This window comes from Grampus griseus (assembly GCF_964374135.1).
Source record: "Grampus griseus genome assembly, chromosome: 10".
Classification (NCBI taxonomy): domain Eukaryota; kingdom Metazoa; phylum Chordata; class Mammalia; order Artiodactyla; family Delphinidae; genus Grampus; species Grampus griseus.
This window is the reverse complement of record NC_139004.1, coordinates 13450213-13572108: the sequence shown is the minus strand read 5'-3', so window position 1 is coordinate 13572108 and position 121896 is coordinate 13450213. Positions and strand designations below refer to the sequence as shown.

Below are 121896 nucleotides of genomic sequence, written 5' to 3'. Positions count from 1 at the left end.
TTTATTACTGGTAATATACCACTCACCTCTAATGTGAGCTGACTGCTGTAGGTAATCATTTATTGCATTTCCTGTATACCAGGAAATATACTAAGTGCTCCATTTGGATGATCACAACAGCTCTATGAGGTGGATTTTAAAGTTCCCGTTTTATAGGGGGGAGGAAGGTTTTGACTTATCCAAGGTCAAACTAGAGAGTGGTGGAGTGAGAATTCCAGCACTTGTGTGTTTTGACAACAAAGCCCTTATATGTTAATGGAACATTAACGAAACTATGTATTTTCTATTTCTGCTTTAGGCTTAAAGATCATGGACATTGTCTTTTCAACCAGTTTTTTTCTTTTTATAAGGTATTGTTAGCTTCTGTCTGTGATTTTACGATCAGCTCACTTTCTGCCCGCTTTACCAACCACGGGGAGAAGGAGACTGGGAAGGAGGTTACTCTTTTTGTGCTAAACGCCTCTTTCGAAGTCTACGTTTGCAGTGAAGAGCAATAAAGCGAACGGAACCCCTGGCTTTGTGCCTCTGCGGCGAACCGCCCATCTTCCGCGTCCTGAGAATTCGTCTTCTTCTGCTGAACTACGTTTCCCAGAGGCCCGCGCAGCCGAGAGCGCGGGCTCGACCCGCCCTTCCTTCCTCCTTGCCTATCACCCGGTCGCAGCGTGATTATGCAAACTCGTCGGGCGCTAACAAGTGACGACTTTCTGGCTCACGACTGCAGCGGCGGCCTTAGCAGCGGCAATAGACGCAACAACGGCGACTGCAGGGAAGACGACGACGGCTGGGCGGGCGCTGTGCGCAAAGGGGAGGGGTAGGCGGGCGGCGCCGGCGGCTTCAACTGCGGCAGCTACGGCTAGAGCGACGGAAGAAGAATCTCCAGCAGCCGGCGGTTGAGTTAGGCCTAAGCAGCGCCCGGAGCCGCCCGCACTGTCCTCTGCGGGGGAATCTACACAGAGACGGTGACATACACAGAGGCTGGGGTCCGCGGGAGGCTGCCGGACCGGAGCCAGCTACTCGGCCTCTGTCGCCGCCACCCCCTTCCCTGCCGCCAGCGCGCGTTCTCTCTCCGCTCCTGCTCGCAGCCCCGCGATTCCTGGTGTGCCTGTGCCCCGCTGTGTGGGCAGCGCGTGCGTACTTTTGGGCTGGGGCCGGGCGGGGGGGGCTCTAAGGCCGTCTCTGCCTCTCCCGCCCCGGAGGGGGAAGCCGCGGAGGCTCACGCCATGGCCTCGGGAGCTGGAGGCATAGGAGGGGGCGGTGGCGGCAAGATCCGGACTCGGCGTTGCCACCAGGGGCCAATTAAACCTTACCAGCAGGGGCGACAACAGCACCAGGTACGGGACCCCGGCGCCGTGGGGGCCTAGCGGGTCGGGAACTGGGCGGGAGTGGACGGGCGGCGAGGGGCCCCGGCGCCCCACGTGGAGCGGACGGGAGGGCCTGAGCGGAGGCCCGAGCGAGGCGGCGGGAGCTCTGGCCGCTGGGGCGGCGACGGGAAGTGGGCTGAGACGGGCCAATCCTGCGGCGCACACGTGTGGTTCGGCCGCCTCTCCGCAGCCCTCTCCGCCTGGGGTTTTCCCCCGACCAGCGCAGGGCGGGAACAGAAATCCTAGGCCACGCTGGGCCTAGAATTCTTCCGTTTTTTGGCGGGGATTGGGGGTTTGGGGGTATTACTCACGTCCTCTCGAGGGAGAAGGAAAAAGATGTGGCTGGAGGCCCCTACGCCTGCTGTTTGCTAGTCTCCCGCGTCTTAGCGTGTGTGGGGAGGGGGCTGCCCGGAGGAATCTGCCTCCGGGGCACCCGGGGGTTGTCGGGGGCGCTGTTAGCGCGGAAAGTGAAGTAAGTTACAACGCGATTAATTAATTCTCCGTCTCCCGGTGTCCCTCCCCGATCTGAGAGCACTGGCTTCGATTTTGTTTTGTTTGTTTGTTTGTTTGTTTCTTAACCGGCTTATAGTTAGTGGCACTGGGGCATTTTGAAAGTCCCTCTCCGCACTTACGTTTCTTTTCCGTCGCGAGACTCTTTCCTCCCCACTTTTGTCCAATCCCCCCCCCCGCCACCCCACCCCCCCGCCTTTTATTTTGGAAGCTGGAATTGGCCATTCTGCACAGCTGACCGGGACTCCAGTTCTGATCTCACGCACAAACTATTTTAATGTTACGGGGCGTATTCTAGAAGTTTAGGTACTTTGACATTCCAGGAATGTTGGTGGTCTTATAATCTAAGCACCCTGTGCACTCGTGGGTGTTTGAAATTATGAAAAGGAGTTTATCCTAATTGTAACTGAGACATTTGATTCTGAGACAACTCTATTTTTAAAATTTTACTTGTTATGGGGATTGAGTAGGAATACGTTAAGAATATTCTAATAAACGTCACTTATAACACTTTTCAGGGATACTAAGGTAGGAGTAAGTGTGGGTCTTAAACTTATAAAAAACACAAAGGTATAGCAAAAGGGTCTGATAACGTGTCGCTTACTGTTAAGGGTAGACTTCCTAGATTGCCTTGTTCTGGATGATGATGAATATTGAACACTTTAACATGTTTGGTGCTGGTGTTAAATTGTATCATTAAAAACAGAATTTTAAAAGATTTCAGAGAAATTTCTTAGTAGTAAAAATTGTGGTTTATAATACTAGGTAGCTCTCTACTTACGGTTACAGGTCTTGGCCTTACTTTTACCTCCCACCGGTTTTCCCCCAGATATATACCAAAAAGAGCTTGGTTTTCAGATTCCTTTGTGAGGAGCAGGGGTACTTGCAGGCAGATTTAAGATTAGAATTCACGTCACACGCCTGGCCATTTAACCGAATCCTTTGGTTGAGTGGAAGTTAAACACACATGCTTTCTGTTTTTCCTGAAGATAAATGTCTTTGAGTGCTTTCTAGATCTCCTCAAAAGAAAGTTACTACATAAAATAAATTTGTAAATACAGATCATTGGATGGTCTGGGCAGAGTTTAGAAAGGAGCTCATATATTCTGAGTGGAAAAAGCCAAAAATCACACCTTATTTTTAAATGTACTTAGATAAAAATCTAATTTGGGGGAGATGATGCCTTAACAACGTAACACCTATGATCCAATTTGTCTTAGAGCTGGTATGATTTCAGACTGTGTGGTTTTGTTTTAAAGCCTGATAGTTTATCATTTCCCCCTATCTAAAGTACGTTCAGCTTTTTGCCCCACCCATTTAATTGAAAAAGAAAGTACATTTTTAGCTTTTGAATTGGATCAAAGGTGTTTGGGGGTTTCTTAATCAACACTGAAGGTATTAATATTGGCAGATACTACCAAAGAAAAGTATCCAGGAATATACAAAAGAATAAGGATTTTTTTTTTTTTAAATCTTAAAATAAGGACTTTCTTTAATCCTTACTGGAACTTTTGTGAACTTGTAGACTACCTGGTTGCTGTCAACTATCCTAGGCGGTCACCTCTCTGTTTTGCAGCAACTGCTGAGTCATCATGAATAGCAAGGAGCTTCATGACATGGCATGTTTTGTACTAATGTATTTTGGTTAAATGTCCAGTGGTTTCTGGGCAAAAATGAAGTTTTTGGGTTGTGTAGTAGAGGCTTGAAAGAAGAATGAGCGATCTGGCACTGTTAGTTGATGGATGTTTGCCATTGCTTGTCAGGCCAACCGGCTTGTGCAGTCATGCAGTACCTGCGACTTTCGCATGTGTTCAACTGACTTGTAATTTCCTGTTTTGACTTATTCTGGTTTAGCTCTGCTGAGGTATATCTAAAGTTCACATTTTTTTCCTATTAACTTCTGATCTTTAAAATGGCATCTTGCTTCAAGTTGTGGAGACAAGAATCCATTGTCTTATTCAGCTAACTGAAGGGTAGTAACCTAAGAATTGTAGAAGCAAAAATGAAGAACAGCACCAAATGATTAAGTTGATCATCTTCACTTGCCTTCTTTCCTACCCCCTAACTCTTAGCCCAGATGCATTTAGGAAATGGTATCATTTTGCTAGTGGGAGTGAACAGGTCAGTAAAGAGAATGTGCTTAGTTCTTGTCACCTGTTCAGTCTCCTTTCCCCTTTCCTTTTTGTGCAGATTGTCAGGCCCAGAAAGTCAGCTCTGGAGAGGTCAAGCTGCTTTTCTTAATAGCCACCACAAAAAACTTGAGCCCATGGGCAAACCAGAACCTTGCCTCTGGAAGAATCTACTGCCACCTCCTGGTGAGAAGGGAACTACTTATTTTTGCCCTTTTTTGGGGGGTGTGCTTCAGAGGTGTTGTCTTCTGGTTTGGAGCTAAGGGAATCCACTCATTTTATCTTCCTAGATACAGTTTGTCTTACAAGTCAGTTTCTGCATTTAGCTATTTTTAAAAAAGGGGGGGAGGAAACCCCTTTATCTATTCAGTAGCTGAAATCAGGAGTCTGCAAACGTTTTCTGTAAAGGACCATATAGTAAATATTTTAGGTTTTGTTGCTGCAGGTTCTTTGTTCTGTTTTTATAACCCTTTAAAAAATGTAAAAATCATTCTTAGCTTGCCGCCTGTATGAAAACAGGCTGAGGGCTGAATTTGGCCCACAGACGGTGGTTTGCCTAATCTTGGTTTATATGATAGTGTAGTTTTTTTTGTTGTTTTGGTAGCTTCTGTATGATACTTTGTCCCAAATAACTATGTCCTGCTTGGATTCTGATGGCAAAAGAGTGTTCTCAGTTTTGAAAAGGAGGGATATTTAATGGCTGAATACTTAACTCATTCCAGAAGTCTCTGAGTAGTTTTGACTTTTATTTTATCTTTATTTGCTTTATCCTAGATGTTTAATTAATACTGTTAGTGAAAACAGAAATGGAAATAGTTGATAGGAAAAAAATGTGCTGTAATACAGTCAGGGCCTCTGGATTTGAATCCCTATTCTGCCAGAACTTGGACAAGTTCTCTCTGCTTAATTTACTCATCTGTAAAGTGGAAATGGTTGGGAGGGGTTAAATGAGATAATATAAGGAAAGCTCTTAGAACAGAGCCTGGCATATAGAGTAAGGACTCATTTGAAATTGTTGTGATTAAGTAGAACCTTTTGATTTAAATGTTTTATCGTCTCTGAATTTTGCTGCCTCTTAGTAGAGGTATTTTTCTTTTATGTACCAAAGTTCAATCTTTTATAGGTTTGTACTAGATTTAAAAACTTGTTTTCTGAGTGATGAGGCCAAACCTTTAAACTACCTTAAACTGCGTAAAAATACATTATTTTTAACATGTTCCTCATAGAAATGCCTGTCATTTAAGTGTATAAGAAAATAAATCCAAGTGTTAAATTATTTAATGCATAGTAGGTTTTTTTGTTTGTGATGAGAGGCCCTTGTGTGTGATAGTTTATCAATTTACTCACCAGTTTTTCAGATAATGACAAAAAAGCCCAGGTGTTGTCTCCATTTCCTGGAAAGTCCTTTGATAAGGCAATTACCTATTACTTGAAGTAGAATGGTCTGATGTCACTAATTAAAACCATTTCATTAGGCACAGAATATTATTGGAAAGATGTGATGACCTTGTATTTTCAAAAATGTTTTATTTGTAGCTACTTGGCTAATGGTCATGGTTGTTTTATATATATATATATATTTCCCTTTTAGATAACTGTTTTTGTTTTTTTTAAGATATTTACTGGACTATAATTGCTTTACAATGTTGTGTTAGTTTCTGCTGTATAACAGGGTGAATCTGCTATATGTATACATATATCCCCATATCCCCTCCCTCTTGCGCCTCCTTCCCACCCTCCCTATCCCACCCCTCTAGGTGGTCACAAAGCACCGAACTGATATTTCCCTGGTGCTATGTGGCTGCTTCCCACTAGCTGTCTGTTTTACATTTGGTAGTGTGTATATGTCCATGACACTCTCTCACTTGGTTGCAGCTTCCCCTTCCCCCTCCACGTGTCTCAAGTCCATTCTCTACGTCTGCATCTTTATTCCTGTCCTGCCCCTAGGTTCATCAGAACCTTTTTTTTTTAGATTCCATGTATATATGTTAGCATGCGGTATTTGTTTTTCTCTTTCTGACTTACTTCACTCCGTAAGACAGACTCTAGGTCCATCCACCTCACTACAAATAACTCAATTTCATTTCTTTTTATGGCTTAGTAATATTCCATTGTATATATGTGCCACATCTTCTTTATCCATTCATCTGTCAATGGACAATTAGGTTGCTTCCATGTCCTGGCTATTGTAAATAGTGCTGCAATGAACATTGTGGTATATAACTCTTTTTGAATTATGGTTTTCTCAGGGTATATGCCCAGTAGTGGGATTGCAGGGTCATATGGTAGCTCTACTTTTAGTTTTTTAAGGAACCTCCATACTGTTCTCCATAGTGGCTGTATCAATTTACATTCCCACCAACAGTGCAAGAGGGTTCCCTTTTCTCCACACCCTCTCTAGCATTTATTGTTTGTAGATTTTTTGATGATGGCCATTCTGACTGGTGTGAGGTGCTACCTCATTGTAGTTTTGATTTGCATTTCTCTAGTGATTAGTGATGTTGAGCATCTTTTCATGTGTTTGTTGACAATCTATATCTTCTTTGGAGAAATGTCTGTTTAGGTCTTCTGCTCATTTTTGATTGGGTTGTTGTTTTTTTGATACTGAGCTGCATGAGCTGCTTGTATATTTTGGAGATTAGTCCTTTGTCAGTTGCTTCATTTGCAAATATTTTCTCCCATTCTGAGGGCTGTCTTCATCTTGTTTATGGTTTCCTTTGCTGTGCAAAAGTTTTTAAGTTTCATTAGGTCCCATTTGTTGATTTATGTTTTTATTTCCATTTCTCTAGGAGGTGGGTCAAAAAGGATCTTGCTGTGATTTATGTCATAGAATGTTCTGCCTGTGTTTTCCTTTAACAGTTTTATAGTGTCTGGCCTTACATTTAGGTCTTTGATCCATTTTCAGTTTATTTTTGTGTATGGTGTTAGGAAATGTTCTAATTTCATTCTTTTACATGTAGCTGTCCAGTTTTCCCAGCACCACTTATTGAAGAGGCTGTCTTTTCTCCATTGTGTACTCGTCTCCTTTATCAAAGATAAGGTGACCATATGTGTGTGGGTTTATCTCTGGGCTTTCTTTCCTGTTCCATCGATCTATATTTCTTTTTTTGTGCCAGTACCATATTGTCTTGATTACTGTAGCTTTGTAGTACAACTTGAAGTCCAGGAGCCTGATTCCTCCAGCTCCGTTTTTCTTTCTCAAGATTGCTTTGGCTATTCGGGGTCTTTTGTGTTTCCATACAAATTGTGAAATTTTTTGTTCTAGTTCTGTGAAAAATAGCAGTGGTAATTTGATAGGGATTGCATTGAATCTGTAGAGTGCTTTGGGTAGTATAGTCATTTTCACAATGTTGATTCTTCCAATCCAAAAACATGGTATATCTCTCCATCTGTTTGTATCATCTTTAATTTTTTTCGTCAGTGTCTTATAGTTTTCTGCATACAGGTCTTTTATCTCCTTAGGTAGGTTTATTCCTAGGTATTTTATTCTTTTTGTTGCAGTGGTAGATGGGAGTGTTTCCTTAATTTCCTTTTCAGATTTTTCAACATTAGTGTATAGGAATGCAAGAGATTCTGTGCATTAATTTTTTTAATTAATTAATTTATTTATATTTTTGGCTGTGTTAGGTCTTCGTTGCTGCACGCGGGCTTTCTCTAGTTGTGGTGAGTGCAGGCTACTCTTCATTGTGGTGCGCGGGCTTCTCATTGCGGTGGCTTCTCTTGTTGCAGAGCATGGGCTCTAGAGCACAGGCTCAGTAGTTGTGACGCAGAGGCTTAGTTGGTCTGCAGCATGTGGGATCTTCCCGGACCAGGGCTTGAACCCGTGTCCCCTGCATTGGCAGGCAGGTTCTTAACCACTCTGCCACCAGGGAAGCCCCTGTGCTTTAATTTTGTATCCTGCTATTCTACCATATTCATTGATTAGCTCTAGTAGTTTTCTGGTGGCATCTTTAGGATTCTCTATGTATAGTATCATGTAATCTGCAAACAGTGACAGTTTTACTTCTTCTTTTCTGATTTGGATTTCTTTTATTTCTTTTTCGTCTCTGATTGCTGTGGCTAAAACTTCCAAAACTATGTTGAATAATAGTGGTGAGAGTGGGCAAGCTTGTCTTGTTCCTGATCTTAGCGGAAATGGTTTCAGTGTTTCACCCTTGAGAACAATGTTGGCTGTGGGTTTGTCATATATGGCCTTTATTATGTTGACATACGTTCCCTCTATGCCTGCTTTCTGGAGAGTTTTTATCATAAATGGGTGTTGAATTTTGTCAAAAGCTTTTTCTGCATCTATTGAGATGATCGTATGGTTTTTATCCTTCAGTTTGTTAATATGCTGTATCACATTGACTGATTGCGTATACTGAAGAATCCTTGCATTCCTGGGATAAACCCCACTTGATCATGGTGTATGATCCTTTTAATGTGCTGCTGTATTCTGTTTGCTAGTATATTGTTGATGATATTTGCATCTATGTTCATCAGAGATATTGGCCTGTAGTTTTCTTTGTTCGTAACATTTGTCTGGTTTTGGTATCAGAGTGATGGTGGCCTCATAGAATGAGTTTGGGAGTGTTCCTCCCTCTGCTATATTATGGAAGAGTTTGAGAAGGATAGGTATTAGCTTTTCTCTAAATGTTTGATAGAATTTGCTTGTGAAGCCATCTGGTCCTGGGCTGTTTGTTGGAAGATTTTTTTTTTTTTTTTTTTTTTTTTGCAGTATGCAGGCCTCTCACTGTTGTGGCCTCTCCCGCTGCGGAGCACAGGCTGCGGACGCAAAGGCTCAGCAGCCGTGGCTCACGGGCCCAGCCGCTCCGTGGCATGTGGGATCCTCCCGGACCGGGGCACGAACCTGTGTCCCCTGCATTGGCAGGTGGACTCTTAACCGCTGCACCACCAGGGAAACCCTGTTGGAAGATTTTTAATCACAGTTCCAAGTTCAGTGCTTGTGATTGGTTTGTTTATATTTTCTATTTCTTCCTGGTTCAGTTTCGGAGGGTTGTGCTTTTCTAGGAATTCCAGGTTGTCCATTTTATTGGCATATAGTTGCTTGTAGTAATCTCTCATGATCCTTTGTATTTCTGCAGTGTCAGTTTTTACTCCCCCTTTTTCATTTCTAATTTTATTGATTTGAGTCTTCTCCCTTTTTTCTTGATGAGTCTGGCTAATGGTTTATCAGTTTTGTTTATCTTCTCAAAGAACCAGCTTTTAGTTTTATTCATCTTTGCTATTGTTTCCTTCATTTCTTTTTCATTTATTTCTGATCTGATCTCTGTGATTTCTTTCCTTTTGCTAACTTTGGGGTGTTTTTGTTCTTCTTTCTCTAATTGCTTTAGGTGTAAGTTTAGGTTGTTTATTTGAGATTTTTCTTGTTTCTTGAGGTAGGATTGTATTGCTATAAACTTCCCTCTTAGAACTGTTTTTGCTGCATCCCATAGGTTTTGGGTCGTCGTGTTTTCCTTGTCATTTGTTTCTAGGTATTTTTTGATTTCCCCTTTGATCTCTTCAGTGATCTCTTGGTTATTTAATAACGTATTGTTTAGCCTCCATGTGTTTGTGTTTTTTACAGTTTTTTTCCTTTTATTGATAACTAGTCTCATAGCATTGTGGTCAGAAGAGAAACTTGATATGATTTCAGTTTTCTTAAATTTACCAAGGCTTGCTTTGTGACCCAAGATATGATTTATCCTGGAGAATGTTCCATGAGCACTTGAGAAGAAAGTGTATTGTTATTTTTAGATGGAATGTCCTATAAATATCAATTAAGTCCATCTTGGTTAATGTATCATTTAAAGCCTGTGTTTTCTTACTTATTTTCATTTTGGTTGATCTATTCATTGGTGAAAGTGGGGTGTTAAAGTCCCCTACTGTTATTGTGTTACTGTCGATTTCCCCTTTTATGGCTGTTAGCATTTGCCTTATATATTGAGGTGCTTCTATGTTGGGTGCATAAATATTTACAATTGTTACACCTTCTTCTTGGATTGATCCCTTGATCATTATGTCGTATCCTTCTTTGTGTCTTGTAATGGTCTTTATTTTAAAGTCTATTTTGTCTGATATGAGAATTGCTACTACAGCTTTCTTTTGATTTCCATTTGCATGGAATATCTTTTCCATCCCCTCACTTTCAGTCTGTGTGTGTCCCTAGGTCTGAAGTGGGTCTCTTGTAGACAGCGTATGTATGGGGTTGTTTTTGTATCCATTCAGCCAGTCTGTGTCTTTTGGTTGGAGCATTTAATCCATTTACATTTAAGGTGGTTATCGATATGTATGTTCCTATTACCCTTTTCTTAATGTTTTGGGTTTGTTTTTTAAATCTTTTCCTTCTCTTGTGTTTCCTGCCTACAGAAGTTCCTTTAGCATTTGTTTTAGACCTGGTTTGGTGGTGGTGAATTCTCTTAACTTTTGCTTATCTGTAAAGGTTTTAATTTCTCCATCAAATCTGAATGAGATTCTTGCTGGGTAGAGTAATCTTGGTTGTAGGTTCTTCCCTTTCATCACTTTAAATATGTCCTGCCACTCCCTTCTGGCTTGCAGAGTTTCTGCTGAAAGATCAGCTGTTAACCTTATGGGGATTCCCTTGTATGTTATTTGTTGCTTTTTCCTTGTTGCTCTTAATATTTTTTCTTTGTATTTAATTTTTGATAGTTTGATTAATATGTGTCTTGGCCTGCTTCTTCTTGGATTTATCCTGTATGGGACTCTGCGCTTCCTGGACTTGATTGACTATTTCCTTTCCCATGTTAGGGAAGTTTTCAATTATAATCTCTTCAAGTATTTTCTCAGACCCTTTCTTTTCTTCTTCTGGGACCCCTGTAATTTGAATGTTGGTTCGTTTAGTGTTGTCCCAGAGGTCTCTGAGACTGTCCTCAATTCTTTTCATTCTTTTTTTTTTTTTTTATTCTGCACTGCGGTAGTTATTTCTGCTCTTTTATCTTCCAGGTCACTTATCCGTTCTTCTGCCTCAGTTATTCTGCTATTGGTTCCTTCTAGAGAATTTTTAATTTCATTTATTGTGTTGTTCATCACTGTTTGATTGCTCTTTAGTTCTTCTAGACCCTTGTTAAGTGTGTCTTGTATTTTCTCCATTCTGTTTCCAAGATTTTGGATCATCTTTACTGTCATTACTCTGAATTTTTTGGGGGGTAGGTTGCCTAGTTTGTGTTCATTTATTTGGTCTTGTAGGTTTTTACCTTGCTACTTAGTCTGTAATATATATATATATATATATATATATATTTTTTTTTTTTTGGGTGGTGCTGTATTCCTGTCCTACTGGTTGTTTGGCCTGAGACATCTAGTGCTTGAGTTTGCAGGCAGTTGGATAGAGCCAGTTTTTGATGCTGAGATGAGGACTTCCACGAGGCCTCACTCAGATTGATATTCCCTGGTGTCTGAGGGTCTCTGTTAGTCCAGTGGTTTGGACTCAGAGCTCCCAACCACAGGAGCTCAGCCCTAACCTGTGGCCTGGGAACCAAGATCCTGCAAGTTTTGTGGCACGATAAAAAAAAAAAAAAAAAAAAGAGAGAGAAAAAGGAGCACTACAGTATCAAAGAATAAAAAAGAAAATAAAATTAGAAAGATAAAAAATATATTAGGAAAAATAAAACTGTAGTTGGAACAACTGCAGCAAGTTAAAATAAAACTACAACAGAAAAAAGAAAAAAAGGGGGGGGGGCAACAAGCCAAAAGGAGAGAACAATAACAAGGTATAAAGAATAAAATAAAATTAGAAAAATAAAAGATTTATTAGGGAAAATAAAAATATAAAAGAATCGGAACAGTGAATCAACAAGGTAAAACAGAACCCCGATCTAAAAGAGGAAAAAAGAAAATAAAAAAGCCTTGGCTATGGGAGTCAAAAAAAGCTTGGCGGAGTTTAGGCGGGGGTGGAACTGAGTCAGGAGCAGAGTTTAGCGTTGGGCAGGGCCTAGGCAGGGTGACTGTTCAAGCGTGGGGCGGGGCCTCTGCTTAGGACCTGCTTGGAAGGGGTGAGGCAGCACCTCCAAAGGAGGGCCTCCAGAGTGTGGAGTTCCTAGGGCCCTGGTTGAGGGTGTGTGGGAGGGGTTTAGGCCCAGCGCATTGGAAGGGGTCTCAGAGTGGATCTCTGAGGGCAGAGGTGGGGCCCTGGGTGGGGGGGCAGGGGCGGGGCTTGGGCTCTGCGTGGCAGGAGAGACTCCGAGGGCAGAGGATTAGGCCTGGGAGCCCAGCAGGCGTCCTGGTGCCCAAGTGGACAGGGAGAGCACGGGCCCTGTTCCCTTCCGTTCCTTTGTGCCCCTCCCGTTCCTTTGTGCCCCTCCCCCACCGTCTCCCCCGTAGCCACTGGACCCCTAACCGGTGTGGGTCCTGCTGCTGTAGGAACCCCTCCCTTCCCGTAGCCACACTTCAGGGGTGCCGGTCCCAGAGTTGCGGCCTTTACTTTTGCTCCCCCTTCCCTCCCTCCTAGTCCCTCAGGACCCATGCAGCTGGAGGGGCCCTTGGTGGGCAGAGGATCAGGCCCGGGATCTCAGCAGGCTCCCAGGGGCCCAAGTGGGCACGCTCCCTTTTGATCTTCTGCCCTCCCAGTGGTTCCCCAATTTCCCCCTTCGGGCGTGGGATCCCTTCCCCTCCCCCAAACGCCCCTCAGGGGCGCCAGTCCCGTCCAGCCTCCACTTCTCCTCTGCCTTCACTCTCCCCACGCCCCCTGTCCTACCTGGTCGCTGGGGGTTCTTCCCGTGTCTGTGGTTCCGCACTGGTGCCTGGTAGGTGCCCTAGTGGTGAGGAGACGCGAATTCTGCGTCCTCCTAGTATGCCATCTTAACTCCGCCCTCTCTGTAATATATTTTTAAAGGATTCTTCTGTGTTGCTAAGCCCAGTTGAAAGTCTTGCTACCAGATACAATTTACTGTGTTTACTGTTGGAAAAAGGATGGTAGAACGCCTCTTTCGTCTAAAGATATTTCAGCTTCCCTGCCCCTTTGCTTGTGACTTAAAGAATAAACTTTAACACCCAATTTTCAAACAGACTGTGAAAGGAAAGTGACAATATCTTGTAGATAACTTTTAGTGGATTAAGTTGCTTTAGGCTTTTATTGTGTCTCCTATTGCTAGTTTGAAAGGTCTCTTAGGGACTCCTTTTCTTGTCCTTGTTGTTTGATTACTGTTAATTATCTATTAATACCACCTCTATAATGTAGAGCTCTAAAAATAAGAGACTAAGCCAGGTCATGTTTCTCCTTCCTGAATTAGTGTTAGTCTTAAAGGACGTTGAAAATTGTGGCCAATTGTAATTTAAAATTTTCTTAGCTACAATAACTATTATGCTCATGTTTTGTTTTTTTAAATTAATTAATTAATTTTATTTTTGGCTGCGTTGGGTCTTTGTTGCAGCGAGTGGGGGCTACTCTTCATTGCGGTGGCTTCTCTTTGTTGCAGAGCGTGGGCTCAGTAGTTGTGCCTTGCGGGCTCTAGAGCACAGGCTCAGTAGTTGTGGCACATGGGCTTAGTTGTTCCGCAGCATGTGGGATCTTAACAGACTAGGACTCAAACCCATGTTCCCTACATCGGCAGGCAGATTCTTAACCACTGTGCCACTAGGCAAGTCCCTATGCTCATGTTTTTTGAGTTTATCTCTTGATGTTGAGAAGAGAAATGAAAAGTATAAGGAATGGATTTTACGTGGCTAGAAAGATTTGGACTGGGTGGTTAGGAGAAACTTGGCTGCTAAATGACTATCTGTAGGTTGTAAAATGTGACAAATAATAGCTTAGGTTAAATTCAGATTATTGAAACTAGATTCAGTATAACTGCATTAGAATTTGAATACTTTATAATAGAGGTGCATTGTTAAAATAAGTAATGTTAGAATGGATATATTAAAAAGCTGAAACTAACTGAAAGATTAGAATGGCATCTAGGTTTTTACTATTTAGTGTTTAAGTTTTTTTATATTTATAATTAGATATTCTTTAAGTCTCATATGAAGTCTTGGGTTCTTAGCCCTTGTTCTTCACTTGGGCTTGGATGGAGCAGGGGGAAAACTGATTAGGGAATCTATATGAAATGAGACTTCCAGGAAGTGTGGAGAAACTAGTGATACGGGAGTTGAGTGGGTAAGGAGAGAGTTCACAGGCCCCTGGAAGAAAACTGAGGGTCAGTGACAAGCTTCAACAAAATAAAGGCAGCCGAAAGAACAGACAGAAATCAAAACAGCAGTGTATTCTGGGAGAATAGGGCTTCAGAACCTTAAAACTGAAGATGGGTTATGTTTGATATTTATAGTTAGCAATCCCGTAAAATTTACATGAGAAAGATTTTATAATCTGAATACTGCTATTTAGTAGAGGGTAATGTGAAGAAAGGAGAGTTGAGGGAATTCCCTGGTGGTCTAGTGGTAGGGCTCTGTGCTCTCACAGCTGAGGGCCTGGGTTCAGTCCCTGGTCGGGGAACTAAGATCCTGCAAGCGACACAGCGTGGTGCAGCAAAAAAACAAACAAAAAAACAGTTGAATAGAACTGAAGTCAAAACTCAAGTAAACTAATAGGAATAGAGAGCATTATATAAGAAGAAGGAAGGCTATATAGTATTTATAAGGAGAGGTGTCTCTGGTTATTACGATATTACAAATTGGTGAGACGATATACAGGAATTTTTTTTCCATTACAAATGAGTTCTGAGTTAGGATTGTAGAAGAGCCTTGCCCCACCTCAGCCTTTTTCATTAACCCTTGAACTCAGGTTAAATGAAATTTGAAAAGCTAATATATTCACAGTACCTTACAGATTGGATGTGCTTGATATGTGTATAGTATTGAATTTACTTCTGGCCCCCAAATTGAGTATTTATTCTAGATCTCAGTGACATTTTGATAGTGTTTTTGTTGTGAGGTGTTTTGTTTTTGTTTTGTTTTTGCCATGTTTGCCAAATGAAGAACCCTTAGTTCTTGAGGATAAAAAAAGTCCAATCATTTTAATCAGTCCAGGTTTAAAGATTCACTCCTGTAATCCTTGAATTTAACTTCATTACTTAGGATCATCTGGTGTAGACTTTGCTTTGGCTACGAGGAGTATTTTAAAGATTTTAATGCCCCATTTGTTTTGTTGCTTTTTCTGATAAGCCCTTCATTAATTTTTATTTCTTTGACTACTTTTCTGCTTCTCTTCATTTAGTTGGCTTTGTGGTATTTATCATTCCAGAGGATGGTTCAGTTTTCCCATGCTCTTGGCTAACTTCACAAGTTGTTTTTTGGAGGAAGGACTATTAGTGTGGCAACAAAAATAATATTTGTTTAAGTTGAAGCTGTTAGACCAAGCAAATGTATTATTTTTTTTTTGAATTCTAGGATTATTGATGTCCTTTTTTGAAACTTGCCACAGCATATTCGTATGTGGGAATAAAAAGCTGGTTGACTAGTGCAGCTGTAGAAAATTAAAATCATGCACCAGCTAATCTGCGCACTGTACAGACCTGTTGCCTACCTTCACAGAGCTGATCCTCCAGGGGAGGTGATAGACTGTGATTACCATCCCATATGACAGATTGCCTGTAGGAAGTACAGGGTGCTGTTGGTGCATGTAAGTGAGTGACTGTCCTAGACTTGGAGGATCAGAGAAGATTTTCTGTAGGAAAACTTAAACATCAAGTTACAATGATGGCAGTTATGCTTACCACTGAATCCTGTGGAAGTGGAGAGAAAGCTATTCTGGTAAAGTAGGATTTGAGTATTCACTGCTTAGTAGACCTTTACTTAGTGTACCTCTTTCCCCCGCAAGGTTGGTTGGTTTGTTTGCTTGCTTATTTATTTATTTATTTTTTTTTGCAGTACGAGGGCCTCTCACCGTTGGGGCCTCTCCCGTTGCGGAGCACAGGTTCCGGATGCGCAGGCTCAGCCGCCATGGCTCACGGGCCAGCCGCTCCGCGGCATGCGGGATCTTCCCGGCCTGGGGCACGAACCCGTGTTCCCTGCATCGGCAGGCGGACTCTCAACCACTGGGCCACCAGGGAAGCCCTGCTTGATTATTTTTAATATCACAAAACATTCTTTCTTCAAGTCCATATAGGAAGCTGATTTGCGCCATTCCTGTAAAGACCTGAAGCGTATTATCTCAATAACTCTTGAAAAGATAGACCTTCTTTGGTGATTGTAAAAGGAACCTTTTCTTCCATAAGAAAACTATTTTTCCCCCTTTTCTAGCTTCCTTCACTTTTTCTCAGTTTTCCATTAGTGGCTGAAGTACTTTGAAACTCATAAAAATTGCCCGCCAGGGAAGTACTTCTCCAAATCTATATGATAGACAGGGTCCCTTACATCTTCAGTCTACCCTATTCTGTGCATAATCAGAAGATTTCTCTTCCCTAACAGCTTTTTAAACTTCTAGTATCTGGTAGTGGGTTATTTACTATAAATAAGCATGTTAAGTCTTTAACTGGAAATAAAAGAGATTCAAAGGTAGCCTTTTATGTTTTACTTTTGTTTACTTCTATATTTGATTTTCAGAATTCATATTATAAAGTAGGTATTTATGAAAGTTGGTATAATGGTATGACATCTTTGATGAGATAATCTCGGAAACAGTTTATTTTGTAGTTAAGTTTATACTCAGGGTTATGTTTATCATGGCCTTAATTGGGAAACTTGTCAGAGTTTTTAGATGATTTTAGTACAGTGGTTCTCAAACTTTAATTTGCGTAAGAATCACCTTAAGAGCTTGTTAAAACAAATGTACATTTCTAACATGCTCTTAGGTGACACCAAACCAAGGCTGCTGGTCTGAAGATTCCAATTTGAGAACCACTTTTTTAGGCTTTTTTATAGTCACTAGATAAGCCACAGAACAAAAGGTTACACGTACATTCTCACACATACATGTACGTGCACACACACATGATTAAAGGGGAATTTTGAAGGATCGAAATAGTTATTTCAGGTCTATCAGGTTTTGCATTTATTAACAGCGTTACGAGAAGCTTGGATGGCACGTGCCAAGGACATTCCTACATGTGAGTCTTTGCACCTTTTGCTTTCTCAGCCTCTAATACTTCTCTGCTAGAAACGTACATAGCTCATTTCTCACTTTTTCAGGTCTTTGCATATATAAAACGACTATCCCCATTTTGCTTCCCTTTATTGCTTTATTGCTGCCCATAGCACTGAATCACCATATCATGTGTTACATGTTATACTTATTTGTCTCCCTAACTTAGGATCTAAGCTCCAAGAGGGCAGGAACCTGTTCCCTGTTTTTTATCCCTAGTGTTCTTGCCTGACATGTAGTATGTGATCAATAAGTGTAGATTAAATGAAGAAAAGCAATGTTTGCCTTTTACCTCTGTGAGCTAGATAAGATATTAAAATATTCATCAGGGTAAGCCTCTTTCCTGGTCCGTTTATGTACTGTTTTACAGACATAAAAGTTGGATGTAACTTTTGGATAGTGAGTGCTTCCCCAAGTGTGGTATATGTGTTCCATTGTTGCTAAAGAAGATGAATCTAACTGATACGTGGACTGACTTTTTATTTTTCATGTTAATTAGAAAACAAATTTAACAAGTAAGGACCCAACAGGAAACAGTTCTCCCGATGGTTCAGCTGAAATATCTTTAAGAAAGAGTCTACTCAAAGATATGGTGGTGATTAAAGGAATAACATGCAGGATAGCAGGATACCCAGAGACTAGCAACAGTGGGAAGCTGCTACCATCCCTAGGACTGGATGGATAAAGGGAAGAATCTGTGCAACTGGAGTGGAGGAAGGGCTCCCTGGCTGGAGCTGTAGTTTTGGAGAAGGGGCGCTTGAGCAGAGGGAGCATAGGAAGAAAGACTTCTCTTTCCTCCCATACTCTAATATCTAATATCCTCCAGAATCTCTCATGAGCCAATCCAGAAGCCAGTTCGTTGAGACAGCCAGTCAGGAAGATTTTATCGTATAGGAAAAACTGTTTATTAAGAGAAATAAAATAAATAGATAGAAAGAAAACCATTAAATAACAGTACAGGTAAAAATCATGGCTACAGTTTGGGAAACACTGGGGAAATAGTTATTAATCCACATTGTATTCAGCACAGTCCACTATAAGATTTGTTTTTCTGATTTATTAAATAGCATTTTAATATTATGATATATTTTAATTATTGTCTGACTAGTGCTCCACATGTATGTTTTCCAGATAACTGAATATTAAGATTTAAGTATACATAATTTTATTCACCTCTTGTAGAGGGATTTCTTCCCTGAATTGTATTGTGATTTCCTGAAATGTATCTAATTTCCTAATCTCTTTAATGAGATTGGTGGTTCTCAAACTATAGCATACATCAGGTTCACTTGGGAAGGTTTGTGAAAACAGGTGAGCCCTGTCTCCTGAATTTAGTAGGGCTGGGGTTGGGCCTTAGGTAATGCAGATATAAATGGTGAAGGGACCACATCTTGGGAACCACTAGTACTAGGGTATACTGAGCTTAATTTAACTTTTCTTGATGACTTAGGGTCATTTACCCTATAGAGGCATATTGAAGTAAGGGGATATTTCTTTTTAATAATGGTTCCAGGTCAATTTTAGCATCTGTATTTAATTTTGTTGTCAAGTGCATCATGCTGTCATTCATTGTGCCATTAGTAATTCCTCTCTCACTGTAATTTTTTTTAAAATTTATTTATTTTTGGCTGCATTGGGTCTTCGTTGCTGCATGCGGGCTTTCTCTAGTTGAGGCAAGCGGGGGCTACCCTTCGCTGTGGTGCGGGGACTTCTCATTGTGGTGGCTTCTCTTGTTGTGGAGCACAGGCTCCAGGTGCACGGGCTTCAGTAGTTGTGGCCCATGGGCTCAGTACTTGTGGTGCACGGGCCTAGTTGCTCTGCGGCATGTGGGATCTTTCCGGACCAGGGCTCGAACCCGTGTCCCCTGCATTGGCAGGCGGATTCTTACCTACTGCGCCACCAGGGAAGCCCTCTCACTGTAATTTTGTACTAAGCTGCTCTGGGCTGAGACTAAATAAATTGGTTACATTTTAGTTTAGAAAAGAGAAGGTCTCCAAGCAAAATTCATGAGTTTCAACGAAGGAGCTTTTTTTTTTTTTTAATCCATTTTGACTGTTCAATTTTTACTGATTATTCTCCACAATACCTAATGCTGCCACATAAGTGACCTTTGGTTAAGTACGGTGCTAATTTTAAGTTGTTCTGTACTTGCCTCCTTCAGTGACTAGAGATCACAGGAATCTCTGATACTTTTAGTAGTTAAACCCCTTAGAGGAAGTCTACAAAAGATTTATTTTACACTAAGTTCTTGCTGTAGTGCCTTAACATCGCTTTGTATCAAGTGTGTCTTTTTTTTTTTCTTATTTAAACTGTGTTATGTATTGAAAGCACTTTCAAGTCTTTTGGAATATGGGGAGGGGGTAAATAAATATTTAAATATAAATAATTAGCAAAATAATAAACATGAATGTTTTTATAAATGTTAAATCTTGGAGTAGGTATAGAATCTTTCTTTCCAAAGAAACTAATACTGTGTAACATTGGCATAGAAAAGGGGAACAGTGAATTTGTGTTTTTCGTTAGTGAGTATTCTAGGGCTGCTGGCTTCATGTGTTGTTAGAGATCTTACACAATGTAGATCTGTTCAAAGTTTCTGTTTGGAGGAAAAGTAATTACTTTTTTCCCAGTTGTTACCTACAGCTTTTCAGATAATCAGGAAAATACTATTCAAGTGCTTATATCAGAGGTGTCTTCCATCTTTCCTATTGACAGAATTTTTCAAGGCCTCTTTGTCTTGGGTTTGCTTTCAAGGTTCATGTGTTCTGCCTTAACTTTACTGTTTTTTTTTTTTGTACCTGCTGATTCATTCTTTCCCTTCCGTGACTTTCTCTCTGAAATCCTATTCTGTGAAGGGAATTGTTGCCTAAAACTGATTACCTCACCCCAGCTTGTTTCTGCTAATTTTTTTTCTCATTAGTAATAAAATTATCAGTGTATGTTTCTGTTAATATTTAGTAAATTGTGAAGTGCTTTCACATTACTTCATTTGATCTTCATTATAATTCCTATCAGGTAATAGTAGGAGAGAGTGTTATTCTTATTTACCTAGAGTAAATCGTAGTACAGCCTGCCAACCCCGAAGTCAATGCTTTTACTCTATCCTAGATATACCACAGCAGTTGTGTTTGTACCTGGGCAAGTTACTTAACTTCATTGTCTCTCTTCATATGTAAAGTGGCACGGTTAAAACCAATTTCATAAAATTATTGTGAGGATTAAATTGAATAATATGTTTAAACTGCTGAGAACAGTGTCTGTTCTATGATGAATGTTAATAATGCTGGTAGTTGTTATACCACATCTTTTTCTCCCTTTAAAAGTTACTGTAATAAAATAATTGGTTTTCAGGCAACATTTGATATAACAAAATTTTACCATCAAAAAAAAATCTTAGATTATTTCTTGAGTTTATTATGTTGGATTAGTTGTCTTATTGCCTTTTAAAAAAATTCTCATTTGTCTAAATTTTTATTCTTAAAGAATGTGCAATAAAATATTTGAGGAAGCTGTTGAAGGTATTTATTGCTTCTTTTAATATGCTGGGATCAAGATGGATGCCTTTTGTCTGGGATTATAACATTTTAGTGCATATCTTATTACTAAATCTAAAATTTATATTGCTTAGTTGAAGACCTGTGAGTTTTTTAAAGATTAGAATAGTATGGCCATTTGGGACAATTATTGGCTCATGGACATATGCATATGAAAGAAAGAAAAAAGTAGGAATTTTATAAAGTATAGAATTTGTAAAATACATTACGTCAACATTAACTCACGTAACTGAATTTTAGGAAACTTTGTTGGAAACAGTTGTGTTTTGCTTGGTATGGCTTTCTGTAAATAGGTACTTATTTAAAAGATAAATTTCTAAAACTGCCTTACATGTTTTCCCCCCAACAGGGCATTCTCAGCAGGGTTACAGAATCTGTTAAGAATATTGTGCCAGGATGGTTACAAAGATACTTTAACAAGAGTGAAGACGTATGTAGCTGCTCAACAGACACAAGAGAGGTGGCACAGTGGCCGGAAAATAGGGAAGATGACCATATAATATATGCTGATGAGGAGAACCCTAACATTCATGATGGGAGAATCACTCCTGAGCCAACAGTCAGTAATACAGAAGGTAAATGGAATGTGGATATTTTGTTGTGAATGATAGGTTTTCATGCCTTAATTTAAAATATGTTTATGTTACCTGGCTATGGTAAATCTAATTGTGTAGTACAGAAACGATGTTGGAGGAGGGTGATGATCACCTTCAAATTAGAAATCTTTTTTATTTATCAGCTTTTTTGTTTATTAAGGGAGGCTGAAATATATCAGTTGAGGGTGCAAGCTCTGCTGTTAGACTTTGGGTTTGAATTTTCATAACACCAATTGTTAGTCATGTGGCTTTGGTCAAGATAATCTTTGTTCTCCTCTGTACCCTCAGAAGTGGTTTTGAAAAAAGTAAAGTTGAAGCCCTTTGAGTAGGTCGTGGCACTAAAGGAGCAGCGTGGCAGTGCTTCCCACAGCACACGGACTTGGGTATGGTGTCACTGCAGTTGTCTTCTGTCCTCTGCAGCTAGTGCAGCTGGGCCACTTCATTAATCTTACCACTGAGTGACCCTGCATTTTAAATGCTTTTGTGGATCCGTTTATGGCGTTTTTGTGGAGTTTACAAGTATTAAATAGCTTCAGTGTAACCCATGAATGTGACATATTTGGGAATATTACTCTGTCATTTCACTTTATATATTTTTTACAGCTTTAGTGAGATGTACTTCACCTAACAATAGGACTCACCCATTTAAATTGTATAGTTCAGTGGTTTTTGGTATATACAGAGTTGTTCAGTCACCACAGTCAATTTTAGAACATTTTAATCACCATCCTTCCCTCCTCATCACCGCAAAATCCTATACCCATTAGTAGTCCCTCCCCATCCCTACCCCTCCAGCCCTAGGCAACCACCAATCTGTATACTGGACATTTCATATAAATGGAATCATAAAATATGTGGTCTTTTGTAACTGGCTTATTTCACTTAGCATAATGTCTTCAAGGTTCATCCATGTCATAGCATGTATCAGAACTTCCTTTTTATTGCCAGGTAATAGCTCATGGAATGGAGAAACTACATTTTATTTATCCATTCATCCGTTGATGGACATTTGCATTGTTTCTACTTTTGGGGTATTATGAACAGTGCCAGTTTGAGTATTACTATGCACATTTTTGTGTGGATATGTTTTCTCTTGGGTATATAACTAGGAGGAGAATTGCTGGGTCATCTGGTAATTTTACATTTTGAGGAAAAACTGTTTTTCTAAAGTGGCTACACCATCTTACCTTCCCACCAGCGGTGTATGAAGAATGCAATTTCTTTACAACCTCACAAATACTAATTTTCCTTTTTTAAAAAAACATAAATTATACCTATTTTGGTAGACGTGAAGTGGTATCTCGTGTTGATTTGCATCTCCCTGATGACTAATAATGAGCTTATTGAGCTTATTTCATGCTTATTGGCCATTTATACATCTTTGGAGAAATGGCTATGCAGATCCCCCTTTTCCATTTTTAACTGGGTTATTTGTCTTTTTATAGTTGAATTGAAAGAGATCTTCACATATTCTGGATATAAGCCCTTACCTGTATATGATTTGCAAGTATTTTCTCCTATTCTGGCTTCTTGATGGTGTCCTTTGAAGCACAAAATTTTAAATTTTGATGAAGTCCACTTTATCCCTCAAGTATATGTTTCTTTCAGTTTATATATTTTTTCTTTCACTACATGTTTTGACTTATAATTATAAAAATGTTTTTGAACTCTGAAATCTTGTCTTGCCTAAATAATTGATGTGGATATGTGCCTATTAATTTTGGTATACTTAGTAACTTATTTTCCTGCCTGATTTGCTTATAAGGGAAAACTAGTGAGGGTGAAATGGGCTGAAAGAGTGATTCTTACTTGGGAGAAATGGCAAATCTAAGTTTTCTTAGTGATATTCAGTTTGGCTTAGTCTTCAAATCCTTGCTTATTTTTATTAGAGTAACTTAGGGAGTTTTAATATCTGTACTGTTCAAGATTTCTTTCTAATATATTACCAGCAACCATCTTGAGGTTTTATTTGGTAGATCTCTAAGGTGACTGCTTCTATATTGTTCTCTTTTCTGGACATCAAATGGGACCACAGCTTCTTTCTTTCTTTTGACTGGAGACTTTTAGTGTGCAGCAGCATATATCTACAGTGACTGAAACCTTCTTTTGCATCCTAATGAGTATGCTTGTGGGGATTAACTAACTTGAAGAATTTAATTCAGCTGTGAGATTAATGGCGTTTCTCATTTTACATCTGTAAAGTTCTTTTCCGTTTGTATTTTCATTGAAATTATGGAATTAATTCAGTGGTCTGCCAAGGTTAATTCCAACTTGGATTTTATTCATTATATTATTAGGTTTGTAAGGTAGCTTTTCTGTTATGTGTATATTACACACACCTTTGTGAATAACTTCTAAATTTAAATTATTGTGGAAATTTTCAAACTACAAAAGTAAGGAGGATAGTACAATGAACCTCCATGTACCTGTAACCCAGCTTCAAAGACAACGAGCTTATGGCTGACTTTGTTTTCTTTATTCCCACATCTATTTACCTACCTTCTCCGTCTAACTCCCCTGATTATTTAGAAGCAAATTGTGAACAGCTTTCTGATATTAACTTCAAAAACTTGATGGCATTTTCCCTCTGTCTTGTCTAAGAGCTGACTCCTGCTCCTGTCTTAAAATCTGTAAGTTCCAGGCAGTTCTCGTCTCACAATCTGCCTCCACCTTTCTCAAAGTATTTATTCAATAGTTGTAGTCACATGTGTGACTACAGTACTGTTGATAACTCCCCAGTATGGTGAATATAGATCTTACTAGATGTAGCAAATCAGTTTATGTTTACTCTGTGAAACATTACTCTTAAATTTGACAATGCATTCTCAAAACAACTTAGAGGGCTTCCCTGGTGGCACAGTGGTTCAGAGTCCGCCTGCTGATGCAGGGGACACAGGTTTGTGCCCTGATCTGGGAAGATCCCACATGCCGCGGAGCGGCCAGGCCCGTGAGCCATGGCCGCTGAGCCTGCACGTCCGGAGCCTGTGCTCAGCAACGGGAGAGGCCACAACAGTGAGAGGCCCGCGTACCACAAAAAATAACTTAGATATACTTGCTTTTAAAGTAGTGTAAAATTATCAAAAGCTTAAAATAATTTAGATATAACAGTCCTGAGTGTTGTTTACTAAATAGTAATTTCACCACTGTAACTTTTGTATTAATAGTAACTGGAGCTGGAGCGTATAGGACATTCTTCAAATAGCACAGTGCAGTATGACAGTTATAGAATCTGTGGCCCCTTTCAGATCTGTTGTCTGCAACTGTCTGCTTATATGTACCTCCTTGTACTGACTGTCTTAATGATGGTGAGCCATTAGGTGTCTAGATTTCTTCTGCTAGGGTAATGAAATGGATCAGTGAGAAGAACCTCAAATAATGTACCCGTTAGATTTTTATTGATTCAGTAAGAGTTCACGCCTCTGAGAGCCCCACAATTGCATATTTAGTATGCTAGTCAGCAGTAGATTGAAGTTGTAGACTGCATTGGCTGATTGATACTATGTGATCATAGGTGTACTCTTAGAAACTGGGCATTTACGGCTGATGTGAATCTGTAGATGATGTGGCCTTATTTAGTCTTATTATCCCCAAATGCATCCTTTATTGGGCCTGATTTGGAGGTTAAGGAAGCTCTGTAAATATAAAAAACTGGCATTGCTATTAGCAGCATACCTTCCAGTAGAAGTGTATCATACTAGATTTCTTTTTTCTCTATAGCTTCTGTATATACTAGATTTAGTAAATGTCTGCCAATATCTAGAAAGTTGTCCTATCACTTTTATCCTATAGGATGAACTGCTGTAGGCATGAGAGAATGGGTAAGTAAAAAGCACTTTTAGGATATAACATACTACAAAGTTAGAATACTTAATACTCTAAGAAACATTTCAGCCTGTATATGTATGAATCCTGACTGCAGAGAAATTGAAATATGATAATCTTTAGATGCCAATAGGTTTAAATGCCGATACCAGTAGATTTCGAAGCTCCAGCCAGTTTCTGTCTTAACTTGAGCAAGCTTGATAAGAAATTATTACATATACATTAAATTCTAATTCCCCATTCCCCCTCCCCCCTGCCCCTGGCAAACACCACTGTAGTTTCTCTATGACTTTGACTACGTACCTTATATGAGTAGAATCATACAGTATTTAATCTTTTGTGACTGACTTATTTCACTTAGCAGAATGTCTTCAAAGTTCATTCACATTATTGTAGCATATATCAGAATTTATTTCCTTTTTAAGGCTGAAGAACATTCACTGTATGTATTTACCACATTTATTTATTCATTCATCTGTTGATGGATGCTTAACGTTACTTCCACCTTTGGCTCTTGTGAATAATGCTGTTAGAAACATGGTTGTACACATCTCTTTGAGACTCTGCTTTCAGTTCTTTTGGATATATACCCAGAAGTGGAATTGCTGGGTCATATGGTAATTCTATTTTTAATTTTTTGAGGAACCACCATACTGTTTTCCACAGTGGCCACACCCATTTTACATTTCCTCTCAACAGTGCACAAGGTTTCTAGCTTCTCCACATGCATGCCAACATTACTTTCTTTTTTTCTGATAGTAGCTGTCCTAATGAGTGTGAAGTGGTATCTCACTGTGGTTTTCATTTGCATTTTTCTGATGACTAGTGATGGTGAGCATCTTTTCATATGCTTTTGGTTGTTTGTATATCATCTTTGGAGAAATGTCTGTTCAAGTCCTTTGCCCAGTTTTTAATCAGGTTATTTGATTTGTTATTGTTGTTGAGTTATAGGAGTCTTTTATGTGTTCTAGATATTAACCCCTTATCATATATATGATTTGCAAACATTTTCTACCATTCTGTAAGTTGCCTTTTTATTCTTGATTGTGTCTTAGTGCACAAAAGTTAAGTTTTATATAGTCCCACATGTCTTTTTTCTTTTGTTGCCTGTCATATCTAAGAAATCACTGCCAAGACTAATGTCTTGAAGCTTTTCTCTGTTTTTTTTTCCTATAAGTTTTACAGTTTGGGGTCTTATGTTAGGTCTTTAAAACAGGTTGGGTTTATTTTTGTATATAGTGTAAGATAAGGGTCCAGTTTCCTTCTTTTGCCTGTGCGTATCCAGTTTTCCCAAGATTATTTGTGGAAGAGACTGCCCTTTCCCCATTCATTGATTGGTCTTGGCACTGTGTCAAGGATCATTTGACCATGTATGCAAGGGTTTATTTCTGGGTTCTCTATTCTTTTCCATTGGTCTACCTGTCTGTCTTTATGCCAGCAGCATACTTTTGATTACTGTTTGGAAATAAGTTTTTGAAATCAGGAAGTGTGAGATCTCCAATGTTGTTCTTTTTCAAGATTATCTTGGTTATAAGTGGTCCCTTGAGATTCCATAAGAACTTGAGGATGAATTTTTCTATTTTGTCAAAAAAAGTCATTGGTTTTTTTAAAGGAATTGCATTGAATCTGCAAATCACTTTGGGTAGTATTGACATTTTAACAACATTAGGTCTTCCCATCTAAGAACATGGGATGTCTTCCCATTTATTACATCTTCTTAAATTTCTTTCAGCAATGTTTTGTAGTTTTCATCATGCAAGTCTTTCACTTCCTTCCTTAGTTAATTCCTAAGTATTTTATTCTTTTTGAAGCTATTAATGATGCAATCATTTTCTTTATTTACTTTTTAGGTTGTTCATTGTTAGTGTATAGAAACAAAACTGATTTTTGTATGTTGATTTTTTTTTTTTTTTTTTGCGGTACGCGGGCCTCACTGTTATGGCCTCGCCCGTCGCGGAGCACAGGCTCCGGATGCGCAGGCTCAGCGGCCATGGCTCACGAGCCTAGCTGCTCCGCGGCATGTGGGATCTTCCCGGACCAGGGCACGAACCCGTGTCCCCTGCATTGGCAGGCGGACTCCCAACTACTGCGCCACCAGGGAAGCCCTGTATGTTGATTTTGTATTCTGCTACTTTGCCGAATTTGTTTATTCTAACACTTTTTTTGGTGGAATATTTAGGGATTTCTGCGTATAAGATATATCATTTGAAAACATAATTTTACTTCTTCCCTTCCAATTTGGATGAATTTAGTTTCTTTTTCTTGCCTTATTACTCTAGCTAGAGTTTCCAATCCTGTGTTAAATAGAAGTGGGGAATGCAGGCATTCTTATCTTATTCCTGGTCTTGGAGGAAAATCAGTCTTTCACCATTAGGTATGATGTTAGCTGTTAGTTTTTCATATATATGGCAAATCTATTGTTCTTTATTTATACTTGGAATATGGAAACCACTGCTTAATATGTCAATCATCCACAGGCCAGAAATCATGTGTCATGGTGAAACAATAGAAGCATTTTTTAAAATGTGATTTTTCAAGTGACTTTTGACTAAATTATTTTGTAGAATATGGATGGAGATTCTGGGTTCTGTTGTCTTCCTCTGAGAAGTATTGATTCTTGTTTCAGCAAGCAGTTGTTACTGAATGATCATTTTGAACTCTTATATAGTTTTATGTTTTATTAATGTCCATCTGTGGAAAATCTAAGGTGTGTGTTAAGTCCCCTAAGGTGGAGGGATTTAGCCTCCAAACTCTGTCTCCTCTGTGGCTTTTTCAAACTCTGTCTCCTCTGTGGCTTTTTAGGTGGGTTTACAGCAGGTCTTGTTCTAGGACATGGCCCTTGGTCTCAAGGGAAAGCTCTTCTGGTATCTCAGCTGAATGCCAGGGTTATTTAAGGAAGTGTTTATGGGGCCTCTAAATTCTGGCAGTCTTGGAACTTCACTGTCCTCAGCACTGCTTTTTCCCCCTAGCACTGATCAACCTTCTAGTAGCTGTTTTCTCAATTTCATAGCAGCTGCTATTTGGTAAGCCTTAGGTGGTCTTGCTCTGTGTGTGTATAGCCCGTCCACGCTCTGGACACTCCTGTGTAGACTTCTGGAGGCCCCTTCCTGCGTAGTTTTCTACTGTTCAATACCCTTAATTCTGATTTCTGCCTACTGTATTTTGCTTTGACTCCAACTCTCTCTGCCAGGTCTGGAAATGTTCCTAGACAGCTGGGTAGTGATAGGGCTCACTGTGAGTTTTTCTTGTCCGTTTTCTGTTGTCTGAAAGTTACTACCTCATGTATATTGTCCACTTTTATAGTTACTTACAGTAAGAAGGGCTAGTCTAGGGCCTCACTTATTCCAGCCTAACTGGAAGAGAGTCTTTTGGAAACTTCACAAATGATTCTAAAGTTCTTAAAAATACACCAGAAAATGAATAGAGAAATCCTGAAAAAGAGTAAGGGAAATGTGATGTAAGTCAGAGTAACTTTTACAGGTATTAAATGTGTTATAAAGCTATAGGATTTAAAACATTATGGTACTGGTATAGATATATATCGTTGGGGAAGGCCTCCTAGAATTTACTATGTGGTAGTGGTGGCTTCTCGATCAGTGAGGAAAAGATGGCTTACTTAAGAAGATTATTTTAGAATATAAACAGACTAACCATTTGGAAAACAATGAAGCTAAATCATTCCCTGACTACTTCATCATAACTGATTCCATATGGAATCAAGATTAAACATTATATTGAAATAAAAGCAATACTACCAAAAAGAAGAGAGTAAAATTTTTTATTTCTTAGTCTTGGAATGGTAGAAGTCTCTGTAAAAATACATATTATTTTCTGTATTACAAAGGACACCATCAAAAAAATAATGGTTTCAACCAACAGTGAAAAAAATTAGTTGTGATATTTCAGATCATGTCACACTAATCTTACTGATCAAAAACTAGATTGGACTAATTTTATTAGCAAGATAAACTATATCAATGAGCAGTTAACAGAAGAAATATAAATGACTAATGAACAGGGAAGGGTGTTCAATATGTCATTTAAATAAATGCAGATAGTAATGATGCCACTGGACACAGCAGATTGACAGAAATCAGAAAAGGTTATTATCCAGTGTTGGAGAGCATGGGGGAAATATACATTGTCATTTACTATTTATGCAGTATAGCTTAACAGAAAACCTTTGGATCCACAGTATCTCTCATAAGCAAAAGTGAGCATGTACTCTGATCCAGTATGACAGGGCAGTTCCACAAATTATTGTTTATCCATTGATTCTGAGGATACCTTGCAGTACTTAGGCTGCTTTATGGGCCCAATTTCAGACTTACAGTCAGATTTTTTGTGGGTCACTTAGGCATATTTCTTAAATAATTTCTCCTCATGTTTCTCTTACATATTTAAAGAACCATGGATTTATCCAAAAAGAATACAAAGTCTGCAAATATAAGTGCTTGTATGTTTGATAGAATATTGAGAAAACAATTACATAAATAATGATGCTAAATCAGTCTGATAAAATAGAATGTGGTCTTCACATGGAATGTGCTCTGTATGTGGAGACAAAATTATATGATAAATGAAAAAAACAAGTCACAGAACATAATGCATAAGCATGATTATGTGATTAGGGAAAATGTGTATGCATACAGAATGTCTGAGAGGATATACAAATTTTTTTGAGATATAATTGATTTACAGTATTATATGTTTCAGATGTACAACATAGTGATTCACAGTTTTTAAAGGTTATTCTCCCTTTATCGTTATTGTAAAATATTGCTTGTGTTCCCTGTGCTGTACAATAAATATGTCCTTGTAGCTTATACATTTATATGTAGTAGTTTGTATCTCTCACTATCCCTACCCCTGTCTGGTGCCCACCCACTTCTCTCTCTCCACTGGTAACTACTAGTTTGTTCTCTGTATTTGTGAGTCTGTTTCTTTTTTTGTAATATTCATTAGTTCTATTTTTTAGATTCCTCATGTAAGTGATATCATACACTGTTTGCCATTTGCTGACTTATTTCACTAAGCATAATACTTTCTAATACTCTCCACGTCCGTCCATGTTGTTGCAAAATGGCAAAATTTCATTCTTTTTTTATTGACTGAATAGTATTCCATTAGAGGATATACAAATTTAATAGGGATTGTTTCTGGAGGGATGGACTTACCTTTTTGTTTTATGACTTTCTTATATAGCTTCTTTGCTTTTATTTTTCCATGAGCAGATTTTATTGTTTTTTTTCTTTCTTATTGAGCACGTTTTATAATACCAATTCAAGGGAAATCAAGAAGCTTGTACTTTTAGAAGTGTATTTGATAATGAAGTATATTTTGACACTAGGTTAGGTAAATTTCAGTTAGTTGAAACTTTGGCTAAAGAATATTTTAAATTGGGCTTATGGGAGGCTTCAGTGTTTTGAATTGAAGCTATATTTATTATACAGTATATTTTCTTGAAACAAACACTGTTTTGTTTTGACAGTATATTGCTTTTTCTAAGTTGAGTATTCATAATATTAATGCTTTTCTTTTAAGAACCCTCAACAACGAGTACTGCTTCAAATTATCCAGATGTATTAACAAGGCCTTCCCTTCATCGGAGCCATCTGAATTTCTCCATGTTGGAATCTCCTGCGTTACACTGTCAGCCCTCCACATCTTCGGCATTCCCAATTGGCAGTTCTGGATTTTCCCTCGTAAAGGAAATTAAAGATTCTACCTCTCAGCATGATGATGATAACATCTCAACCACCAGTGGTTTTTCTTCAAGAGCTTCTGATAAAGGTATTCTTGGCATTTGGTAGTATATAATTTTGGTAGTAAAAATAAATTTCATGGGATAATTTTTTCTAACTTGGTTGTCATTTTCAATTTATAAAAATATAGGCCTTGTAATTAGTGGCATTACTATGCATTGCATATTCTTGTTTCAGATATAGCTGTTTCAAAGAACACTTCAGTGCCACCTCTGTGGTCCCCAGAGGCTGAACGTTCTCATTCACTCTCACAGCACACTGCCACCAGCTCAAAAAAACCAGCATTCAACTTGTCTGTCTTTGGAACACTTTCTCCTGTGAGTACTAATTTGATGTGATTTAACCATGTTAGTTTTGAGTGTTTATTGCTTATAATTTACCATTATGTTTTTGTGCAGTCACTTGGGAATTCTTCAGTTCTTAAAACAAGTCAGCTTGGAGATTCTCCTTTTTACCCTGGAAAAACGACATACGGTGGGGCAGCAGCTGCTGTAAGACAGTCTAAACTACAAAACACACCCTATCAGGTTGGTTTGAATAGGAAGAGGATTCGTAACCATTTTTTTTTAATAATCAATAAGTAACTTGGCACTCAAATAGAGTTTTGGTTTAGTTATTCTTTGGTGAAATGATAGAACTCTGGATTACATTCTTTTCATTTAGGGGCTATATTAATATTATTTGAGACCTAAGGGAACATTTTATACATTATTTGTGATTTATTCATTCATTCACTCATTCATTCATTCATTTATTTATTTATGGCTGTGTTGGGTTTTTGTTACTGCACACGGGCTTTCTCTAGTTGCGGTGTGTGGGCTTCTCTTGTTGCGGAACATGGGTTCTAGGTGCGTGGGCTTCAGTAGTTGCAGCACGTGGGCTCAGTAATTGTGGCATGTGGGCCCTAGAGTGCGTGGGTTTCTGTAGTTGTGGAATGCAGGCTTAGTAGTTGTGGCTTTCGGGCTCTAGAGTGCAGGCTCAGTAGTTGTGGTGCATGGGCTTAGGTGCTCTGTGGCATGTGGGATCTTCCCCAGCCAGGGATCGAACCTGCGTCTGCCGCATTGGCAGGTGGATTCTTTTTTTTAAATTTATGTATTTTTTGGCTGCGTTTGGTCTTTGTTGCTGAGCGCGGGCTTTTTCTAGTTGCGGCAAGTGGGGGCTACTCTTCGTTGCGGTGCGCGGGCTTCCCACTGCAGTGGCTTCTCTTGTTGCAGAGCATGGGCTCTAGGCACGCGGGCTCAGTAGTTGTGACTCGCAGGCTCTAGAGTGCAGGCTCTGTAGTTGTGGCGCACAGGCTTAGATGCTCCATGGCATGTGGGATCTTCCCAGACCAGGGCTCAAACCTGTGTTGCCTGCATTATTAGCAGGCAGATCCTTAACCACTGCACCACCAGGGAAGTCCGTGTGTGTGTGTTTTAGGAAGTATGATGATTAATTCCTTTTTTAAAAAATTGAGGTATAATTTACATGTAGTAAAATTTACCCTTTCCACAGTATTTGAATTTTAACTAAACACATACAGTTGAGTAACCACTTCTGCAATCAAAATACTGAATAAACATTTCCATCACCCCAGAATATTACGTTGTGTATCTCTGTAGTCAGCCCTTCTTCCTACTCCTTTTTTTTTTTTTTCTTTTCTATGCCTCACTCCCTTCGGCTCTTTCCGTGGCCCTTCGGGAGAGCCGTCTGCCTCTCTCGTCGTGACGCCGCCTCCACCTCCCAGTTCCCCCTCCCACCTCGCCCTTCCTTCCGCCTCAGCCTCTTGGCACGTCCGGGCCCGAGCCGCCATTTTGTGTGAATTTCTGACTGCGGCGGGGGCTGGGAAGCCGGGGCACCAAGGGCGGGCGGGGAGACAGACAGACAGTCGACCTGTCTCTGCGGCCCGTTTCCTTTTCCTAAATTCCTTTTTTTTTTTTTTGAATCAGCCTCCCTCGCTCTCCTCTTTTCCCTTCCCCCCTCGCTTGCTCCATTGCGCGCGGCCCGCTCTACTTACACCGAACCACCCACCAGTGTCCGTGTCCCCCGGGTCTCCCACCCCCGGGCCCGCAGCGGTGTGTGTGTGGGGGTGCTCTCGTCCCGATGAGGGCCCCGCGCCTGTGAGCGAGTGACCCCAGGGGCGGGCTGCGGAGAAAGCAGGCGGTGAGCGGCCCGCTGAGGCCTAGGCCGCGCAGCCTACGCGGAGGTCAGTGCACCCTTCTTCCTACTTCTACCTCTTGGCACCCACTGATCTGTTTTCTTTCCCTGTAGTTTTGTTTTTTCCCAGGATGTCATAAACTTAATCACATACTGTGTAGTTTTCTGAATGTGGCTTATTCAGCTTAGCATAATGTATTTAAGATCAGCCTCTGTATTTGCATATATCAATAGTTAGTTCCTTTTTATTGCTGAGTTATTGTTTATCTGCTCACCAGTGAAAGGATGCTTGGGTTGTTTCTAATTTTTGTCCATTGTGAATAAAACTGCTATAAACATTAATTTTCATTTCTCTTGGGTAAGTACCTAGAAGTTGGACTGCTGAGTCAGATGGTAAATATACATTAATTTTATAATAAACCATGAAAGTGTTTTCCAAAGTGGCTGCTACCACTTTGCATTCTCACCAGTGTTACAAGTGTGTTCTGGTCAGCACTTGTTATCATCAGTGTTTTGTTTATTTCAGGCATTCTAGTAGGCATGTAGTGATAACTCCAACTCACTGTGGTTTTGCATTTCCCTTATGATTAATGATGTTGGGCATCTTTTCATGTGCTTATTTACCATCAATATATCTTAGATGAAGTACCTAATTCAAATCTTACTGCCCATTAAAAAAAAATCTAAAAACATTTTTCACTGAGTTATAATTAATATAGAATATTAGTTTTAGATGTGCAACATAGTGATTTGATATTTTTATACATTATGAAACAACTGCATTAAGACTAGTTACCATCCATCACCATACAAAGTTGTTAAAATATTACTGACTATATTCCCTGTGTGTACATTACATCCCTGTGACTTATTGATTTTATAGCTGAAGTGTACACCTATGAATCCCCTTCACCTATTTCGTCTGTCCCTTTTGCCCATTTTTTAAAAAAAATTTTTCTTACTAATGAGTTTTGAGAGTTCATTATTCAGGATGTAAGTCCTTTATTAGATATATGTTTTGCAAATATTTTCTCCCATTCTCTGGCTTGTCTGAACAATATCTTGTCAAGAGAGGTTTTTACTTTTGATGACATTCAGCATATTTTTTCTTCTTTTTATGGTTCATGCTTTTGGTATCATATCTAAGAAATTTTTGCCTAACCCAAGGTCACAGAGACTTTCTTCTGTTTTCTTTTAGAAGCTTTATAGTTTTAGGTTTTAATTTAGATCTGTGATTCATTTTGAGGTAAAATGTTTGTGTGTGGTATGAGGTGTGGATCAAGATTCATTTTTTTTAACATACTGGTTTTCATTTTTTCTAGTCCTGTTTGTTGATAAGACTATTTTCTCCATTGAATTGCCTTTGCACCTTTTATGAAAATCAATTGACCATATATGTGGCTCTATTTTTGGACTTTCTGTTCTTTTCCGTTGATGTGTGTTTGTGTCCGCGTACATGTATATATATATATACACCTATCTTTTGTCAATACTGTCCTTTTGTCTTGATTACTATATCTTTATATTAAGTCTTGAAATCAAGTAATCTGAGTCTTCCAAATCCCCCTGTCCCCGCCCAAGATTGTTTTGGCTTTCCTAGTTCCTTTACTTTTTCATAATTTTAGAATTACCTTATCAGTTTCCACAAATCTGCTGGGATTCTGATTGTGATTGCATTGAATCTAAAGATCAATTTGGGGAGAATATGCATCTTAACAAAATGGAGTCTTCCAGTCAGTGAACACAGTATGTCTCTCCATTATATAGGTCTTTTTATTTCTTTCATCAGTGTTTTGTAGTATTCATCACGCAGACCTTGCACATATTTTGTTGGATGTATACCTAAGTATTTTATGTTATTTGGTATTAGTCAACAATAAATAGCCCAAATAGTCTATTCAGTAAATTGAATTCATAGTTAAAGTACTTTCCACCAAAGAAAACTTCAAGCCCAGGTAGCTTCCCTGGCAAATTCTACCAAACATTTAAGAAAAAAATAATACCAATTTTATACAAACTTTTCCATACAATAGGAAGGCATACTTCCCAACACATTTATGAGGCCAACATTACCCTGATATTAAACAGGACAAAGACATTACAAGAACTCTACAAACCAGTATTTCTCTTGAATTACCTGCACAAGGCACCCAGTATATATAAAAAGGATACTACATTATGATCAAGTGGGGTTTATCCTGGGAATGCAAGGTTGGCTCAACATTTGAAAATTAATGTGATCTACCATGGAAACAAACTAAAGAATAAAAACTGAATGAACATCTCCACAGATACATAAAACACATTTGACAAAATCGAACATCCATTCATGATAAAAATTTTCAGTGACCTAGGAATAGATGGGAACCTACTCAACCTGATAAATTTTGTCTACGGAAAATCTTCGGGAGCATCATACTCATGGTGAAAGGTTAGTATTTTCTTCCTAAGATCAGGAAGAGAACAAGGATGTCTGCTGTCACCGCTACTGATCAGTGTTGTGCTGCAAGACCCACAGCAAGAATACAGAAATACAAGGCACCCTGATTAGAAAGGAAGAAGTAAAAATGACTCCCATTCATAGACAACGTGCTTATCTACATAGAAAACCTTTAAGAAACGCCAAAAAAAAGTTGTCAGAACTTACAAATGAGTTTAGCGAGGTCACAGAATAAAGGTCAACATACAAAATCAGCTGTATTTACATACATATATTAACAGAACAATTGGAAATTGATTAATTTTTTAAAAACATCAATTTAAGGTAAATTGCATCATTCTGTGCTTTGTCCCAAGAGTTACTTGATCATAAAAGTCCAGTTTCATGTGTATGTTGTCATGGTGCTTACATTACAGGTTTTGACCTTTTAAAGATGGAGGTGTAATAATACTTTAAGCCTGTAGGCTTTTGGTAGACTTTTGGAGAGGGAGATCCATTTGAAGATGACAATCCATGATATAGAAGTGACACAAAACAAGTATATATGAAGATTGTGTCTTGTCCTTAGGAGTAGTTTCTTTCCTAAGTAGAGGATGCTTCTATATGTAATTGACAGTAATTATGAGTCTTATTTCTGAGTGTGTTGTTCATGAAGGGCAATATTTTGTTACTTAAAGTGTTAACTGGATGTTGGAGTTTTTTCTAGAGCTTAAACTGGATCATATTACTCTTTTTCACAAAATTTTTACAGTTAAAATAGTTCAGCGTATATTAGAAGATAAAATGAAGCATGCCTGTGATTCATGGAATAGTCCAAGTCAGAGTATATTTCTGCTACTTCCTCCTCTGTTTCTTGTATCAAATCCTATACTTTTTAATGCTGAGTCTTGACATACCCTTAGAATCCTTGTCAACATGAGCTTCCAACTGTTCATCATTGATATTTGGGGTTAAATCTATTTCCTATTCCTTTCCTAGGGTGTTAGAGCTGGGAGGTATATTAAAGATTCTCTAATTCAGTTCCATTTTATTGATTTGTGAATTGAGGCCCTGAGAGGCCAGTGACCAGCAGAATCCAATGACAGACTGTCATGTTTTCCCCGAGGATTTTAATGTTACCTCATGTTTGCCAAAGCCTCTGGCCTGAACAGCAGTCCTAAACAGTGCACCAAGTTCTTAATAAAACTAACGTAGAATATTGCAGCTACTCTGAAAATAAAATGAATATTGGTATCAGAGAAACTTATTTAAAGTAGTTATTTTGATTCACGTTTTCAGATATTATGAGCTATTTATAGAAACTGAGTTATATTTTGATTGTGAGCATATATTTTTTTTATATTAAGCATTTCCAGACTACATTTGTGGTAGTCACTTGGATGTTTTGTGGTAGTCACTTGGCTATTGGAATGTTATAATGCGTTCATGACAAAAGGAAGTGTTTCTATTAGAATTTGTAAACATTGCTTGTGTGTTAAAGGGTACATGTTTATTCTTTATAAGGATTTTTCCTTAACTCCAATTTTAAGAACGTTTTAAAAGTTATTTATTAAGAAATAGCCCGAGTATTTAAAATTTTTCTTATATTAAAATTTGAGAAACAAGTCAGTTTAAAATTTTTAATTTCCATTTCAATAAAAGTTTACAGTCTTGTTTAGCTATCTTGGATGTTACTATAGTTAGAAGTTATTTAATACCAAAAATAATTAATACTAATGCAGTTCTCATTAGTGTTTTTTGATTTAAATATCAGGGATAAATTGATCCAGGTGATACTATAACTTTTTACCAGTTGTCTCATTTTTCACATTTAACATAGCTGACTGGTCTTTAGAGTAGCATGTGCTATTTTATCATTTTTATCTGATTGTAAAAGTAATTTCTCAGAGAATTGAATTTTCAATAAAGGCATAAAGAAAAAACGTTGAACATGAGCTTAATGATACCACCCAGAGATAAGTTGCTGTTAACAGTTAATCCTATTTCACTTCTCACTTTCATTCTATTTTGTAAATATTTTCATTGCCTGAAATATGTGCTTTAGAGTTTACGGTTCCAACAAATAACTCAAGGTTTACATTATAGGCACCAGTCAGAAGACAGATGAAAGCTAAGCAACTGAACGCACAATCCTATGGTGTGACTAGTTCAACAGCTCGGAGGATATTGCAGTCTTTAGAGAAGATGTCAAGCCCTCTAGTGGTAAATTTTTTAAATCACAAATTCAGGAATGTAACAGAATTTGAGTTTAGTGAAAAAAATCTTAATTTTGTTATTTCAACATTAACAGGATGCAAAAAGAATTCCATCTGTTTTTTCTTCTCCTCTGAATTCCGTAAGTTGACTTTTAAATCTTTTTAGGAGATAATATTTTTATATATTGGTGATGAGAGTCATATTTTTTCAAAGTTTCCCATCTATTCTAATAGTGTTTTATTTTTTCAGCCTCTTGATAGGAGTGGGATAGATACCACCACAAATTTTCAGGCCAGAAGGGAAAAGGTAAGACTTCTTTAGCATTTATTTAAGGTATTGGCAGTTTTGTTGTATTTATTTATTTATTTTGCGTTACGTAGGCCTCTCACTGTTGTGGCCTCTCCCGTTGCGGAGCGCTCCGGACGCGCAGGCTCAGCGGCCATGGCTCTTTGATTTAAATATCAGGGATAAATTGATCCAGGTGATACTATAACTTTGGCCTAGCTGCTCCGCGGCACTTGGGATCTTCCCGGACCGGGGCACGAACCCGTGTCCCCTGCATCGGCAGGCGGACTCTCAACCACTGCGCCACCAGGGAGGCCCTGTATTTATTTTTAAGTTGGGAAATATACAAATTGACTTTAATTGGTAGTCATTAGGGAACATGTTTGAAAAAATAGATTTTTTTACTTGGACATTGTAGCCTCTTGTGAGGGCCTTACCACATGCTGTGTATGTAGTAGATGCTCAGTGAATATTTCTTGGTTATTTGGCATTTCCATCTTCAGTATCCTGGCAGTCTTTTTTTTTTTTTTTAACATTTTAAAAAATTTTGGGGGGGGTATAGGTGATTTACAATGTTTCATTAGTTTCAGGTGTATAGCAAAGTGAATCAGTTATACATATGTCCACTCATTTTTTAGATTCTTTTCCCACATAGGCCATTACAGAGTATAGAGTAGAGTTCCCTGTGCTATACAGTAGGTTCTTATTAGTTATCTATTTTATATATTCCTGTCAGCCTTTATGAGTGACTCTTACCTTTTGATAAATGAAAGTAAGAGTGAACAGAGTTTGACGTTTTTATTAATTAGAAGTTCAGTGAACTAAAGCCCTCATTGAACATAGTTATCTTTGTAAATTTTCCTCATAAACAAACATTATGTCAAATTTGTTATGTGTGATGGGATTTCTAGTTGGCATATCTTCCATCAGTCAGCCAATGTACTGTTCCAAGATAGCAGAGCTAATAAAAAATAAAATATAGATTATACATTGATAACCTTTTTTAGTGTATTCTATTTGGTTAAAATTAGCTTTGGAGATTACTGTGGGGAAAAAAAAGCTTGATAGAGTTAAAGAGATATATTTTTTGTCAGTTATATTTGTGGCTAGTTAAATATCCTTCAGGGGAAGCAGATTCCCAGATCATTACTTGTGAAAGCAGTTATTATGATACCAAGTTCCCCCAGCAGTAATTGATTAAAATTATCATAAATCTCTGAATTAATTGTGGTAACTATATTCAAGATATTGGTAAATTATAATTATTGTTACTGAAATTCTGAAAGCTTAATTGAGTTTTTTCTTGGGATAGCATTGCTTCTCAGTTTTCCGTAGTAACCAGACATTTGTAATAAGGCAAGAGAGAATTCATTATTGGCTGCTGTGACGGGATTAATTTAAGCCATTAACTGCTTTTCTCAGACTCACTTATATCAGATTGCTGAAAAAGACGTAAAATTAAAAAATTGTGCCATAAGAGAAGTTCTCATCAATAAAAATTTTATTAATAGTTGAGTATAGTATCAGTAAAATTTTGGTAATGGGTGCTACGAAGTATAAAGATCAGAATACAGTATTGTAGTTCAGGTTTTACGGTTGTAATCAGAACAGTCTACAAAACAGACTTGTTCATTGAATTATAGGATCAGCACATTTGTGATGAGGATTTAGGGAAGAGCTAGTAACTATACAGAGGCTTTGCCCTGGAAACCAGTGTTGTTCACAGCTGCTGCTGGGTGAAAGGACTGTATTCATAGTATTAGTCTTTGGACAGAGTAGAAGCTCTTGGCTTTATAGTCGTCTTACGCCAACAGGATTTTTACTGTGTTTCAGTGTACCAAAAGAATGTTGACAAAACACTTGTGTACTTAGATAATGAAGTCAGTTCATCTTAAGATTTGGAATTCTTCACAATGCTTTACTAATTAGACTTAAATTGTACGAGTTTTGATTTGGTTTTTAAATAACAATGGAAGAAAATTTACTTGGAGAGAGATTTGCTCATTTTTTAGCAATTAAGATATTTTCATAGCTAGTTAAAAAATACAGCTGAAGAGAATGTAGATAGTAATTTGGGGAAAATGTGGCAAAATCAGTTTTATGTTTGAATAATATGTATGTTTATCAGTTTTATGTATGAATCAGTTCATATGTTTGAAATTCATCTTGTAAAAGCTTAGATTATTCAAAATGTTCTGCAATAGTTTCCATTTTGTGTGTGTCCCATGTGTGTGAAAAGGCATTAAGTCTAGAATAAAATAGTCTGTGAAACTTTTGAAATTATATGTGTATATGTAGGTATATGTCTAAATAAATAAGTACATACATAAATAATATAAATACCCCCCCACACCCTTGGTTCTTTACTTTCAGTTTTTCCTCCTAGTATTTGTTTGCACCCACTGGGTATTTCTCTAGGAAGTACTCATAGTCTCTGGGTTACATGAGCTGTTGTCAGATAATTTTTAGATATGCATTGCTGATATATGAAAATAAAAGTTTGTCTTTTGATTTCTGCCTGTCTGTAAGGTGGACTCTCAACACCCCCCTGTTCAGAGACTCATGACCCCAAAGCCAGTTTCCATAGCAGCAAATCGAACTGTTTATTTTAAACCATCTCTGACCCCATCTGGTGAATTAAGGAAGACTAATCAAAGAATAGATAAAAAGCACAGTGTGAGTATGTGTTTATTTTCACTAGTCTTTGAATATCGATTAAAATGAATAAGAATAAGTAATGTAAAGTACCAGTAACTTACTACTGCAGTCTAGCAACTAGATAATGCATAAAGTTTGTGAATTAGTGATGATTACGAATTGGTATGGCTTTAAATGGTTGGCACCTTGGTCAAATCCTAAATTAGTGTTTACTAGTAAACACTAGTATATATTCATTGTTTAGATTAAATAATTTTGCCACACTAGCTTTATTTGTGTGTTTTGTTAATGTTATTGAACTATTTGAAAATAAATTTTAGACACCATGACTGTTCACCCCAAACTACTTTGGTATAGATCTCGTATGTTGTCATGTCTAAGCAAATTACTGTCAGTTCCTTCCTAATATTATCTAATATGTAGTTCATATTCATATGTTATTTATAGCTGTTGGGGTTTTTTTTGTTTTGTTTTGTTTTGTTTGCCATACCATGCATCTTGTGGGATCTTAGTTCCCCAACCAGAGATTGAACCCGGGGCCCAGGCAGTGAAAGCGCAGAGTCCTAACCACTGGACTGCAAGGGAATTAATTCCCTATGGCTACTTTTGAGCCAGAATCCAAACAGGTTTCACATATTACTTTTGGTTTTGTCTTTCTAGACCTCAAATCTTCATGCTTACCACATTGTCTTTGTTTTTAAATAACTTCCTTATTGAGGTATAATTCACATACCTTGCCGTTCACCTATTTATTTAAAGTTACAGTTCAGTGGTGTTAGTACATTCACAGTTGTTCATCTACCACTACAGGCAATTTTAGAACATTTTCATCACCATCCCCTCCCCCTCACCCAAATCTCACATCCGTTAGTAGTCACTTTCCACCTCTACCCCTCAAGCCCTAGGCAACCACTAATCTGTCACTATAGGTTTGCTTATCTGGACATTTCATATAAATGAAATCTTAAAATAAGTGGTCCTTGGTGTTTGGCTTATTTCACTTATGTTTTTGAGGTTCACATCATATATTAGAACTTCAGTCCTTTTTATGGCTGAATGATACTTCATTGTTTGGATAGACCATGTTTATCCATTCATCAGTTGAGGGACATTTGGGTTGTTTTCACTTTTTAACTGTAATGAATAAATACTGCTGTGAACTTTTGTGTGCAAGTTTTTTTGTGGACATAGGTATTCGTTTCTCTTGGGTCTTACAGCTTGGAGTAGAATTGTTAGGCACATTGGTATTTGAAAAGGCCAGGTCAGTTGTCTTATATGATGTGTCTCGTATCCTGGGTTTGTCTGTTTTCCTGTGTCATTTAACTAAAGTGTATTTTTTTGTATTTGCATAACATCTTCCTATTTGTGCCTTTGTTTATGTTTGATTTCATTCAATCTTCATAACTCAATTTCTTTAAAATTTTCAAACTAAAGTTGAAAGAATAGTACAGTATTTACCCATTTCCTTTAACTTGACCCACCAATCTTTAACATTTTGTTATATTTGCTTTATCAAACTTTAAAAAAATGATTTGAGCATAATTTTGGACTTGCAAGAAAAATCTTAAGAGCTCCACATTTTACTACATTTCCTTCATGTTTTTCTGTGTTTTCTACAAACACATAACTGCAGAACAGTTACTCAAACCAGAAAGAAACTTGACGTCGGTACAGTATTATTATTTACAGATTTTATTTAGATGCCAGTTGTCCCAAAAGAAAGAAAATGCAAGATCATGTCTTGTACTTAGTTGTCATATCTCTTTATCTCATTTAGTCTAGAACAGGTTTTTAGGGTTTTTTTATTTGTTTTTTGGTATTTCATAACATTGATGGTTTTGAAGAGTAAAGTAAGCTGCGTGTTCGACGTCTCCTCATGATTAGACTCCAGTGTGGTACTTTTGGTAGTAATACCACAGAATAGAGTCTGAACTCTTCTCAGTGTGTCGTATTAGGAGGCACGCTCTACCAGCTTGTCCCACTCCTGACACTGTGATAACTAGTTAAGGTAGCGTCAGTGGGACTTCTTCACTGTGAAGTTACTATTTTACCTTTCGTAATTAATAAGATAACTTTGAGAGGATAAGTATCTTTTTCACCCACCAGTGTTAGCATTATTGATGATGTTTGCCTGAATCTATTATTTGTAGATGCCAAATGGTGGTTTTCTAATTACACTATTTCTTCTACCTTTATGAAGTTGGTTTTCTACTGTAGGAAGTTTTCTTTTCTCTTTTTTGTGTGTATTTCTCTATTTAAGTCAGCGTGAATTCTTCATAAGATTATAATCTTTTATTAGCATTATTTATTTTGATGCTCATATTGTCCCATATTTGGCCTTTGAACTGGCTCCTGTGTGTCCTTTTAATATTTCCCCATCATTTTTCAAGCACTTAGTTTCTTTTTGATACTATAAAACAACCCAGGCTCATCTTGTGAGTTTTCAGCCCCAGCCCTGTAATCAGCCATTTCTCCAAGGAACCCTGATTCCTTTAGATGGAGGAACTCTTAAGTTGCAGAGAATCATTTCAAAAGGAATATCCTTGTAAATTTGATTGCACATTTAATAGGCCATAATGAGAGATAAGTAAAAGTATTTTTGTGGTTGGTAAATGTATTAAATTTGTACACTGCTGTTTTGTTGAAAGGACAATTGTGCTTAGTGACAGTTTATTTGTATAATCACACTGTAGCTCTTGGTCATCTTTCAGGAGACAGGGTATAGGTTGCAGATTTTAGGATTCACTAACTAAAAAATCATCAAATTCCTGATTCCAGATATTAAAATTCACAGATAGAAGGGTGGTGTTAAGAAAATTAAATAAGCAAGCGTGTAAATACATTGTGTATATTCTTTCCTAGACTGGATATGAAAAAAATATGACACCAGGACAAAGTAGAGAACAGCGAGAAAGGTAATGTCATCTTTATAGTGAAGCTTCTTTATACTTATTTGTAAGGTCTGTATTTGATTTGTATCTGCCTTTTTGAAGATTAAGAAGGTTAAAAAAATAGAAACCACACACACACACACAAATCTGTCAGCTTTTAAAATGACATTCAGCTGAACATTTATTTTCTCAGTTGTTAGCAGTTCTAATTTTTTGGTGTTCAATTAGTTAAAAGTTATGGACCAGAGTAATACATCATTGGTTTTAATTTTCTTTTCCTTTGCCTAGCGGCTTTTCTTACCCAGATTTCAGTGTGTCTGCAGCCAATGGTTTGTCTTCTGGAGTAGGTGCTGCAGGTGGGAAGATGAGGCGAGAGAGGACGCGCTTTGTGGCATCTGAACCTCAAGAGGAGGAGGTAGGGTTGTACTCTTTTTTTTAACATCTTTAGGGTTGTACTCTTAATGTGTTCTGAAGCATCGTAATACCTGAAGTTTATTATTAAAAGCTTTGGTGTGGTGGTGAGGGGGAGACCTGGAGGGGTGCGGTTTGGGGAGACCCAACACAAGAATAATCTGCCATTGAAACAGTTCCTTAAAAGCGTGTGTGTGTATGTTAAGCTGTCAGGCTTTTTTTTTTTTTAAGTAATTTTTGGCTGCGTTGGGTCTTCGTTGCTGCGCGGGCTTTCTCTAGTTGCGGTGAGCAAGGGCTACTCTTTTTTTTTTTTTTTTTTTTTTTTATTTTTTAACATCTTTATTGGGGTATAATTGCTTTACAATGGTGTGTTAGTTTCTGCTTTATAACAAAGTGAATCAGTTATACATATACATATGTTCCCATATCTCTTCCCTCTTGCGTCTCTTCATTGCAGTGCACTGGCTTCTCATTGTGGTGGCTTCTCTTGTTGTGGAGCGTGGACTCTAGGCGTGCGGGCTTCGGTAGTTGTGGCATGCGGGCTCAGTAGTTGTGGCTTGCGGGCTCTAGAGTGCAGGCTCAGTAGTTGTGGTGCACAGGCTTAGTTGCTCCATGGCATGTGGGGTCTTGGTTTCCCCGACCAGGGATCAAACTGGCATCCCCTGCATTGCAAGATGGATTCTTAACCACTGGACCACCAGGGAAGTCCGGAGAAATGTTTCCACCTGTGTAACCCAAACCCCTTTCAAGCTGTCAAACATTTCCATCACTCCAGAAAGTTCACTCATACACCTTCCCTGTCAGTGCCCGTTGCCTCCTGCCCCAAGGACAGTCACTATTCTCATTTGTTCCATCATACATATATATGGGTTTGCTGGTTCTAGAACTTCATATTGATAGTTAGTCAGTATGTATTCTTGTGTTCCTGACTATTGTGAATAAAGCTGCTGTGAACATCCTTGAACCTTTTTGTAGACATAAGTTTTTTCTCTTAAGGTAAATACTTAGAAGTGGAGTTATGAGGTTATATGATATGTATTTAACTTTTTAAGTAACTGACAAACTGTTTTCCCCAAAGTGATTGTAACATTTTACACTTCCACCAGCAGTGTGGGGCTTTTCTTAATCAACTACTCTTTATCAGTAGTTGACTGTCATCCTTTAAATTTTAGCCATTCTGCTTTGTCTATGATGGTGTCTCATAATTTTAATTTGCCTTTCCCTCTTGCTTAATAATGTGTTCTTCTTTCTGTGTTTATTGGCCATAATATCTTCCTTTGTGAAGTGTCAGACCTTTTGCTCTTTTAAAAATTGGATTGTCTTACTATCAGGTTGTAGGAACTCTGTAAATTCTAGACCCAAGTACTTTGTCAGATACGTGTCTTACAAATATTTTCTCCCAGTTTGACTTGCCTAATCCTTTTCTTAACAGTATTCTTTGATAAGCAGATGTTCTAACTTTATGAAGTCTGAACTTACCATTTTTTCCCATTAGTTTTACTGTTCTTTGTGTCCTAAGAAACCTATCCCCAGGCTGCCAAAAAAGTCTCCTATGTTTTCTTCTAGGAGATTTATAGTACTGCTTTTATGTTTTTCCTAGTTTCCTTTTTGATTCCTTATATGATCTGTGGATTATTAAGAAGTGGATTTAGTCGTGATTTTAATGTTTTGAAATGTATTGAGACTTGTTTTGTAGCCCAGCACATGGTCTGCTTGATGAGTCTTGACGAATGTATATTCTACGGTTTGTTGGGTATAGTATTCTCTAGATATCAGTTAGATAGGATGACTGATAGTATTTCTAAGATCCTTGTTCTTGCTGAATTTTGGAGGGAGTGGGGTGGGGAGATGTCTGTTTACTGTATTGTTGAGATATGAGTTAAAATTGTCAACTTTTATTTGGTGAATTTATCTTTTTCCCATTTATAATATCAATTTTTGCTTACTTATTTTGAGGCCCTCATTGGTGCATACACCTTATATCTATCGTGGCTTCTCAGTGATTTGCCCCTTTTAATATTACTAAATGTCCTTTAAAAAAATCTTTGGAAATATTCTTTGTTTTGAAACCTGCTTTAGCCGGTGTTTAATATAGTCAGCCACTTGTTACTGGAATTAGCCTTCTTATGCTTACTAATTGCAAGTTATATCTTTTTCCATCCATTTACTTTCAATCTGTGCCTTTTCGTTTAACGTAAGTCTCTTATAGACAGCATATAATTGAGTCTTGTCCTTTTTATCTATTTTCTGCCTTTTAATTGGAATGTTTACTTATATTATTGGTATGGTTGGATTAAGGTCTACCTTTTTTTAAATTTTCTATTTTTCCCACTTGTTTTTTGTTTCTCTCTTGTACCTTTTGAAAACTGTCTTCTTTTAGGTTAAGTGATTAAGAGGAAAAATGGATGTTTACCTCACATATTCTGCACTTCTTCCAGAAATCTGAATTTCCATTTGGTATCATTTCCCTTCACCCTGAAGAACCTATAGAGCAGGTTTTATGGTGACAGATTCTTAGTTTTGTTTTCTCCAAGTGCCTTTATTACACACCTGTAGTTTACAGAGATTTGGTTTGCCAGAGATTAGACAGTTTATATGCAGACTTGGGGACTCCCCTTCTGTGGCTCTTCATTCCTGCATCTCCCCTTATTTTCTGCCTACTGTGATCACCCTTGTGTGTCCTTTGAATGCCTCAACCAACAGATTTGCAGTTTTCTTTCTGAATTTCAACTATCCAACTGGCATCAACTCAAAGAGAGCAGGAAGCTTACTCAGAAGAAGCCCGTCTTCTAAGTATCTTTTTCCCTACAGTATCTGCTTGCTTTTGGTTGCTTTGTAGTGTTTTCAGATGGATGTTTTTAATATATTGTCCAGAGTCTATAATTCTTATCTGTCAGAGCATTGGTCAGACACAAGCTCCTCCACCATTAGCAGAAGTGGAACTCTTTTTGTTTGTTCGAATCTGGGTCATTTGAGACTAGTGGTGGTCTTTGCTATATTGAGTTAAAAACCAAGGCAGTTCACCAGACTTACAGTGCTGACATTTATTAAATGCTTGTTTTGCATGCCATGACCAAAAGTGACTTTCTTTCGTATTAATACCACAACTATGGTATGTTTTTTTTTTTCTCATTTTCACCAGTTAGGAAATTGGTACTGAGGACAGTTAGGTTCACAAAGTCTCATGGCTGACTGGTGGCACAGCTGGGATTCATATCTTGTTTAGTTTTTTTTTTTTATTCAAGAGCTCACATTAATACTACCGTATCCCTGTTTATTCTAAACTTACCTGTAACTATTGGTATATCAGTTCTACCTGAAAATAAGTAGAGTCAAAAGTATGACACGAAAGATGAAATATACCATTGTAAAACATGTTGTGTTTTAGGAAATGGAAGTCCCAGTATTACCGAAAATCTCTCTACCCATCACCAGTTCTTCACTGCCTACCTTCAATTTTAGTTCTTCTGTGATTACAACTTCCTCTCCATCACCCACTACTCCTTCACAATCATTAACAAACCAGGTAAAAGACTATTGTACCAATAGAGGTGATTTTTGTTTTTTCTCATTCTTTATTTTTAAAAAAGCTAATCTGTTTAAAGCAATGATTAATTTTCACTATGGAAATTAACAACTCAGTAAGATGAGAAAAATGGAAATAGTGTTTTGCTTTTTTTTTTTAATGTACATCATGATGGGAGCATTCTTCAATTCTTATGAATGCATTAGAGGAAGAGTTGATTATTGGTTTGTTTCCAAACAATGTTGCCAGTTAAAATACTTTTTTTTTTTTCAGTGAGAGTGGATTTATGTTTTTGTTTCTCAAGTAGTAGTAACATTTTTAATCTCCTGAAATTTTTATGCTTTTTTCCCTTTTACATCTTCTGAACATATTTTTATAGATGTTATTTTTCCCCTTTAGATAAATATCTCCCTCTAAGGTAATGTATATTCCTCTTCCAAGAGGAAGCAAGATCTTATAGCAGTTAACTGTTAAGTAGTTTTCAGAAGTTAAAAAGTGATTTTTAAATTCAAAAGGGGAAAAAATTGCTTTTGGCTTCTTTGTAATAATTAATTTTGCTTAAGGTGTGTTTTTTTATTGTCAATTTCTTTTCTAAAAAACTATTTTTGTGTCGTTTCTTTAATAATTTGGAAAACTAGGTACAAATGACCTCTCCAAACAGCACTGGCAGCCCCTTGTTTAGATTTTCATCTCCAATTGTAAAATCTACTGAGGCAGATGTACTACCTCCATCATCTGTAAGTAACAAGCAAGGAATATTTCATATTTATTGATTTCAAAGGCATACTGTATTTTTAAAATCAAATCTAAGATGCCATTGGTAGTAAGAAATACCACTTTTCTTACCAAAATAATTCCAATGTACAGAAAACTTTGAACATCTATATATTTTTCACTATATATATATATATGCATATGCATTTTCTTATGTACCATTTGCAAGTTAGGATGCAGACATCTTGGTACCCTTAATACCTTTCCATGTATCCCCTAAGAAAAAGGATATTCCTTTGTATACCCACAATACAGTTATCCTATCCAAGAAATGTAACATGATATAATAGTAATAGTGTTCATGTTCACATCTACCCATCAGCCCCAGACTGTCCTTTAATTGCTGTTTGTTTCTCTTGGTCCTGGATCCACTTACAATTAGGACTGATCTAAGTCATATTGAATTTAGTTAACATGTCTCTTGAATTGACTTTAATCTAGAAAAGTTGGAAGTTTTTATGTCCCACAATATGTATTTGTTTCTTCATAATTAAGAATAAATATTTTGAGTAAGAAAATACATAAGTTTAATGTTCAAATTGCCCTACCTGTATTTGGCATGTGTATCATTTTAACATGTTACTTTCTGTTTTTACTGTGTCCTTGTTTTCTGTCACAACTAGATGTTCCAGATCATTTTGTAACTTCCCTGCCACATGCCTGAAATGCACTTGTTGGCCATAAAGTCTCATACTTTTTATTAGGAAATGGCATTTAGAAATCCAGAACTGGGCATTAGGAACACATTATTTTACGTATTGCTTTGAATGAAAAAATGCTTCAGAAATTTAAAATGCTCTTGTTAAACTGTGACACACCATTCATTATAAGCACACCAATTTTAGAGATTTAAAATGGGAGAAACTGTGAATCTTAGAACATGTGGTATTCAGTATATTTTTTTGACTTGGCATAAAGTAGAGCTTTATATTTGATAATCATTTGAAGCTAAATGGACACTGAAAAGACACCTTCTCTTTCTACAGATTGGATTTACATTTAGTGTGCCCGTGGCAAAGACAGCAGAACGTTGTGGCACTAGTGGTGCCTCAGAGCCACTTACAAGGAGTTCAGGTAAGGAACCATTTCCATAATATTTCACATAAAAATACATTAGATTGATATTTTAAATTATCTTTTACCTTTGGCCGTTCTTGTAAATGGTTTCATTTGAATACAATTAGCTCTCTAAATGTGAATGGTTACAGTTTGGATGTGAAAGGGATGGTCACAATAACAAATTTATCCACTGTCTTTGTTTAGTCAAAATAAAGTGATAGTTTATTATAAATGAAATCTTCCCTTTTTAACATCTTTATTGGAGTATAATTGCTTTACAATGGTGTGTTAGTTTCTGCTGTATAACAGAGTGAATCAGCTATACGTATACGTATATCCCCATATCCACTCCCTCTTGCATCTCCCTCCCACCCTCCCTACCCCACCCCTCTAGGTGGTCACAAAGCACCAAGCTGATCTCCCTGTGCTATGCGGCTGCTTCCCACTAGCTATCTATTTTACATTTCGTAGTGTATATATGTCCGTGCCACTCTCTCAGTTTGTCCCAGCTTACCCTTACCCTTCCCTGAGTCCTCAAGTCCATTCTCTCGTCTGTGTCTTTTTTCTTTATTCCAGTCCTGCCCCTAGGTTCTTCAAAACCCTTTTTTTTTTTTTAAGATTCCATATATATAGGTTAGCATATGATATTTGTTTTTCTCTTTCTGACTTCACTCTGTGTGACAGACTCTAGGTCCATCCACCTCCAAATAACTCAATTTCGTTTATTTTTATGGCTGAGTAATATTCCATTATCTATGTCAACGGACACTTAGTTGCTTCCATGTCCTGGCTATTGTAAATAGTGCTGCAGTGAACATTGTGGTACATGACTCTGTTTGAATTACGGTTTTCTCAGGGGATATGCCCAGTAGTGGGATTGCGGGGTCATATGGTAGTTCTATTTTTAGTTTTTTAAGGAACCTCCATACTGTTCTCCATAGTGGCTGGAGATTTACATTCCCACCAGCAGTGCAAGAGGGTTCTCTTTTCTCCACACTGTCTCCAACATTTATTGTTTGTAGGTTTTTTGATGATGGCCATTCTGACTGGTGAGGTGATACCTCATTGTAGTTTTGATTTGCATTTCTCTAATGATTAGTAATGTTGAGCATCCTTTCATGTGTTTGTTGACAATCTGTATATCTTTGGAGAAATGTCTATTTAGGTCTCTGCCCATTTTGGGATTGGATTATTTTTTTTTTGATATTGAGCTGCTTGTATATTTTGGAGATTAGTCCTTTGTCAATTGCTTCGTTTGCAAATATTTTCTCCCATTCTGAGGGTTGTCTTTTTTTTATGGTTGCCTTTGCTGTGCAAAAGCTTTTAAGTTTCGTTAGGTCCATTTGTTTATTTTTGGTTTTGTTTCATTTCTCTAGGAGGTGGGTCAAAAAGCATCTTGCTGTGATTTATTAGAGTGTTCTGCCTATAGTTTGATAGTGTCTGGCCTTGCATTTAGGTCTTTAATCCATTTTGAGTTTATTTTTGTGTATGGTGTTAGGGAGTGTTCTAATTTCATTCTTTTACATGTAGCTGTCCAGTTTTCCCAGCACCACTTATTGAAGAGGCTGTCTTTTCTCCATTGTATATTCTTGCCTCCTTTATCAAAGATAAGGTGACCATATGTGCGTAGGTTTATCTCTGGGCTTTCTATCCTGTTCTATCCATCTATATTTCTGTTTTTGTGCCCGTACCAGACTATCTTGATTACTGTAGCTTTGTAGTATAGTCTGAAGTCTGGGAGCCTGATTCCTCCAGCTCCATTTTTCTTTCTCAAGATTGCTTTGGCTATTTCAGGTCTTTTGTGTATCCATACAAATTGTGAAATTTTTTTGTTCTAGTTCTGTGGAAAATGCCATTGGTAGTTTGATAGGGATTGCATTGAATCTGTAGATTGCTTCGGGTGGTATAGCCATTTTCACAATGTTGATTCTTCCAATCCAAGAATACGATATATCTCTCCATCTATTTGTATCATGTTTTATTTCTTTCATCCGTGTCTTACAATTTTCTGCATACAGGTCTTTTATCTCCTTAGGTAGGTTTATTCCTAGGTATTTTATTCTTTTTGTTGCAGTGGTAAATGGGAGTGTTTCCTTAATTTCTCTTTCAGATTTTTCATCATTAGTGTAGAGGAATGCCAGAGATTTCTGTGCATTAATTTTGTGTCCTGCTACTTTACCAGATTTGTTGATTAGCTCTAGTAGTTTTCTGGTGGCATCTTTAGGATTCTCTATGTATAGTATCATGTCATCTGCAAACAGTGACAGTTTTACTACTTCTTTTCTGATTTGGATTCCTTTTATTTCTTTTTCTTCTCTGATTGCTGTGGCTAAAACTTCCAAAACTGTGTTGAATAGTAATGGTTAGAGTGGAAATCTTGTCTTGTTCCTGATCTTAATGGAAATGGTTTCAGTTTCTCACCATTGAGAATGATGTTGGCTGTGGGTTTGTCATATGTGGCCTTTATTATGTTGAGGTAGGTTCCCTCTATGCCCACTTGCTGGAGAATTTTTATCATTAATGGGTGTTGAATTTTGTCAAAAGCTTTTTCTGCATCTATTGAGATGATCATATGGTTTTTATCCTTCAGTCCGTTAATATGCTGTATCATATTCATTGATTTGCGTATATTGAAGAATCCTTGCATTCCTGTGATAAACCCCACTTTATCATGGTGTGTGATCTTTTTAGTATGCTGTTGGATTCTGTTTGCTAGTATTTTGTTGAGGATGTTTGCATCTATGTTCATCAGTGATATTGGCCTGTAGTTTTCTTTCTTTGTGACATCCATGTCTGGCTTTGGTGTCAGGGTGATGGTGGCCTCGTAGAATGAGTTTGGGAGTGTTCCTCCCTCTGCTATATTTTGGAAGAGTTTGAGAAGGATAGGTGTTAGCTCTTCTCTAAATGTTTGATAGAATTTGCCTGTGAATCCATCTGGTCCTGGGCTTTTGTTGGAAGATTTTTTTTTTTGCGTTACGTGGGCCTCTAACTGTTGTGGCCTCTCCCGTTGCCGAGCACAGGCTCCGGACGCGCAGGCTCAGTGGCCATGGCTCATGGGCCCAGCCGCTCCGTGTCATGTGGGATCTTCCCAGAACGGGGCACGAACCCGTGTCCCCTGCATCGGCAGGCAGACTCTCAACCACTGGGCCACCAGGGAAGCCCAAGTTGGAAGATTTTTAATCACAGGTCCAATTTCAGTGCTTGTGATTGGTCTGTTTATATTTTCTGTTTCTTCTTGGTTTGGTTTCAGAAGATTGTGCTTTTCTAAGAATTCCAGATTGTCCATTTTATTGGCATATAATTGCTTGTAGGAATCTCTCATGATCCTTTGTATTTCTGCAGTGTCAGTTGTTACTTCTTTTTCATTTCTAAATCTATTGATTTGAGTCTTCTCCCTTTTTTTCTTGATGAGTCTGTCTAATGGTATATCAATTTTGTTTATCTTCTGAAAGAACCAGCTTTTAGTTTTATTCATCTTTGCTATCATTTCCTTCATTTCTTTTTCATTTATTTCTGATCTGATCTTTATGATTTCTTCTGTTAACTTTGGTGGGTTTTTTTGTTCTTTCTCTAATTGCTTTAGGTGTAAGGTTAGGTTGTTGGAGATTTTTCTTGTTTCTTGAGGTAGGATTGTATTGCTATAAACTTCTCTCTTAGAACTGGTTTTGCTGCATCCCATAGGATTTGGGATATCATGTTTTCATTGTCATTTGCTTCTAGGTATTTTTTATTTCCTCTTTGATTTCTTCAGTAATCCCTTGGTTATTTAGTAGCATATCATTTAGCCTCCATGTGTTTGTAGTTTTTATAATTTTTTTCCTGTAATTGGTATCTAGTCGTATAGTGTATGGTGATCTTCACGTTTTACTCCTTCGCCATCTTGAAGGTCGCCCACTGTGTTTACTTTTGATTACAGCGGTTATTGTTACTCTTCTCTTGGTATCATATTTGATGTATTATTTCAGGAATATCCTGATGGTTATAAATTTGTCCTCAGTTGTGGGAACCAAGCAACAGGGAGCTGTGCTGTCGTTTGCTCCTGTCACTGGAACTACTCCTATTGCTGCAGCTTTGCTCCTAGGCCACCACTCACCAGATCTAGGCATCCTTCCAGGAGCTGTGACTGCTGGTTACTGATCCCAGGGCTGTCCACCAGGTCTCACAGAGGTGTCTGGTATTAACCTGTCTACCAGTGCTCTCAATACCAGACTCTCCTCTGTGCTAAGCAGACGTCATCATCTGAGCAACAGGAGAGCTCCCTCAGCGGGTCTCTGGCCGTGGAAGCTCTATAAATGAAATGTTACAGGAAGTTCATGGGTGGTCTACATTGTAATTACAGTGAATTCCATCTGTAGGTTTACTCTTGAGTTCACAAGCATTTTTATGCGTAAGGGTTATGCCAGCCTCTGCAGATAGTGATATATAATTTCTAAACTCAAAAAAATGGGCATAATAGAGGGAAAGAAATGAATATTCAGATAATTAAACCATAGGCTTTTGCTGTGGTGGTGGTGGTTTTGTTTCAAGTATTGGGTGTTTGGGAAATGAAGAATAATCTGGGCTGAGTTACTCAGGTCAAGAATTCTGAGTAAGGGCATTTCTCACCCAACAAACAGCCAAATGCAAGAGAACAAGAGGAAAAGCATGGCATACTTTGAAAACCGCAAATAATTTGTCATGAGATTGAGAGGTAGCTTTAAATTCTAAAAATTCTCCGAATGCTATGCTCAATAATTGGATTTTAATCTGAATGTGGTAGGAAAACATTGGGTGGTTTTTATAGGGGGTGAGATGGTGCCTTGGCGTGACAGCAGTGTGTTGAGTGGGCAGGTGGGTGGGAGTGGGGTGTCATATGCTGAGACACCAGTTAAGGGGCTGTTGCCTTATTCAGAAGTGTTTCGTTGACTATCTGCTGAGTTTGGGAATTTTTAAAAACTAGATCCTCCCTCAAAAGGTAGATTTAAAAAGCTGTCAAAGAGCCAGCTAAGAAAGTCTTTGTCTTTGGATGATCTGGAAGACAAGAGCATAGGTTACAAGAGTGGCACAAAATAAGAATTTGACTGGTATGTTTTCAATCCTGATTTTTGTTGAATAAAACAGCCCTGTGTAAGAGAAAGTAATAAGCATATTTCAGGTGTACTTAACACATGATTTTTTTTCTTTAATGTTACTGTGAATTCAAGAAGAATAAACCAGTTCAAATTTCATTTTCATGCCTGGTTATGAGGGAAAGGCATTGAAGTCCTTCAGTTTTTATTAATGCTTTACTAATGGTAACCGAATGAGTAATAGTTTGTTAAAACAACTTTTGTGTTTCATTACATCTGGGGAAATTATCCAGATTTTTCAGGAGTTTATTATGAGTGGCATATATAGAATTGTTCTTACATTGAGACCTCTGTTTCTCACCACTTCTGTCATTAAAAAGCTGATGAAAATGTGGAAGTCATGGTTACGCTGTGATAGGAGCTAATTTTCCCATTATCTTCATTTTCCATCTCTTTGAGTATACTTTAGGAAATCCTTAAAATTTACCTTAAGTTGCTAAAAGCAATTCAATTTTAATTATAAAGGAAGATAGCATGTGATAAAGTAATAAAAGCATTTTTCTTTGTTTTGACACAGTTGTAAGAGATAGGTATGGTGTTTTGTTTTTTGCACATTTTTATTATTCAGGTGAAATTGACATAAGATAAAGTTAATCATTTACAGGGAACAATTCATTGGTGTTTAGTACAATCACAATGTTGATTGTGTTTAGTGCAGTCACCACCTCTAACTAGTACCATACATTTTTATCACTTCCAAAAGGAAACCTGTACCCATTAACCAGTTTTTCCCCATTTCCCCCCCCACCCCCCAACTGCTGACAGCTACTAATCTGTGTTCTATGTATTTACCTATCCTGGAACCATACAGTGTGACTTTTTGTATCTGGCTTCTTTCATGTACCGTTTTCAAGGTTCATCTGTCTTGTAGTATGTATCATTACTTCATTCCTTTTGTGGCTGAATGATATTCCATCATATGGATATACCATAAGTTATCTGTTTATTCGTTGATAGACATTTGAGTTGTTTCCACTTTTTGGCTATTGTGAATAGTGTTGCTATGAATATGCATGTACTTGTATTTGTTTGAATACTAGTTTCAGTGCTTTGGAGTGTATACCTGGGAATGGAGTTGATGGATCAAATGATAGTCCTGTATTTAACTTCTTGAGGAACTACAAAACTTTCTCTCAGCAGCCGGCCCATTTTACATTCCCACCAGCAGGATTCAAATTTCTCCATGTTCTCACCATGTTTACTATTTTCCATTTTTTGATGATAGCCGTCGTAGTGGGTATGAAATGATGCTTCATTGTGGTTTTTGTTGTTGTTGTTTTTGCGGTACACGGGCCTCTCACTGCTGTGGCCTCTCCCGTTGCGGAGCACAGGCTCCGGACGCACAGACTTAGCGGCCATGGCTCACGGGCCCAGCTGCTCCGCGGCACGTGGGATCTTCCCGGACTGGAGCACAAACCCACGTCCCCTGCATCGGCAGGTGGACTCTCAACCACTGCACCACCAGGGAAGCCCTTCATTGTGGTTTTGATTTGCATTTATTTCCCTGAAGACTAATGGTGTTTAGTATCTTTTTTTTTTTTTTTTTTGGAACAGAGAAAGGTTTATTGCAGGGCCAAGCAAGGAGAACAGGTGGCTTATGCTTAAAAAACCTGAACTCCTGTTTAGCATCTTCTCATGTGCTTTTTGGCCCTTTACATATCTTCTTGGGAGAAATGTCTGGTCAGGTCCTTTGCCCATTTTCAAATTGGTTTGTCTTGTTGCTGAGTTGTAGCGTTTTTATATAGTCTGGATACTAGATCTTTATCAGATGTGTGATTTGCAAATATTTTTTCCCATTCAGTCAGTTGTCACTTTCTTGATAATGTCCTTAGATGCACAAAGATTTCTAATTTTGGTGAAGTTCAGTTTTTTATTTACTTGTGCTTTTGGTGTCATATCTAAGAATTCATTGTCAAATCCATGGTCATGAAGATACACCTCCTAGGTTTTCTTTTAAGAGTTTTATGGTTTCAGTTCTTATGTTTAGGTCATTGATCCATTTTTTTGTTAAATTAATTAATTTATTTTTGTCTGTGTTAGGTCTTCGTTGCTGTGCACGGGCTTTCTCTAGTCGCGGCAAGTGAGGGCTACTCTTCGTTGCGGTGTGCGGGCTTCTCATTACGGTGGCTTCTCTTGTTGCAGAGCACAGGCTCTAGGTGCACAGGCTTCAGTAGTTGTGGCTCGTGGGCTGTAGAGTGCAGGCTCAGTAGTAGTGGCGCATGGGCTTAGTTGCTCCGCGGCATGTGGGATCTTCCCAGACCAGGGGTCTAACCTGTGTCCCCTGCATTGGCAGGTGGATTCTCAACCACTGCGCCACCAGAGAAGTCCCCATTGATCCATTTTGAATTAATTTTTGTTTATGGTGTGAGGTAAGGGTAGGTAGGGTTTTTGAACTACTTTACCCACTGCTTTTAAATTGGCAAGCACTTTAGAAGAAAAACCTGATTATTTATATTTTATTATGGAAAATTTCAAACATTCTCAGAAGTGGAAGCGTAGACTGAGTCCCCATACACACTTTACTGAGCTTCAGCATTTGCCATTTTGTGACCAATCTTGTTTCTCTCTCCCTCCTTCCTTCTCCCCTCACACACACGAACACACCTATCAGGTAATTTTGAAACAATCCCAAACATATTTCATCTGTAAACAAATATAATGACAAAATGATTATTGTACTCACAATATAGATCTCTTATTTTAAGTATAAGGATATGTTCGTTTTAGCAAGTTTGGGAACTATGAAAAGTAAAAATATCACTCTTTAGATATAAACGGTCAAAATCTTCTGGACTTTCTAACCTACTCTTTCCCATAACTATGCTTCTAAGAATGATTTTTTCTGACTGCATAGCATTCCATCATGTCAATGTTCTGTAATTTATGTAGCTAGCCCCTTTTATTAAGTATCATCCAGGTTTTCAATATAATAACTGAAAGATATTTTCAATCATAGGATAAATTTATAGAAATGAAATATCTGGCTTAATTAAACATTAAATTTTTTTAACATCTTTATTGGAGTATAATTGCTTTACAATGTTGTGTTATTTTCTGCTGTATAACAAAGTGAATCAGCTATACGTATACATATATCCCCATATCCACTCCCTCTTGTGTCTCCCTCCCACCCTCCCTATCCCACCCCTCTAGGTGGTCACAGAGCACTGACCTGATCTCCCTGTGCTATGCGGCTACTTCCCGGTAGCTATCTGTTTTACATTTGGTAGTGTATATATGTCCATGCCACTCTCTCACTTCATTCCAGCTTACCCCTCCCCCTCCCTATGTCCTCAAGTCCGTTCTCTGTGTCTGCGTCTTTATTCCTGTCCTGTCCCTAGGTTCTTCAGAACCTTTTTTTTTTTAGATTCCATATATATGTGTTAGCATACGGTATTTGTTTTTCTCTCTCTGACTTCACTCTGTATGACAGACTCTAGGTCCATCCACCTCACTACAGATAACTCAATTTCATTCCGTTTTATGGCTGAGTAACATTCCATTGTATATATGTGCCACGTCTTCTTTATCCATTCATCTGTCTATGGACACTTAGGTTGCTCCCATAAACATTAATTTTTAAAGTTTTTTTTTAATCAGTGTTGTAAATTGCTGTGTAATCAAATACCTATTTCATACAGTGTTTGAACTCACCCCTGTTGCCATATCCTCTTCAGGGTTTCAGTCTGATGAAACTGGTGAACTTATTGGTAACAATTACAGATTATATATAGTTTATATAATTTTTTGTCCTTCTGGAGGAGAGAGATGTACAGTATGGGAAATAGTATTTTTTGCTTCCTTGTAATGGCAAGTTAACCCTGTACTTTAAATCATTTGTTCATTATCTTTGAATTACAGTGACTTTTTTGGTGTTTTGTTTTTTTTTTAAGATGTTGATTCAAATTGACTTTGAGAGATTTTTAATACATGTAACTTGCTTTTTCTTAGCATAATATCTCTTACAATTAAAAAAAATTACAGCTCAAGATATCACTGCAGTGAACAGTCCAAGCTGTAAGAAGAAACCAGATGAAGATTGCAAGGGCCCTTTCAAACCTGCAAAAACCCTGAAAGAAGGAAGTGTCCTAGATGTTCTGAAGAACCCTGGTAAGATAATGGCTGCCCTTGAGATAATCTAAAATCTTAATTGCAAAATCATGATCTCATCTTAATATCATTTGTTAATACTTTGTTGTACTTCAGGCTTTTAAAAAATGATGTCTAGTTTGATAGGAGATTGGCTTTTGAATGTAGATGTAATCAGATGTAACTTTTTAGGTGCAAGACCTTAGTAACTATTTCTTTAGAATTTAAGGACTCTGCACTAAAATGGAATCTCTAAGGGGCAAGTATAGAAGGAGAAAATGTGAATTGCCTGTTAATTAGAGATGGGCCAAAAATTGGAAAAAAGTAAATAAACCTGATGATACACCTGGACATGTCTCTCTCTGAGAGCATTGAACTGCCTTGTTCTTCTCAGATTATTCCCCAGTTGTGGGATATATATAACAAAGCCAGGTGGAAAGGAAACATATGCTGACTGTAACTAACACACACACACACACACACACACACACACACACACACACACACACACACACACACACACACACACACACACGATAGTACTCACTTCAAATAAAATAAGATACGAATGTTAGTGGGTAAGAATTTGAAGATAATGAATAGAAGTCCTCAAATAGGAATAGGTTTTCAGTTTGAAAATCAAAAAGGATAGTATAATTCCAACTGGGATGTATACTATAAGAATATAAAAGTGTTTATAAGATAATCTAGTAGCTCAGAAAGAATTTAGATTTATCCAGCACATGTGTTCATGTATAACTGCATGTGAGCTTCAATAATAAGGTTGGATGCTACAGCAAGATTTAGAGGGATTAGGTTTTTTTGGTGTAGCTCCCATTTTATAGATGGGTATACTGCCTACTAGAGTCTCAATATAGACGGTTTTATGCAGTTATGGGCAGAACTCCAGGATGCCTGTGTTAGGGTGAACTAAGTGGTAGTCAGCATCAAATGCATATAGGTTATCTTCATAGAAGTTACACTTTGCATTCATAATGCCCACTCCTCCCCTCTTTTAAACTTTTTTTAAATAGCAAAAATTTGGGGAAGTTACATGTTCTCTTGAGGGAAATCAGGAAAATCCAAAAAAGTGGGAGGAAAAGAAAACTTGTAACACCTTGAAGTGGTTACTGTTAAAATTTTGCCAACCTTAGTGACTCACGTTAATCATTAACAAAATAGTACATTTTCCTCTTTTGGGAGTAACTGAAGTATGTGGGATTGTTTTATCTTTAGGCAAAAAATAGCTCTAGGCTGGATTATTTCTTGTACCACTAGAAAACCTCTTTAACAACCTTCTGTATCATCTTTCCCTCTGATTTTCTTTTCCCTTGATGCTAAAGGCTAGAGAAACGGGTGTTTTTTTGGTGTATGTAAAATAAAAGTTAATTGGTCCAGAGTAAAGGATTGAAAGGTCATTTCTACAAATACAGTGTAGTTTGAGTGAAACTCAACTGTTGCCAGTTTTGATAGCACAAAGACTTTTCCTCATGGTTTTTTTCCTTATTTCCAAAGACTTTTCCTTATTTCATGGTTCTATGTGTATACCTTAATTAAGTCTCAAATTAGGTATTGGTTGAACTACAGTAAACAGATTCCTAGAGGAAGATGATATACTATAAACCAAACATCTTTTGTAGACTTTTACCTAGGTCTGTCGCTTATTAAATATGTGATTAGTACTAGAAATATAGCTTAGGTGAAAAACTACTTTTAAGTAGTCCATCTTGGACTGTAATAACTCTGTAATTAAGGTAAAAATGTTTCCTCCCAGGAATAATATTTTTATCATTAACAGCTATTACTCTATAATTATTGTCTATATTAATATTATTAATATTTATTAATGATTAATAAATAATAGGCTTTCTAATCAAAACGTGGACTAATCTTTTCCTTCCCACTCCCCTCTTCCCCCGCATTGTAGGTTTCACATCACCAAAGGCAGATTCTCTTGCTGTTCAACCTACCACCACAAGCCTGGTAGTTTATTCAAGACCAGCAATAAGTAGCTTTTCTTCTAGTGGAATTGGGTTTGGGGAAAGTTTAAACCCTGGGCCGTCGTGGCAGTGTGATACCTGTCTGCTCCAGAACAAGGTTACAGACAACAAATGTGTAGCCTGTCAAGCCGCAAAATTGCCGCCAAAAGATACTGCTGAACAGACCGGAACTGGGACACCGAGTAAAAGTGGCAAAGCGACTGTTTCTGCACCAGAGACAGGCTTTGGAGACAAATTTAAACCAGCAGTAGGAACTTGGGATTGCGATACCTGTTTAGTGCAAAATAAACCTGAAGCGATAAAATGTGTAGCTTGTGAAACACCGAAACCGGGAACTGGTGTTAAGCGAGTCCTTACGTTGCCAGTGGCTTCAGAAAGCGCTGTTACTGTGGCTGCTTCCTCCTCCAGCTGCACTGAGACCACTGGTGCCTTAGGATTTACAGATAAATTCAAAAGGCCCGTGGGATCTTGGGAGTGTCCAGTGTGCTGTGTTTCTAATAATGCAGAAGACAATAAATGTGTGTCCTGTATGTCTCAGAAACCAGGTACGTTTATGGCTGTTTGGAATAATTTTGTTCATTTCTTTAATAGAACATTTTAATTTATTCTCTGTAAAACAGCTAAGAATAACCTCAATATTTTAGATGTTTCAAGATGAGCATTTCCTCATATGTCTTAATTTTTCTGAACTGTCTTGAAATTAAAATGACTTGCTTGGGACTGGAACTGCATGTTCTCTTAGGAGAGGCTGTGTGTTAAAATCAGTCCAGCATTTGCTTTGACCTCTTTTTTTGTATGTAATTTTATCAGAAGCTTCTTGCTCTTCATGATCATTTTCAAAGTTGGCTAATATAGATGCAAAGGTCTTAAAACGGGGCAATCTTTCTCAAACCTTTACACAGAATAAAATATTCCTTTGTCTCTTTTCCTCTAAGTAGAAGTGAGGATGGCTAGTGGTCATTTACACAGCTGATTTCATTGCATTATGAGAAGGCTGTGGCTGAATGTTAATGGTGATACCTGTACCTGTATGCGCTATCTGCCAGAGATACTGCAATGATCATAAATTACTGAATCATTAATGAAAAGTTCTATTAGGTAACCAGAAAAATGAAGTTAGAGTTGAGTTTTTCCTGTTTCTGTTCAATTTTGAAAGAGTTAACTGAAGATTTACATTGATCTTTAATTCATTTGGAATTAATTCATTTGACTCTGCTGTGTTTGTAATGCTATTATATAATTATTTGGTACAGATATATGGTAACATGGATACTAAATAAAACATGCTATGAGTATCCTGGGAATTATACTTCCTATTTTTATTGCATTATCATGGATGTGTGATTTTGTGTTTGCAATGGAAAGCTCTTGAGTTAATAGCCCACATCCCTCTCTTAACACCAGGGGTGAGCCATATTTCTGATTCCTGCTAGACATCTCTACAAGAATAAGATTTCAGAATCTTTTTTCCGAAATATTTTTCTCTTTCCATCTGGCATTCTTCCTCTTCCCCTTAACAAAAAAAAGAAAGAAAGCTCTTGATACGTGTAGGAAACCAAAATTTATTCTGAGTTGATGGGTCAAACTTATATTTTTGATAAATCACCTGGTGGCTTTTTGGAGGATAGATTTGAAGGCAGCAAAATTTGGAAACCAGAGGACAGATTAGGAAGTTGATCAATAATATAGGTAGAGATAGTAGTGATATGTACTAATACAAGCAAATGGGGTATAGAATAATGTACGGTTTGAAGATATGTTGATTTCAAGCTGCTGAAGTGGACAGATATGTGTGAGGCCTTTGGATATACTGATAATGGACCCTCTGGACTGGAGATACAGATTTGGGAGTCATTAGCCCATAGTTTTCAAGTAAGTCATGGGAGTAGAGGTGATATAAGGTGAGTGAGCAGAGCAAATAGAGAAGACAGCCTAAAACTGAACTCTGCCAACTTAAGAGAGTAGCAAGAATAGAACTTTGGAGCAGTTAATCTTTTAAATGAATAACCAGAGAGGAAAAACGAAAACCACGTGGTACTAGTTGCTTTTTAGGAGGATGGATTTCAAGGGAATGAAACCAGAGGTCTCAATAACAAGGCTATTAAGCAAGAGATGAGGGGGCTTGAACCAGAAGAGCAGTAGAAGGGTCAGAGAAAGAGAATGAAATAGATTGGAGAGATGTATAAGGGAAGAGTTGTCATCTAGCCAAGGTAGCCAGGTGGATAGTGGAACTACCAACAAAGAGATACCACAGGGATGAAAACCAGAAGTGTGGGTCTCAGGTATGGATGGGAAAGATTTTGTTGGTGGTTAAAATCATCAGAGTAGATGAGAGCTCATGAGAAGGGCAGTGGACCAAAGATGGCACAATTCTGTTGGCAAGATGGAAGAGAACATACCAGTAAAACACAGATCAGGTAACTGGGAAAAGTGACAACAGCTAGAGGACATTTAGAGAAGTGAGGTTACCAGAATGAATGGCTCCACTCTCAACACTGTATTTCTTCATGCAGCCGTGCCTTGCTGAGCTATCCTTCCTGTGCCGCCGCATCTGCCCACAAAATTGCTAGTTCTGCTTAAAAATGTAAATACCACCCCTGTGAATCCTTCTCCTATCCCATAGTAATTTCTTCTCTGTACTCTTGTTTAGATCATTTGTCACTCTCCGTCTTAGTGATGGTGCTGCTATGCATTTATGTTCGTTTTGCTTTCCCCCCTTTTAGACCAGAAACACCTTTAGAAGTTAAGCAACATTTTATTCATCTCGATATCCCCAGAACCTAAGCACGTTATGGCGCTTAATAAATGTCTGTTAAATGGCTACCTTATAACAGAAATGCCATGAACATAGTAGGTAGTGTTGAGTTGAATTGCGAAGTGGATAAAAGAGCACTTCTATGCAAAAATAGTCATTTCAAAGCCAGAGATCTGTGCTTTGAAATCTTGAAATGAATATTGCCTGGGCGGTGTGTTTTATGAGTCAGGCTGTTGCCTACAATTGAGAATGTATGTTTTATAATCTGTGATGTGTAACAAAATTGGATAGATTATTAAGGAAAATTCAGGCTTTTAGGCTCTGATTTGTGAGCGTGGTTCTTAAAAACCATGGCTGTTCAAACTGGGGATTAAAAGGGGGCTCATCACTGAGCAAGGTGAGTGTGAGTTGCTCTTTTGTAAGATTAAAAGAAATCTGAGCTGTCTGTACTGTTTTTAACAATGTGATGTTTAGATTTCTGGCATTTTCTCTTAATAGGAAACACATTAAAAACTGTACATTTAGACTTAGTGGTGTCATTGAGATCTTGACATAATGTAAATCCGAATTTTCCTGTATTTCCCCATTATTTTTTAGGAAGTTCAGTACCTGCTTCAAGTAGCAGCACTGTCTCTGTCTCTCTGTTGTCTGGAGGCTGCCTAGGATTGGACAAGTTCAAGAAACCTGAGGGAAGCTGGGACTGTGCAGTGTGCCTAGTGGAGAATAAAGCAGATGCTAACAGATGTGCAGCATGCGAGAGTGCAAAGCCGGGCACGAAGTCTGAGTTTACAGGTAAGGTGTTGGCAAAGTGCCTCCTTAGATCACCACTTGAAAGTGACATATTTACAAACAGCTTTGGTTTTAAAACTATTCATTCTCTGTTGAAAATTCATGTAAAATGAGCTCTTGTCCTGGACCTTTAGCTCGTATCTGTCTCTGAATTACTATGCAGTTGAATTGTTTGCTAGTCTGCAGTGAAGATAAGTACATTTTCTATTTTATTTGTTTTCATTTGAGAAGGAAAATGCTGGTTGCAGCCCACTGAATTAATTAACATGGCTAAGGGGATACAACTGGTTTGAAAAACACTGCATTTGGGTTTTAGAAGATCACTAAAGCTCCTTATGTGGCTGCTACCTCATGGTCCCTTTCCTGTTTTCCCCACCTGTAGTACAGTAATCACCATACCTTTAAACCTTCCTTTTGAGGCAGAAGTGCCTTTGAGATCCTTTGAGTCAGAGGTGATAACTAGTTAATTATTGTCTTTGGCACCTTTATTTTTAGCTTTCTGTCTAATATCACTTAAGGTATTTCAGAGACCGTGTGGATAGCCATTTGCTTTTGAGATTTTTTTTTGGGTGCGTTGGGTCTTCGTTGCTGCACGTGGGCTTTCTCTAGTTGCGGGGAGCGGGAGTTACTCTTCGTTGTGGTGCGCGGGCTTCTCACTGCGGTGGCTTCTCTCGTTGTGGAGCACGGGCTCTAGGCGCGCGAGCTTCAGTAGTTGTGGCTCGTGGGCTCAGTAGTTGCAGCACGCAGGCTCTAGAGCACAGGCTCAGTAGTTGCGTGGTGCTTGGGCTTAGTGGCTCCTCGGCACGTGGGATCTTCCCAGACCAGGTATCAAACCCATGTCCCCTTCACTGGCAGGTGGATTCTTAACCACTGCGCCACCAGGGGAGTCCTGCTTTTGAGATTCTGATATAATTTCAAATAAGTTTCTTATGGAAAGAAAGTGGGGTGGGTAATCATTAAAGGGGGAAATCTGAAGACAAGCGATTTTTACAAGCCCTTGGTTGCCACCTGTCTCTATTTACATGTGGGTAAACAGAGTAATGGATGAATACCTTGGCACCGTTTAATGATTTTTGTGTTGAGCCAGTCATTCAGGTGCTTCATTTCTAGTTTATTCCACTACAGAGAAGAATTCTGAAACCAAGACTTTGAGCTTGTCAGTATAGTATTTTTATTTTTTAAAATATTGCTTCCAGGGCTTCCCTGGTGGCACAGTAGTTGAGAGTCCACCTGCCGATGCAGGGGACACGGGTTCGTGCCCTGGTCCGGGAAGATCCCGCATGCCGTGGAGCGGCTGGGCCCATGGGCTGTGGCCGCTGAGCGTGTGAGTCCGGAGCCTGTGCTCCGCAACGGGAGAGGCCACAACAGTGAGAGGCCCGCGTACCGCAAAAAAAAAATATATTGCTTCCACTCATATAATTCTAGTTCTTTGGTGCTAAAAATCTTAATTCTTAAGTAAATAACACATGTACTCACAGGATTTAAAAAGCAAATTATGACAGGATTCCCAGCGAAAAGTCTCTCTCTTGTCCCTATTGGCTCAATTTCCATCCTTCCTGCTCCACCAGTGGTAATAGCTATCTGTGGTTAGTTTCTTGTAACTCTTTCAGTGTTTCTTTATGCATATCACAAGCAAATATACTTCTATTCTCTCTATTCTTACTTCTCTCTACCTTGTTAGAAAAGGTTGTATACCACACCACCTTTTTGCACCCTTGACATTACCACAGATTAGCTTGGACTTTGTTCTTCATTTACAGCTGCCTGGATTGCATATGGCATTCTGCATATCTTTGAGTTTATCATTCAAATAAAGACTTAGCTGTAGACTTGCTGGGTCAAAGGGTACATGTGTCTGTAATTTGGGGTAAATATTGGCAAGTTGCCCTCCACAAATTCTGTGCTGATTTACACATCCACCTGCCATGTCTGGAGTGTCTGTTACTCCTAGCCTCATCACCAGCACTGTTTTATCAAACTTGTTTGATCTCTGTCAGTCTGATAGATGAAATGTGGCACATCCGTGTAGTTGTGAGTATCGAGATGCTGAATATGGGCAACTTGGTTCATGTTTACTGCCATTGTTAAACTAATACTCTTCGAAGTAGACCTTTTCAGAGTTGTCCCATGTCCCTTTACTTTTCAAGGTTGACATTCTGTTTGAGAGAGTAGTAGTAATTCATTGTCTTTTTGGTGTTTCTTATATTTTTGAAGGCTTCAGCCCATCTTCCTCATCTTCGAACCCAGCAACCTCATCCTTCAAATTTGGTATCCCATCATCCTCTTCTGGGCCTTCTCAGACTTTAACAAACACTGGAAATTTTAAATTTGGAGATCAAGGAGGTTTCAAAATAGGTGTGTCATTAGATTCTGGGTCTGTAACCCCTTTGAGTGAAGGCTTTAAATTTTCTAAACCAATAGGAGATTTTAAATTTGGAGTTTCATCTGATTCTAAACCTGAAGAAGTTAAAAAAGATAGTAAAAACGATAATTTTAAGTTTGGACTTGCTTCTGGTTTAAGCAATCCGCCTTCTTTAGCTCCATTTCAGTTTGGGGTGTCTAGTCTTGGGCAGCAAGAAAAGAAAGAAGAACCGCCGAAATCTTCATCAGCAGGCTTTGGCTTTGGTTCTGGTGTCATTAACCCTCCCCCTGCTGCTACTGACACCACAGTGACCTCTGAGAGCAAGAGCAGCTTCAGTTTTGGAACCGTGGACACCAAGAGTGTCCCAGGGGCTCCTTTCACATGTCAGACGCCAGAAGCAAAAAAAGAAGAAACCCCTGCCTCCAAAGGAGGGTTCACTTTCGGCAGCGTGGACCCTGCCCCCCTGCCATCTGCCTCGTTGTTTGTTTTGGGAAGGACAGAAGAGAAACAGCAAGAGCCTGTCACGTCTACATCTCTAGTGTTTGGGAAAAAAGCTGACAGTGAAGAGCCAAAGTGTACACCAGTGTTTTCCTTTGGGAACTCAGAGCAAACCAAAGACGAGGGTTCTTCCAAGTCTTCGACCTTTAGTTTCAGTATGGCAAAACCATCTGAGAAGGAATCTGAACAGCCAACGAAGGCCACTTTTGCTTTTGGAGCTCAAACCAGTACTACAGCTGGTAGGTATTAAACATTGTTGTTGTTGTTTTTTTTTACAAGGTGTCAAAGGTAGCAAGTCAAGGAATGGTTTATACTGGAAATAGTTGAGAGAGTACCAGTAATAGAACTCTCTGGGAAGCAGCCGAGGATTCAGCTCCTTCAGAATCCCCCCCCGTGATTCTCATGAAGTTATCTGCATATTTAATTTTGAGAAACACAGCTCTAATGGAAAGCCCACAGTATTTGCACATTTGTCCGTGACTTACTCTCTTCTGTTTGGGCTTTTATAATCAGAATTGACATATACTGTTCAGGAAAATAAGCATTTTTTCTTAAGCTCATGAAATATTTTATTTTTTAACTAATAAAATCTTTATGTACAGGCCTTCATTTACAAATAGAGATAACCAGTCTTCATCTGGCATTTAAGGAACATAGACAACAAATATGATAAATCCCTGAGAAATAGAGGTGATTATGAAAACTAAGATCTGGAAGAAAAAAAGGAAATAGTATTTTCAAAAGTTAAAGAAACATGGTTTGTGAAATAAAATCATTGTGTGGACTGAGGAGCAGCGGGGGCAAAAAAACAGCTGATAATTGGATTAGTGAACTGGAATTTCCCAGAACACAATGCAAAAGAACATGAACACTTTTGAATAATAAATTAGAAACACAAGAAAATGAAAAATTAACCTGAAAAAAGAAGTATGGAATTCCACACATAGGTGTGAGCAGTTTTTGTCTATAAAATTCTGCTTAAATTTTAACACACCCTTCAAAGGAAACAAAAACTAAATTATACATTATTATTTAGAAAGGAATAAAAATGAGATAGGGTCTAATCGAATTTAATCCTGGTATCGCTATACTGTTTCCATTGAAATAGACATTTTTAACGTCCTATTAAACCACCTGAAAGTGAGCTAACATGTTCCATTTTCTGTAAATTATACCAATGCCCATACCACAATGTGACCAGCCCTGTCTAGTAAATAGTGTTGGAACTGAGATGTTATTGGAACAAGTTTAAAAAAAAAAAGTCTTCTACTGAAGGTAGCTGGATTCAGGGTCACCATATAAAAAATCATTCTCTTTTCTCCAAATCAAGAATAAATAGTTGGACAGCATTTCCCATTTGTATTTACTAACATTTCCAATTTGTATTTTATAATATCAGCAGAACCTGCAACATGCTAAAGAATTAAGAGAACATAAAAGGCATGTTTTATACTTGTTCCTGAGTGAGAATATCCTTTACTCTTCACCTCACTCCCAATATAATTTCAGTTCTTAGAGGAATTTTTGTGGAGCTTGACAAGCTAAAATAATTCTAAAATTCACGTGGAAGGGAAAATGTATAAGAAATTTTGGGGAGAAGGGTACACATACAGTCAGGTAGGTTTGCCCTACTGATATCAAACAATACTACAAAGTTACAATATTTAAAATAGTCTAGTAACAGTAACTGTAGAGGTTTGGAAGTTAATACGTGGTAAAGGTAGAGTTACAAATTAGTGAGCAAAAGGGTACACCAGTCAGTAAAGGCGGCAGAGAAAATTGGCCATTGTTCAGTTAAATTGAAGTTACAATCCTGCTAACATAAATTGCAAGATCAAATTTATAAAAGTGTAGCTATCTCCCATTGTCTGAATTTGTTATCCAAAGTATCCAGTTAGATTTGGATTTAAGGAATATTTTTTATTTTTATTAGTCTGAATGCCAAAGGTTTTGCTATGTTAGACAAAATTCATAAGCCATAAAAGAAAAGGTGGATATATTTGACTACATCAAAATTTAACATGACAGGGCTTCCCTGGTGGCGCAGTGGTTGAGAGTCCGCCTGCCGATGCAGGGGACGCGGGTTCGTGCCCCGGTCCGGGAGGATCCCACATGCCGCGGAGCGGCTGTGGGCCATGGCCGCTGGGCCTGCGCGTCCGGAGCCTGTGCTCCGCAACGGGAGAGGCCACAACAGTGAGAGGCCCGCGTACCGCAAAAAAAAAAAAAAAAAAAAAATTTAACATAACAGATGTCCATTTGATGAATGAATCTATATTAAAAACTTAATGATTGTTTTCTAATGGACTCGTATTAGACTTTAGGAAAAAATGCTTTTGGTATTACTTGTTTTTAAAGGTTTTTGTTTATTTCTTAATTTCTGTCTTATAGATCAAGGTACAGCAAAGCCAGTTTTCAGTTTCTTGAACAACAGTTCCTCTAATTCAAGTACACCAGCCACTTCAGCTGGTGGTGGCATATTTGGTAGTTCCACCTCGTCCTCCAGTGCGCCTGCGGCTGCCTTTGTGTTTGGACAGGCCAACAGTCCTGTGAGCAGCTCTGCCTTTGGGAACTCTGCCGAATCCAGTACATCTCAGTCTTTGCTATTTTCTCGAGAGAGCAAACCAGCAACCACGTCGAGCGCGGGCACAGCTGTCGCCCCATTTGTCTTTGGTCCGGGTGCCAGCAGCAGTGATACTGCCGCCTCTGGTTTCAGCTTTGGAGCTCCCACCACATCGAGCTCTGCAGGTACTTTTAAAAAAGAAGAGACATGTTAATTTGAATGGCTTTCATTGTAAGCAGATGAACTCTTAGCAAATAATACCACAAAAGAGCATGGCCGCTTTTAGGTCATCTCTACCCAGGGTGTGGTAGTTATTCAGTATGTGGAATGATGTGCATTTTGTGTATAGTTTAAGTAACTCTTGGAAGCAATATTTCTAATCTCATTAGGAGTATAATCTTTAGTTTTTTCAAGTGTTTCTTGTCTTTTTGGGGGTTTTTGTTTTGTTTTTCTTTGCAATGTTAATTTGTAAATAGCCAGACACCGAAGGTTATTTTAATAGACATTAGTCCTCGTTATGCAACGGATACATAGTCACAACATTAGCTGATTTCTGCAGTGTGTCACACTTCTGATGGCAGATCAGTTGTCTTCTTAGATTTATCTCTTTAAAGACCTAAAAATTTGGGGCTGTTAAGACAGGAGTCTTGTTAATGAAGTTTTTGTTTATTTGGATTTTATATGGTTTTACTAAATAATGGTAGAGAGAATTGTATTCTTAATCAGTATTCAAAACTTGTCTTGATAAGATGTGTTCAGCAAGGTAAGAGTCTGGAAAGAAGCTTGAAATGTGCTTTTCAGTTTATAGAGATTTCTTGAGGCTTATCTCATTTTAACCATCATGGTAATTTCAGTATTTCTGTGGGCCTCTAGGATCCTCCTTTGTATTCGGCACTGGACCTTCAGCACCATCTGCCAGTCCAGCGTTCGGTGCTAACCAGACCCCAGCATTTGGACAAAGCCAAGGTGCCAGCCAGCCTAACCCCCCAGGCTTTGGGTCTCTGTCATCTTCAGCAGCATTATTTTCTGCTGGCTCTCAGCCTGCACCACCTACTTTTGGGACAGTGTCGAGCAGCAGCCAGCCTCCCGTGTTTGGACAGCAGCCTAGTCAGTCTGCATTTGGCTCAGGAACAGCTCCTAATTCCAGTAAGTATGTAGTAGTCATGTCCTTTGTTTCCGCATTTGGGTTCTGTATGTCTTAAATACAATGTTTTTCTTTGAACTTTGAAACCATGCATGTCTTTTTTTTTTTTTTTTGTCTCTTGTACTTGGCAGAACAGAGATGTGTATTACCTATAAACAGCATTCCCAACTTTCACACAGTCAAGCACTTCTTTTCGGCTGCATTGGGTTTTCGTTGCTGTGCGCGGGCTTTCTCTAGTTGCGGTGAGCAAGGGCCACTGTTCGTTGTGGTGCGCGGGCTTCTCATTGTGGTGGCTTCTTCTGTTGCAGAGCACGGGCTCTAGGTGCGTGGGCTTCAGTAGTTGTAGCACGTGAGCTCAGTAGTTGCGGGACGTGGACCTTAGAGCGCGTGGGCTTCAGTAGTTGTGACGCACGGGCTTAGCTGCTCCGCGGCATGTGGGATCTTCCCGGACCAGGGCTCGAACCCGTGTCCCCTGCATTGGCAGGTGGATTCTTAACCATTGCACCACCAGGGAAGTCCCCCTCAATTTACTTTTAAACACACCTGTTGAGATTTTACTTCTACGTGTATTACTTTTTAATTTCCTAGTGGTCCTCTTTGTTCTGTGGATGTCTCCTTTTTATATCCTTCTGCTTTTGTTTTAGAAGCGTTTTCTATTGATCTCTTGAAGATATTAATGATGCAGAGGTTTTTTTCCCCCTTCTTTAAAGCTTTTGCTTAGTCAGTTTTCTCCAAATTGCTTTTCTTTATTATTGTTCTGGTCTTAGTGTTTCTTATGAAATACTTTCCTCACGTGTTTGGTGCTTCTTGCTTCTCTACTTGTAGTGTTTGGGGGTTTTGTTTTAATTGTAGTAAGCATGTTTAACGTGAGATCTATCTACTCTTTCAACAAATTAAGTGTGCAATGCAGTGTTGTTAACTCTGGGCACAGTATTGTGCAGCAGAGTTCTAGAATGTACGCGTCTTGCATGACTGACACTCTATACCTTTTGAATAGCAGCTCCTCATTTCTTCCCACTCCCAAGCCCTCCTCTGCAGCCACCATTCTTTCAGCTTCTGTGAATTTGGTTATTTTAGATTCCTCATAGAAGTGAAGTCATGTAGTACTTGTTCTTCTGTGATTGGCTTATTTCACTTATGTCCTCCAGATGCATGCATGTTTTCCCATATTGCAAGATGAACATTCCATTTTATGTATATATGTCATTTCCTTTATCTGTGTATCTGTCTATGGATATTTAGGTTGTTTCTACATCTTGGTCATTGTGAATAATGCTGCAGTGAATGAGAGAGTCCAGCTATCTTTTTGAGAGCCTAGTTTCAAGTCTTTTGGGTAAATACCTAGAATGAGATTGCTGGATCATATGGTGGTTCTATCTTTAACTTTTTGAGGAACTTCCATACTGTTTTCCATAGTGGCTGCAGCGGTTTACATTTCTACCGACAGTTCACAAGGGCTCCCTTTTCTCCAGGTCCTTGCCAACACTTGTTATTTCTTATCTTTTTGATAATAGCCGTTCTAAGAGGTGTGAGCTGATATCTCCTAGTGGTTTTGATTTGCATTCCCCCCGATGGTTAGTGAGGTTGAGCATCTTTTTATATTTACCCGTGTGTTGTCTCCGGAGAAATGTCTATTCAGGTTCTTTGCCCGTTTTTTAATTGGGTTATTTGAGGGGTTTTTTGGTTTGGTTTTGGTTTTTGTTTGTTGGTGGGGGGGAGGTTTGCTCTTGAGTTGTAGGAGTTCGTATGTATTTTGGATATCAGCCCTTTATCAGATACATGGTTTGTGAATATTTTCTTCCATTCTACTTATAACTTTATGAGTGCAGGACACCTAAATACCACTCAATAATTCATTGTATGTGGTTAGGGCTTACAGATCTTGAATATCATTGTAGGTTTATCTAATAACTGGCTTGTCCTCTTGGGAAGAACTGGATGCTAGTACAATATCTTTAGGTCTTTCCTTTCAGACTGCCAGATTTCCCAGAGAAGATTCTTCCAGTCTCCTTCCTGAAGGGTATATATACTCCTGATTGCCAGCGGTATGGGAGCTGAGTCAGGGCAGAAGGCTGCCGCTCTCAATATTCATTGTATCAAGCTATGCTGAATGCTTCTGTTTGCAGTATGGTATCTTTGCCTTTATGTGTGATGTCCCCTGGTCCAGAGGCCTCTCCAGAGACTAAAGTTCTATTCTTCTGCTGGGTAGAGGAGATTTATTATCCTGTCTGGTGCTGGGGAGGGATTGATCTAGGTATCTGCTTCTTAAACAGATACTCTACCATTCTGCTGGGGTTTTTTTCAGTCACACCTTCATTCTCACTTCCGGAAGTACCTGGAACCTAAACCTTTTGGGTATGTTTAGTGTAAATGGAAAGACTTCTGTGCTTTCCCTTGCTGCTAGTTTAGTACTTGGCTCCAGTTAGCCTTCCAGCTTCAAAATTTTGTTGTGTTGTCTCCTCTCTCCATTTATTGTAAAATTCCCTTTACTGTTATTTTAACATAATTTTGAAGAAGATAGAGGTAAGTATGTTTGTTGATTCCACGGTCTTAGCGAAAAGTCCACCCTGCCCTTTTTTCCTTGGTCATGGGTGAGTTAGGTCACTTGTTTGAGGGTGTCAGGTATATATTGTGTGAGTGGAGAAAATACTTAATTTTCTTTAAGTGACCATAAGAGCTTTAACCCTTTACAGGTTTTTGTATGTAAAGGTCAGAGTCATTACTAGAAGAACCATCATTTTTACCTTAATAAAGTTTTTCTGCTTCATCTGTTGCAGGTTCTGTTTTCCAGTTTGGCAGCAGCGCTACAAATTTCAACTTCACAAACAATAATCCATCAGGAGTGTTCACGTTCGGCGCAAATGCCAGCACACCTGCGGCCTCAGCCCAGCCCTCTGGCTCGGGGGGCTTTCAATTTAGCCAGTCTCCAGCGGCGTTTTCTGTGGGGTAAGAGAGCTTTTTGTTGAAATGGAGAAATTAACATAGTGAGGGTGTGTGTTTGTGTGTGTGTGTATAGAATCACCAAGGTGCAGTATGGCTGAGGTAAAATCTATGTTCTCCATCAGTTTACCGTATTACAATTTTGGAGGATCATGGCCTAAGAAAACTAGCAGGAGGGAGGGAGAGAGAGAGAGTGTGTGTGTGTGTGTGTGTGTGTGTGTGTGTCTGTCTGTCTGTCTGTCTGTCTGCTGTCTCGGGTATGAGGTGTAGCACAAAGTAGCAGGGTGTGTGTGCGTGTGCGTGTGTCTCTTGAGGGTATGAGGTGTAGCAGAAAGTAGTGTCCCCCACCCCATCACCAGTCACATTTAGTGTTATGATTGTGAACTTTCATCTGAGCATCATGTCACATTATAGAGTTTTTGTTTTTCACAGGTCAAATGGGAAAAACTCATTCTCTCCTGGAACTGCAGTTTCTGGTCGCAAGATAAAGACTGCTGTTAGACGCAGGAAATAAAGATCTTGATGGTGTTATACACACTGTTTTAACAACAGCTGGTGCCCTACTTTCAGATTCTGGATTGTACTACGTGCTGGGTTATCTGAGGTCAGATCTTTAATTTTGGAATTTTCCTCCTTTTTTCTTTACAGAAGCCCCAACCTTACCTCTCCCACCCCCTTTTAAAAAAATAATAGCTAGACTGGTGACTTATTCTTCAGCAAAAATGTTTTATGATCCAGCAAATTATTCACTGGTTTGGCATAGGCTGGCTGAACCCAGGAATCGAGCCCGCTCAAGAGAATGGCTTTGTATACAACCTCTGCACCACCGTGTGCGTTGATATGCGTTTTATGGAACCCATTGAAATTGTAATTATATCTGAGGAATTCTGTATAGATTAGAGGATGTTGAAATGAATGATTTCTATGCTGAGTTTGTGCTGGTGTATGTGTGAAGTGAGTGAGTTGGGTGTATTGTGCACTAAAATTTTCTGATAGAGGAAGCCTGATTAAAGAGTGGTCCATGCTAAGGAGTTGTTAGATCTAGTTCGTTCTCCATTTAATAATTATATGCTATTTCTATATTGGCATTCTTCTGACTATCACCTGTCTTGCCTTTTTCATTATTTTATTATGAAACTTGTGTAAATACAATTTTGTTTCTGTACTTTTTTGGCATAACATAAATCTGTGAACTTGAAATTTTAATTTTGTGTTAGAAAGTTTTTTTTGTTGTTTAGTCTTGTCTCAGATTTTATTATGTAAATCCCATTATTCAAAGTTGCCTAAATCCATTTGGAAATCTTTAAAAAAAAAAATTGGGGATTCTTAAAGTGAGTTTATTGGCTTTTCTGATCCAGTTTTTGTTTGGACCAAAAACCAGTATTGTACAAAGTATTAAGCATATATTTTTATATTTACTGAAATGGACTGTGGTGACTTTGGATAATAAGGAAAAGTTTAATATTAAAGCCATGTTTATTACAGTATAATTAACATGTTAAACCATGGGATAAATGCCATCAATAAAAAGTTATGAAATACGTTTTGTTCTAGTGTTAAATCCTAGTGAAGGTATGAGTGTTAGTGGAAGGGAACCTTTTTATGAAGGTTAACAATGGTCAGTTAGAAGAAAAATTCTGAAGAATACATTGAAGTGATTTGGACAACTCCTAACTGAAGGGGAAGTGTCTGAAGATAACCCTGCTTTATGTCTGGTGCTAGGAATCGCACCTACTTTGCGTATAAATGGACATACTTTTTAAAAGTTGAAAATAAACACACGCAGCCATTTCTGTTTGTATCTTCCTTGATAGGTGGCTAGACAATGTTTTATTGATAGAGTTCTTGGAGATGCATGCCCAAAATAGCCCACAAAAACTTCAGTGGTCCTTTTGTGGAATTTCTTTTGGATTATTTTATCGATTTTTTTAAACTAGATTTCTTTCCTGTGGTCCATAAAAGTGCTCTTGGGACAGCGTTTGATAATTGTATTCTTCAATCTGTACATATGATTATTCTGTGCCGACTTTTATTTTGCTGAACTTGTGGTTAAATTCAGTACTTTAAAATGTTTTAAGAGCTTTTCTGTGTTTCCAGTGACATGGTTTCTCTTACTGAAAATGTCTTAGGACATCATCAAATGCTGGTTTCGGAGTAGGAATTTTGTATTTATAATTCTCACCTTATTAAATAATATACATTTGACATGAACCTCTTTTGGGGGCAGATGATGGTGAATGCTAAAAGAAGTAAACTGGAAACCTGTGGGGTGTTGATGCTGAGAAGTTAATGCCTAACTAAACTGCATGTTCGTTCACTCTTAGCCATTCTTTAGGTCGATATGGATGGGAATATTAGGCTTTCTATTCTGGGAAAGATTTTTCATTAAAAATGTGCTGGAAATATTTTATTTAGTAATTTTTTTTTAAAAGCAAGTAACTGAAAACCAAACTTAGGGTGGCTTATTTTATAAATGAAATCTGGCCCCCAGAACTGAGATCTCTAGGGCTAGAGTATTTGGGACTTAGGTAGGACTTGTCTTTTCATGTCAACTGCTTTAACTCTCAGGCTGCACATGGCAGCTATAGAAAACATTCGTGGTAGCAGCTCCAGCCTCAAATCAGTCCCTGCTTAAGCCCAGCAGAGGTATCTCTTCGTTGGACTGGTACAGGCTGTAGACCCACTCCCTGTGGCTGTAATAGCTGCCTTGGGTTCCATGCTCCATACACAAATGAAAGTCAAGCGCTGTTTGTGGAAGAAGGGGAAACGTTATGGAAAGAAAACAATAAAAGCCCACTTCTCGTGCTGGATCAATGAGGAATTGTTTTTAACTGAAAATAATCTCTGAAGGTAAGAAAGGCATACGCAGAAAGATGGAATCATCAGGTATGTTTATATAATTTGATTTACAAGAGGGTCCGTTGTTCTCACTGAATGTACATCAACATGCTTGGTGAGGTGGGCCAAATGTATATCCTGGGACCTGCTCACCAGAGACTCATGCATCACTGGGTCCAGGTAGGGCCCCAAATTACATGAGCACCTGGAAGACTTCTGATGCATGAGGTCCAGGCATGCCACTCTCAAGTGGTAGGTTGGTTTTTTAGTAATTTACAGTTTGGGGCACTGAGAAGTACAATTCAGACAACTAAAATAAGTCTTTAGCTATTTGTAAGAAATTTCTCTTGGAATTATTCACAGAATTAGGATTTTATTACTTGAAATAAGTGTTGGACTAGTTTTAGGAATTTGTAACCAGGCCATAAACTTCCTGGTTTAGCCTGGGGAAAAACTTATGTTTTAATTGTATCACTATGTCATGTGCTGGGCCTGTTTGGAAACTGGTGAATTTGGTACAGTAAAATTGATAAAAATGGGTGTGTTGGGTCTAGCTACACACACCAGCTATATGTACCATGTCAGAGCTTTCATTTCCTTGTAATATGGGGCAATTTTTTTTTTTTTTTTTTTTGCAGTACGCGGGCCTCTCACTGTTGTGGCCTCTCCCGTCGCGGAGCACAGGCTCTGGACGCGCAGTCTCAGCGGCTATGGCTCACGGGCCCAGCCGCTTCGCGGCATGTGGGATCTTCCCGGACCGGGGCATGAACCCGTGTCCCCTGCATCGGCAGGCGGACTCTCAACCACTGTGCCACCAGGGAAGCCCTGGGGCAATTTTTATAAGCTTACCTCAGACATCCAGAGTGTGTAGTAGTTCATGGCTGAGGTCCTGACAGCACATTGTCTACAGGATTCAGACCACGCCACAGTTTAACTACATTTAAGTTTATCCTTTATTATCTTTGTGTTTCTCGAGGAACCTGTTGTGTGTCCTGTCCTAGTTTTGTTTGTAAAGGTCTGAATAGGGAACGCTTTCAAGACCAGACTAGGATTAAATTGCCCAGCTCAGTCTTCTACTAGCTACGAGACTCTGACTGCTGGTTCCTCATTTGTAATGTGGGTCCTTAGTATCTTGCACTGCGGTTGGAATGGTTAACAACTGTAAGGAACGGACAGGATTAGTTTAACATTAAAAGCTTAGTCATCTACAGCTAACTTCTGAGTGACTTGCTAAAAGAATATATCTCAAAGTGGATGATTTTTTTTTTTTGATAGACCTCTATTTCTGAAAGCATTCATCTCCTGAAGGCAGAGAATGCTAGAGCAGCTGTATTTGGAAGCAGGAGATTCTGGAGCAAACCTCAAAGAAACAGGCAAAACACAAAAGCATTGGTGACCAGGTATTTATTGAGACAAAGAATACAAATTGGTGGCAAATTATTAAAAACAGAATGTTGAATTTTCATTTATAGGCAGGCCATCAGATACTGTTTGTGGATCAAGCCATACTATAATGAACTGCAAAGAAATACGCACACAGCTTGAGATGAGGAACTTTACCCAGGCAAGCACGTATTGCAAAGATTTTGGCCTTTGGTATGGGCTGGAGGGTGGGAAATGGCAAGTAACTGAAGTATTTGCCAGATTTTAGGAATACTGCTATTATTCAGGAATATTCTTTAAAAGGAACAGCAGCCTGTTTTCATAGGGGTAAGTGTAGAATAAAAAAAGTTAATACATTCTCATCAAAAAGCCCTTTATTCCCAAGTAGTTTAATAATTTTCAACTCCTGTCTTCCTTTTGCTGGAAGTATTTATGCCTAAGTGAAACGCCCAAACAAGTCACTTAAGGGAAAAAAATCCTTCTTTTAGTTAGAATAATTTTTACCGTCATTTGAAACATTAAAGACTTTTATAAATTTAGACAAAGCCCTCAAATATAATGTTTTTTCAATCCTAAATATTTGGGAGAAACTAGGTGACTGTTTAGGGAGAAAGAAGTAACTTCTGAAGCAGTGCCACGCGAGTACCACACAGGTGCTGGCTTTCTCTCTAGCCACAGACTCCCTAAAAGCACAGCTTGCTTGCCGCTGCTCCCTCACCTAGCTCAGCCCAGCGTGCATTAGTATGTCAGACTTTTCTCAAGGTGCAGGAGCCACTCAGGCTGCACATTTCATAACAGGTAGAGTTTCTAGATGCCTAAATTAACCACATGACCTGTGGTTTTTACATACGGTATGTTCACTGAAATACTATTCTCAGCATAACTCCTAATTTTTGTTCCCTTATTATCTTGTAAAAGTGATGAATAATACTATGAAGACAACTTTCTTTTTGCCTTTTTAGGCTGTAGAGCTTCAGTATGAGAATTCTGTCTTGACACAGAAAATTCAGCATTTCTGTAAATGAAATATAATAAAGTATACTGAAAATAGGGAGGCCCCAGCCCCAAGAGAAAAACATGTGGCTCCCCCTTCTTCCCCATTTTGTCATTTTCCCCCCAACTTGGGAATCAAAAATCTCCCTAAGTGCTGAATTCATAAACAGACTTGGATTTTGTTGTAAAGGCAGACAAAGTAACACTTTTTACTTGATAGGGCTACATAGTGTAACTTGGATCCTGAGAAATGCATCTACATAGATATTAAAGTATAAAACAAACTGGACTACATATTTCCTTTTGTTTTACTGTATAAAAATAGCCTAAGTGGTGAACCATCGAGGAAATTATACATTAAAGATGTATTCCAGAGCTACATGTCGGAAGGGTACGTTTCAACTCCAGTTCCCAGTCAGGGGCAAAGGGGGTTATACTCTGATGCTAATGTATACACTACTAATCGGTAAGTTTATGTAACATTTCCTAATAATTTCTCCTCTAATTTAAGAAGTTAGTGGATGGTTTGGGTTTGTTTACTGTGAAGGACCATAACACTTTCTCTTCCCAGAAACAGGTGAATGAATGATCTGTTTAGTATTTTGACACATTTAACCAATAGGCTTTCTGTGATGGATTTACTATAAAGTTATTTTGAAAAACATTGTTTATGAAAACCATGGTTCATGGTTTATGAAATTTTACAATAAGAAAAGGCATTAAGGACACTGTTAAGGTTTCTATAAGCAAATTGAAAATATTCACGTTTTAAATGTCCAAAAAAAAACCCACTTTAAAAACGGATATAGTAATAGCAAATGTATTTGCTGTTAAGACCAAAGTAAAGCCTAGACTGATCCTGTAAGCACCCTAGTTATGAACTGTTCAACACAGTTTAGTGTTTTGGGGGAAAATAACAGATTCAGAAAATGCCTAAGAAACAAAACTTTTAGTTCAGATTATACCTCAGCACAGCTAACTGGGCCATCTAACAAAAAGCACATACATACACTTAAAACTCTACAACTATGCAATCGAAGAATAAATTAAAATGGCAATACACAAAGTGTTACTTAACATTTCCCTCAAAAACATCATCCCTGGCAGGCCCCAAATGAGCTGTTGGCCCACAGAACCAAAGAACTTGTAATAACATCTGGAAATGCTACTCTTCCTTGTTACAGAGAACAGTCCCTAACGGGAAAATTGGTAAGTATTTCACAGGCTACTAGTATTTAATCATGAAATGCTAAGATTATTTAATTCCTTGAACAATATAATAAAAGGAAACTAGTATGTGGATATCCTGTATATAAAGAGAAGTTATATTCAGAACACTGAAAAAGCACTAATACTTTCTTCATGCTGCGCACATACTGGGAATATATTGTTTTACAGTAAATATGCAACAGTTTGATAGGACTGCTTTTCCCCACATATTTATGGTTTGATTTAGGGCACTGAAAACACTTGCACGTGAGTTTCAATTTAAATTTACAGTGAAAACTTACCCCTCCCCCCAACCCCATTAAAAGCAATCACTAACTTACCTTTTTCTTTAAAAAAACAAAAAAAAAATCAAGGATAAGATAGCAATATGACTTAATACTTTTTCATCATCATGCAAAATCTGCCCCCAAATACATGTTTAGGCATTAAGAATAGTTATAAAGTTACATCATTCCTGCAGTAAACTGCAGTACAGATTTTAAAATTTCAAGTCAGGGAACTGCTAGGCCGGCCTCACTTTCCCCTCTCTCTTGCAGCTAACTCACCAGCTCCTGGGATGGGCGCTAAGTGGCTTATAAAATGTGTGTCCCCACTCCCTCCCCGCAAAAAGCAAAGACAAAAGAAGTTTCCTTAAGAAGTGTTAACTAAAAGATGAGTGTGTTCACAAAACACAACTGGACATTTTCCATCATTTTGGGATAAACCAAAATAAGCTTTTAAAGTTTCATTTGGAGATTTCAAAGCTGAAAATGCTTTCAGCAAGTTCTAATACCTTAGCTCTTAAGTATATACTGTCCCTTGTTGATTATGACACTACTTGCCTTCGGTTCAATCTAAAAATTTTAACACTTGAACTTAACAGGTTTTTCTTCTGGAAAAGTTCTTTCTTTGACATTCAAGTAAAATCAATACTTTCAGCATAGTCACCTGCATCACACTGGAGCGACTGCTTTAATTTCTAAATCATCAGTTAATGTAACCCAGGGATACTGATGGCCTTGATATATAGTTTAGTCTTGTCATTATTCCAGAGAGTATGGAATTCAGGGCTTTTTGGGGCATCATCTGACCCCATTTCTTTTTACCACAATGGTTCCTGCTACAATGTCATAGGCTGTTCGATTATGCTGAAAAAACAGCAGTGTGATGAAAGCAGGGAAAAAAGAAGCAATAGAAAAATTCTTGATCAAAGCTCGTATAGTGGACCTAAAAAATTAAAGCAAAAACAAAACCAAAAAACAGATAAGTCGTATACCAACTACATATAGATTAATAGTATTCTATCAAGTTCAAGATGTATTTAAAACATATTCAGAGTATAATTAACAGAGTTTTAACCTTTGATAACTGAATTACTTTCAAGCAGCAAAGTATGATCAAACCACCAGGACTAGTTCTAAAGACTTTGTAACATAAAAGTTAGTTCGACTTTAGAACTTACACATGAAAAGCAATAATATGTCTTAGAATGTGAACTAAAAGTTTACCGTATTTTCTAGTATTTTGACAGAAGACTAGAATATTCCCTTTACTACCCTTTCTATAGTCACTCAGTACCTCTATACTTTGTGTGTTTTCACCATCTTCTAAACTGAGTACACTTACGCAGTCCCATTTTCTACCTTCTGTGAAGAGCACCAGCATTTCAAATTACTGTATTTGTTTATCAGATCTTTCTCTGTGGGCTTCTGTGATTAAGGAAAGCTTTCAACAGTAGCTCAGAATGGAGAATTGTCCCACTAACTTTAGATTTCTGCCTTTCGGTGCACTGAATGGTTATAGGATAACACAGCAGCTGAATGTGGGCTCTGAATCCAGACTGCTTGGTTTCAGATTCATTTTCTACCAACTATACTAGTTGTGTTACACATCTGTAATAAAAGGGTAATAGTACCTATAGTACCTAACTTAAATTAGTTAATACATATGCAATGTTTTTAAAACAGTGCCTGGTTTATGAGGTGCTCAATAAATATTAGCCATTATTGACTCATTAAACGTAACAGCCAGGATTATTAGAATCACAAAAATGTAAGGAAATTTTGAAGATGTGAGCAAATTCAAGGCTTTTTCTAGAGTCTCTTGTTTAAACAACCCAACTCTGAATCATTCTGGCAGCAATTCCAGCCAGTATCCTGTTTTGCTCAACTGATTACCACCTACTCACCTCCACAACTTCCATTATCACTATCTGTACCTTCCCCCAGAGCCAGATGCCAACAGCTAGCCATGAGTACTGGAAGTATTACAAGCTCTATCACTTAGGAGCAGGATGCACCATGTATAGCTGTCAAAATTCTTATTGCCTATTCAAGATGGGATAATGACAGGTATTACCAAATGGAAGCTTCAAGGCACAGCAGTAACTAAACTCCAGTATCCACAGATCTAGAGAATAATAAAGCTAGGCCTGGAGCACTGATATAGAGAGTAGCCATGCACAAATCCTCCTCATTATTGTGACCTACAGTTCATAAAATGCTTACCTTTGAAGATATATACTGAAGAGAAGTCTATAATCACTGAAAACATTCAAACTTTGTTTTAAACTTAATAAATGTAAGCCTATTATATGCCATGAAGAACCAACATCCTAAAAATACTTTTATCAAATGGTATAACTTATGAAAATAATTTTTAAGTACAGTAATCAATACAATTCATAAGTACATAATACATTAAGCTAAAAAAAAGAACTTACGTTGTAATGCTAACATTTGAGGAAGGAATCACTAAAACCCGACTTGGCGCAATAAGCACCGACGTATCGCATGTCACAACTCGAAGCCCTAGCAGGAACTTCCCTGGGGTGGCTCCACCTGCTCCCCAAATGCAAATTATCTAAGGAAAGAAGGATAATTTTATAATAATTTACTGGCTCAACTATACCAATTTTAAAGGTAAATTTTCCTGCCGTATGATTCATGTTTTAAATTTTTCACGTTGGAAGAATTTCATAGAATACTTAAGGGTTAACCTTTCAATGCATTTCTGCAGGTCTCTAACATCTTCAATACCACAAGATATCTACTGTAATATTTCTCTATGACCCATTATATTTTTTAGCAAGTTGCTTCTATGGAAAGATGCATTTCAAGTTCCACAACCAACTTAAAATATAGTTTTGGACAAGACTGAAATGTATTACAAAGAAATGTATTACAAATGAAAAATGTCTCCATTCTGAAAGTTTTAACTTGGAAAGTATTATGTTAAAGGAAATTTAGAAAAAAATAAAGACATTTGACAAATACATGATTAAAAATAAAAATCTCCACTACTTTTTTGTCTTGGGCTGATAATCTAAAATTAGATTGTTAAATATTAATATTTGCTGAAGTCAGTAGCTTACCTCATAGAAACAAACTAATAATCTGTATATAAGCGCCACAACCATCATTTTCTGCAAGTCTTCCATTGATGTGTCTTCATCTATTTCTTCTATTATATAATGCATAGCAAACTTAGAGATATCCCTACAAAAAAATAGTTTTCGGTTACAAAGAATTAGTTACCAGAGCAGTTGCATTGAGTTCTTTTTCATTAGTGTAAATCAAAAACTTTAATTGAAATTATAAACTAATCTTTAGGTTTCCAACTGTCTAGCTTCACAAAACATTCATTAGCTATTCAACAAATAAGCAGCACTACCCTGAGCAGGCGCTGTACTAGCCCCGGGGATAAAATGGCAAGTGAATTCAACATGGTCTCTGCTTTCACAGAGTTGCTAACCCAGCAGGTAGAGCAGAATAAATAATAATGAAGTGGGGAAAGGGCTATAATAGAGAACCATTGGGTACTTGGAGACACGTACCAGGCACACTTAACTTAGTGGAGGCTTCCCAAAAATGACATTTAAGGTGAGATCTGAAGGATGAAGAGAAGTTGGCCAGACTAAGAAGGGAGAAATTTCAGAGAGAGGGACTAACAAGAGAGAAAGCCTTTAAGCAAGAGTATGATGGAAGCTGTAGGCAGTTCAGTGTGGCTCAAATAACTGTGAGAGGTGAGTGATTAAGAAATAAGGGTATTTGTTAAAATATATGAGGACATTAGTAAGACTTACCCTGATGGCAATGAGAAACTACTGAAGGATTTTAAGGCAGGAGAGTGGCAGAATCAGAATTTATGATCTTTTTGGTTTTCTATCAGAGACTGAATTGAGATAAAACAGGAGACAGTAAACTGAGATACCAGTTAGAAGACTTGTGTTATAATCCAAGCAAGTGATGGCAGTGACTGGACTAGGGAGAAGCAATGATGAAAAATGAAATTCTGACAGTGAAAAGGAAATGGTATGGGTTGAAGGTTATTCAAGAGACTGAACAGAGTTAGCTGGTACTTGATTGGATGTGTAGGGCATAAGGGAGGGAGAGACAGGGAAGAATCATAGTAACATTCAGGCTCCTGGCAGGGGCCCTGAAATTTAATTACCAGGGTCTGAACTTGACTGTTGCTTACTGCCTTTGTAAATTCTGGGCTTAACTTTTTGTAAGCCCAAATTTCAATCTCTATAAAATGGAGATATTAACCTCTACTCTACAGTGGTGGCAAGGTTAAGAATCCATACAAAGGCTAGCACATGGGAAGTGCTCAGCAAGTGATAACCGCTATAATCTGAAAGGAAGATTATGCAAATAAATAGCTCACTTTGCAGTTCACTTGGAACTTGCCTGACAGTATACGCAGCCCCATTTGGAAATGCCATCTAGCTGATTATTAATAGTTCATCTGCCAAAACCTCTTTATGCCTTTGTGTTTAGATACTCCACTCTGAAAATGATTGTAAGAGAAAAATTTGCAACTGGCCTAAGAAAATAGTGAATAAAATCAAACCAGGGTTGGAGGTTCCTTTCACCTACTTTTGATAGGTGAAATTCCCCACATCTTGCAGAATTAAGTATTTTTCTCTCTTTTGTAGTTATTTCTTAAAACCAACAAGAAAGCAAATCCAACAAAGCTCCTATAAAGAAATCACTGACACTGGCACACAGATTATCCATAAAGTCACTTGCAGGCATGAAAAAAAAATTAAAGCAAGATTTCTAGACAGTGGACATTAAAACCCTTCTGCAAATGGCCTTAACTTACTTTATTCCACTGAGGTGCATAATGCTTAAGACAATGGTTGCTTTTATAAAGAAGAGAATAAAGAAATCCACCATCTCTGCCATGAATCTGTGGGCCAAGGATGGAATAACATACTCTCTACCTGTAAATTAAAAAAAAAAAAAAGTTAGAAAAACTAATCGTTACACATAGACCTTAGAACCCAAGCTAGGTAATGAATGTAAAGTCAAGGTGCAACTTGCTGATAAAAAAAATTTTATAACTGCAACAATTATTGGTATTGACTTCAATAGGGCATGTTATTAAAACAGCAACGCTACTTCACTATTTACTGAGCAGTTTAAAGCTTGTTTTCACCCCCTTAATGTTTAGAAATGCTTTCACAGATAAATTTCAAGTACTCAATACATTTCACTAGGGATTCAAATGAGGAGACTCCAGGTGATTACAAGCCTATGACACAAAATTAAACTTTTTAAGCAAAATATCAAGTGTAGACGGTACGAAGTAAATCCCTGAGCCCCTCATCTTACCCCTTATTTAGTTTGTCTATGTCTTTCTAACAAATCCAGGGATTATCAAGCTGCCATCCTAAATTCTGAATCAAATTCAGGCAACTAGGTCTTGTCCCATATTATCTGTGGCTGGATAAAGTAAACAAAAAGTCTAAATAATACACTAAAAAGTGTAAGTGATTCAGAATATTCTAATTCCCATACAGAAGTAAACAGACAACACACAAGATGAAGTCAAGGCCCAAAGGTTCATAATTCCATTTGCATTCCTGAAAATCTCCTTTAATATCCGTCAGTTCCACTGTCCCTAATTCATAAAAGTTATCATATTAACTATAGATAATATAGTTAATACATCCATGTCTGGATGCTTTCCAGCATCATCAGTCAAAACTTCCCCTACCCCCAAGCCGGGTTTGCCGTCTGAGAGTGAATTAAGCTTCGGATCTCACTCCACACCGTGGAGACGAAGGCTAAGAGGACGCTTTGAGGAGCAAAGACTTCTTTGCACGTGGAAACCACCAGACCGGGGGGCCAGGGAACCGATTCGGAGCGCTAGGTCTAAGGGAAGGCGCACGCAGGGCCGCGCTGTACACCCTGCGAGCTGACGGACGCGCAGAAGCCGCGGCGAGCGCGGCAGCGGTGACAGCGGAGAGGGGCCCGCCGGCCCCGCCCCCAGGTCGCTCCCCGAAGAGCCTCTCACCTGCCTGCCGCCCGGTCTCGCTCGGGGCTCGCGAGGCAGCGGCGGGTCCTACCCTCGTCGCGGGGGCTGCCCGGGCCGGCGGCTGCACGTGAGGCGCGCGGGCTCCCGGGCCGGCGACCGGAGCCGAGGCGGTGAGGCCGGCGGAGGCCGGCGGCTCGGGCCCAGCGGCCGCGGCGCTCAGGAAGTAGAAGGGGTTGTAATAGCCCAGCTGCAGGGGCGGCAGCCCGGAGGCCGGGGCAGCGGCGGCGCCGGCGCCCGCGAGGTAGCTGGGCGCGGGCGGCTGGGGGCTGCAGTAGGCGGGGAAGGCGGCCAGGCCGCTGTGCCAGGTGAGGTAGCCGCAGTAGGACTGCCACAGCCACTCGTGCACCTGCCGGGAGTACTCTCGGGCGCTCAGCCGCGCCGGCTTCTCCCGCGGCGCCGCCGCCGCCTCGGGCGCCTCGCAGCCTGCCGGTGCCTGCGAGCCCGAGCCGGGGCCGGAGCCAGAGCCGGAGCCCGCCTCCCTGCCATTCTCGGGCTCGCGCGGCGGCTCCGACTCCTCGGTGGCGGCCGCGGGGGGACCGAGGCCCGGGGCTGGGGGCCGGCCCGGAGCCTGGGGTTCGGCCTGCGGCCCGTCCCGGGGCCGTGGGGCGGCGGCGGGAAGGCCTCTTCGGGAAGGAACGGGCTCGTGGTCCCCTCCGCCGTCGTCCTGCCCGGGAGGGCGGCCTCGGGATTTCTCCGGCCCCTCCGCCATCGTCGCCTCAGCAGCACGCTCGGCGGTCCTGTCACTGCGCCGTCTCACTCCCCCACTGGCCCCTCCCCAACGGCCCGGTAACCACCGCCGCAGCCGCAGGCGTCAACAATTCGCCACCGGAAGCGGAAACCCACCCCCTCGTCGGCGTCGCCGGCGCGGGGCGGAGCCAGAAGGCGGGGCGTGAGAGTGGGCCTTGGTGCTCAGAGCCTTGGGAGGCAGGAGGACTCCTCCCCGGCTGGGCGTGGGCTTATCCCTTGAGGGACCCAGACTATCACCGGTCCCCCAGACACACACCTCTTGTGGTTTTAATGAAGTTGGAGGCCCGAGGCTTCTCCAGATAATCTCACAGGATGTGGACTCAGGCTGCTCCGGGAGAAAGAGCTGATGGAAGAAGAAGATTTCAGAGAGAGGTCCCAGGGCTCGGCGCCGCCTTTTCTGTTTGGGACCGCGACAGTTTTGGTCTCTAGGCACAGGGCTTGTTACTTGTTTCCGCCTGCGTTCATTCCACTTAACTGGTCCTCGCCCATCTGTACTCAAGGTGATATGAGGCATATCCCCTTAGAGGATAAGAAATTAATAACCAAACCATACTGGGATCTATCAAGATAGTATGGCTCAGCGGCAGAGATCTTGATTGTAAGAGAAAAGAGGAGTTATGTTGATTTTAGAGCTAGACTCTGTCCTTATCCTGGAGCTGACCTGTGTCCATAATATCTTACTCGCCACTGCTGCAGACACAAGCCTACTTCAGCAAAATTGTGCCTTTCCTCAGACCCGTTATCTCAACCTTTGGTGCCTGCCTTTTATTTTCTGTTAAGGCAAGGCCCCCGTTCATATCCCAGGGCTTTGGAGCCTCCTCTGAGAACAGAAGCCCAGGCACGATTTCCCCTTCCTCTGAATTATATATGGCGCCTTACATATGTATAGTTTAATACACCTTCCTATGTCCTTAAGTTGGTTAAGTGATAGGAATATATCTTTGTATCCCCAGTCCCATACAGGAGATCTACAGGGGCCAGGTATCGTGGGTTATACTTGTTAACAATGATTCCCGTAATCACTCTTGACTTTGCTCTGGGAGATGAAAGTAAAAGGTTTAACTTTTGCCCTGAAGGAGCTAATGATTTGGTTAAAGGGAAAGACTTTCATGAAACACTCGAAGACCTATTTAAGACAATACCAATATAATATGAGTCCAAAATAAGGGAAAGATAATGGTGGCCTATTGCTAGAAAGGTTACCCTTACAGATGTGATTTTAAAAATCAACTCCGGGACTTCCCTGGTGGCGCAGCAGTTAAGAATTTGCCTGTCAATGCAGGGGACATGGGTTGGATCCCTGGTCCGGGAAGATCCCATATGCCGTGGAGCAATGAAGCCCACAAGCCGCAACTACTGAGCCCACGCACTGCAATTACTGAACCCGGCACTTCTAGAGGCCGTGCTCCACAAGAGAAGCCACCGCAATGAGAAGCCCACGCACCGCAGTGAAGAGTAGCCCCTGCTCACCGCAACTAGAGAAAGCCTGCACGCAGCAACGAAGACCCAACACAGCCAAAAATTAAAAAAAAGAAATCAACTGTGAAAAAGTTGTAACATTTACACATGCATTCCAAGTTTGGGTAGGGGAGGAAGGAGAAGCAGGAACAAATAAATGAAGACGGCATGGAATGAGTGTAAAATATTGTGGTTATTGGAGACACTGGTCTTTGTTTTGCATACCACTGATTAGGTAGCACCTGGCATAGTGCCACTCACATAGCAGACATTTATATTTATCAGCACTCTTTGCTGCTTTATCAGAAATCCAATTGTAACTGATTTAAGAGAGAAAAAGTAAATGAATTTATTGACTTGCATAGAAAGTTCAGGAGTAGTTTAGGTTTCAAGGATATCTAGTTACAGATAATCATAACAGCTTCAGGAATCACCTGTTTTTCTTTCTTTGACTTCGCTTTTGAGAAAGTAAGAGTGTTTCTGTTTCAGTGATAAACCTAATTCTAACTGGCTTAAGCAAAAATAAAATTATTGCCTTTTGTAATCAACAAATTCAGAGGTTCTACATAATAGAAGAAGGTTCAACAGTACATCTAATAGGCATTCCAAAGAGAGAAAAAGAAATAATGGCCAATAATTTTCTAGAATTGAAGGAAGATGGCTCTTTACATTGAAGAAGCACATCAAGTCTTAGGAAAATAACATATACATATAACACATATATGATGAATGTAAGCAAAGAGAAAAATAATGATCTTAAATAGCAGCAGTTAAAACGTAATCTAACTAGAAAGAAATGACATTTAGACTGGAAGCCATATTGTCAAAAGTAAAAATATGCCAAAGATAGTGGAACATATATAGTACAGAGTATATAACTATATATAACTATATATATATATATAAATAACCTGGACAACGTAGTAAATCATCACTCAAGAATGAGGATGTGATGTAATGCACCACTGCTAATCCAAACAACACCCTGGATCAACCCTAGTCCTTTCCCATCATACTCAGCCAAGGGCTGAAGTCTCAGGGATATAAAAAGAGAAGTATTCATGAGTCAAAAATATAAATGGACTCTGGAAAGAGGGCAGTACATGAATCTTGAATCTCCATGAATCACCACATCAAAACAGACTGTATAGTGAAACCAAAAATGCATGGGGCAACATTTACAACTAAACTAGGTAACAGATAACTCCACAAACCCCAAAATACAAGTGTGGGACCAAACCACAAACGCAAAATTGCATAGTGTTAATGCCGAAAAAAATCAGATAAAAACTGTGAAGATATTAAGAAAATTATATAAGACATGAAAGAAAAATCAGAATAGGGACTTCCCTGGTGGTCCAGTGGTTAAGACTCCATGCTCCCAATGCAGGGTGCACGGGTTCCATCCCTGGTCAGGGAACTAAGGTCCCGCATGACGCGGCAAAAAAAAAAAAAAAAAATCAGAATTAAAAATACCTCAGAAATAAAGTAACAACTTGGGAAAGAATTAGAAGTAAGAGAAAAAGTGGTTTCAGAAAATACTGAACTAGAAGGAACACAGGAGTAAATACAGATGGTGCCCAAGAGAACTAGAATTTGAAAATGAGATTTTAAATAAATATAGAAACAGAAATGATTTTAGAGAAAAGATAAATATTGAAGATAGGTAAAGAAAATCCAGTGTACGGATTAAGAGTTCTTGATAAAGAAAACCAAAGCTAGCTAACAGAATACAACGCATAATTGAAGAGAACTTTTCCTGAAGTAAAATACATATATTCTATTTATATATATTCACATATATATTCATATATACATTTACATATATATTCGAAACCTCACACTGAAAGAGTATACTGTGCGCCTGAAAGCACTGAGCGTGAACAAGATGTATTCTAGTCAGTAAAATTACTAGACTTTACGTTTTGAAAAATGGTCATTTAGGCCAAAAAAAATTTATGAGAGAAAATTGGATTACCATAAGACTTCAACATTAACACTTTATGTGAGGAGAAAATGGTGAAACATTTAAAATATTCAAAGAAAGAAAATGAGAACCAAGTACCCTGTATCCATCAAAACTGACTTGAAAGTATAAAAGCCTTGGGGCTTCCCTGGTGACGCAGGGGTTGAGAGTCCGCCTGCCGATGCAGGGGACACGGGTTCGTGCCCCGGCCCGGGAAGATCCCACATGCCGCGGAGCGGCTGGGCCCGTGAGCCATGGCCGCTGAGCCTGCGCGTCCGGAGCCTGTGCTCCGCAACGGGAGAGGCCACAGCAGTGAGAGGCTCGCGTACCACACACACACACACAAAAAGTATAAAAGCCTATTGGTTATCAAAATGAAAGGGCTCAGACTGTTACTTGAGTGCTTCCTGAGGGGTGAAGCTTGGCAACAAAATTACTGACAGTGACAGAAAGACAGTTAGTGAAACTTTCAATATTACTTGTAGAACCAAGACTAAATGAGGCTTTGTTTCAGTCAGGGTCAAGAGAAAGAAACTACACAATAATTTGAACAGAGGACATTTACTATGAAGAATATTAATGGAATTGGAATAAAGGGAGGCTGACTAGCAAAAGGCAAAGAGAATTCTTACCATATAGGAACAGTAGATACAGGGAACAGCCACCACTCCTGAACTGAAATAGAATGGCCAAGAAGCACCCTTGCCCCCATGCCCCATCCACCTCCTTTTTGGAGAAGGCATGACTGTGGCTCCCTGCTGTGGCCTCAGTGCGCCCCGTTAGAAATCCTCTCTGGAGTTCTTGGAGAACTAGCCACAGCAAGGTGCCTTTATCAGAATTCACCGCAGAGTGCCCAGAGAAGCCACTTACAGGAAGGTGCTATACCAGCAGCACACCACTTCATGAAGCCATCTAAAAAACGGTGTACTGGGGGAAGCTGCCCTGGGAAGCTGCCACTTGTTGTTGGCTACTGGGCGCTGCTGAAAGGAACCACACACTCTGCAGGAGCCCAGGGAGATTAAGTACAGGAGAATCAGAAAGAGAAGCCTCTTCCTCCTCCAGTGCCTCCCTGCCCCTACTCCGGCCCCGCCCCCTCCTTGCAACAGTACCTTCTGCTAACAAAGCCTAACATTAAACCAGCTGATATGGGAGAAGTATTTATAGAGTTCAGCTCCATTATTGCACAGCAAACAAAGATTTGGAGCTGAGAGCCACAAAAAGTATAATCTGAGATGGATTTGTATTCTGAAATATTGGTACAAAATTACTGTAAAACTGGAAAGGAGTTTGGGAGGAGCATCGACAAAAATTTAACTTTTCAGTATATTGATGGTGGCAATATTAGTATTTTGAGAATGTATGTTTAATATGGGGTAAAATGAGTAATTATCATTAGTATGAACTATCTATCTAGTTTCCTGCATCTTTTCAGTAGCAGTGCTCATTTTTATCATCTGGAGTGTGGTTTTGAAATACCAAGTCCCACTTAAAGAAACAAAGGCTACTTGGAGAAATGGGTGATTCTTGATCTGGGGTAGGAAATGTATAGAATGAGCATAAAATATCTTGACATACTGAAGAGCAGAGGAACTATTAAAGACTTCTAGGGTCATGTCCAAAGGACACAGGAGCCAACTTGAAGAGGCTCCCCATTGGCCAAAGATGGGACAATTTGAGTTTCAATAAGGGTAATAATTAGAATGGACTGAAACCCATTAAATAAGTTTAAATACATAAATTCATAATAATAATGTAGTCTTACCAAAGGGATTAAACCTGAATCTGATCAAGTTGAATCTGATCAACTGCCAATTTACAGGAAATAGAGGACAAAGACACATTGAAAACACCATGAGCGTGCAATCTGCAAAATCCAGACTGTGGGGAACCCTGCAATCAGACAGCTGAGTTCAACAGATAAATTGTAAGAAAAAGAAGGGGGAGAACCAATAGATTAAAGGAGACTTAAAAGACATCAAATTATCCTAAATGATACATTAGAACAGTTAGACTAATTGGTATTTTCAGGACACTAAAATCTGTAACAAGACAAGGATGCCCACTCTCACCACTTCTATTCAACATAGTATTGGAAGTCCTAGCCACAGCAATCAGGAAAAGAAATAAAAGGCATCCACATTGGAAGGGAAGAGGTAAATTTGTCATTATATGCAGATGACAGGATACGATATATAGAAAACCTTAAGACGCCATATAGAAACTACTAGAACTGATAAACGAATTCATCAAGGTAGGAGGATACAAGGTTAACATATAGAAATCAGTTGCATTTCTTTACATTAACAATGAAACACCAGAAAGGGAATGTAAAAAACCAATCCCTTTTAAAATCGTGTCAAAAAATAAAATACTTAGGAGTAAACCTGACCAAGGAGGTGAAAGACTTATATTATGCTGAGAACTATAAAATATTAATAAAGGAAATTGAATATGACTCAAAGAAATGGAAAGATATCCTATGCTCTTGTATTGGAAGAATTAATATTGTTGAAATGGCCATACTACCCAAAGCAATCTACAGATTTAGTGTGATTCTTACCAAATTACCCATGACATTTTTCACAGATCTAGAAAAAATAATCCTGGGCTTCCCTGGTGGCGCAGTGGTTGAGAGTCCGCCTGCTGATGCAGGGGACACGGGTTCGTGCCCCGGTCTGGGAAGATCCCACATGCCGTGGAGCGGCTAGGCCCGTGAGCCATGGCCACTGAGCCTGCACGTCCAGAGCCTGTGCTCCGCAACGGGAGAGGCCACAACAGTGAGAGGCCCGCGTACCGCAAAAAAAAAAAAAAATAAAATAATCCTAAAACTTATATGGAACCATAAAAGACCCAGATTCGCCAAAGCAATCCTGAGGAAAAAGAAAAAAGCAGGAGGCATAACCCTCCCAGACTATAGCCAATATTACAAAGCTAACAGTAACCAAAACAGCATGGTATTGGTACAAAAACAGATACATGGATAAATGGAACAGAATAGAGAGCCCAAAAACACACACACACACCTATAGTCAATTACTGTAACAAAGGAGGCAAGAATACACAAAGGAGAAGAGATAGTCTCTTCAGCAAGTGCTGTTGGAAAAGTTGGACAGCCACATGTAAATCAATGACATTAGAACACACCCTCCTCCCACCATACACAAAAATAAACTCTAAATGGCTTAAAGACTTAAATATAAGACACGACACCGTAAAACTCCTAGAAGAGAACATAGACAAAACATTCTCTGACATAGATCGTACCAATATTTTCTTAGGTCAGTCTCCCAAGGCAATAGAAATAGAAACAAAATTTTAAAAATGGGACCTAATCAAACTTACAAGCTTTTGCAAAGGAAAAGCAAAGGAAACCATAAATTAAATGAAAAGACAACCTACAGGCTGGGAGAAAATATTCGCAAATGATGCGACTGACAAGGGCTTAATTTCCAAAATATTAAAAGAGCTCATATGACTCACTATCAAAAAACAAACAACCCAATCAAAAAATGGGCAAAACCTAAATAGACATTTTTGCAAAGAAGACATACAGATGGCCAACAGGCACATGAAAAGATGCTTAACGTCACTAATTATTAGAGAAATGCAAATCCAAACTACAAGGAGGTACCATCTCACAGGGTCAGAATGGCCATTATTAAAAAGTCTACATATATGAAATTCTGGACAGGGTGCAGGGAAAAGGAAACCCTCCTATACTGTTGGTGGGAATGTAAATGGGTGCAGCCACTATGGAAAACAGTATGGAGATTCCTCAAAAGGCTAAAAATAGAGTTACCATATGATCCAGCAATTCCACTCCTGGGCGTATATCTGGACAAAGCTATAATTCAAAAAGAAACATGCACCCCAATGTTCATAGCAGCACTGTTCACAATAGCCAAGACATGGAAACAACCTAAATGTCCATTGACAGATGAGTGGACGAAGATGTGGTACATATACACAATGGAATACTACTCCCCCTTGTGGTTGCCAAGGGGAAGCGTGTGTAGGGGAGGGAAGGAACGGGAGTTTGGGACGAGCAGATGCGAACTATTATGTATGTAGGATGGATAAACAACAGTGTCTGTATAGCATAGGGAACTGTATTCATTATCCTGTGATAACACATAATGGAAAAGAATACGAAAAAGAATATATATATGTCTAACTGAATCATTTTGCTGTACAGTAGAAATTAACACATTATAAATTAACTATACTTCAATTAAGTATTTTTTAAAAGACATCAAATTAAAGAGTAAGACTATATTATAGTGTCTAGAGGTATACTTAAAGACATTTTTAAAAGTGGTGATTATCAAAGTCAAGATAGTGATTACTTTTGGGGGAGGCAGGTGGTTTGTGATTGTAATGGAGAACACAGGCTTCTGGTGTGACTGACAAAACTCTTGATTTGGGAAGCGAATACAAGTGTGTTCACCTGTAATCAACCATCTGTTTATTAACCAAGATGTTAATGAAACATTTTAACCAAGCTGTTAATGAAAGTGACAAAAATGGAGAATTTTTCACTCAGACACCTAAACTCTAAAGGGTATATACTTTAGTAAGAGGGAAATGGAACTCAAAAGCAAGGAATGAGATGCAAAAAGAAATGACTTTGAGTAAATTAGATCCTGAAAGAATATAATTCCTGAGTTAAATGAATTTGAGAAAGAGAGTCTGGAAAAGCATAGTGAATTGACCACATTCACTCATTTTCTTTCCAAAACACCCACTGAAGTGACACAAAGGAATAGTTCTAAACTGACAAGGTGGCTGCAGTTTTGCAAGACAGTAGGTCATTGATTTGAGGAGAGGCTCAGAACTTGAAGGTATAAGGTACTTTGGGAAGTGGAAAGTGCTTACAGGAAGCTGATGAGTAAAAATCTGTATGCTGAATAGTGACTCCTTATCCCCCATTTTTTTCCCATTCCTCTTTTTGAAACTCCATCAGCCAAAGCCATGCCTCCTAAACTAGATACTGGAGTATTATTCTTTCGAGAAACTGAATGGTCCCAGAGAAAGCCTTCTATATGTTGCCATTTGGAGGCCCAAGAGCAAAAAGTTTGGTTTACCAGCTTATCACTCTCACCTGAAACCTATTAGTATATAAAAATAAGTGCAGAAGAAGTCCCCCCAAACAAACCTATTAGTCACCCAAACAAAAGTGAAATCTATAAATATGAATTGCGGAGAATAATATTGATGAGTATTTGACAATTAAAAAAATAGTTGGATAGGTATACAGAAAACCAAACAAATTTTTAAAAGAAAGGCCATCGTTAATACCGGGAAAAGCAAGCCTTTCTGTGTTACCCTAAAAGGGGTCCATATGGCATTGTTCTGAGTTCCCATCTTAACTCAAAAGGAAACTATCACAATGTCCAGAGCCCCCGATAGCCTGAAAATGAAGGAGGAGGGTGTCCTCAAATTCCTTGCAGCAGGAACCTACCTTGGTGGCATCAACCTTGACTTCCGAATGGAATACAGCATCTGTTACCGAATCGGGTTCATTTTGCGGGATGTGCAGCAAGCCGAAACGCTGAGACACTGCAGTTTGCAGCCAAGAAAGGGTTTGTTCACAGGGCAACCAAGTGAGGATACGAGGATATGGGCGGACAAATCTCAAAACCGCCTCCCTGAAGGGGAGCAGGGCGGTCTGAGGTGTGGGGAGAGTCGGGAAACGTGATTAGAAAAAGGTGCGGTAATCGTCGTTCTGCGCAGGCGTAATAAGCTACAGGCCTCCCCACGTTCCAATGAGGAGGCACTCAGCACAATCTGAGGGTGGAGTCTTCAGCCCTCTGACGTCAAAGGTCACCGAGGGGGCACTCGTGCATGCCCTGTTGGAGGGTGGGTGGTCCTAACCAGGTTTAATCAGCTCAGATGGAACTAGACACAGCTGACTCCAAGTCCCAAGTTAGGCTACCTGCTGCTTGGAGGACATGCAATTAAAATAACCTTGATTAGTGAAGGCAGATGAAATGTATTTAACTCATGATTACCTATGGTTTCATATCTGCAAAAAGTGATGACATCTACATCATAAATCTGAAGAGAACCTGGGAGAAGCTTCTCCTGGCAGCTTTTGCTGTTGTTGCCATTGAAAACCTGGCTGATGTCAGTGTCACGTGAAATACTCCAGGAATACCGGCCAGTGAGCTGTGCTGAAGTTTGCTGCTGCCACTGGAGCCACTCCTCTTCCTGGCTGCTTCACTCCTGGGACCTTCACTGGCCAGATGCAAGTGGCTTTCTGACTTCTAGTGGTTACTGATCCCAGGGTTGACCACCAGCCTCTCACAGAGGCGTCTTATGTTAACCTGCCTACCGCTGCTCTGTATAACAGACACTCCTCTGTGCTGTGTGGACACGGCCGCACCACGCACCAGTGGGAGAACTCACTCAGCTGGTCTGATGTAGTGGATGCTGCTTCAGGAAGTTCTGCCCATGTATGGCACCATTTCCTGTGACCACCCCTGGGAAGTCAGGCCTGATCATTACTTCTACAGAGATCCTGAGGAGAGTGAAAAGGAAGAGCAGGCTCCTGCTGAAAAGGCCGGGACCCAGGGAGAATTTCAGGCGGAATGGACCGCTCCAGATTCTGAGTTGACTGCTACTCAACCTGAGGTCACAGACTGGTCTGAAGGAGCACAGGTGCCCCCGAGTCTGTCCAGCAGTTTCCTGCTGAGGACTGGAGCGCTCAGCTGGCCACCAAAGACTGGTCTGCAGCTCCCACCACTTAGACCACTGAATGGGAAGGAGCAACCACTGAGGGGTCTTAAGCTGTTGTACAGACCAGCTTAAGACTATTTCTTAAATAGAAAATGGAAATAAGGGTGGTGGAAAATAAACAGTTAAATAACAGAATAGCAAAAAAAAAAAAAAAAAAGAAAAGGCCCAGGAAAGGAAACATTAATCATAATTACTCTTTGGCTTATCATTGAATAATATTTACAGAGTCATAACAATATCAATACTATTATTTTAACCAAAATTTGTGATGTATTTACTATGAGAGAACAGAGGAAGAGAGAGAATAGAGGAAGTGGGGAAAGAGATAAGTCGGCTAAATGCTGATCTCCTTATTAATACAAGTCAATAGTTGACATCTAAAACTGATATATAAAAAAATCAAAGTAAACATATTCTTTAGAAATACGGAAGCAATGAGGTACCACATCACACCAATCAGAATGACCATCATTAAAAATCTATAAATAACAAATGCTGTAGAGGGTGTAGAAAAGGGGACCCTCCTACACTGTTGATGGGAATGTAAGTTGGTACAGCCACTATGGAAAACAGTATGGAGGTTCCTCAGAAAACTAAAAATAGAATTACCATATGATCCAGAAATCCCACTCCTGGGCATATACCCAGACAAAACTCTAATTCAAAAAGATACATGCACCCTTATGTTCATGGCAACACTACTCACAATAGCTAAGACATGGAAACAACCTAAATGTCCATCAACAGATGAATGGATAAAGAAGATGTGGTACATATATACACTGGAATATTACTCAGCCATAAAAAAGAACAAAATAATGCCATTTGCAGCAACATGGTTGGACCTAGAGATTATCATACTAAATGAAGTAAGTCAGAAAGAGGACAAATACCATATGTTATCACTTATAAGTGGAATCTAAAATATGCCACAAATGAACCTGTCTACAAAACAGAAACAGAATCATGGACATAGAGAACAGACTGGTGGTTGCCAAGTGGGAGGGGATTGGAGGAGGGATGGAGTGGGAGGTTGGGGTGAGCTTTTATATGTAGAATGGATAAATGACAAGGTTCAACTGTATAGCACAGAGAACTATATTCAGTATCCTACGATAAACCATAATGGAAAAGAATATAAAAAAAGGAATGTATATGTATGTATAACTGAATCACTTTGCTGTACAGTAGTAATTAACACAACACTGCAAATCAACTATACTGCAAAAAAAATTTTTAAATACAGAAGCAAACGTCAGATGAAATAGCTAAAAGAATGGAAGGTACATAGGGTCACCTTCGTGGAAACTAAATGAAGGCCCCCCTTCTCCAAGACACATAAACCTGTAAGAAAGTTATTTTAATATCTTGATTTTGTAAAAGCAAAACCAAAAACACTATCGGACTTCCCTTGTGGTCCAGTGGTTAAGACTCCACGGGGGCTGGGGGTTCGATCCCTGGTTGGGGAAGTTCTGCATGCCATGCAGTGAGGCCAAAAAGGAAACACAAACAAAACAAACAAACAGACAAAAAAATCACTGCCATTTGCAAGAAAATAATGTCTGTGCTGTAAATACACCTGCAAGGGTTACGCAGTGCACTCTCTCCACGGCAACAAGCCTGCTTCCAGGGAGCAGAATGGGGTCTGCAGTGGGGAAAGGTGGGGCAGAGTATTTCCAGTTTTCGTCTACAGTTTGATTTTTTTAAACTATGTATATCTATTACTCTGATGGCAAAGAAAGAAAAAGTGAAGGGAGGGGCTGGCTTCAGGTATGGCTAAATAGAGAGGATTCAAGTAATGTCTTCAGGATCTGGATTCTCTCAGCAACGCAAACCCTCCTGTTAGGATCAAAAGATTGCTTCAGCCTTTACTTTCTGTGTTCCTAGTCTTGAGAAGGAGTGAGCTTTCTAGGGGTGAAAAGTTGTGGGTCGATACATGGAGCCTGGACCAGTTAAGTGGCAGGGAAGTCACTGAAAACAAGACAACAGCAGCAGGAAAGAACATTAACAGAGTCAAATAGGAAGAGAAGATTCAAAAAAAGGAGAACGTTTAAAATATAGCAGAAAAGTCGAGGAAAAGGAAGATGGAGAAAAGACCACGACATTGACGAAGACATTGCTGACTTTGAGAGGATAGTTCCATGGTGCAGTGGCAGCCCAGTCATTTTGTTACAGTGGTTTTCAAAGTCTGGTTCCTGGACCAGCAAACAATAGCAACACCACCTGGGAACTTGTTAGAAATGCAAATTCTTGGGTTCCATGTCAGACCTTCCGAATCAGAGACTCTGGGCCCGGGCCCCACCAAGCTGTGTTTTAATAAGACCTCCAGTTGCACGCTAAAGTTTGTTGGTGGTGTGAATTGGTAAAATCTTGATATAGGACAATTTAACAATATTGGTCATAATTAGAAATGCATATACCCTCTAACTCAGGATTTTCACTTACAGCAATGTGCCCTACAGTTATTTGCATGCAGACAAAATGACATATACAAGGTTGTAGCATTATTGATTGGAAACTAAATGTCCATCAATGGGGACTGGTAAACTCTACAGTGCTGCAGCTATTCTATACAATGCTATGTAGCTATAATAAAAATGAGGAAACTCTTCATGCACTGATGTCCCCCAGATAAATTATACCCATATCTCCAGATTAAGTTGCAAAAACGAGGTGCAAAATAGCATGTGTGGTGTGCTGTCATTTGTGTAAAATAAGAAAGGAACAAAATTTTATATATATATATATATATATATATAATGCAATGACTTTATGTATGTTGACAAAACCTCTGGAAGGACAAATAGGAAATAATATGGTTATCTACTGAGGGGGATGGAAACTAGGTTATAAGGAAAAGGGTGAGAGGGTGCTTGAACTGTGGGACTTTATCACTTAATCAGAAAACATTTATTTTGAAATTCTCCAATGAATTCATCTCTGTATTACTCTACAGCAGGTTATCATCAATTTTATTTTTTTGGCCGAGCCTCATAGAGTGTGGTGGGGTCTTAGTTCCCCCACCAGGGATCGAACCTGGCCCAAGCAGTGAAAGCACCGAGTCCTAACCACTGGACCACCAGGGAATTCCCATCATCAATTTTAGTGCAGACGCTACAACACCGCCTACAATGGCCTCCCGGCCTCCAGGGTTCTCTAGTCTTGACCTGCTCCAATTCATTTCCTACACAGTTATAGGAAATGTTATATCTGCCTCTAAACCCAGATAATCAGTAAAGAGAAAGACAGAGTCTTTGATACCTTACCCGAGTCCAGCAACTCCTCTTCCCAGGTGATCCAAGCTGGAAAAGATGAATCCCCATCCAAGGTGACCAGGTCTCTGTACAGATCACACATGTGGAAACCTCCACAATACAACTGCATTAGAAGGCAGCACAGAGTTATACACATAAAGTATCAAGGGGGCCATTTTATTTCTTCTTCTGTAATTGTTATTAAATATTTTGAATTTCAGATCCAAACTAGAAAATTTTACTTTAAACACATTTGATATTTTTAGTTAGTATGTAACAAGATCACAGAAAATAGGCTTTATATCTTTACCTAACCCTTCTTACTCTGACATCTGAGGTTTGGGAGCAGAGGGAGAGGAGAACAGCTAGTGTTTGGTTGTGTAGTGACAGCTTCTGTGTGTGTGTGTGCGTGTGCGTGTGTGTGTTAAGAACACTTAACGTGAGATCTACCCTCTGAACATTGCAAGTGTACGATACGATATTGTTAACTATAAGCCCGATGTTGTACAGCAGATCTCTAGAACTCTAGTCTTGCACAACTGTCTGTTCTACCTGCAAGAAGTGTGGATCCAGAGGGCTTTATATAGGAGGTGATTTTGAGATGAGTTGAGTCATATAGTTATTTATTATAAGGACATAGTAGGGAAGGTTACTCCAGGGAGAGGGAGGAACAAGGCTAAAATCGTGCAGAGAGCTAAGCTGATACTATGGTCTGGAGTAAAGGTAAATCTGGGAAAGTAGGGACGGGCTGGATTATGAAGGGCTTTTATCCCTTAGGAGGGAGTTTGGACTTTATCCTGTAGACAACAGAAGCTGTTGAAGACTTTTTTTTTTTTTTTTTACAGTGAAATATGCAGATCTTTATTATACAGTGCAGTGAGTTTGGGCAACTGTGTACACCAAAGTAACTACCACCCCAGTCAAAGTACAAAGCATTTCAACCCAGAAAAGTCTCCTGGGTCCAGTGGTGTGCAGGAGATAGCTCCCACACAGGCAATTCCAGACATCTCATCCCCATATCCTGTTGTTATCTTAAAGAGGGCCATGATGGGAAATCAGCAAATACTACAAACCAGAGATTGCCCCATGCCCCCCTGCCCCCGAGAGCCAGTTTTCCAGCAAACTGTAGCTCATGCTCCTTCTCAGTCAATCCTCCATGCCCAGAGAGGCAAATCAACATAGGTTTACTTTTGCTTGTTCTTGAACTTCACGCAAATGGAATAACATTTCGTATCTTTTCTTCCAACAAAATGATGTCTGTGAGATTCATCAGTGTTGTGATTTATTAGTAATTTGTCCCTTTCTGTTGCTAAGCTCCATTCCAATGTACAAATAAACTGTATTTTTTCTAATTTCTTGTTGAAGGACATTCATTTGTCCTTTGACATTCAATTTGGAGCTATTAACTTTTATTTATTTTCTTTACCTTTATGGAGGAGTAATTGACAAATAAAATTTTTATACTTAAAGTGTATAACTTGATGATTTGATGTACATATACATTGTGAAATGATTACCAAATTCAAGTCAATTAACATCCATCAGCTCACATAGTTAACTCTTTTTCGTGTGTGTGCTGAGAACACATACAGTCTACTGTCAGCAAATTTCAAGTGTACAATTCCATATTATTAACTATAGTTACCATGCTGCACATTAGATCCTCAGAATGTATTTATCTTATAACTGAAAGTTTGTACCCAATTTTTAAAAGGCTACTGTAGGGCTTCCCTAGTGGCGCAGTGGTTGAGAGTCCGCCTGTCGACGCAGGGGACACGGGTTCGTGCCCCGGTCCGGGAAGATCCCACGTGCTGCGGAGCGGCTGGGCCCGTGAGCCATGGCCGCTGAGCCTGCGCGTCCGGAGCCTGTGCTCCGCAACGGGAGAGGCCACAACAGTGAGAGGCCCGTGTACCGCAAAAAAAAAAAAAAGCTCCTGTAGACATTCTTGTGCAAGTATTTTCATGATCATATGTTTTCGTTTATCTTGGGTAAATACCCAGAAATGGAATTTATGGGTCATAGAATAGGTTTATTTTTAACTTTGTAAGAAAGTGCCAGAAAGTTTTCCAAAGGGGTCGTAGTGCACAAGCAATGTATGAGAGTTCTGGTGGCTCCAGACACTTGCCAGCATTTGATGTCACAATGCCTTTTTACATTTAACCATTCCAGTGTGTATGAAGTAATATCACTTCATAGGATTTTGATCTGCATTTCCCTGAAGACTAATTATATCACACATATTTTTGTGGGCTTGTTAGCTATTCCTTTATCTTCTTTGGTATTGTGTCTGATAGAATTTTGCAGAGTATTTGATAGAATTCATCAGCAAAATGATCTGGGCTTGGAGTTGTCTTTGGGGAAGGTTTTTGATAATGAATTAATATCCTAAGTAGATATTCAAGTTTTCTAATTCATTTTATTCATTTTGGTAAGTTGTGTTTTTCAAGGAATTTGTCCATTTTTTTCTAAGTTGTTGAATTTATTAGCCTAATGCTTTACTTTTCATAATATTCCCTTATTATCCTTTTTAAAAATTTTTTAAATTTAATTTTATTTACTTTTTTATACAGTAGGTTCTTATTAGTCATCAATTTTATACACATCAGTGTATACAAGTCAATCCCAATCACCCAATTCATCACACCACCATCCCCACCCCACCACATCTTCCCCCACCTTGGTGTCCGTACGTTTGTTCTCTACATCTGTGTCTCAACTTCTGCCCTGCAAATCGGTTCATCTGTACCATTTTTCTAGGTTCCACATACATGCGTTAATATACGATATTTGTTTTCCTCTTTCTGACTTACTTCACTCTGTATGACAGTCTCTAGATCCATCCACGTCTCAACAAATGACCCAATTTCGTTCCTTTTTATGGCTGAGTAATATTCCATTGTATATATGTACCACAACCTCTTTATCCATTGGTTATAGGATTTGATTTTACTGTGATTGCACCCCTCCTACCGTCTCATTGTGGCTTCTCCTTTGTCTTTGGATGTGGGGTACCCTTTCTGGTGAGCTCCAGTGTTCTCCTGTCAATGATTGTCCAGCAGCTAGCCGTGACTCTGGCATTCTCACAAGAGGGAGTGAGAGCATGTCCTTCTACTCCGCCATCTTGGTTCTGTGTGAGCTGTTGAAGACTTTTAATCAGGGAGATAAACCTGGTCATATTTGTCTTTTATAAATATCTCTCTGGTAGTCCTGTGGAATATGGGGTGGAGAGGTGCCAAATTGGAGACTGGGACACATTTTTCTTTAATTTCAGAGACTGTGATATCCTTCCAGTAAGTTCCTCTGACGTGGAAGAGTTAGCAAGTGCTGGTTTATGATCCTTCTAGCTAAAGAACCTTAATTGGATTCAGCTATTAAGAGGTCACTGATGGCTTTACCTGAGTAGTTTCTTGAGGTGAAGGGTGAAAGGTTGATTGAAGAGGGAATGGAAGGTGAGGAAGTAGACATAGTAATTGTATACTAAACTTCTGGGAGTTTATTTTGGAAGAGAAGGTGTTAGGGAAATAGCTAATAATTTTAAGCCATGTTTGAAGCTGCGTTTTGCTAAGATAACTGAAAAGAGAGTTCCTAAAAATCAGGCAGCTATGAATCTGTGGTTTTAGTGTTGATTTCTCTAATTTTTAGTGATATTTAACTTATCAACATATTTCAACTGTTCTTATTAGTAATATTGACAAACCCACACCTGATGGCAAATTGCTTTTTAAAGTGTACTTTAGAATAAAGGTTTGTCTGATCTGATACATTGATAGAAAACAATTTGAAAAAAAAAAGTATAACCACTGCCATAGGTTTCATCTGAAAAGATGTCCAATGCACCAAATAAAAGATTAAATTTTAAGATAATTTGATTTCTAACTTTTAGAAATACACATTAAAATAAGGCATCTTTTCCGACTCTAGCCAAACTTGGAGTGAGTTGCTCTATGTTTTTCTGCCCGCCAGTGGTTGTCAAAGAGCATTAAGAAATTTATCATCTGTTTAAAAATATTGTATATTATAAGAATACATTTTCTTCAAAACAGACTTTTTTATTTTAGGAATTCAAAGTGATTTATAAATGTGTCAGCATGTTATTCCTGAAAATGGGCGGACTCAAAGCAACATCAATCTCAGTGTAAACTGACTTCAGACAACCAGTAGGTGGAGGAATTTCCAAAGCTAAGAACCACGGCACTCCCCAAACCCGCCTTCAGAATCTGAGAATCTTAAAAGTCATCCATCCAGTCTTCTCCGTTTTATCCTAACAGAAACCAAGGACTGTTGACTAGCTTCACGTTATGTATGTTGACTAGCTTTGAGTTACATATACGCATAGAGCCCAGGAAATTCCAGTAAAAGGAAAGACTATTTTAGGTTAGGATTAGATTTTACTGGTGAAATATGAGCATTGGGGGTAAGGTGAAAGCTTTTTAGGTATGTATAGCATGAGATAAAAAGCTGAAAATAAGTAGGGTGTATGAAGAAAATGACTATGACATAAGGGAGGAAAGAGGCCAGGAAGAGAGAGCCCTGGTGAGATGTTGGAAAGTGTTAGGATTTGCATAAAGGTCAAGGAAGGAGGCTGAGTTTGGCTTTGGTCCAGGCAACAATGGAAAACTGTTAAGAAAGACAAAGAACAAATATTTTAAGCTATCGAGTGTCGGTACATCATGATGAACGTGAAAAGAATTGATTTGCCTCTGTCGGCTTCTCCTTTATTTAACAACACCGGAAGCAACCAATCCAGGGGGAAAAGCCACGGAACCTTTTGAGCACGCAGGTCAATTTAGTCCTCAGCTTCCTAACTCAGATTCTCCCCTTGGAACTTCCTCCTTGACCTTGGCACATCCTACCATGCTTCTTCCCGAGCTCCCTCCAAGACCCCATTATTATTTACTTTATTTACATGATTTTTTCTTATCATTATGATAAAGCGGGGTCCCCTGCCAGGCCAGTCTGGAGTTGTAACACGTAGGACATTAACTGAAACTTCAAATCAGCTCCATCCAGTGCCCACTCTGTTCTTGGCCCCCCTCCCTCTTGCGGTCAAAAGAATGAAAAATTCCACAATTCTGCTGGTTTCTTCTCCATTTTCTCTTATCATAGGATTTTGTTGACCTGTATACTCTTTTCTAAATGTAATACCCTGGCTCAGTTTATTCTCACTAGCTAACCATGATAACGTACCTGCTTTTTATACACTAGCCTGCCCCACTCCCACCCCATCAGTTCCGTGCATTGATAGGCCGTATCATGTTTTTGCCTATTGGACTGGAAACATTACTAAGACTGATGGTACCCAGTGTTGACGAGGTATGGAGAAACAGGTTCACTCACAGTTTGTGGAACTGTAAGTCTGCACAACTTTTTAAAAGGACAATTTGGCAGCATCCATCAACATTAAAAAATATCAGACTTGTGACTCTTTAATCCCCCTTTTAGGAATCTACCTTATAGACATAAGAGCACTAGGGTAAAAAGATGCAAGTCAAGCATATTTCCTGTAGGATTATTTATAAGAGTAAAACAATAAAAAGAAATGAGCTAGTCATCAAAAATTAAAAGATTAGAAAGTAGAATGATAGTATAACTTGTCAACAAATCCAATAACTAGTTCTTTGAAGAAAAAACAATACATAAAATTCTGGCAATGTTAATTAAGAAAAAAGGAGAAATTATAGCTATAGGACATTAAGAATGAGAAAGAACATATAATTTATAATACTGAAGCAATTAAAAAAATAAACAGAATACGATGTTCAATTTCATTCTAACAAATTTGAAAACACAGAAGAAATGGATTATTTCCTAGAAAAGATAGATTGCCAAAATTAACTAAAGAAGACAATATCCAGTAAGAGAACCTCAGTCTTACAACCTCAAGGAATTGAATTCTACTAATAACCTGAATGAGCTTGGAAGAGGACCCCACGCCTTAGATGAACACTAGATGAGAACACAGACTGACTGGCATCTTGATTTGATTTCGGTCTGTGAGACCCTGACCAGAGCACTCAAATACATCATGCTCAGACTTCAGACTGCATAAACTAGAGATAGTAATGGCCATTAAGTTTGTAGTAATGTGTTATGCAGCAATAAAAACTAACATTAAAGAGTTTTTCTGAGAGTTATATTTTCAGTGTGAATTACACCCTTCATTATAAAATAAACTTTATTGTTCTGTTTAATATATTTACTTTGAATTTTATTGTATTATATATATTATTAGTATTGTGACTCCTGCTTTCTTGTTGTTTGCATTTATTTAATATCCCTTTGCCCATCCTTTTAGCTGTAATATTTTGAGATGCTTTGTTTTAGATCTGGCTTTTAAAAACAGTGTATATAATTGTTGAATCAAGTTTTTCTATTCTCATGATATAATTTGTCACATTTATACCTATTTTTATACTATTTTTGGTCTATTTTTTCTCTTGCTCTATTTTTACTATTTCATTCGTCCTTTTATTTTCTGCACTTTGTATATAATTATTATTATTATTTTTTGCTGCTCTGAGATGGCATTTATTGGCTCCCTATATAATTATTTTTTGTGTTTTCTCTTTTCTAGTGTTTTAGAAAGTATGCATTTATCCTTAAAATAATTTTTAAGAAATTGAAAATAAAACGTAAGTTTCTTTAAAGAATTCTTCAAACTATAATTTTGCTCAAAGCAGGGACCATGACTCTTGCTCCTTGTATCCTTAGTACCAATTACATAGAAGTACTTAAAAAATGTTTAACTTGCTGAATTGAAATCACTAGGTTCTAAACACTTGTGCTGTTAGATTTTACCACTCTTTCTGTAAAATAAACATTTAAAAGTATCATTTGATTTTGCCATTCAGACTATGTTTTTCAAGTTGATTATAAAACATTTTCTTCATGTATACTCTTTTGAAACGAAAACCTATAATCTGAATCAGATAAAATAAATTGATGAAAAGGTAACTCTCTTCTTTTGAATATATTTTTAAATTACTGGATGTTTAGTAATCACTAAGAATTATGAGAAATTTAATAACCAAATGCTCATGTTTACTCTGACAAATTCAAACAATAAGAAGAATCAAAAGTGGAAAGATTCTTTCCTCCAACCCCACACTCTGAATATAGCCTTTGTTGCCATTTTAGTGTGTATCTTTCTATATTTTTCTCTATGCTATAATGATGATGATAATAATAGTAACTAAAGCTTCTATGACCTGTACTGTGTGCTATGAGTATATTTATTTACTCCCTAAAACAACCCAACAGCTAAGTACTATTATTATTATAGCTATGTTACAGATGAACAAACCAAAGTGTAAAGAAGTGATTTTTTTCCTCCCAAATCATACAGCCAGTAAGTGATAAAACTAGGATCCAAGCTCTCAACCACTAAACTATACTAAACTGTCTCTCATCAAATATATATTTACATCTTTATATACAAATATAGTTCTTTTAATTACATACACTTTAATAAAAATTTTCTTACAATCTGTTTTTCTGATACATGCTCATTTTAATGTACTCTGCACATCTTTCAAACTCTTTAGAGGTATTTCTAATGACTGAATCAGTAAATCAGGGGTTTCTGGATAGCATATTAGTTTTGGTAGACTAGCCTTCTCTGATAACTAAATCCAAATATGTAACAGTTTAATCACAAGGTAATTTTATTTCCCATGTAACTACCTAAAGCAGGTCAGGTCAGTGAGTGGCTGTCTTCCATATTGTAACTCAGGGACCCAGACTCCTTCTAACTTGTTATTCTTGCGTAACAAGAGCATATTGTCATCTGCATGATTGAGGCTGGTTGCCATATCCAGGATCTGGCTGGTGGAAGGGAAAGGGAACATGAGAAAATATGCTCTCTTAAAAGACTAAGTCCTGAAGTGGGATTTACATTACTTAATACTTACATTCCCTCAAGGAGCATCTAGTCACATGGCCAACAGACTGCAGTGGAGACTGGGAAATGCAGCCTAGTAAGGAAAGAAGAATAGATCTTGGTGGTCAACTAGTGACTCTGCCACAGGCAGTTTTGTTGTATATTTGAAAAACATTTTAACACACTGACCTCATTTTAAAAGAATTACATGTCTTTAAAGGTGTCACAGGCATTTGTCAAATGGGCACATCTCTGGTTTGTGGCCGATCCAGAATGAAAACCGTAGCTTCTGATTCCCCGCCAAAGTTCTTTCTGACTAATGCAAGACTTATTTTACTTTTTTGAAGAGTTAACGAAGTGTGAGCTTTTTTCCCCTGAAGATAAATTCTATTGGAAATATGTCTGTCTGGTAGATGAAGAGAGACTTATTTCTGTAAACTAAAGAGTATGGAATTAATTTGAGAAAATAGTTGTCTAGCCAGTTGGTAGAAACAGCCTGCAGAATGTAGACGATATTGTTGGTGCAATTATTTTAGATGCTAACAAAGGAGAGAACATTTTGATAACTCTCTAGAGAACCAGATTTTAGTTGTTAATGATGGGACATCACTCCCTGAATTCCATATCCACTGAATGGGCTTATATTAAAATATTATTTTTGTTCAGACAATTACACATGACCTGTGAATGAGCATATAGTAAAATATTGGCCACTTAATCAGGTAATCTGGATGGGTAATTTGGATACCTTAGGTTTTCAAATACTATTTCTTTTTCAATAGGCATATACAATTAATTTCTTTTTGCCTAAGTTAGTTAGATAAATATAAAAATCTGTTTTGATTTGCCATTACAGTCAGAGGTAAAGAAGTGAGATTCACAATGGTGGAGGAAACTCCTGGTTTTTTTAATCCAATTTTTCTCTATCCCAGGATATGGAGAATATATACAACTTACAACTCCTTTAAATATCCTATTGCCATAAACTTGTATCATTTCCCTGAAGACACATATGATACATGGTTCTTGTACAATACTTCTCTGGACCTCCATACATCTTTTAGTAATGCTACCGGATGATGTCTTTAAATATCCACAAAGGATCAAAGATTTTATCATGTTTGATTGCAGAAGGCAATTGCTCCCCCCTGGAACTGTCTGCATCTGCCTAACTCTGATATTTTCTCTATAGCTTTTAAGCTGAAGAGGAATACCTGAAGCACGGGGTGTCATAATATCAGCTGCACGCAGGGAAGGCTGCTGGGGAACATGTGTCATTAGCTCATCCCTGCTAGGAATGTGTACCATTCATTATATGTGGGCATGATTATGCCCTATAGGGACCATGAGCAGGAAAGTACAGTCTTCCCAAACAGATCTCATCATACCAAACAAATCTACAGAACTGTTATGTTCATGGGAAGGCTTCCTATTGCAAGTTTCTTGGCTTATGAGTTGAAATGAGGCCATAGAGTTATTATTAAAAATAACAAAAAATTTTTAAACGTGTACCTTCTGATTAGTTTCTAAGATGAATTACTGACACCATGGAAAATTACTAATTGAATTTTAATGAAAAAACCCTTGTGATATTGGTGAAAGAAATTTAATAATTAGTATCATGGTTTAGTAAGTGTGGTCAATGATGTATTTCTTTCATCTGGATCTTCATTTCAGCATGAAGTATCATTTTTTAACTATGAGGATCCTAAAAAGCAAGATATTAAAATAAAAGTTGACTTAGAACTCAAATATTCAAATTTGTAGTTTTAAGCAAGAATTATCTTTAAATATAAGTACCTTGTACTGGAGGGAAACCTGAAAAAAATTCTCTACCAACAGGCAAACATTATCCTTCATTAGTTACATATTCTTTGCCACGTTACTAGACAGTACAGGAACAAAAAACATTTGGAGAAATATGGATGAATTATCAAGGGCTAATCTGAGTTGGTTCATTTTTCGCTTGTAGCATAGATATAAGCTTCATCATACACAGAAACATTAAAACGGTTAAACTTGCAAAAGATATCTGTGAAAGACTATAAAATCAGCTTTTCTCAGCTGAGGCAATTAAAGTCTTTAAAATTATTTGTGTATCTCAAGTGGTGCAGAAAGTGCCAATGGTTTAAAATAATTCTTTTGCAATGAACATGTTTAATGAAAGTCATTTTAAAAAATATTATACTTTTGAAATGATTCTTAAGGATTTGGTATCAGACATAATGAAAAGACTCCAGACCCATATCCAACCACCTATTCTCCATTTCCAATTAAGTGTCACAAAGATGCCCTGAGCTAAACATGTTCAAGACTGAACCATGGTTCCCTCCAGATCCTGGTTCTATTTCACTGTTTCCTATCACAGGAAAGAGCTGATTTTACATCTATGATGAAAGGTATGAGGAGGCTACGACTGAAACTAGAAATGCAGATGAGGAAAATATGCTATGCGTGGGCAATGTGCATTAATTTTAGCCATGATGAATGAAGTTGGGACAGGCAGGTTGAAATACTCTGTGGACACCTGGAGTTAAGAATCTGGGAAGGGACTTCCCTGGTGGCGCAGTGGTTAAGAATCCACCTGCCAATGCAGGGGACACAGGTTTGAGCCCTGGTCCTGAAAGATTCCACATGCTGCGGAGTGACTAAGCCCATGCACCACAACTACTGAGCCGTGTGCCACAACTACTGAAGCCCGCGCACCTACAGCCCATGCTCCGCAAGAATAGAAGCCACTGCAACAAAGAGTAGACCATGCTCATCGAAACTAGAGAAAGCCCGTGTGCAGCAACAAAGACCCAATGTAGCCCAAAATTAAAAAAAAAAAAAAAAAAGATTCTTGGGAGATGGATTTGAGTTGGAGAGTCATCTACATAGAGGTGATAGATGAAGTTAAGGGAGAGGAATGAGCATTTGAGACGGGGGGGAGATAGAAGAGACAAGAGTCAGAGAAGTCTACTGTGTATCACAAAATCTAAGGAAGTTTAATGAGAAACAAGAAGCATCAAGAATCTCAATGGATGAGGAATGAGATAAAGCCACTGGATTTAATGACCTTTGAGAGTTTCTGAAACTTGGTGAGACTAGAAGCCGCATTACAAGGTGATAAAAAGGTGTGTGTGTGTGTGTGTGTGTGTGTGTGCATGCTCACGCACTCCACTCCTTGCTCTATCTCTAACTGGCTGCTTGTCTTTACACAAGTTAATGTCACTGGACCTCAGCTTTTTATCTTTAAAACGAGGGGATTCCCTTGATAAACACGTCTAGATTCTAGGAAGTTGAGGTAGATATTTTCAATGAATGAAAGAGTAAATAAAACTAAGTGTATTTCCTACCAGTTCTAGAAATACTTTTCATAGATAAGGAGAAGTGGTTAGTACTGACTACTCACTTCAAGACATCTTGCTGTGAAAGCAAGTTTATCAGTAATAGATTAGCTAATGGAGACAGTATTATCAAGGAAAAGATTTTCAAGGCAGCGAGGACTCTTTTGGATTATTTCATCATTTTGATCATATAAAATGATACTTTGTATTATTACAAAGAGAGATAGGAGACCCTTGGCATTTAATTTTTCTGACATATTTCTGTTTTGACTTTTTGTGAATGTGTACAACATGCAATTCTGCGAAGTATGGATTTCTTACTCCTTTGACAATATTTATTAGGTCACAGCATTGGTAACACTGGAATTCAACGAAGTACAAGAAAAAAAACATATTGGAAATGCAGTGCTGTCTTTGGTAATTGTTTTCCTATACATTGCCAAAGGTTTTGTTTTTGTTTTTCTCTTTTTCTTTTTCAATAAATCCAACCTGCTCAAAAAGCCAGTAGGTGATTTAAGGCATCAAGGCTGGTAAAATAATTCTGTGAACCTCAAATGCAGATGTTCAATATCTTCAATGAAGTATTTTGAAAGGCGGATGCCAAGTCCAAAGCTGGTTGAGAGATTCCAAGAATTTTGAGTGAACTTATTTCTCATTATAAAATTATTACTATGTAATAGGTATATAGCAGTTTTTTAAAAGTCTTTTCTTGCCACAAACTGTTTTCCTCCACACGTTTATAAATTTATTCTAAAAGTTATTTATATTATATATTTAATTATATAGTATATATAATACTCTATTACATTTATAAACTACATTTATTTTCTGGGATGTTTACATTAACAAAGATCAGTGAAGGGGATTCTCTCAGTGAAGAGGCCTTGAATTATAAAACTGGATTCTAACTGTCACTGTTTGCAGATGACATGATATTCTATGTAGAGAACCCGAAAGCCTCCACAAAAAAACTACTAGAACTAGTAAGTGAATTCAGCAAGGTAGTAGTATAGAAGATTAATAAGAAATCTGTTGCATTTCTTTACACTAATAATGAAATATCAGAAAGAGAAGGTAAAAAAAAAAATCCTGTTTAAAATCATGTAAAAAAAAGTACCTAGGAATAAACTTAACCAAGGAGGTGAAAGACCTATATGCTGAAAACTATAAAACACTGACAAAAGAAATTGAAGAAGATTCAAAGAAATGGAAAGATAATTTGTGTTTTTGGATGAAAAGAATCAATATTGTTAAAATGACAATACTATGCAAAGCAATCTACAGATTTAGTGCAATCCCTATCAAAATACCCACAACATTTTTCACAAAACTAGAACAAATAATCTTAAAATTTATATGGAAGCCCCAAAGACCCAGAATTGCCAAAGCAATCCTGGGAAAAAAGAACAGAGCTGGAGGTATAACCCTTCCAGACTTCAGATTATACTACAAAGCTACAGTAATAAAAACAGCATGGTAGAAGAAATCTAATGGTTAAATTTTCCATTTGTATTTTATTTTCTTGAATACTTTTTTTCATAGTTGTCCAAGAAGATTTAAAAATCATTGCACTTTGGTCAAAAAAATAATAAATTTATCTTATAAAAAAACAGCATGGTATTGGCATAAAAACAGACATATATATCAACGGGACAGAATAGAGAGCCCAGAAATAAAAATCCATACACCTACCGTCAATTAATCTATGACAAAGGAGACAAGAATATACAATGGAAAAAAGACAGTCTCTACAACAAGTGGTGTTGGGAAAGCTGGACAGCTACATGTAAATCAATGAAATTAGAACATTCCCGCACACCATACACAAAAATAAACTCAAAATGGTTTAAAGACCTAAATATAAGACATGACACCATTAAACTCCTAGAAGAAATCATAGGCAAAACATTCTTTGACATAAATTGTAACAATATTTTCTTAGATCAATCTCCCAAGGCAAAAGAAATAAAAGCAAAAATAAACATGTGGAACCTAATCAAACTTAAAAGCTTTTGCACAGCAAAGAAACCGTCAACAAACAAAAAGACCTATGGAATGGGAGAAAATATTTGCAAATCATGCAAACTACAAGGAGTTAATATCCAAAATATACGAACAGCTCATACAACTCAATATCAAAAAACCCCCAAACAACCCAATCAAAAAATGGGCAGAAGACCTAAACAGACATTTCTCCAAAGAAGACATACATATGGCCAACAGAGATGTGAAAAAACGCTCAACATTTCTAACTATTAGAGAAATGCAAATCAAAACCACAATGTGGTATCACCTCACACCAGTCAGAATGGCTATCATCAAAAAGTCTACTAACAATAGTGTGGAGAAAAGGGAATCCTCCTACACTGTCGGTGGGAATGTAAATTGATGCAGCCACTAAGGAGAACAGTATGGAGGTTCCTTACAAAACTAAAAATAGAACTATCATATGATCCAGCAATCCCACTCCTGAGTATATAACCGGAAAAAACAAAAACTCTAATTTGTAAAGATACACGCACCCCAATGCTCATAGCAGCACTATTTACAATAGCCAAGACATGGAAACAAACCAAATGCCCATCAATAGATGACTGGCTTAAGAAGATATGGTATATATGTACAATAGAACACTACTCAGCCATAAAGAAATGCAATATTGCCATTTGCAGCAACATGGATAGACCTAGAGAATATTATGCTTAGTGAAATAAGTCAGAGAAAGACAAATACTATATATCACTTATATGTATACAAATAATAAAAATGAATAAAACTTAAAATAAAAAATAATACAAATGAATCTAGTGATATATGCAAACCACAAACAGATTCACAGACATAGAAAACTTATGGTTACCAAAGGCGAGAGTGCAGGGGAGTGATAAATTAGAAGTATGGGATTAACAGATACAAACTATTATACATAAAACAGATAAGCAACAAGGATTTATTGAATAGCACAGGGAATTATATTCAATATCTTGTAATAACCTAGAATGGAATACAATCTGCAAAAAAATAACTGAATCACTATGCTGTACACCTCAAACTAAACTAATGCAATATTTAAAAAAACTTGCTTCTAGACTTTTCTGACAGTTCTTCCAACTGAAAATGGCTTTATCTGATATTTATCTAGAAGAAGCTATTCTTCAGGGAAACTGATGGCATGCTGGGTAAATTCTCTAATTCAACTAGAAAAGCTCAGCTGCATTTTCTAAAGCTGACATACGAGCAAGGAGCAAATCAAAGAGGAAAATATTTTAACACCCTGAATTCATCACAGTATTTAAACAATTAGAATTTTACTTTATTTCAGAATAAGTTTACAGCTGAAAAAAAGGTATTTACTAAAGCCACAACATTCTTCATACGGACAAAAACTTTTCTAGCAAAACTGTGGTACACAAGCATTACTAATTTGAATACTATACGGTTATAGAAGATATTTAAAAAATGGAAATGATGTATTCCAAAGGCTGTACTAGGCACAATATATATGCTTGTATTGGGTCTGCAAGCATTATACTAAAATTCATTACATGTAATCCAAGAAGTTGCAGGTTTTCAGCACTATGTACTAACAAGACAGAAAGGAGTATCAGAGTTACTCTCGCGTTGAAAAAGCATGTACTATCAACACTGCAAAACAGGAGCGGCAAGCCAAGCCAACAAACAATCCCTTAGGCTTTAGAAGTTGTAATATAACTACGGCTTTTTCATTTTCATTTTTGAGACTGGCTAGCGAGTCTGGCAAGTGGAAAAGAAGAAAGTCTATAATAAAACATTAAAGACATCACTTACAAGGCATCTGATATTTCACAGGTTCAAAATTGGAAAATAACAACTGAGCTTGTTCCTAGAGCAACATTGTGAGGTATTATAGAACAAAAAACACCCTGCTTTTTCCTATCAATCTTTTGGCATAAAAATCTCAGAAAAGTAGGGCTTCCCTGGTGGCGCAGTGGTTGAGAGTCCGCCTGATGATGCACGGGTTCGTGCCCCGGTCTGGGAAGATCCCACATGCTGTGGAGCGGCTGGGCCCGTGAGCCATGGCCGCTGAGCCTGCGCGTCCGGAGCCTGTGCTCTGCAACGGGAGAGGCCACAACAGTGCGAGGCCCGCGTACCGCAAAAAAAAAAAAAAAAAAAAAAATCTCAGAAAAGTAAAAGTTTTCCAAGTGACATGGCAGAAAAGTATTTAAGATAAATCATTAGAGTTTACTTTTGGTTTCTGGTAACTGCAAAGAATAAAGGTCTTTTCAAGGACCAAGAAACTGGATGTGGTTCTTAGTACGGAACTTATGTTGTTTTAAAAACATGGGTTGAAATATGTATTCAGGCTGACAGTGTATTCATGCTGATAAAGGTGGTAAAAAGAAGAAAACAAAAATCGTACATTTTTTAGAGCATACTACCAAATATATGGAAATTGTCTGAAAGATAAAAATGTACATCTTAGATTCTCAAAGGTTTTATTTATCAACTAGCAATTAAATGTAAGTGTAAAAGTGAGTCATGCAATATTTTTACCTCTTAACTACTGTGATAATGATATGAGGGGAACAGAGTTCTCTTTTTTTTCCTTTAAATGTATAACGCTCACAAGTCATCATGTGGAACTCAAATCACACACAAAGGCAAATCATGAAGAAACGTTAAAAATTCCAAAATGCCCACGAAGGCGTGCCAGAAATTATGCTGTTTCTATAGCACAGAATTGTTGGAGGCCAAAGCTAAAGCAGTAGGTGCTACTGCAACTTCTAGGTCTTTAATGCTGCTTTTATTTGTTTGTTTTTTTGATGGGGGGGATTCAGGTCAGGGGGTTCGGGGGTCTCTCAGAAACCATAATTTCTGCAGGTTCAGTGACCAGCTTGGATCCATCCCATGCTGTCTTGAACTGTTCAGGAACGGGAAATTCTCTCTGGAAAAAGGCCAGAAGAACAAAGTTATTTAAACCAAGGCTTTGCAAACAGATGGAAGGCTGATTAGTGTCACATGATGGACAAAGACATTTTTATGGAACCCAAACCTGCATCAGGGAGCGATGCATGGTCACGTGTCAGCTCTGTGACTGCCTGCCAGCATCCTCATTGATGCTAGCACTTACTAAGAACCAGGCATTCTGCTAAGCACCAGATATACGTGAACTCAGTTAATCTCTGCAAGAACTTTAAGAGCTAGATATTATTGAGATGCCATCTACAGGAAACAGAGGCCTGAGAGGTCAAGCCTCTGAGCAGCCAAAGATCAAACCTGAGACTTTTTACCCTTGACCCTGCACCAGATTCAAACATGCACTGGGGATCATGATGAAAGGCAGACTCTGTCTGATTCAGTAGATCTGGGAAAGAGGATGACAATCTCCATTTCCCACAAGTTCCAAGGGGATGCCAAGGCTGCTGGCCCCCAGTCTGAATAAGGGCTTTATCCCGGCATTATGTCTACCCTCTGATGAAATATAAAAATGTGCTGCAAGTTATATATAAACTTGTTACCCTTCATCCTGCTTTCCTACTCTTCCCATTGGGGAATACATGCCCCCCTTCCACACACACCCCTACACACACACACACACACACACACACACACACACACACACACACACACACAAAGAAAAATGCAGAAGAGTCAAAATAAAATTAGTTTGGGCTCTCTCCTTTTCCTGGAGAGTGATTCCCCAGTCATTGCAGGAGAGGGCAGGAAAGGAAGCTGAGGAGCGGTCCCCTGAGCCCTGGCTTTGTGACATCCCTGGACTTCCTGTACCGCAGTGTGATAAGCTGGTGCCTGTGCTCATCTGTCGGTGAGATGTGATGTTTCACATCTACTGGAATACACACACTAACACGTATCTTCCTAGATGTTGGGTCCAGCTGTTTCTTTTGGAAGAAGCTATTTAACTACTTTAAAGGGAAGGCCCTTTCTATCATGAGTGGTGAATTCTCCTTGAGTGAAATCTGCAATAGTCTTAAGAGAAAGCAAAGAAGCCACAGTCTGAGAAACCTAGTGTGTGTGTGTGTGCGCGCGCGCGCGCGTGTGTGTGTGGCTAACATCCTTTCTGGGGCTCTTCTTGATGAATAAACCAAGCCAGGTGGAGAGTGCTCCAGAGTGGAGGTACCTCTTTGATGGTAACTGCACTACAGCTGTTCCCAGTCTTTCTTGGGAGTGACATGATAGTAATGTGATGACAGACCTTCTCTGGGAGACTGATTCCCTTCAGGATGAATCATCCCCACCATCTACTTCGAGATTACAATGCCCGTGGCAGGACCTCTGTATTGCTCCCTACTACCCCCAGTTAGAAAATGCGTGAAGTGGGCCATGGACTGAAGACACAAGATAATTCACCTATAGAGGGGAGACTACATTTTCAGCATAAAAGCTCAGGTTCTGAGCTATACTCATCCTTTAGGTCAGTGGATCCCAATCTTGGCTCCACACTGGAATCACCCGGGAAGTTTTAACCAATACAGATGTCTGGATACCACATCCAGGGATTCTAGTTTAATTAGTCTGCAGTGCTCGTCCAAACCCCCATTGCTTTTCTTAGCAGTTCCAGCCAGTTTCCATGAAGCTGAGCCTTCTGCTTAAACAGCTGCAAAGGCCAGGAATCATCCTAATTTTTAGCTTTCCTCTTCTGAAGCTGTTCTGTATTGGCTTTAGCTCTTCAGTATTTTTTTTTTAGGTGGAGAGCCCAAGAGGAGATACTTCTCTAGCTCAGGGTTAGGCTGTCCAGATACCTAGTGACTCCAATGCTTGTGGAGTTTTGTTCTTTAGACTTAAACAATGAATTCTGAACTGAAATATGTGGTGTGTGCCTGGGTAGTGCTCACTGGCAGGTGGGGAAAGGAGAACATGGCAGCAATCCAGTTGTCTGCCTAAGGAGATTAACCTGAGTGCTGACTGCAGTGTAGACAGCTGGTGATTGACCCATAGGCTAATGGGGGGGGGGTCCTCTTTCAAAGGTGTGCCTAAGTTACGTTTTCTCCCATCCTTCCCAGTTCACTGCTTCCTTGCACAGCTAGAACCAGAGGGAATGATCTCTGGATTTACTTCTCCACTTTCAAGAAGCAACAACTAGGGACTTCCCTGGAGGTCTAGGCGTTAAGACTTCGCCTTCCAATGCAGGGGGCGTGGGTTTGATTCCTGGTTGGGGAGCTAAGATCCCACATGCCTCTCGGCCAAAAATTCAGAAGGTAAAACAGAAGCACTATTGTAACAAATTCAATAAAGACCTTAAAAAGGGTCCACATCAAAAAAAAAAAAAAAAAAAAGCAACAACTAATAGGAAGTAATAACTTGCTTTCAAATGGCAACAGCCAGCAAGTCCATCACACTGCATGATGCAGAAAAGGTATTTATTTATGCTTCCTCTTCAGTGTGTGAGAATATCTGCTTGCTTTTTCTAGAAATTGCTTTGCTGGGGAGAGGAGACAAAGAAAATACATGGTGGCTTAGGCTACCGTTTCTTAGAAGGGTCACTGGATGGACTGATAATATCAGAATCACCTGGGTATATTAAAACTACAGATTCCTGGGCCCCCTCCAAGCCTCCTGAATCTAACCTCTGGGTGTGAAGTTTGGGAGCTGGTATTTTCATCAAGCTTCCCAGCTGATTCTTATGCTGGGTTTGAGAACCACTGACATGAGAATACCTATACAAATAGGTCCACTTATTATTACCTCCTTTCCCTCCTTTTTTTCCCCCAAAGTGCTTCTCCCTCTTTTCTGTTTGCCTCCACCATAGCAAAGGAAAATATTTAGTCCTAAATAATATGAACTCAGATGCCTGGTGTACTATTTGATAACAGCTAGCCCATTAAGGTAGTTATTAGGAAAATGCTGTGAGAATCACAGATCCAGGACCGGGCATAGTCAAGAAACTAACAGGGGAGCAGATAGGTGAAAAGCCACCCTCTGACTTCCTCTCCTGCCTGTGAATTATTCTCCAAAGGAAGGTCAAAGGTTGGGAGGTGATTAATCAGTCTCTAAGAATGTTAATAAGAAAAATTCTTCACAGTCTTTTCAAAGGTACTTACATAATCACCGTCCCGAGGGATAAGTATATTCATCTCAGATGACTTGGCACTCACGATCTCACAGTCTAACGCATCTTCACTGAGGTATATGTGGCAGCCTTCTGTCTTATTAATGGAAATTGTTGGCACTTTCCCCATCACCTGAAATAGAAGGGAAAAAAATCTAGGGCCAAAGCAAATAAACAGAAATTCCAATGTCCCCAAATAAGTACAGTCCACAGGCCTAAACAAGCATTAGGAATGGCTGGGTTAGGGCTGCAGAGGCTGCCTGAATGACAAAGTCTCCAGGGTGAATTAGTACGTGTCATCTGGGGACAGAATGAAAGGACCACACAAGGGGATTCTCAAACCTCAGGGTCTCTTTCCTGACACAAAATAAAGGGACTAATTGGAAAACAGCAGCTAAATGTTCAGAAAAAGTTTCACAACCCCGTTAGTGGATTTGAAACATATATTTGATTTCATGATAAAAGAAACAAGATGCATTTGCTTTCATGTGCTTAAAATTTTAGTTTTGACGAATCTCTAGGAAACTTGGATTAAAACACTCACTAATACTGTCATTTAAGAGTAAATAAATTATTCTGTAATTGAGAAGATTTTTCCTGAATCTAAATAAGAATAAATAAGAAACACTACAATTCTTTTCACGTAAGTCCTTTGCTAGATAAAAATCTCACTGGCTGAATGTGAAGCTTAAATGAGATAATGAGTGTCTAGGTATTCTGAAATGTATTCATTTCAGGAGCTCAAACTGGAGACTTGGTTCAGGCTACTCACTGTATAGGTAAATAGTACCATACACAAGAGGAGGTGGTTCTTTGTATTGTTACAAATATCAAGTGCTATAAACATTATGATCAGTTTTAAATTTCTTTTTTAACAGTCAGTTTCCAGATATTCCCGCCCCCCAAATCTCTACAGGCAAAGACTATTCCCCCAACGACCATATTACAACTACATAATTTTCCTTCTCGTAATGGTAATTGAAGTGATAACAACATCTCCTCTTTCACCCTGAAGAATAGGCTGGGTTGCAAATTAAAGGAGCAACTCCTGTGATGGTGAAGGTGATGTAAAGAATTCCTTAGGGGAATCTAGCCAGGTCACCACACTTCTCTGTTTTCTCCTCTCCCCACAGAAACTGGACACCAAGTTGGAATTGAGCCCCAGTGCCAAAAGAAAAAAAAAAAAAAAAAAAAAAGGCAGAGGTAGTTTAAGGTCAGGTAAGCACAGGGCTTTGCCATAAATAAAATAAAATAATATCTATATGTATATATCAAGAATGTGTCAGCAGTAATGTTTTGGCAATTTCTAGGTTTATTTTATAATGATGAAGAGCATTTCCATAGCGACCAGAACTGTATGAATACCAGGCAAGCAAAGGGAAAGAAGTAAATTGTCAGTGTGTCTTAGGAGATTCATTTATGAGACAGAGTGGGGTCACACGAGGATAGCACATTTAGCACATAAAATGCTAAAATATCGATGTATCTGAAAATCTGAAAAGCAGTAGACTTTTTAAATAGCCCTGAGAGGATAAGAATTGTCATTTCCACATCATTTTTAGTCAATATTTCCTTAGAGTAAATTATATACAGTACATGCCTTTTTTCCCTGGTACTCTGTAAACATTTTGAGAACAGAGATTGTTCCTTATCAGGAGAACCGGACTAAAAAGTAGCTCCCCTGTTGAGTGACAGGTGCTATGTGACCTTGCCCAGGCCAATGCTCTAGCATTTAATACATGTACCTGTATTCTTTGTTTTTCTTAAATTTATTTCTCTATACGTTTAAAAAAATTTCCACATAATATCTCAGTCTCCTCTCTCCCATAATTTGTACTATTTTTCTAGGATAGTTTGCAAAAAAACAGAATTACTGAAGTAAATCATATGAACTTTCCTCTGTGCGCTTTTCCTCCTTTCAATCTTTTTAACAGCATTATTGAAGTAAAATGTGAAAACATAAAATTCACCTGCTTTAAGTGTACAATTTAATGATATTTAGTGAATTTGTGCAACGATCACTTCAATTCAGTTTTAGAATATTTCCGTCATCCCCCAAATACCCCTCATGCCCATTTATAGCCAATCTCCGTCCTCATCCCCAGGCAGCCTGCACTAATCTGCGTTCTGTCTTTATTGTGTCCAGGCCCTTTTAAAATAGTTTATTAAATGTTTTAAATAGGTAATGACATTCGCTTGGTTTGAACATCCAGAAGGTTGAAGTGTTCAGTAAAATGTCTCTCCCTTGTTTCTGAACCACGCTGCCAAGTTTCTATCCCTCTTGGACAGATAACCATGATTTATCCTTCCAGATTATTTTAAGGCCCATAGCCTTAAAAATGTATATTTCAAACATAGAAG

The 121896-nt window shown here is 38.7% G+C and overlaps 3 protein-coding genes and 1 pseudogene across 4 annotated transcripts in view; 2 read left to right on the top strand and 2 right to left on the bottom strand.

Moving 5' to 3' along the window:
* The first annotated feature begins 917 nt into the window (after window positions 1-917).
* On the top strand, window positions 918-75693 carry NUP153 (nucleoporin 153). Its single transcript, XM_082663070.1, has 22 exons — window positions 918-1331; window positions 20913-21138; window positions 30526-30774; window positions 30924-31063; window positions 31145-31273; window positions 37408-37524; window positions 37613-37657; window positions 37768-37824; window positions 40333-40479; window positions 43324-43376; window positions 43641-43767; window positions 47152-47289; window positions 47928-48026; window positions 49050-49137; window positions 58215-58340; window positions 60247-60864; window positions 63672-63866; window positions 66078-66962; window positions 69112-69468; window positions 70157-70429; window positions 73205-73373; window positions 73800-75693. Exons 1-22 carry the CDS (start codon window positions 1221-1223, stop codon window positions 73879-73881), a joined length of 4431 nt encoding a protein of 1476 aa, XP_082519196.1. The 5' UTR covers window positions 918-1220; the 3' UTR covers window positions 73882-75693.
* Window positions 75694-77607: 1914 nt separating this feature from the next.
* FAM8A1 (family with sequence similarity 8 member A1) lies at window positions 77608-86864 on the bottom strand. The gene is made up of 5 exons (XM_082664152.1): window positions 86097-86864; window positions 84900-85020; window positions 83164-83287; window positions 82513-82652; window positions 77608-81017 (listed from the first exon to the last, which is right to left on the bottom strand). Exons 1-5 carry the CDS (start codon window positions 86824-86826, stop codon window positions 80873-80875), a joined length of 1260 nt encoding a protein of 419 aa, XP_082520278.1. The 5' UTR covers window positions 86827-86864; the 3' UTR covers window positions 77608-80872.
* An 8813-nt stretch (window positions 86865-95677) lies between these two features.
* Window positions 95678-97076, top strand: LOC309827840 (small ribosomal subunit protein uS2B-like; annotated as a pseudogene). The gene is made up of 2 exons: window positions 95678-95805; window positions 96324-97076. The product of its transcript is annotated as a small ribosomal subunit protein uS2B-like (transcript).
* Window positions 97077-114435: 17359 nt separating this feature from the next.
* The window catches only part of CAP2 (cyclase associated actin cytoskeleton regulatory protein 2), a 137779-nt gene continuing 130318 nt past the window's right edge, over window positions 114436-121896 (bottom strand). The window contains exons 12-13 of the mRNA XM_082662616.1: window positions 119528-119668; window positions 114436-116412 (exon numbers count right to left, since the gene is read on the bottom strand). Coding sequence (XP_082518742.1) covers window positions 116302-116412; window positions 119528-119668 — 252 coding nt within the window. The 3' untranslated portion in view covers window positions 114436-116301. The remainder of the gene's footprint in view (window positions 116413-119527; window positions 119669-121896) is intronic.

Bases quoted from the DNA above. Each gene is read 5' to 3' on its own strand.
- NUP153 (XM_082663070.1), top strand. From the start codon at position 1,221: ATGGCCTCGGGAGCTGGAGGCATAGGAGGGGGCGGTGGCGGCAAGATC. The intron at 49,138-58,214 runs GTAAGGAACCAT...AAAAAATTACAG, and splicing joins GCCACTTACAAGGAGTTCAG to CTCAAGATATCACTGCAGTG. The intron at 73,374-73,799 runs GTAAGAGAGCTT...TGTTTTTCACAG, and splicing joins CCAGCGGCGTTTTCTGTGGG to GTCAAATGGGAAAAACTCAT.
- FAM8A1 (XM_082664152.1), bottom strand. From the start codon at position 86,826: ATGGCGGAGGGGCCGGAGAAATCCCGAGGCCGCCCTCCCGGGCAGGAC. The intron at 83,288-84,899 runs GTAAGTTAAGGC...ATTTTTTTGTAG, and splicing joins ATGCACCTCAGTGGAATAAA to GGATATCTCTAAGTTTGCTA. The intron at 81,018-82,512 runs GTAAGTTCTTTT...TTAATTTTTTAG, and splicing joins TCAAATGTTAGCATTACAAC to GTCCACTATACGAGCTTTGA.